Here is a 144,179-nt window from a genome sequence, read left to right as displayed (position 1 = left end):
TAAAAATTCTAAACTGAAGTGAACTTGCCTAAAAATTGCCTGCAGCATCACTTTTTTGAGGACCCATGAATTTTTAATGCGTACCATGCCGAGAGCAAAAATGCGAAGGGCACCGTATGGACAAGTACGTTTATTATCTAGTTACCTTAGAGCGAGTCGAATAGACAAAAAAAAACTTGTAAATGTGCCCTCATCGATTGAGCGCAATAATTAGATTAAGAAATTTCCCTACACTTTTTGTGCAATTGCTATACTACTGATGTCGTTTAAAATAGTGGAAGAATGGAAGGAGAAGTAAAAAAAAACTTGCTATAGACAAGTTTTTTTTTCGAAACCTCTTAAGAGTGATGGGATATTTCAGCAAGCAAAAACCGCATTTGGTCTTTTCTTTTTGCCTCTAAAAACAGAAATAAATATAGGAGATTAAATGGAATCTGTGGGAACTGCATATTTTAGTTTTTCCTCCTTCAAACTTTTAGCACTGGAAATGACAGCTTTTCAGTAACATAAGATAAGTACATATAGTCCTTGTGATCGTAATACATGATGGGAACTCGCAGAGGAAGCACATCGTCCTTAAATCCAGGGCATCACGAGATTAACGTGATGTGGAAACCTGATGGAAAACATAGACTTCAGGGTGTAGATTATTAATATGAGCATGTTCACACTCGCTTTCCCCTTATCATCCTGAAAAATGGCGCCTGATCCTACAAAGTATGTATATTGAAACGCGCAATCCTTGTACACGCTCCGGTCCCTCGGCAGCCTATTCATTGGTTTTACTCGAATAGACTTCAGAGGAGAGTCTATTGATCTTCGACCGCTCGCACGTGGATGCGTAGCGTGCAAAAGGTGGAGTATTTTCACGTACCTCGTAAGATCAAAGCCCTTCCCAATACGTTCTCGAAGACGATTATAGGGAATTTATGACATGTTCACATCCATAATTCACATTCCGTACTCTATGTTTCCTATCAAGTTTCCAAACTACTTCAATTTCGTGACACATTGCCTTAGAAGTGGAAAATTTTAAAGATATTTAGATAGAGAATTTTAGCGCTTTTAAAATATTTCTCTAGCTTCATCCAAGTGCAAAGTTTTGAGTAACTTTTGAAAGAGTGCGGTTTTGTTTTTGGAATAGGAGACGCGTCACACGGTGTCGGAACTGACCGAGTGAAAGTCTATGATGAGGGAGATCGGTCGAGTTAATTTGGTTCAAATTGTGGAAATTACACTATTTCCTCATACGTCTTCCACAGTTTTATCGCGATACAGGATGACATCGCGGAGCATGGAAGTAAGAACAAACTCCGCGCGAGATGTTTGACGCGTCGCGCTGACTCTCTGTAGATGCTTCTCTTCAATTCGTAGCGCTTTGAAAAGAATTAGAACTCAGGACAGCCTACGGGGAAAACGGACATGCACGTGCATCAGTTCTTGAAAAGTTGGAAGTCTGGAGAACTTCTCTAAACTTCTAAGTCGTCACCTTGCAGCGAACCATTCGACATGTTATAAATAGTATATGCAATATTTAGAGGGCAGCTACGCCTACGCAGTAGGACCAGGAACCTCAACGCTGAGCTTGGGTCCATTCGAATTCTCTCGTACTTTCGCCATTGATTTCTGTTATTATGCTGCAAGTTATGGTAGCAAGCTTGCTGTTTTCTTGGTTAGAACTGTACAGGAGGAAAGGGAAAGGTGAGTGGCTATGCAGTTAGAAATTCTAGGAATCTGAGCAAAATATTCTTAGATTTTTTTAAAATGGCTGAGTGGTCCATAGTAAGCTAAATTGTATGTCCGGAAATCTCTGTTTTTCGAAAGCGGGCGTTGTGCACGTGCTACTGGGATGAGATATGGGGGAGAAGCACGTTCGTTGCTGCAGACTCGCTGCTGTCGCTTAGACAATTTTAAATTTATTTTAATTTTTTTTCTTATGTAGAAGAAAAAAATTTATGTTCGAATAAATCTAAATTCAATTTTTTTCCCACTAACTACTAAGAACCACTACTTTTCATTACTAAGAGCACTATGAAACTAGCTACTAAAACTACGAAAAAATCAATAAACGTATATAAATTAAGGATTTATGTCAGTGAAGAAGTGCACGGCGACAAGCACCATTGGACATGTGACAAAATCTACTTAAACAATGGAACATACGAAACGGTAATAAACCTAATTCATATACTAATTTCCTTTATTATTCATTAGAAAATAAACTGTGAATCTACCCACTGACGGTTGAGAAAAAGTTCGTGGAAATTTCCTAATATCTAGCGTTAACTCAATTGATAAAACTAACACTGTTCACTAATTGAGTGGCTACGTGTTGTGATCGGCACAAGACCACCCAACAATGCGTAGACGATACGTTACGTTGCTGTGAATATTTAGGTAAATATCCAGAAAGTAGGATGTTATCTTCAGTCCCGTCATTTCCAGATAGAATTCTCAGCGGAAGGATTGCGCAACGAATATTCATATGTTGGTCTGGATCAAATTGACGTCTACGATCCAATACAAGGAGGATCAGCATGTGAAAAGAAAACGAAAGAGACTACGATACCGTTACAATTACAGTAACTTAACCATTGGGAACAAATTCACCTACAATTGATATTAAATTGTATCCCAAAAACGGTTTTCTCTTCTTTCTCTTTTTTTTTCGAATGTTTTTTGTTTAGAAGCTCAATGTTCATCTCATTTTCGGTTCTGTTTATGTTAAACTGGGACCAGTGTTCAAATAATTAGTAGTAATCAGCGAGCACTCAACAAACTCCTGGATCTCTTCAATTTCTTGGATTTTTCTGAAGAAGTATGCTTGGAGATTGGCAATATTTTGCATTCTGTTCGAAAGCTTGAAAAAAAGGAGACTTGTGCAGCTCAGTGCCTGTGAAAACTGTGATTGGCACAGAGCCAAGGGATCTTGGATTTGTTCTTCATGTTACTGTAATACTTTTAAACGCAATATATTTATTGACCAAATATTGATACATTCACTTCGGAAACATAAACTTTGTCAAATGGCAAGTAATAAACTATTAATTATGACTAGATTGAGTGCTGAAATGGAAAGCATAAGCAGTGTCAATGATTTCCACATCAAGTGAGAGCAGAGTGCGACTAATGCAATTGCAGACAAAACACTCCAAATAGCATTAAAATCACAAAATCGAATTTCCAAGAAAAAGGTACACTATTTCTGGTAAGCTTCCTAACTTTTACGTTGCGAATTACTCATTAACTCGTGAAACTCTTCTACGTCTAGTCTTCCCGTTGATAGTTTTCATTCAGTTTTTGTGCTTGTCTCCAATATATCTATGGAAAGTGTCAAACAGTTACTCCTCTTTTTTGGAGATGTTCATATATAATCTAAGTTGTGGGCGCGCAAAACACATGCTAGTCCAAGTGCTTCACCAAATTTGGGGTAGAACGTGATTTTTACTTTTAAATTAATTATCGCCGAGGCGTAAACGCTCGGTAGCATACGAAGTCCTTAGAAGCATTCATAATCTCCACGTCATGTGTAGTTGCACAGAAGAAAACCACATCTCCACGTTGTACATCCATTTTAATAGATCCAGCTTTGAAGTGGGCAGTACCAGTTACTACCACTACAATAGAACTAGCTTTCTCATTAGTGAAATGTGTTGCATTGGCCTGAAAATAGTGCGAATTGACGGAAACGCTTGTATTTTCATCATTAAAAGCTGTACAAACGGTGATCGATAATAAAATCATTGCTGTATTTCTTTCATTGGATCTAGACGCACAATATTCGGTTTGCGGCCGCTTTAGATCGGTACAGAACGAGTTGTACTGACGGTGATCAAGGGAACCGTATTTTACCTTCAGAAAATAAACATGTACATAACCTTGACAGCTTGCACCGCAAACTCGGGCACAGGAGGTGCGTAAAGTTCAATACCAGGACCGACCACTTTACTTGGAAAGATCGGTGGTCCGCTCATAGCATAAGTCAGATTGGCACACAATGTTTTGATATCTTTGAATTTTGGAGTCAAACCAGCACGGATTGTATTGTCCGAACATGCCATACACTCGACACAATCTGAAAATGCTTATGCCAATGATATTTGTTGAGGATTCATTACAGAAAGTAGTTTTTACCTCCTAATAAGTAAGCATGTGGTTGATTGGGTCCCAGGAATGTGGCTTGTCCTGGTTTTAGAGTGAAGTGATTCAAGAGAATTGGGGCAAACACACCAACATCGCCTAAATGTCATATGAAAGTTTCTGAGTGCAAATTTCCTAAATGGAAACCGCTTAAAAGAAAAAAATCCGAATTCTCACCACCAGGAAATTCCCCATCGAGCCTTATAACAAGATCAGTAGTTTTGTTTTGAGGTTCTAGAAAAAAAGACGTAACGAAATCCAAAAAAGAAAAAAGTATCAATGAAATCGAAACCACTGAAGCAATATTAAGGTCCTAACCTTGTTTTATGCGTGATACGAATTTCTGTACAGCTTCAGCTATATCTTCAGAGGCTGAGCTCCATATTTTTGTGAAAATCTTCTTCAGAGCAATTTTAGCAGTTGATTCATTTCCTAACAAGTCTTTCAATTGAACAGCATCACCAACTAAATGCAGAACCTCCGGTGCACCTTAAAGCAAATCAAAATTGCTCGAAGACATTCTTACGAAAAAGTCATGGTGCCATTTCTACAAAGAAACCGTAAATGTGCTTTACAACCCATCTTACCCTTTAGATTTTCGTAGATCTCCTTTGCTGGTCGGAATCCACAGAGCAGTTCAAAGTCAGTTAATGCAATCGCCATTTCTGGTTTGTGATTTGGATCCGGATAATGTAGAGGATCCTTTGCATGCAATGCAATCGCTTCTTCCTGGAGAAGATTAGATTAGACTAGGATATGAGAAAAGCTCAGGTTGGGACATCTATTCTATAAGAAAGAAAATAAAAGTAGTTTTGAAATGTCGACGTATTGCAAACGCAATAAACCTTTTTATGGAAGAATTCAGATAAACCTCACACTCAAACGACTTATTTATGCCTTATTTAAAGTTTGGTCTTGGTTATGAAAATGAAGAAATGATCCTTGACAGTAGCCCACCTTAGTAGGATGACTCTGCACGGACAGTGCCTTATCCACGGACAACACTTTAAACAAGAATTGAAGAGTTCCTAAAGAGAGTGAAGAATATGTCATTGAGAATGAAAATAAATATCATTTGTGAATCAAATCACTGACCTTCTTCATGATCAGCTACAATTTCTGGATGATTTTTTATGCGATTTGACAGATCCTCAGATGTTTCAGCGATTTTCGCTGGTCCATTAGGGTGAACACCCATCCAGAACTTAGAATAACAAGAATAAAGCATGTAATACAACAGAAATAGACACAAAATAGCGAATAGAACAATGAACCTCAAACAAACCTCAGCATAAGGCTTCTCATCATCCACGTAATCTCGATGATGTCCCTGTTTAACCAGGGCAGCAACTGTACTACAACTACCAGGTTTTCCCCAACTGTAGTTTTGTACGGCGCATACTAATTTATACATAAGTAGAACTGTAAATCTAAAAATTGGAATTAACACACAATATTGCATATTATAAAAGAAAAATTTCAGATACGGTCCTTGAAGAATACACGGTGTATAACAACACTGCTATTACTGTTATTGAAATCTTCATAAAGAGAAAAATCTATTGGGAAAAAAGAGGAATACAATTTCGAGAAAAACTTGAACAATAGAATACAAAACCCTTGATAAGTTAAAGGTTATGATAATGACACTGCGGGAACTATACTGACATAAAACCAGAGATTAAGTTCTCGTTTCTGAAGCCAAATAATGCAGTACTAAAATAGAAAATACAAAAACAATTTTAGAAAATCATTAGCATAGAGCAAACAGAGGTTCATCGATGATACTAATCTGAACTTATCCGCACATAAACAAGTGTCGATATCTGAAGAAAATGCGCTCTAAACAAAAATAAATCTCGGGTACAAATGATCTGACTTCCCCACTCATCGTCAGTGGATTTTTTCTAATCTATAGTCGTACATAAAGAATTAATGACATGAAAAGTATGAAAGGCAAGAACGGAGGAATAGAAAAGAAGACATCAGAAAAACAAATTAAACTCCCAAAAATGAGAATGAGCAAGAATGAATCGGCTCCTACTCATCAGACTAGAGATAGAAATCAAACTAGAACCGATATTTGTACCAGTACATCAAAAAGATCAACGATCAGTTCAAGATTAAGTAAATAATATAACGACACGATAATAACAAACATAATGTAAAGATTATCAACTAACTTTTAGAACATAAATAAACCCAACACAACAACAGATTAAAAGGGTTCAAATGCACTTCAAAAAAGGAAGCAACAAATAACAATCCTATAGAATCATTTTGACATCAACTCAATATCACCATCGTTAGTTTGAAGACGTTCAGCAGATTTCTTATCATTTTTCAGAAGAACCGGTGTAGCAAGTCGAATAGCTAGCGCTCCAAGAGGAGCAGTGATAAGAATGCTAAGGATAGCCATAGTAAGGATAAAAATTCCATTTTGAATATAGTAGGGAGATGAAGACGATCTGGACTGAGCTGTTTCAAGAACGATCGGAGCTAGAGCAGCCTAAATCAATGTTTTTAAGCTCCAAACGAATAAAATATTGTTTCGTTACAGAATCCAAGAATTGGACGTGTTTCTTTTGTGAAATTATGAGGGCGATCGGAAAGAGAGAAAAGATCCAGTGAGAATTGCCCGAGTATTGAACCCCAGAAAAAAAATCTATTGAAAAAATCGATATGATCTGGCAAATAGATCACCTGCACAGTCGCCTTTGGCAACCAAGCAACAGCCACGAAAAGTCGTTCTCGCATTGCTAATCCAGAACCGAAAACAGCAAAAAAGGATGCAATGAATCGAAAGATTAGACCGATAGTTAGAACGACAACTCCGAGAAGCATTGTTCGAAGACTGATCTGAAAAGGAAAAAAAAAACAATGGAGATTTGAGATGTTCCATAAAAAGTGAATACGCACCATTTCAAAACTTAATTCCAAGCCAATAAGACCGAAAAGAAGAGGTTGGAAGAAATGATGCCACATAATAGCGAGATAGTCTTCTTCCGGAAGCTCTCCCTAAATAAGATTCAAACAATTAAAATGTGCTGATGGAAATAAAAATGCTGGAGAACTAAATGCAAATTTGAGAAAATGGAAGACAGAATCGTGATCGTGGGGCAACAAGAAAAGGAGCAGTATAGTATAGATAGTAGGAGATAGGATAGTATTCTAGCTATCCAGTTACATACTCCATAAAGTTAGAACGAATAATACTCACGTAAAGTGGGGAGTTACCGGCAAATCAGATGCTAAGCCCTGATCTCTAGAATCAATGATGGTCCGTACCTCTTTTTTCCAAGCATGACCAGCGACGAATGCAGCAACCAACACTCCAATCGCACCTGCTCCATCGACTCGAAGTTTAGTGGTTCCGAGAAGAAATGCCAACGAGAAAGTGAATAGAAGCGCAAGACGAACAAGATGCAGATTTTGCACGTCTTTCCGGGGAATAAAGTGAAGCAGAAAGCCTGAAGAAGTATACAAAAACACTAATTAGAGAGTAAAACTTTGAAAAAAGCGAATTTAACAATGAATATAATAATGTACCCATAACGGAACCGAAGAAAACTCCACAGAAAACCTCAGCCGGAGCGCCCAAAATCGTCAATAAGGGAGAGGCTCCTAGAAAGAGAGAAGATAGATGAGATAGTAACTTTACTGATCGTCCACACACTTCATTTTCGTGCACAAAAAAATAGTTACAACATAGTGAACAGGTTTCCGGGCGATTATCTTTACATATCGTAAACCAACAAATCCATGACTAATTTCACTAACCTGAGGAGGGAAAAGTAAGCGATAAAATCAGACTGAAAATTGTTATTGCATAAACATCATCTAAGCTAGCAGCAGCAATAACCAAAGATGGTACACCAGCTCGTACACCATAACCTGAGTCAAGCGAAGTAAGATGGAAAACGGAAAAGAAAGTAATAAAACGGCTATACCTCCTTTACTGGCGTCAAGAAGAGCTGGAATAACAACAGCGGGTGAAACAGCAGCCAAAACAGCACTGAAATGAATATTTAAAAGAAAAACTTTTTTTAAAGTTTAAATCATGTAGATGGCATTAATTCGCTTCAGAATTATCATAAGAATCGCCTAACCACCGCGGCGAACTTATATGTGGAGAGTCAAGTGGTCGAAGTTAAGCTAAGAAGTTAAGTCTAGCACTAGGAGACGAAACAACTCCTAATCCTTGACATTAGTAATGGATGTGGGAAAAAATCACGATTTTCAAGGCATAAACCCACAAGGAACACTTGGTCCTTAATTCAATAAGAAAAGAGCGGAAGAATGGTCAAGTGACCCGAAAGAATAGATAATTTGTAATAATAATACAAATAATATTAATTTGTTCATTAATTTCGGTTCGAATCAATCACGACTTTCGAAGCAAAAGGAACGATATGAAAACCCATAACATTTCGGGAAGGTGTAATGGTAAGAAGAGATCATATATATTCACCCTAAGGCAATTCCAAAGAATACATCCATTCCAAAGATGATTTTTGAAGCTAACGTAACACTGATAATCTCCACTGTGCATGGAATAACAGACAGGCGGAGACAAGCGCCCTAAAAACATACAAAAAAGTCAATCTAGGACGAACTGAACAAACAAATGTATAACTCTCCACACAATCGGTGCCGATGCTGGGAAATCGAAGAAATATGCTAATACCTTAAGTCGTCGGATAGCATTTGCATCCAGAGAAAGTCCACCACGAAGAAGGATCACTATGAATGCTGTACGCCGCAACACTACACTCCATTCTTTGATCACGTTGGTTGTGATGATGGATCCAGCAAAATTCCTGAGAAGAATACCAGTTAGAAGCATTCCTGAAGCAAAATATCCGTTGTTCACTAACGTTTTAGAATGAAAAGAAGGAATAACGACTGGAGATATACCCTGAAGGACAAACCTAAAAGACTAGGAAGCCGCACGATTTGAACTAGATATCCTGTCACAACTCCAATGACAATGATAAGACCTAACGAATACACAGTGACCGCATAGTTCCGAGGCTGCAAGACGGATACTAATTGATCGGATGATGTCGATTGTTCGAGTATAAGAGATCCCATTACAGCATAATACGTTATAGCAGCGAAACACGAAAATATGAGATAAGATAGACAGCTTGACATCTGGAAAAGAAAAACGATCGAAAAAAAAGCAGAAATAAAAACACCAGACCTGTTCTCAGAACATCGTTTGCAAGAAATCCCCTATAACAAGGTTTGAATTCCAGTTTCTAGGAGTCGCACACAACAAAACTAATGAATATAACAAGCAAACCTCGGATGTATAAATATTATCCCAGAAATCATGTTTCGGTTGAGGTTGTTCAGAAATCTTGCTAGAGAGTTGCTCATCTTCTCCGTCCATGAAGAAATATTCTAGGATAAGGAAGATCTGAATGGAAATAGTTCAAGTAGCACCCTTCAGGGAAGTCTATCAAACAAATGTAATACATTCCGAAGCTCTGAGGAACATCTACTTTAATATAACACTATCGAGGAGAAGGAATATTCTAATCAATCATAGCGCAGAAAATGAGAAGATGAGGCAAGCAAAAGCATCCAATAACTGTGAAGTGCGAGTGCGGTCCATGCATTTAACCAGACGCAAATCAATGTGCGTGTGGAAAAAAAAGGCGCGTTCGCAGTTCAGGGACTGTACAACGAGGCATTGTAGAGTTGTAAAGTCGGATTTATTGTACACACCCTGGGATTCAATGGATATCCAGACTTCCATCTTAACTATGTTGTTTAATATCTAGTACATGGTGTAGGATTTAAGTATTTTTATGTCCGAGTGGATCAAATCACGAGTGGTAGTATCAAAGGGTAGTTTTCCTCGATATCTTTTCGTTGTTTAATGAAATGAAGTAATAATTAAAGTGCATTACTGATGATTTGGTGACGTAAAGTAACAGGATTTTCCTCTTCTACCGTTATATCCTTGAGATTCTGCGAATTTTGGTTGAATAGCTATGAGAAACGCTAGAGAATTCCCACTTCTTGATTCTTCCTGAGTCTTCAAAATGTTTATTTCTATTAGCAGATTGTGTACACAATACAGCCGTTGATTTATCACACATTTTGCAATCGCTGTTTGATACTGACACACCCTCATGAACTGAACTTCACACTGTTTTGACGTCATCGAAGCTTCTAGTGATATCATAGGAGAAAAGATTTTGTGAACTATTGATATATGACTCACGTAAGGATGAAGAAGAACATTGAGAGCAAATTTACAAAACGTGGTCTTTTGCCTACCCTATGAGCTCATTTACTGCGTACATAACGCGAACTTTTCGACCAAAAAGAACCATTCCCTGAAAAAGTTGTGACTGATAGGAAAACAGTTTTTATTGGAGTATCAATAAATAGCATCAAATCCTTCTTTTCCAGAATTATCCGGTGCATTACACAAACTTGAAATAGTTCATTTTAACTATGATTTTTGGCCAAAATTAAAAGATCATTGCACAAACCAAATTGATGGCCTAACTGTTCTCTTATGTGGATTTTGTGATTGTACATTTAGCTTAAGAAAATCTAAATAAACCTTGACAAGAGAAAAAAAAGCAAAAAAGGAAAAATGAGAAACCAAGCAATAGTGTGTTATTTTATTGAGAGAAGTGATTTCGTTGAGAACGCTGTATAAATGAAATAATAATAGTAATAATAATTGAAATCAGAGATCACGTAGAGGATTGTTTACAGTAGCCAAAACAGCTTTTTATGGATGACATTTCTATCATGTAATGAACAATCGCATTGTTTCCCTACTAGAAATACAATCACATGGAAGAATTTCATTTTTCTACAACAAAAAAAAAGAGCTGGGTAACACTGACCGTTTTATCAAAATAACACAAAATAAGAGCCATTTTTATCTTTATGGATGATAAATATCGAGTAATAATTTTATATGTCATGAATCTACACTTCATTCATGGATCAGAACGTGTTACATAGTGCGCGTAAATTAATTCACGTTGCGCACGTTACAGCGCGTAATCAAAACATTCACAACTGCCCGTTGTGTGCGGTGTCGATCATTATTCCCGATGAAATCTCGCTTTTGGGCTACTTTCCAGATACACGAACATACATCACTATGAATAACTTGTTTGGAATTTTCAGCTCTTTCTGGATGGATATCTAAAAAGGCGGAGAAAGGAGGAAAAAAGTGATATTAAAAAGCGATTACATGTTCATTTCCCTCTAATTTTTCCAGTTCATTTGCAAAAATTCTTGATGGCACATGGAAACTCTGGAATCTACTCTGGAATCAGAACATTAAAGCAGCCAAAATAAGCTTTCCCAGGTAAAATCCATGTACCTACCTACATTGAGAAAACTTATGCTTTGTGTATACGCTGCCATATTCGGCGATTATTTTCCCTTCATTAAAATATTTGAGCAAGCGAGAATTTCAGAGATAACAAATAGAGGTTGACAAATGACGAATTAATTTCTTTTCACTTGAAATTTTTTTCGTGAAGAATTTGAAGGCGAAACTTTCAAGATTAAACGTTTGATCTGCAAGCGGAGATCAAATTCAATTCGTGAACTATCGATTTCGATTTGTAAGCTGATCGCGCGTCATTTTTTGGTGCTGTTTGTGGCTTGGTTGGTCGGGTTTTCTTCCACTAAATATTATCCTATGGAACATTTTCATATATGTAGTTTTCGCCGATTTTTTTTCGTGAGGATACCGTAACCGAAATTTTCGTCACAGGTCGCGAGCTGGATTTTTTCCTAATCAGTCCTTTATAATTGTCAGAAAAAGACATTACTTTTTATTAGCTAACAATTTCTTTCGCATCATCTGAACTATCCTGAACTATCTTGTTCTTCAACGTACTTCTTAAGTAGTTTTGTTGTTTGCACTTGCTGCCATCTTTCCAAAGCATCATTCAAGGTATTCAGGGGTTCTTCGAACTTCATTGAAATGAATTTTTACAGGGTTTCCGCAGAACGTAACAATCTCAGTGTGGAATGTACAAGTGATGTTTGTGTGTTCTAAACAGCGTGATGCTAAATACATGTACTTGTAAAAGATGAGTTGTGAATTCGAAGAGAGTTTCTTCAGGGGTGAGGATCCTGTTTCAGTACCATATATTTTAGCGGTGCTTAATTTATGCTAAAGATTTCGCACTGAACTTCTATTGGGAACATTATCTAGAGCTTGGAAGTACATTCGTTTATTTTTTATTACATTGTAGTTTCATATGTTACAAATAATAAGGTAGAAAGATAGACATTACCATTTCTCTCACTAGCAACAGTACTGGTACAGTACTTGAATAGTTTATCACCATGAAATAGTGGTGACTGACAATCATTCACTCTCGGAACCTATGCAGAGAATTGGAATTCTTCCTCTTTTCCCCTTAGTCGGAGCGTTCTAATTCAACAACGCAACACTGACTGCTTCCAACGATTCTAATCCCGGAAATTTTGTTAGAATCCTGACAATAGCGCCCATTACGGCTTCAGGAATCGTCGCTGACGACGGGCGGGCGATTGTGTGGCGGGTTTGACCGCTGGCGACTGACGCGCTGCCACATCTTAATAGTCGACAGTTGTCTGCGGCAGCTCCATACACTCCATATCAATTATTCATCGACGCACTCGATGCTATTGAAACACGACTGATCTGCTCGATCGATAAGCTCCAAGATGATTGGTGAACACCGCCCAACGAATGCATGAATATATTGTCCGTGTATGCGAGCAAATCTGGGGGATCCGCCAGCGTCGTCATTTGACATGCTGCTCACACAGGTCACGACAACTACCCATCAATCAATCCACTATTCGCTACATCCTTTCTCCGGCTCATGTATATGTGTATTGTCGTTGACGCTGACTTTTCGGCACTCATCGCATCTCGAATGCTGTTCTTCATAGCTAATCCCTTCGTAATCCAAGAATCGTTCTTTTTTTCATCCATAGTATCCATTTCACTAGTGAAGCCCTCCATCTCGCTAGATCTCTTCTTTTTAAAACTAGAGCTTGCTACGGATCTACACTCTACCTTGTGCTGCCGTCTTCCTTCTTGTTTGCCTTCTATCTACCTCTTTTTATCCGGGCTTCTCCCTACCATATCTTCTTCACATCTCTCTCCACGATGTTTCAGTGCTTCCAAATCTTATAGCAGTGTTTTTATGTCGTATTGATTGATGTTCAACGTTGTGGCCGTGCGGATAAGATCCCATTATTCTTGAGTGGTAGGCGAGACATCGAACAAGTTGTTTAAAGTTTACAGGATATCAATCCAGGCAATGATCCCGCAGCACTTTCCCTTTGCGCTACTTGCATTACTGAATAATTTTTTCTTTCATATTCAGTGCCATTGTTCTTGGAAAAACAACTGTGATTAGGATGAAAGGAGAATTGACGGGTAAAGTACATATTTACACAGTTTTCCTCTTTCAAGTTGAAAGAATGCATTCCGATTGCTTTTGGTGCTTAGTTTCACAAATAGTTTCATTTTTAACTTATGATTTCTTTTGTCGACTTTCTGAAAGATCTTCTCCTCTTTTTTGCCTTGATTTTCTGGAGTGGTTAGGTTCTTTTTTCATTAAGGTCTAATTTTCCTCCTGTTATCATCATCTTTATTTCTAGTGATTTAGTTGAAAAAGAAAACTCGAATAATTGCAGAGAAGTCCTATTCAAATAGTTATTCCCGGTTTTTGTGAAGCCTTCCACATTTGGTACTCTTTTCAGTTAGACAAAAAGAGTAAACCGTATAAACCATATGTTAAGAAGAGTTATTAAGGACTCAGTGTGCTTATTCATTGAACGAGCTCAGAATCAGTGGCGATATTTTTCAAATAGGAACAATTGCGATGTCAAATTGTCGAAGAGTACTCAGTAACGGAAGGCTGTTGTTGGAGTTAATTTTAATGTTTGACTTTCCATCCAAAAAAAATCCAGAATTCTTTTTGACCGCACTTGAGGATGTATGAATTCTAATGCTTCTTTTCTAAGGAATTTCTGCTCCAAAATTTTGCAAATTCGATGAAAAAATAGGTTTATTTCATTTCTTTTTTTTTGTTCTCTTGCCGTTCTTCTATATGTATACAATTTTTGGAAGATGCAACTTACAATCTTCTTTTACTGTGAAACATTTGCTGAACACTTGTTTACCTACCCGAGCGTCAATTGTTGCAGCTTTTCATGCTCTCATGTTTGGATACTTCTTATAATAAGTTTTTATAACTTGCGAATCTCTTCTGCTCAAAATTTGAGAAGGAATAGTGTTGAACTGAAAGCTGAGAGGAGCGTGAACACATCCAGCTTTCTGGATGTGTTTGTTAGGTTGTTACCCGTTTGTAATGTCACTTGAACAATTTGAAGAACGCTCTTAGCACGCAGCTCTCGCGAATGTCGCATTATCATCACATGAGTCAAAAAATGAATCCTCATTGTCTCTTCATTCTTTCCTTACTACCTCCGTCATACATCGATCATATTGGTCTGACGCTGTTGTTAAGAAATGCGTGCGTTCGTATGTTTTAGTTTAAACTTAGAATACGTGCTTTTTTTTCGCTGCTAACTGATTTTGCGCAATACAGCTGTGCAGCGAACGTTAAATAACGATTATCAATGAGTGGTCATTTTCAAATCTAGTATTCAGTCAAGTTACTGGAAAATAAATTATGCATCTTGATGATAGCAGCTATTCAGCATCTTAGTACTGAGCATTAACTGAGTTGAGGCTACATTCAGTCAAATTTTTTAAGAGAATAATTACGAAGGTTACTCATCATAATTAAATCTGTATATTTTCGATCGCTGTATTAGGTGGCGTCTTTACAGTATTAGTGTGGAGCCGATATATTTGGATTACAACCAATTTTTGCCTGGTTATTCTTATTAATTGTACGGTCAAATGTCATACTAATGACAGCTGTACACTGCCCAGATACATCGCAAAGACGACATTTTCCCTCTTCTGCGCAGTTATTTTTTATTATGAGCTATTCTGAGGGAAAGTTCGATTCTCTCTCCTTTGCCTTTCTGAGACTTTTCACAGGGATCTCATGCAAATAGAATTGAAGAGATTAGACAAAAGAGTTTACATTTTAACCGATTGCTTCCACGTTTTGCAGCGATTGTGTCCGGTTGGTAAGAAACGAAAGTGGAAATTCTCAGGAACTGTTTTTCGCAGTGTTAACCATAACGGATTGAATTCATTTCATCGAAAAAATCTTTCGCATGTGATCTTGGTCATTTTTTTTTCAGTACACTTTGCGAAAAGTCGCAATACAATTGAATTTCAGTGAAATCGAGTTGCGTCGGATTTTCGAAAGTGATTAGAAAAGTCAAGAATCGAAAGAAGTAAATGTTGCGTGCTTCGCAAGAAATGCACATACATACGTATTACAACGTGCAGACATGACATCTTCTCCTCTCACAAGAAAAGTTCATTTTTTGTATCATCGTTACTTATGAGGGGATTGTGTTGTCAAATAGTCGTGAGAGTCTTCCATAATTTTTCCTAAAGGGTTGGATTTGAGGTGTTTTCCTGAACTTACTCCGGGATGTTATTTTGAAGTATTGAAACTATATGTAACCATTCACTGATTTGTAAGCACAGCTCCAAGCAATCGTTGTTTTCTGCTGTGACCTTTTTTTCTCATAGGGTGTACTATGTTTGAAATTGGAGACCACAAACTTCTAAATGCTGTGCCAGGTGACATATGATTTTGCAGTTTTGCACCAACAGTTTTTCTTCTGCCGTTTGTCATCCACTTTTATTCCCCACGTTTACAACTGCAAAACGTGAATTTTTATGCTATTTTTATCTTTAACTACATACACAGGAAAGAGCTAAGTAAATGTTTTTAAATTTTGAGCGAAGTAGCATCGAACAAGGAGGCACATTGAGGGATGTCACGAGCAATTGTCATCTCGAGAATTGCAAGTGGTAGGTTGTCGCTAACAAAGCTGGGCACTGAAATCCGTCCCTTCGTGTTGTTCACGTCAAAGTATGGAACGGAGGAAACAGCGTGATTGAGTTGTCCGGGGACTTTGCGAAAACCATATTAAACTGTCAAAAAAGTGAATTATGCGTATTTTTTGTTCTCTGTTCCCTTTTCTTGTCATAATTGGTCGGGGGCTTTTTTAGATCTCATTTTGGCTTGGCTTGTATCTCATTTTGTTTTCAAGCGTTTTTTTTTCCTCGATAGCACACTCTTATTTTCTATCAAGATTCATTTTATAAATTTTATTTTATGCAGTCCAGGAACGTCCTAAGGAGACCTTTTCATCATTACAGAGCTTTCTGGTCTCTCTCCAGAAAAGAGATTCAGGTTTAATTCTATTTTTGAAATTAGAAAACTTGAGTTTCTTAAAATCAAACGGTGAGCTGAAATGTTAAATAGTGATGCCACTACTGCTGGTGGAATCATCCGGAATTTGTTACAGTTAGCTTTGCAGTAAATGCTGGGTTTCAACTAAACCCTTGGTTTTGTTTTCTTTTTAGGCTTGCAAAAAATTTATTTGCAGTTAGAAAGGGATATGATTATTTGGAAGTGAGGTTAACTGAGAAATTATTTACTACGACCTACAGGAAGGGCTGCTGGTTCTATTAAAAATCTGTATCAAAAATCTCGTGTTTTCTTTTACGTAACAGAAATGGTTGATGAGGATCCTTTTAAATATTCCATTCAGTCATAAACATACTTTGGTTCCTTAAGTTTTGAAATGCTCTAGATCCTTTTCAATAAGATACATACTCACTTTTCGAGTAGACGACAAAGACTTTCATTTACGAAAAAAAAACGCTTAAGAGCTGTGGCTTAAAACACCTTGTCCATTCTGTACTCCAACTCTTCACCTCAACAGTTTCAGTTTTCTACTTTCTCCTTTGGAAATAACTTACATAGTTAGTGCAGTAAGTAAAAATTATGTACTACAATAGGTTCTAAAATTTCTTGCTTGTATTTCTTGTCTTGATGGTTTTACAGCGATCTGTGTTCTTATTAGTTCTTGGAACCAACACATCGAGTGTGCGCAACTATGAGCAGCTTTATACTCAGCCTTCGAAAATACCGAAAGTGCTTTCGAAATACGCAATTACATTATTTTTTAAACTAACATTGTGCTACCACTATGCGAACTTAGCGCAGACGGCACAGTTTTGACTTTTACACACAGTTGTTCTTACGTTTGAGAAGAACTGTACGGTAGTGGAGGTGTGTGAACTTTTATGATCTTGAATCTTAGGATGAACATAGATGGTTTACTGGAATTATGGATTATTTCTTCCATAATTTGTAATTTGTTTTTCAAAAGCCTTTTTACATAATTATTTACGATTATTTTGGCATCGAACTTTGGTTGAATTTTGCTAAAACAGTCAAATCTGCATACGTTTCTGGAGGTGCAGTTTTGTGCGTCTGCTTCACTTTTAACAACACACATGATTAGTAGTTTGACCACATGTATAGCACACGCTTGTCTATGTATGGATGACTGTTTTGTCAGTGTTAACGCTTCAGATGCACGATGATCGGTGATGAGTCGTGCAATAACATGTCAATTGCCCGTCTGAATAGCCACTCTCGTAGTCATTTCACTGGTCACATTCGAGTTGGTGTCACAGAATGGCGACCGAGTAATTGACATATTGCGACCCATTCTGAATGGAATTTCTAGATGACTCAGGAAGTTCTAGGAGGGTTTTAAAAAGATTCCTGGGAATAACTATTTTTCTCATGGAGCAATGTTTTGAACACCTGAGTTATTTGATTTCTTCTTCTTAACTTCTGCTAAGATTTTTTGAACTGTTTTTTATTCTATTTTTTATATCTAGTCAATTTGTTTGTCGGCCCACCCATATATAACTAGATTTTGCTCCACAACGCTTCTAATCAGTCAAGTTTATGCACACTGCTCTAGTAGAAAATTTCGGATACTTTGTTTTTCTGCTCTGAGACATTTCGGAGGAGATTGAGGAAGGAGTGCAACATGCGCAAGACAACTCTTTTGACATTTTGTCACCTTCTGAGCATTATGCACATGAAAAAAGTCTTGTATCTTTTGAAACGGATCCAATTGCAACCGAAATCCCTTTTATGCGTTACGCGTTACACTTCTGTTTCTCGGGATGCAAGAACGCGTCAACAAAAGATTTCGACATATGTTGTCCTGTTAAGAGCGATTTTCCGAAAGCACGTTTTCCTTTATGGATGTTTCTACTTTCCACACTCTCTGCTCATTCGATATCCTCCACATACATACATACATACTTGCCTCCATACCTCGTCTACTAGATTCGAAGACGTGTTTCCCGTCCCAACTGTTTCGACAAACATCGTCAAAGCTTTCATGAACCACTGCTATGGCAATGTCTGCGATTTAAGACGATCTATTGGCAACATTTCATAACACATTACTTAACATCTATGATTTTGTCAGCACTCATACTGCTGGCTTTAGTATCAGACAATTACTTGTCAACTCCGTTTCCGCTGATAGTTAAGCTAACGATATCAACCAGAGTAAATCAAAAACAATCAAAAATCAATCAAAAATAAGGATGCGCCTTGAAATCAATCAGTCCAACGGCAAAAAATCTCAAGGAAAAAAATTACAATTGTGCATCACAGACATCAAAAAATCACCGCCTCAAGCAGAATCTGTTGTAAAACGATGTTGGCGGTCAATTGTTGTTCATGTCATAGCAATTTGTGGCCGTGTTTTCCGTTCGACATCGTGTGGGATGGGGCGAAATACATTCTGATAATGATCTTGAGATGCCTTGATGTTGATCTTCTGTTACTTTTTAATTTTTGAAACATTTATGGACAGGCTTTCAGTTTTAATTTTTTTTTCAGGCGTTGTGCAATATTGTATAACGTGACTTCAGCACTCCACAAGGTTTTTGCATGTTTTTTGCACTCTATGTTCTTGCCTATGGGCTAAATTCTTGGTAGATTCAGAATGAAAACTGATTATAGTTGATGCATGGTTATAGCTTATATTCAAGTGCGCAAAATATAAAGAAAGTTTGTCAGAAGTGTCTTCTACCAGAACTGTACTCGTCTGCAAATAACTGCAAATATGCTGACATTTCGACATTTTATCCATGTTTGAGAATCAAAAGGATCAAAACCAACTTTGGGTGCGTCAAGAACCGAACACGCATAGCACGCATAAAAACCGTTCCTACAGGAAACAACTGTTTTCCAAGCAAAATCTCATTCTGTAGGGAGAACATAGCTTCATCCTTACTAAGTATCAGTTAAGCGATCAACATGCTTACAGACATCCACGGCACGCTCCTACAATTACTTTTCAAGTACCTCCACTTGAGTTTTCCTCATTTGTTCTATCTTCCTAGTGCTTGCACATATTTGATGTTTAGGAGGTAAAAATTGTTTTAAGCAAATTTTGAATAATGCTGTTGGCACATCGTAGGAATATTGGAAATCGGACGGTTTTGAAATCTTATATTTGGGGAATCCAACAAATTGGCTTTGAGAAGAAATCCTTTGCAGCGTCGCATGTTCGTTGGTATTTTCTCGCCACACGAAATGTTTGATCGTTACTTGCCACATAACGATATGTGTTCCAAATGTTTAACCTCATGCTTTGATGTGCATTTTTTCCTCCACGACAATCCGCAAACTGTGTTTGCTCGTTTTTATTTGTGACACAAAGAAAATTCGCTCAGAAGTCAGAAGCGCAGAATCACGTGAGCAATGTTGCGTAAGGTATGGTGTACGCATTACTGGTTACTCAATGTACGCACTGCACACATCTACACTGACAAGCTGACATTTTTCGTGGCGAACATCAGTCGGCGAGGCCGTTTATTTCGGTGGTTGTGCATCGATTACGAGGCAGTGGATTACTACCAGCAGCGGTCATCGCTGCGGTGGTGTTACATCCCCGTCGCGATCGCCAAGGGTAGAACGGCTTTTGGTTGTTTTGGAGAACAAGCAGAGATTTTTTAGTACAATAGAATCAGAAGAAAAAAACGACTTCAGACGTCAAGTTGCCGATGAAAAAAGGACGGACACATTGTGAAGCTGAAATGGTTAGCTAGCACATCATGCACTTTCGGTTTCTCAAGAGATGATGTGTTCGCTTGTGGCAATGTTCGCGTTCCCTCCTCCAGTTCTCAGATTTTATCGGCGAGAGCGATCTTGTTAACTATTTGATTCCTATGACTTTGTCATAGGAGGTGGTTCAAGTTTCGGAGTTGGTGGACGTCTTAGAACGCCGAACATTTCTTCGAGCTCAGATATTCAGTACGCTAGGAATTGTGCTGAGTGTTTAGTTTCTTGGAATAAGAGAACGCGAAAGTTTTTGTTGAGAACACAACTATCAGAGCTCCGCTACATGGGAAAAACTCATAGGGGAATTTTCATTCTCCTTTCTCGTTGTGCATTTCATTTGTTATCAAGCATGGTTCAATGTAGATTAGAGAAAATGAGTGTTTCTTTTTCTCAGAATCCTCGAAATAACCATGAATGGGCGTTGGAATTCTTAGCCATCACTCAGTGCAGTTTTCTTTGGCTCAACTTCCACCCTTTCAAGCAGTAGACGTCAAATATTCATTTTCATATTTTGAAATTTAAGGCTGCTTTTTTGAGCCTCTTAAGAGTCTCATCAGCGAAATTCATGATAGTCTTAAACTGCTTTGGTGGAATTCACCTTTGCAATAGATATCTCTATCTACAGTGTTCCATTCTGCGTAATGCTTGAATGACAATAACAGTTAAGACCTGCTATCTCCTCGTGACACCGTTCAGAAGCATGATAAATACAAATTTGTGCGAAACCAACTTAAATCAATCTCGAATAATTTTTAGGTGTGTTTTGACTCACAACTAACTGGTTATTGTGAGTAGTTTGTGATTCTAACACCCGATGAACATTGGAAAGAGGACGTTCTCATGTGATTTGCTGCAGTTCCAACCTCCATATGTTATACAGTATCCTTTCGTTTTTACTCGTGTAGCACCAAGACCTGTAAGGAAATGTCAACTCTTCATTTTTAACTGAAAAAAGTTCTGCACATGTATAAGATCTTCTCTATTTGTTCTTCCATGGACACTTATTTTTTCTCTCAGCCGTGTAGGTTGCGATTGCGTACGTCTTTCTTAAAATTTGCTGCTGGAAATTTTTAGTTGTTTACGGTTTATGTTATGTTTATGTTTAACCATATGTTGATCTATCACTTTTATTGGTGTGAAAATGCAAAAAATTCATGACTGAGGACAAAGAAGGGATTACCAATATTATGTTGAATGAATTTGGTTGAACGAACCACATCGTAATGTCCTTTATGAATGAATAACTAAACAACAAGAGGAGAAACTGACAAAATGTATGCAGACCTTGTGTGTTTGGTAAACTGAAACTTTTAGATACTCTAGGGACCATTGGGTACGATATGGTCTCGATTGAGTTTATTTTATCACAAGAGTTATCACTGAATTTTTTAACGGCCTAAAATTCAAGATTTTCTTCTAAACGGAATCTTTGACAATGAATCCACTTGCTGCTATCATACTAAGGTTAGATAAGAAGTTATCATAAGACTGCCAAGGTATTTCTCTTAAGCCATCCTCAGAAATAAAGTATTTCCTTTCCTGCTCCACCAGCCCTTGACCAATGAACCTCACCTTCTGATGAAGAGCTCGTTCTAATGAAACATTTTTTGAGCATATATGTGGATTTTTGTGGATTATCAGTTTAAATATGTGGGATAACATTCAGCTTAGCCCCTCTATCGCCTAACTGAAAATGAATTCCAAAAAACCTATTATAACTATATGAGTAAATGAGAAACAACAAATTAGAACATATAACCTCACTACATAAATTAGAATTGCACAATAGTATAATTTTACTTGTAAAATTGCTTAGATTTGGTTTTTTCCTACTTTTTTGGTCTCATCCTTTTGTGAATTTCTGATCATGATAAGCAAAAAGTCTTAAAAGTGCCCCAAATGGGTTAGAACAAAAGAAATCAAGAAACAATTCCGGTTTACATCCGGAGAAACCTAAATTAGCTGACAACTATCTGAATTAGTGCTCAGAAACGAGATGTAATTGCGACTTCGTTTAAGAGCTATCTACTTTTTTTAAAGACAACTCCATTTATCTTCGTTTCCCTACAATATCAGTGTTAGTGCGTCCAATGACAATCATGCATTTCATTTCTTACAAATGATTCCTTCGATTTTTCCTGTGTATTCACTCCATAATCAAGTGGTCGCTTGAAAAATCAGCACTTGCCTCTGGACAAAATGGTCGTAGTGACGAAGAAACGCTATAGATTGTTTATAGGTTCTGTTCTAATACTAATCATCCACAGACTCCTAGCGCAGCTGTATTTGGAAAAGCTTCAGTTAGTTAACGTTAGGCACTATAGTTAGAGCGTAGTTTTTAGGGCAGGAGATGCATTACAAATCCAAAGATCTGAGGAGCACAAGAGAAGTTATTTAATAGATTAAGTAAGGCCGCTCCTTTGTTCTGGAATTCTGATATTGTTCTGGAAAAAAAAAATCACGCTTATGTCTATTCAAAGTACACACGCTTGCTGTTTATCATTGATTTTGATGGAATTGTGCAATTATAAAGACATTCAATCGATCTTGTGATGTGGTTCACATTCTTGCTTCAAATTTTTTTTTGTATAATATGCTCATTCGAATTTTTTCTCTTCTCAAGTATTTAGATATCGGTTTGTTCGTAGAATTAAACTCTTACCTTATCATTTTTAATTTTTTGATTACTGTGTTTGAGATTTGTTAGTGTATTTCAGATATTGAGTGATCACAAGGGGCTCTAATATCCCCAAGAAAATCTTGCGATCATTTCCATGTGAGCCTTCTTGCAATAGATCCGTTCCAAATTCGTCACACCATATGTCTGATTGCATCCGTCGTAATTGTGCCAATATGAGAGCGCCAATTTCTAAAGATGTGGCCAGCTGAGGATGTTTTTGTGGGTCGGTAAGCACGCTGCCCACGTGCTGCCAGCTTTTTGCTTGTGCTGTGATGCGCAGACACACAAAAAAAAACGAAAGAAAATTAAAGCGTATATACTTGCATATTCGAGAGGCCTTTATACTTCAAATTTGTTGAATGAAATCATGGTTTCCTAATTCTTCCTAGAAATTGAATGCATGGTATACCGTGAGCGTGAGGTGACGTGGAAACTTCAGATGCTTTTCATCACATCGAAGAAGGTTGCCTACTTTAGGAGGATATTTTTGCACTTTTAGAACTTATTACAAAACATTTCCATTTCTTTGCTTTTTCGGAACATTCGTTCACTGTTTCTATGAAGTTTTGTTCCATAAAGTCAAATTATCCCTACCTGCAAGTGACAATAATTGATGCAGACATTGCAAAAATTGTCTGAGAATCTAGTTTTATTCATCTTGTCGCTCAACACGGAAACTTTGTTATCTGACTTCTTTTTGCCCGATAAACTAACAGTTCACAAATCCTCTAAGTGATGTTTGGCACCTGATGTTGGGACAAATGAGCAAAAGCTTTTCCCAGTGGCTGTATTCGATGAGTGGTGATGAATGACAGGTTATTCTAGATGTCCGGAAGCTCTTCTTCCTACAGAAGGTTGTTGTAGACAAAAAATGTACTGTTGTAATGGGATGAGCTTAAACTTGCCTTGGTCTTGGTGGCGAAATAGTTTCTTTGACATTACAACGCCAAACTGCAGCTAAAGCTGGTATAGCAAAGCTGATGCGATTCTGTACAGAACTGAAATATGAAGAAAGTTTTTTGACCACTTAAATATTTATGGTAGCTTCTTGTTCAAATTTTCGCCTTCAGACTAGAATATCGATTTGGTCAAGATTTTTGCTACACCGCGTACGTATCCACGTTGTGTACGTGCGTGGATGTTAATAGGTGCATAATCGTGTATGTTGATCACTTTGCGTCGAAGAAATCGCCACATTTAAAGCCCAGATTTTACAGCACTCGGCAACGTGAGAGGAGTGCTTGACAACTCATACTGGCAGCCTCCTGGAAACTCACCATAACTCCTCACAGACTCGGGGGGATCTTTTTTGACAGCGTGCATGTGAGATTTTCTATAGTTTTTTCTTCCATAATTTGTTGTCGACACAGATCAATACTGAACACTATTTTGATGAACATCACTTTACAACATTTTCATGGAGGCGATACTCCATTCTTTTTCTGTTTTATTTTTCTTGTGTGAAGTCTCTTCATTTTGAAAGTGAGATATTTTTGAACATTGTTAACACCTCCTTTCGGCTATTTCGAATCTACTTTTAATTACACAAGAACAGAAATTGAGTCAGCTTCAACAAGGTGCTATTTATTTGCGGAATATTAGCTTGATTTGGCGGATTTTCACGGAATCCTTTCGCTGAGCCGTATGCATTTTTGTTCTCTGAAAAGGCTCCAACTAACGAAAGACGGTTTTTGCGGTACATACGATGTCCCGTCTCTAATACCTCTCATCCTCAGTCTTGAATCATTTTTTTCTCAGAGTCCCTTTTCCTATTTTATTGCTTATTAGGTGCTGAAGAATCTGCACTCATTCTTCCTGAAATATTTCGTTTGAGAGACCATATCTGGTGTAACGAACTTCTGGCGTGAACGAGTTATTACTCTGCATCCTGTTGTAGATAACTTTTGTTTTTGTTTGAGTATTTATTTATTCTTGCATTCGGAGTACCCTTTCCCCCAACATTAGAAGAAGCTACTAAGAAAATCAAAACACCGAATAAGACATTATAAGCAGGAAGTAATCTTTGTATTCTTTGATGCCCTCGTTTTTGAGTAAGCACTAATATTTGTGATATCTTGAAACTCTCACGTCTGGGTTACGCTACTGGAAGAACCATACCGAAGCGAGCCCTGTATTCTAAAATCTTCTTTACTCTAAATACAAACCATGAGGAACCCTCAGAGGAAGCTCACATAACGACTCACGATTGATAAGAAAGAAAGTATTTTAGGATGAAGCAGTAAGCCAGATCAGTTTAAAATTTAATACGAAACAATCTATTATTCAAAAAAGAACTGGCAATAATAAATCAGTCCAAAACATCGTGATTACACATGTAAGACAAAAAAGAAGTGCGAAAAAACCATTGACAAGGAAACTAATGAACCAGGTTGAGCTTGCGAAATCTTCAAACGAGGATAAGGGTACATGGTGAAAATGTAACTTCAAAAGGAACAATTTGCAGCTCTTATATAGACTCTCAACTCCATATTTTGTATCCTTAATCCGCTTGTCTTCTTTCCCTCTAGTAATAGGCCGGAAAAGGTCAATTATAGATATAGACATTCACCATAGATAGAAATGGCTTAGTTTGGGAGCCGACGTTCTCTGGCAACTACCCGGAAGTTGTTAGGTTTTGAAAGGAGTTCGTCGGAAAGAGAAAATGTTCCCGTGCTAAAATATTCTCTGCTAGCTTCATTCGTAAACGCATGTCCTAAAAATTGCATTCCATCTATACCAACGGCATTTCCTCTTCCTCATTCGTTATAATCTATTTTTTTCTCCTCCGCTCTTATCTCTCTTCTCTCTTTCCCGTTGGATAGTCATCGACGATCCCGTAGCTGCTACCTGTTGCTGATGTTGGCTGTTGAGCGCTGGTTCTGCAGGGACCTCTACGTGTGCTTTTATCCCTCGCCACCTATTTCTGTCAGAAAAAACCTTCTGTTGATGACGCAATAACGAGTCAGGATCGATCCCTCACCACCGGTGGCAAATGTTGTGCTCTTCCGTTATGATTGGTTGCAAGCTGAACATTTAGAAAAAAGATAATAATCATTGATAAACGGACCAATATGTTGAGATTCTTGTTGGCTGTAAGTGAGTGCGTAGTAGCAGGATTTTGATGAAGATTACACAATCTTTTGTGTCTAATTCTGAAGAATTAAGGGAGATTTTGATTTTTAGGGGAGCTCTTGTGGCTTCTGATCATTATTTCAATCTTCGCACGTGAGGAACTTAAGACGTCTTAAGACGTTTCCATAGATCCATAATGAATTTAGATGATCAAATTTTAGCTTTGGCATGGATGTGGGGAAAATATGAAACAGTTGCCTTTACTACTTCAAAATTCCTGGAAATAATGTCTACAAAAGTTGGAACTCGTCCTTGATACTCATGGGTATTACGACATCCCTCTTGTATCAGTGCAGAGTCAGCTGAACAATGCGCTATCATTTTCGTGTTGCAGTTATGACTGTGCTTTAAAACCATTTTCCACTTTTTTTGGTGTGAAAAAGGTAACTATAATATCTTTGTACTAGACTTTATGAAGCTCCGCCATAGCTGAAACGATTAAGATACACAAAGACTGGGTGAAAAGAAATAAAAGAGCCCCGTCGGACGTCCAGTCCTTCCTTTGACTTCTCTCCTGGGGATCACCAATGAATTTTCTTTTCGATAGCATCAAGATTTTTAAATAGTTTATCGAAACTCAACAACATCTACAAATATATCGGCTGAGAATTATCGATGAAGTCAGGTGTCTACAAAACATGCTTTACTTGCACATATGATGTATGGCCTCTGTTCTCATTTCTGGACTAGAAACTAGACATACAGAATTCACCCTGTTTCTCTGCGCTCTTCCCTTAGTCATCTCATTGCTGTATTCCACGAGTAAGCTCGTTTTTATTATTGTAACTAATATGTTCAATCAGATTGCTTACGTGATCTACGGTTGCAAACATTGATGCGATCAGTACGAGAGAATCCAGATTGGTTACACCGCACTCATAGTTATCTTTTTTGCAGCTCTCCCCATTAAGATATGGACTAATTTCGGTTCTTACTGGAGATGTCACATTTGTTTTTCATCTTTGACTTCTTTCCGATCTTTTTTGTTATCGCGTAAGTGCTTCCCTCGGCTGGGCAGCTGGTATTTTTTTCGCTTAAATCACTGATTAACACCGTATCTCTGGTGTAGTGATAACTGATGTCCACGTCCTTTGCACATCGTTGGTGAATCTGATGAGCCGTGCAGAATACTTGTATCAAACGTGGAAAACACTGTTGCTTTTTCGCAATCAATCACTTACTACACAACCTTTTACTCGTAGGATCTTGGTACTCATGACTAAATTTTGCATTATTCTCATCCGAGTTGTTTTGAATTCCTTGAAAACTGATATTAACATGATTTTTCTCCACCGATATTGAGTGAAGCCAGTATCTAAACACATGTTACTAGTATACTTAGAAATGCTGAAATGAGCAAATATGTAAAATAATAAGAAACTTTACCGAGCTAAATTTACGTATACAAGATATATTGTTGGGCCAGAATACTTTCTTTTTCCTGTTTTAAGAAGCCTTTTATGCTAAAACGGGGCTGGTAGTTCCTCTCCTGATTTGCGAGAAAAATATGCTGTATTGTATTGCACTAGTGAGTTCAGGTGGGTTTTCGTATTCATACTGCTTTAAAACATTTCAAATTATATATGAGGGAGAGGTTAATGAATGGGAATTATTTGTTTGATTAGGTTTGCTTGGTCGGCTTTGCTTCAACAGTTTTTTTTTCCAAATGTTCACTATGTAGGTTTTTATTATGTTTTTTTTAAAGCACAGAGCATCATATAAAATTATTTTTATGCACTTTTCCCGTATATTTAAACATGTATGGCTTTGAAGCCATTTCACTTCTTTAGAAAATGCATCTGAGCCAGAATCATATTTGCCAGGAGTACTAAGGAAGGAAATTCTGTTATGGTGGTGTTCTGCTGAAATAGAAACCAGAGACATTCGGAGTCAACTAGCATGAAACAATCGAGAGTTCCTAACCCTGAAAGATAACCTAAAAGTTGGAGAAATTTTAACCTTTCTGAATACTGAGGTGATTTCATTGTCAATTAAGCCGAGGAATAGTGATTAAGTAGCTCCCGAACTTTTCTTTTCTCAGTTTTGTTTCAAGTTGAAATTAAAATTTAGCAGGCCGGAAAATCCCGTTAGATTTAATTAGGTTAGACAGGAAATAAAAAGGGATTTTGCAGACCCATGAATCTAATGATCAGGATTTCGATCTAGAGACAATCAGGATAAGAAAATGATAAGAGACATGAATGAAGTCAACACTTCGTTTAGTTGAAGATGTTGCAGCGTGAATTTGTTGCTGTGTGTGCCAAGGTGGTAATTACTGTAATTATGTTTCGTCGTGTTGAGAGAAATGCAGCATGATGCGAACCTATCGAGTATTTTAGATACTGCACGCTCAATCGCTGTATGTCCTTAAAATTAGTTTCTAATATCGTGAGTATCAGTGCAAATGGCTTCGATGTAATCATCCGCCAATGTTTCACATCCAGGTTTCACGAGCAGCGGCATCACCGCTCGTTAGGATTTCTCTTCTTGAAATATTTTCCTCTGAATACTTATTTTAGCGTCTTTTTTTTTGCGTTGCTTCTATTTCTCAAAGGAATTGAATACCGCTTTGAACGAGGCATTAGCGGAAGCTATTGCAAATTATAAACATTTCATCGTTGGGTGTAAGCACAACCCTGGAAAATAGCTAGTCAGCTACAATTATTCGGTTCGCTGCGGTGACGAGTGAACGTGAAGACGATTTTGGTCTTTGTTCTGTACTCGTAGTGCTTTCTAGAAGGTTGAAGCGTTTAAGAATTTTAATTTTGCTTTTTTAAATGAAAACCTTCTTGACATTAGTTTTTTTTTTCCGATAGAATCATTCCTTTTTTCGAAAAAAAAATTTCTTTGGTCATTTCCACACTTCATGTTTTTTTTTGCATTCTTACCGTTATATTGCACTTTCTTCTTCTGATGGTTGATTTCTTCAGCTAGGGATAAGCTACAAATTTTGATTGTTTACTGCAATGTTTCGTTCTTCCAATATGGTTGATATATTCCTGGATAGGAATTTTGAATAATTTTCGACATTTTTATGGGAAATGTTATTATAGATAGCTGGATAATAACTTCTGAATATTATTACAGTTAGCATATATATATATATATATATATATATATATATATATAATAGAGTTATTACAAAGGAAATATTAGTACAATCGATGGTAATGTGTGATTTAATGTATTGAAAATTATCAAATAATTTGATTAATGAATTAACAAAAACTCATAAAGACTGAACAAATCTGTGAATAGCTGGATTTTTTGCTTTTAATTCGCTTGCGAATAGAACGCAATCGTCCAAATGGACGAAAGTACAAAATACATTTAGAAATGTGCTTTGCAAACTCGGCAAAGAACTACTCAGTGGGTTGCTTTAATTTAGAATTTTTCATGGAGTTCCTTTAATATGTAACCCCTTTCGCAGATTTTTTTTTGCGCTTTCATCAAGGGTTTTGGTTTCGGACACTCGATCCTGTCCCCATCTTTCCACTTTTGTTTTCAAAATATACACAATTCCACAGTCAGACTTTATACCTGTTCTTCCTATTCTATTTGTCGCCTATCAAATTCTATGAGTATATTGTTCGTTATTATTGACATGAAAAGTGATTTTCGTCTGATTCTGCATGTGGAGATGCTCCTCTAATAAATAGGCTTTGTCTCAATCGTCGGAGTCTGCATCTCTCGGCGCTGATTTAATTCCGCGTGTTCGCTCTGAGGGGGGCTACGAATCAACTGGGAGGGGGTAAATCACATTTCATTCGGGTACTTTTCCTTTTCTGAGACTTTTCTTTGATATTTCACAGAATGAGTAATATTGAATATGCACGCATTTGTGACACAACTAGAGCTCCATTTCTTTAGTTTGAGACGTTGTCAGCCGTAATTAAATTATTTCTGTTCCTTTTTGCATTGCGAAGATGGGATTCTGGATGGAAAACTAATTTATTCTCTGAATTGCAACCGATCTTATATTACCTTTCTTATGTATTCAATAACAATTTCTTTTCTTTTCTTTTGTGTTCTCTCATTTCCTCAAAGTTATAAGATATCATCCAACGATAAAGATAACCCCGCAATAGAGTAATTTAGGTGGTCAGCCTGCTTCAATTAATTATTTGCCTTACTTTTGTCTGCTACAGTTTTTTTCTTCGCTGTGATTGTTTTCAAATTTTGACTATTTTTCTCACATTTTTTGGAGTGCATTCATTTCGGAGTCAATCAATCGATACGTGTATATGAAGGCTAAAGCATAAGTACTTGATATTCAATATTCTCGTGATACTCTCGTGTTCAAACTCGATTCAGAACTGTAATGGTTTATAATGTGCATTCTACACCTAGGGCCTAGGGGTCATCCGATATATCAAATCCGTGTAGTTATTCTTCATGGAAAATCAGGTGCCAACTTTTCGCTTTCAGAAGCTTGGTTGGCTGGGAAAGGTGTCGAACTGCAGCCAGCGCCGTACATACGTAGTGGCGACTGCAGTATATCTGCCCATAAATAAAATTATTCGCTGATCTTTGATATTCTGAAAAATTTTGGTTTAAACTATCGTAAATTTTCCCGAGGTCTTCTTTGATGTGCTACAAAGGTTTTAAAAGCTTTATTTTGTTAATATTACGCATACTTTTGTTACTGAGATAATTACAAAAACATTTTTACTGTTTCTGATAGAGCATATTGCCATTTGCGTGTTCCCTATCGTTTTTTTCACGATAGGGAAGCGAAACGTTTCAATATATTGAAAAATCAACTCAAAATAAACACTTAGAAGGTACGGTAAAGAAACTAGTACTTCAAATGTTAATGTATTCGAGAAATTTTTGCTGAATCTCGTATTTACATTCTAAACGCGTTTTCTTTTTCTCTTCTTTGCTCATTTTCGTTTATTTGAACATTTTATTGAGTTTTTTTTCTTAACTTTCTTCTTTGGTTCGTCTGCTAATAATGAAAGCTGTCAGTGGATGGCTGTGGAGCTCTTCTGCTTGCCTGTTAGAAAAAGTATCCGCTACTTTGGACTTTCAATTTCTCCCCCTTATTGCTGTTTTTTGACCTCATACAGGGTAATGAATGTTTTTGTATGTGTTTGTGTTCTTATTCGACTCATCCCTTCCCGTGTATTCTTTCAAAATTTAGTAAAAATATCTATAATGACAACTATTCTTTCGTATGATCAGCAGAGAGTTAGTTTCAACACTCACAACCTAATGTACTTGAGTGTGAGACATGTTTTTTACGACTAAGCATTTGGGGGTAATTTAAGAAATTTGTTTAGTACGGTGATTCGTGCGAGAAGAAAAATTATCACAAGTGAAGAAACCTCCACACATTGAATTCTAATCATTGATGAGGAGACATACGACACACATGTGTTTAACATTCTTTTAAACATCTCGTCCTTGTGTTCTCCGGAATCAACATGTCACATCTGCTCAAATTCTGTGTTCTTTCTCGAAAACGTTTTCTTCAGATGAGTTGCGGCTGCTTTCATTGTTTTTTTGAAGAAATGTGCCCGAAAGGTGAAATAAATCTCCTTCGCAATGCAAAATGGATAAATTCTGCTTGACAGAGCAATAATTTACAAGACTTCCTTGAAAGAGCCGCTCTAGGGATTCTCCGTGTTGCGTTTTTGTTTACAACCTCTAGAAAGCGAATCTCGATCACTTTTCTCCGTTTCCATGCTTTTTCTACTACGTTATTTTTGTGGTTAATTGTGCTGAGCAAGATTGTGGTGCAGCGAAATTTGATAAGAATAATTAACAAAGTCATTCGCACATAGAATTGATCATTTCTAGTGTTATTAAATAGTGTATTATATCCTGTCCAACGAAATATTGCATAAGTAAACAAAATTATGACCGATACAGTCATTCAAATCGTCATCCGCATATATCTCGGAACCACGAATGCTGGGCGTATTTATTGGGGTGCTGGAAATCTGAGGAACTGCGGAACTTGTAGAAGAGAAATATGTGTGAAATTGAAGCAGTAATTTTCTAACTTTTGATTTTATCCCAGCTGTTATCTACTTTGAACAGATGTCACTTCTTTTTGTGTCCGATTTTTGGCTTTTTTCATAAGTTTTTTTCTTCATAATTCCTGTTTTCTTGTTTGAATCTCAAAAACAAAATCAGTTTTTGAAACTTCAAATGACGTTGTTCAGCTGTTGATGTTATGTGTACGGAAGCGTCCTTGCTATCTAATAATTCTCCTTCATTGCGCTTTGATCCCTGAAACCTCATAACCTTCCAACTTTAATAGATTGGATCTACTTTAAATGATGTAGTTGTGCTTTGGTGATTACTAGCTGCTGATATCTTTGACTTTCTCCTTAATTTTTACTCGTACTTTTTTTTGATGATACATGAAGCACACAGAAAATTATAATCGTTTATTAAGTCGTGGTAAACTGGTAAAGTACATATCTGAAATGATTTTCGAATAACATTAGAATAATGCTCCAATGTGTTTCCTAGAAATAAAAAGGATAAAAAAGAATAAAGTCGCTGGCGTATCAATTCACCTGGGATGTGCCAACGCGCTTTTACCGCAACTCGTAATCGTTGGGGTGTTGGAACGCGCATTGGCCGATACAATGACTTGCGGGGGCCAGACGATGTATCAAGTCAATGTTTTTATTCTCCCAGACAAGTATGGTACCGATTTATGGAGCTCTGAGGGGTGAGAGGCTTGGTTGCCACTAGAGCGTTCTCGAACCATCGATCGTCTGGTCAAAGCGGACGTATGTATGTCTAACCGACTGCGCCATTTCTGCATATTCAAAATACGATTGACAGAAATACATTGGAAGACCCACTTAAATGATGATATTTTAGGAAGTCAAACAAACAAACATATATTTCCAGATTATCATTTTTATGGATCCTCGCTTCTTGAGTAATCCTTTTTCATTTTATGCGATTTATAAAGTTTAATTTTGGTGAAAGTATCATCCAGAAAGGTAATTTCTACCTTCTCAAAGATTCATTATTGCTGAATATACTGCACTGCATTTATTTATGTAATGATTACCTGTGGACTTCAGAAAACTTTTTTTATGTGACTGTAATCTATGCGCGTTAGTAGTGCTTACGCGCTAATGCACAAGAGATAAATCAAGAAAATGTGCGCATAATGAGAAATAAGAGTTCATCGAAGCAAAGAGAAACGCAGTTAGGTGGTGCTATTGCAATTTAACGCCCCATCACTCATCTACTCAACATTACGATGAATAGTGAGCTGAGCTCTCAGACTGTTGCACTGCACGTCTTACTATTACACAAATTTCTCGTTTATGTAATTCATAAAGAATTAACTCATGTTTCTTTGAAAATTTAATATTCGATAAACCTTCGAATTTCACAATGTTTTCTATTCTTATAAAAATATTTCATTTTCCGCCGCGTTACACTGTCGACCGGGATCAACAACACAGTTTGTCTTTCTTAATAGCAAAAATCAGGAATTGCTGGAATTCCAATGCTCCGCTGCATCAACCTGTTTAGCTTTCGCATATGCTTATTTTCCAATTTTTATGTCCGATTTTTGGACATTTTCTTGGTACTCACCGTTGTTTTTTGTGGGTCATTTTTTTGCGGTTTTTCTAGGCACCTGATTGTTTTTGCGAGATGAAGTAAGATCAGCAGTTTTGCATGGTATGCTGCGTTGATCCAGATCATGGATCCTGACGCGGCTGTTTGTTGAATTGGCCTCAAAAATTTCCTGCTCCGACGATGCAGCAGCTGTGCCTATTCATAATTAATCAATCCTTCGTTATGCATACGGTTCCTCAATGAACTCACGTACTTATGGCTCAGTTATGGTTAACAATGTCTAGGACAAAATTATTCTATGGCGCATAGCTTCCGTGCGATGCAGGTGAGCAGCAGGTGTTGACTATCATCAGCGAATTCTAAATATATTACTATCACTAGAATTGTGAGAAAAAGGTATGATCGTATTTAGTAGCATTTTTCGTTATTATAGATCATTTCTCAGTTATTCTATCTTGCATATGCCTTCTTTTAATATTTTTGTGTATATTAAAAACGCATTCAATAATTCTGAGCTTTTTCCATTTCCCCCACCTCAAGCTTCGTTTTTTTGTTCTTTCGAAAGCTCTCTTCTGGCATAACTCTGTACAATATTTTTTTTCTTTTTATCTATTTCACTAGATGTCACTGCTTCCGCTCATTGCATTAATAAAACGTTTCTGCTTCTTTATTTTTTGTCCTTCGAAAAAATCGTTGAAAAAAAGAAAAAAAAGTCGTCGTTTTTCGATCTTTTAGTTTCATCATCACTAAAGCTCTCGTCAGCCTACGGTTTTTCATCTCTTGATTTGGCTTTATTACTTGTGCTTACGTCTTTTGTTGATAGCGCTCAAAATGAGAACGCATGCATACGTAACTATGTTCTTCTTTGATTTTGTGTTGTTACTATGTATTATTCCTTATCTCATATACCAGAAACTCTTTTTTTCAAAAGAGTGAACATCAAGAAAATTTTGTTGACACTATCGTTGACTATCTTTCCGATTCGTTGATCAATTTGTTGCATTTTTTTTCGCAGTTGACTTCTCCTTTTTATTACCTGCTTTTATGGCTATCGTTAATTTATTGATATAACTTATGCATTTTCAAGCATTTCTCTGGCATGGATTTTTTCCAGTTCCTTTGTAGGAATCTACTCGTAATAAAGTTCATAGGAAGTCGGAGTAAATCCAACTATTTTTCTAGTAGTCAGTCCTTTATAGCATTGTTTTAGTATTATTCAGACTCCTTCGTTTATAGCCGAGAGAGTTCTAAAAGTTAGCAAATTCTTTTCCTTTCCTCAATTCTCGTTTCTTCACACTCTTGATTTGTAAGTTTCTGGGCATACGAATTAATTCCGCAGTAATTCGCTTTTGATATTTTACAATTCCAAATTTTGCATTTAAAGAAGTTTTTCCGTTATGAGAGACTTTTTAAGGATTTGCGGATAGTTTTCTGGAGTTGGTCGGTTGAAAAGATTTTTTTGATTTGATTAAGGAATGGAATCTTTCTAGGGTTTCAACTGTCTGGCTTTTTATTTAGAAAGTGTACAATACCTCTTTCTAAAGATAGTCATGACGTAGTTAGAGAGTTTTTACATCTTCTCAACTGCCTTCTTACTCTGATTGTCCTTGGCGATCACACTTGCAATCTTGTATTGTTCCTTCAGCAACTCTTTTTCTTTTCATTTGAGATCCTCTTGTTTCTTCTGGGGAGGGATTTTTTTCCATCCCCCTCTACTCAAGGGCGTTGTCGGCGTCACCGTGAACGCTGCGAACAATCTTTTGCTAGCTGTTAAACGACCGGATCGCGAGTTTGACGAATACATCTGCGCGGTGATGACAGCATTGGCAGCGTGTACGCCCCGAGGGGATAGGGAGCTTTGAAGGCCGACTGACGGACAGAGGGGAATAGGGAGGAGTGCTGGCCGACCTGCTTATCGGCCGGTTATCCTTACTCGGCTACACCGGATGAAAGCGCCAGCTACTTCAGCAGCTCTCTTCATCAACACATGGTCAACAGTTGTCACTCGTTCACCTCATCAGGCGTGCATCCGCAAATATGATTATGGATATGTATGTAGATGTGCGCACTACTCATTTTCGTTCTATCATGTGTTCACTTAGTTTCCCCGTACTCACTTATGCCTCCCTTATATGCCACTTATTCGGCTAGAGATTGGATCAGTTAAATAAGCTGAAGCGCTTTCCCAGTTTCATCCAGATAGGAACTATTCAGAATATTTTCATGTTCCTATCCTTGAGTTAAACTAGTGAGTTATAGTCGTGTCAGTGCGAACTTCCTCTGCAATATCCTTCTTAGCTGTGAATTTCTCTGTGATTATTAATTGTTGGCAGATTGGTGAGAAACAAGATCAGCAATATTTAATTCAAATGCGGAAATTTATAGGCTACTCAACAATTTAATGACGAAATGCATTCACTGGAATTCGCAAACATTCTACTAGGTTTCATCCTTGATTTTTCACTTTTTCCACTCATATTTCCTATGATCTGATCAAAAGCCATCCTGTGCAAATGTGGAACACTTCCGATCATCATAAATTGATCTCAAGCATTCCGATATCCGCAAAAATTGATTACAGTCGTTCTACGAATATGTGCAAATCATGGAAATGGTTAAGATTCGAACATTTCTTTTCTTTCCATCTGCTTTTTACGATTATATTTCGAGATAGTGTGAATCTTTCGTCGTCTTTTTTCTCATAATATTTCATGCACACTTTATTTTGCTGCAGTTTCATGAATTATTTGCAAATTTTTGCAGTTCTAATTGTATATTTCCACAAATTTTACAGATCGTATATATTCTGCCTGCAACATGCTTCTTTTCTGCGCTAGTGTTCTTCATTTTTCATCTAGCTCAATCTCTTTTTGTACTCTGAAATCAGTCGTTTGTGCTTCACACTTCTTTTTTCCTGAAGACGTGGATTTACGCGTTCATATGTCTTCCGTTCCACTTTTTCTCTATCGTTTATTTCGCGGAATTGTAATTGTCAGAATAGTTTGCAGTGACCTTCTAATTCCTGTTACCATGTCTAATTTTCCTTTTTGGTTGCAAATTCATCCCAAACAGTGCAAGTACATGGTTTGCCATAAAGCTCTGTAAATGATTGACAGATTAGTTGAATCGAGACGAGGCCTCCGAGGCATTAGTCAGCCATCTGATTGAGTTTTGGATAGAACTTTGATTTCTTTGAAAAAATGCGAACAAGTTATCATTGGAGATTCCCTGGATTTATCGAGGACGTTTGAATTCGTTACTCATTGGTAGTCATGTTTGTCTAAAAAGGCATTGGCGTAGATGTGTGCTTACTGTATCATCCACAATCATTGAATAAGCATTATTTTTCATTCTTCTCGCGGATTCTTGAAGCAACTCGATGTGATGCGCTGTTTCCTAGATTAGTTCGTCTCGTTTCGTTGATGTCGTTTGCCGTGACAAAGTGGTTTTCGCTAATGGTCCCGTAAAGAGGATGGCATCTGGTAGTTCATCTTTTCGCTATACATAATATATAATATAATATAATATAATATAATTTAATATATAATATGTATTTATACGGATCACTAACCCTATTAATCTACATTGTGAGTGTTCTTAAAGCTTAAAGGAATGAATATATGAGCTGGAAAAATTCCTCTGGAATTCCAATTTTTATTTCGCCATATTTCTGTTTATTTATATTCTCAGCAGATTTCAGCTTTCATTTTATTCTGAACCTTCAAAATTTTGATCAAATTGAAGGAGCTTAGATAGTGGTTCTCACTATTTACATCGAAAAAATATAAGACTTGACGTACATGAATTATACCTTCCGAAGTTATCTCTCTACTAATACCTAAAGCGAATCTTCTCACTTTCTAGACGAAAATCCTTGACTTCTCAAGCGGATAGTTGTTGAAGTGTTGTTGATGTGCCAGTACTGCATACTATGTATGTAGTGCTATTGTGTGTTAGTTGTCTGCTTATACTTTTTTTCCTATTTCTCCTAACTTTGTGATCTTGCAGTACTCCATGTATTTCAAGTCTGTATCACAGTTTTTGCCGTATGCTTAATTTTTCTATCGTTCTATTTTTATTCACTTTTTTTTCAAATTCAATTTTACGACTCCATGACTGACGGTATTTCCTGGCTTTACCCAACCATCTCTCTATCTTACATCTTAATCGAACATACTGGTTTTTATTGCTGTAATTTTTAGAATTATTTCTCAGCGTGTTCACGTGTACTCTCCATCAATTCACACACTCGTCTCCTCGAAATCCGTGAGTTTTCATCGCAGAGAAAATTGGCAAGTCGCGTTTCTATTCATTGCTTCGAACATTCGTATTTCGTTTTTGCTTCAAATGACCGGCATCAATTTTGTGTTTTTATGAGATCATCTTCTCTGATATGATTTTTCCTGCATATCTTACACCTTTTTTTGAAAACGACAAGAATGCAAATGCATACACTTATTAAAAGTCGAAACGTCTCTATAGTTCTTCATTCTCAATCTTTTATCTCAGCTCTCCTTATGTATATGTAGTGTTATTGTTACAGTTTGGACTTTCCAGCTAGTAACTTCATTAAGGGCTTTTTTATATGTAAATTTTTCTCTGAAGCTGCATAAATTATCACAGTCAGATTTTCTTTCACGTCCAATAAAAAATTATTTCTCGTTCCAATCAGATGAATTTTAATGGTTAAAGATTTTTCCGAATTACTTCTACAGAACTTCACAAGATAGCGTATTCCAAATAGTCAAACTTTGATTTTTTCTCCGCAAATTTTATTATTATTTCCGCGTGTTTGCTCTATCCATAGGAGTTTTCTGTCGTCGTGTCACGCTCTCTGTTGTCCTCACACTATATTCGCGTTTAAGTTCAGATATTTTATTTTTTAGCTGCTGATTTTTTATTTTTTCTTATTTTTCAGCTTTCTTAAGACCTCACACCTACGGCCCACTAATGTCACTTCTCTGAACCAACGTAGCATACGATATGTTGTATATGGTAAGTAGTAATACCATCCAGTTTTTTTCTTTGCTTTGAATTTTGCCCCGCTTCAAGTGATATGCGGTGGCTTAATCCAATTTATTTTACTTGCCGGTACTACGGAATGAGAGTAGAGATAGTCGCTTTTTGTGTCAAGTTAAACAAATTCTTGTCTACACTCAAACATTCATGTAGACTTGTCGAACTACAACGATATAGAGTCCAAGCTGCATTTTTTTTTCTTTCCTGCCTTCCTTGGAGATGCACTTGTATACTCTAGAAAGCATAAACAATTCTTTTCTTTTATAATGGTTATTCACTTTCAGCAAATCTTTGATAGAAAAAATCGTTGAGATTCTGACATCCCATAAAACTGTTGTAGTTTTATTTCGGTTTTATTCTGTTTATTCTCCGAATGCTTTTTTAGTGTCTAATCTCCTCATTTTCGAGTGCATCTTTATGAGGTTAACATTACTTTTTTTTCGAATGAGACTAATTTTCTGCGTAATTACTTCATCCCATAGGGGCACCCTTTTTTTCGAAAAAAAAGCACACTTCAATTTTGTCGGATTTGGAATAATTTATCTCCGCATGTATTTTCTTATTTCCTCTAAAAAAGAAAACCTTGAACTTTATTACGACCGCGAGTCTTTTTCAAGTATTCAAGTGTCTTTCTAAATGTTACAGGCAGTGGCAAAATAAAGCTTCTTCCCCTCCTAGAATTTGTTAAATGTTTTCATGAGTCAGCAGTTTTTCCTTGTTATTCCTGCAGAAAAAAAGAACCAAGAAGCACAATTGTACCGTACTTCCGCAGTTGGAGGTCCCAAATGGGATTCGAGTTCTGCCAATTTGTCACTTTTTACTTCGACCTCTGGCGATTGCATTATGGCTCGCGTTGAGAACACGTGCAGAACGTTGCAAATTCGTATACTGAATCGCAGCGCGATAATCGAATAATCGCAGCAACGAATGTAGTGGATTCAAGTGTTCCTTGTTATAGTCACATGGAAATGCTACGAAGACTGGGTGCTTATTTTTGAACGAAATTCCTCTTATTTCTAATAGCTGATTTTAGTGCGGTTGAGATGCCGGTCCGCAAGAAGCATGGACCTTATGATATTATCGCAGATGACCTCTACGACTGCCGCATTCCGCTTCACAACGAGCTTGCCTATCAGCACGGTATACATTTCGAAGCCAAGGTATGTGAACGGGAAATCAAATCCTGGATTTTGGCCTGAATTCTTCAGAAAAAAATGAGCACTTTCCCAAATTTCTCCACTCCTAATTTATATGGAAGCTGCATGTACAACGGTATTCATTCAATCCCTGATGGATTCACAAACTGTTTCCTTATATGAAAAGAACTTTTAGAGAATTCTTACAAAAAACCTCATTCCGATCATATTCTAGCAAATAGTCTCTCTGAAAAGTTAGTTTCAACTTTTATTTTCAGTAGTTCTTATAAATTTAACTCCGTAGTGTCCAGTTCGAAACTAAAGTATCAAAGTAGCTCTCAAAAGCTTCTATATGATCTTTGAAAATTGTACATTGTATATTACCTAAATGTAACATAAAACAAAACTAAATTTTATGCTGTAGAGGAAAGTCATGCTTTCACATATAAAACCATTCTAAGGACATGCATAAATAAATGCAGAATAAAATATGTTTCTTAGAAGTTCTAAATTCAAGTAATTGTTCTACACACTAGAACTTCTTTCAATTAACCGATTCCAACGACTTAGACGGTGAAAAGAATGCAGCGTTACTTTTTCCGAGAAGCAGACGGTGAAAAGAATGCAGCGTTACTTTTTCCGAGAAGCTGAGATGCCCTCGTCCGAAATGTGCTGATAGCTTTCTTTTGAGCATTTCAAAAAGAGTTCTTGCCATGCAGACGTGCTAAGTAAACACAGGTAAGTAGAAGTAACCGATAGCTCTCAGAAATCCACAAAAAAAAGGAATCGACACCTCTTTTTCATGCGTCTTTTGTAACTCAATAAACCACGGTCCATAGATAAACTAATAGTGAACACTATTGATAGTTTCCACATTTGCAGAAGTTGCACTTAGGTTGAAGTACCTCCAGTGAGTGTGTGAAGTATAAATATATATGATGATTATTATTGGAATGAATTTGTCATTCTTCCAGAAAGGCTAGCGTGAAAAGCATTTCATGTTGACGATGAGTGTTCAAATTGGATAATAAGGTGCTTGAACGCACAGCTTGATTCGCCGCAGACGACGACGAGAATTTGGTTCCCCTTATCGATTTTACGTGAGAAATTTAAGTAACAAAATTGTGAAATTGAGACATTGGACGTAGTGTGTTCCAGAAATCTAGCCCTGCTTGTGAACCAACGATAAACTATTGTTTATGGCTTGTCATATATGCGTACATTAACACATCATAATTGTGAACAATAAAAAAATAATAAGATAGAAAAAAATGACGCATAATAATTAATCTTTGACTTTTGGAGGATACTTGGGATATTATTGATGTTTCATTACGTAGTGTTCTCATGTTTTATGAGGGAATCTGTCATCGGATGTATCTTGTTTCAAAGCAGTCTTTATGCATCTCTCTAATTTATAATTTTGAGGCATTAACGGAAATTTTCCTAATTTTTAAAAAATGGTTTGAGTCCTCAAATCTTGTCTAGAAATACAAGGGTTTGGACTCTATAGAATTATTGTAAAATGCATTTATCGGGTTCACCAAGGAACTAACACGTAGGGATTTGCAGGAATTTGTAAACAGCATTTAATCGAAAAATCATGCTCATTTGTAAATCTATTAAGCGAAGATATGTTTTGGAGAGTGAATATTACATTGTTATGACTGGTACTAGAACTGATAATGATAATTATTGGTGGTTCCTTCTGTTTATGAACTTTAGAGTCTTGAGATTTTTTTTCTGGATTTTTTTACATTTGCAATGCTTTGCTTAATGTATCGAAGGTGTTGGATTTCAAAAATTATGAAAATATATCACAATATTAGCTTAAAAGCAATACTCGCTCAAAGAAAGAAGGTTTAATGTTGTTGTTTGTAGTAATAGTGTAAAAACTATTCACATTTGCCACGGTTCCCATAGGATCAAAGCATGTTTCGTAAGGAATAAAAGAACAGCATATCAGTGCATTCACCACTTTACAAAACATTCACATCTTCTACACGGAATCGAATTTCCGGGAGTTTCAAAAGCACTTTTGCAATCTTCCGAGAGTTCAAGCATTCAAAATATCAGCCATACTTTGCTCATCAATATTACTTAGTTAATCGTCCGATACTTTGAGATAAAAATATAGCGATGAATTTTACAGAACTAACCTATTTTTCTCGTTGAAAATGAAGAAATGCTGAAAAAATGGTCACAAATATAAGTTATTCAGACTATATGGCTAGAAAATGCTCAAGAGAATGCGGTAAAGGCAGCGCTTTCGATTATGGAATGTTCTCCTCCCTAATAATAAATCGGTAGTGGTCCTGCCCTACTACCATCACAGGAAAGACTTTTCACAAATTCAGAAAATGGATCACCCAACTGACTAACTTATTCCTCAAACCAACTCTTTGCATAGAATAGATTGACGAAAACAAACCGTGTAAGGAGGGTTTCATTACTTTTACGAAAGTAAAATGCTACTTCATCGAGTAATTTCACTTCCGATACAGTTTATATGGTTTCATATAAAAATTTATAAATATAAATATAGTTTCATATTAATATATATTAGTCGGTTAATTCTGTGTGGGTGAAGAGTAGTTTCGTCGGATGACTTGATCAGACCGCTCGCTATTGACAATACTCTTCAATATTCATAGAATGTATTCCATGTTTTCCCTTTGGTACCTACCTACAGACTATGTGTTGAGCCCTACATTCATCCTAGTCGTTGTAATCCAACATTAAAAATTTCCACGAACCTCATCTTTGAAATAGGTGGTGCGATAATTATATGAGACCTAACGATCGATTCAACGTTTGTTTGTAGGCAATCTCTGCCTTCTGTCGGGGTGTCATCGATGGTTGGTCAAAAACATATGCCGAAGTACGTTGAGCAAGCGTTTCTAGGCGCATTATTCAAGTGTTGGCGAGTTCCATCACTCATTGATGAGGGTTGGAAAGGTTTAGCGATCAGAGAAATATTTCCTTAAACATGAAAAAAAAACAAAGAGCAAGAACTAATTTTTACTGTCCCTAGTTGTTTGGGTCGCGCAATTGACCACCCAATAAATCCATACCGGTGGTCGTTAGTTTTCCGCTCTTCGAATTCGAGAAGGTTCTTGGTACTGTAATTCGTACTCTTGTTTTGTTTTTTTAATGTTATTTTTTCTTCCGTTTTACGTATATTTCTGGATGGAGTACAAGTACTTTCTAAGTATTGAAGACAATATCTTCATCATTTCTCCAAATAAGTTCTACAAATTGAAGAAATATAAGTGCGGTATGCCCTTGACCACCCAAAAAATCAACTTTGTGATCTTCACTTTCTCGCCCTTTTCTAGAATGTTCCTGTGCCACCCATAAGGAGACTAATCTGTTCATTTGTCATTTGTGCTCCTGTCTTCAAGCGGTTTTTCTCTATTTTCATGTTTGCTTCAAGGAACCAGCGGTGTCTTCAAGATCAAAGGTTATATAGGTTGTGTAAAAGTATAGCGCACTAAATGATTGATGGCACCTATAGCTGTCTAACATAATTCTGTTCAAAAGTGCGAAATAATTTTACGCATCTATTAACATCACTAGCATTCTTCTATATTTGTTTCTTTTGTGCAAATGCAGTCAAGGAAACAGCCGGAAAATGTAGCGAAATTCAACAGAAATATTTGTAGTTAACAGCATCGATTTCAGAAGTTTCTATTAGATTTCGCTTCATTCCCTGACGACGTTCATCAATTTCCATTTAAAGTTAGAAGGATTAATTTTGAGGTGAAGATAAGCATTAGCTGATTTGCGCGATAGAATGTAGATTGCACAGTGACCTGTTTCGTTGAATACGAAAAGGCATTTGCAATGCTGTTTTTTGTATTGTATTGTCGGACTATTATCTGCATGGGTGATTTCTGAGAGTCCGGTGATTTTATTGCCGATAGCAGAACTCTAGAACTTGTCTCGTCGAACAATTGTCATGACATTATTCTTGGATGATTAATAGACAGGCGAGGATTTTTTTGTCGATCATTTAAGAGTGGGAATGATCCTATCCCGAATGACATGTTCGTTCTTCTCCGTGACAACTGATCCGGGAGCAATTGATCTACAACCGAACGGCATAGTGTTTCTGTAGTCGTTTTGGAGAGGTATTCCTCTATCACTTTTCAATTATACAAGAGGAGGAATTTCTCCTTCATTAACATTCTTATCCTTCCACTGATGAAGCTATTCAATGCGAAGAAGATCATCGATCTGCTTAGGTTGGTGAGCAAAGATTCTTGGAAAATGAAATAAGCATGAATCGTTATGTGGAACTGAAATAGAATACAAAGGTATACGAATGTTCTAGAGCTGGAGCTTTGAATACGGATAAGACTACTGTAAACGAAATAAAAAAGTTTGTCAAGACTTTTTTCTCACCCTCTTTAGTTTGGAGCAAAAGATTGTGGAATTTTGTGTAATTTCTTTCTGTGGTGATGCTGCTCGAAATTTCCTTCATGTATGAAGGAAGGAACAATGTACTGCATACAACATTTACAGTGAAGGTAATCGGTTCTTTTTTTTCAGTACGTGGGTAGCATGGAAATCCCACGGCCTGGCACGCGAATCGAAATCGTCGCCGCTATGCGACGAGTTAGGGTATGGATGTTCCAGAATTATAAAATCTATTATTTTCGTATTCTTTTTCAAATTTACAATTTTCAGTACGAGTTCAAAGCCCGGGGCATTAAAAAGCGACCGGTGGACATCACTGTCTCCGTGGATGGTGTCAAAGTTGTGCTACAAAGAAAAAAGGTTACGCACTAGATCCTTATGTTCCCTTTTATGGATAAGCATAAGAGTTAACATAATATTGCAGCAAAAGCAAAAAGGTCTCTCATGGGACGAGTCGAAACTGCTTGTGATGTTTCATCCCATTTATAGGTAGGGCATCCTCATCATTTTGGAAATGATTTATTTTGTGTGAGTGGCATGTTACCAGGAATATATTCGAAATGTGAGCCTTGACTTTCGGCATCCTTTTTTTGTGTGATGCACGACGTTTTCTGTGTTGTCTCCGTGTCGTGTTCTGGATCTCTCAAATTACCTCCGTTCAATAATCACTTGGATCAAGGACAATAGTACTGCGTTACTGAAAAAGATGTGATTCCGGCTAAATTACTCTCTTAGCTCTTTTAAGGAGCATTTTGCTCCAAGAATTTAATCAGAGTTCGAAAGAGGGACATTTTCGTAATTGCGAGATGACCGCTGCCTACTTTAGGATATTCTACGTGTCGCACGATTCCCAAGATCTTCAAATCTTCTCTTATATAGCACGTGATGGCGCTAGCAACACCTTCAAGTGCAATGTATTTAAATGTTCAAAAAAGGTGAGTGTTTGTACTTAACATTAATGCTTTCGAGATTTAATAAGAATAGGCTTATTTGAGTGAACATTGAGTTTCTTGTGATCGCTCAAAGCTGTCAAAAAGGCTTAAGTGGCATTTGGTTTGCAGGAACAAGTGGTGATGATGTAACTATAAACCATCGAAGTATGTTCCTCCAGAGTAACTACTGAATGTTCTAAGACAGGAATCTGTGGAATGAGCTAGCTAGTACTTTCCTATCTCCTAGAATATAAAGTCACGGCTTTATTGTAATTCTTACTCTACAGTTATGAATAGGTATATATGAGCTTGAAGTGTCGGCTTCCTCTGTTGTTTCCTTCAAAGGAAATCGCAGGGATACGGTACTTCCCAGGTGTGCCTGGTGTAACGTGATTGGTCGGTGCATAATTATAATCGCAGCGTACGAGCTGCGAGATTGTTGTAGAACGCAGCGTTTAAGGTTCTGTTGTCCTTCTTGTAAGATAACTATTTCCACAATGAAGTATACTGTAACGTTGTTTCTCGAATGCTTCTGTTGTAAGCAGTACATTAGCTATGTGGATGAGAAGCGAATACATAGCAGACAAAGCGAATGCTTGACTACAATTTCCGGACTGTGCTAACCAGCTGCTTTTAACAAATACTAACATTATAACATTAGAGTAGTTAACTTTGCGGTCTTGAATAGGAGCTTTCAATGAAAGTCACAGTTCAGAAGGTATTGCTTTCACACCAAGCTTTTACTTTGAATAGTTCGTTCTCTGCCGGACAAAATTTGTTTTTGTACGTTGTGTCTGCCCATCCCATTTGTTGGATACTTGGAGCTAACAGTTTCGCCTACTAGAAGCAAAAAACAACTTAGCAAAGGAACTGCTAGAGTACGTTTTTTCACGAACTAACCAATATTTTTATTTCTTTGCGTATATAAGGTAGAAGTTATGAAGTTTTGTAAGGTAAAAGGGTACGAGTTTTTTTGAAGCGTAGAGGTATTTTTCCCAAGAAGGAAGTAATCGAGTTAAAAATCGAGTTAAAAGAATAGCACTAAAGGAGAATACTTTCCAGTGCTTTCGGATAAGACCATAGTAACAAGTACCGTCATTTTGTTTTGTCGCTGTGGTCGCTTGCTGTTATCCTAATTTGGCTAGAATTCTAATAGTAAAACAGTCACTGTGCGTATTCGATTTACCAAGCAGAAGAGCTAGGAAACTATTTCAAACGACTTGATAAGCTTCTAATTGCTCATTTCGTCATTGAACTAACACTGCGGTTAGTGGTGCGATTCGGAGTCGATTTCTCTTTTTCGCGACAAGAAACGCCGTCAATAATAATTAGAAACAGTTGGCATTGAGAGATCGATGACTGAAGCGGTGTAGATAAGCAAACACTGGAAATAGGGCCTCTCGCCCCACTGTTGCCACCGCTGCTGATGCTGTGTGCCATCGAAACAATTGTACTGAGGCGTGAAATACACCGCTGAACGCTGAAAACCTCAAACATCAGAATGTCTTTTAAAACGTTTTCAACTGATCTCATCTCGCGAAGTTAAGGAGGAGGTGCTTTTTCGGTGGTGTCATTGTGCGTTGTTTGGTGTTGGTGCCTAGAATCTCTGAGGCGTTTTTCTTTTTTTTTTCCAATTTTTTCTTCTGCAGACATTTTGCAATGAGGATTGGGAGGGCGCTTACGTCATTTCGCGTTACACTGCGCTAGCGAATAGGCGAAAAAGTCAGCATCGCATGTGGTCACGACATATGTGGGAGCCATTGGAGTATGAGCAAGTTCGCGTTTATTTACCGTATAAGTTTTCACGAAGATCAATACGTCTTCTGCAAAAGGCGTACATAAAAAGTGTGCAGCATTTACAAAGACTGCAATTGTGTACTTTCCAGCTAATTTCTTGTCGAGATATTATATACATCTTTGAGGTAACCGCTACAAACAGGATGTAACCGCTATTTGTAAGACGAACGTTACATGCATAATTTGCAGGTAAGCAGTCAATTGGTGATGCAGAATTTTGCGACTGCGATTCGGAGCAGTTGCAGAGTTGTTATTCGGAAATTTATTCGCGGTGGAGACTACGTTTCTAAAGTCAAAAAAAAAATCAAAGTTTCCAGTCTACAGAGCTTCTATTTGTGGAGGATTGATTTGCTGTTTGGAGATCATTGTAGTTGTAGTGAAGTTCTGTTCTGAACTGCATAGAATTAGCGCAAACTTGAGAAGATGTCTACCGTACGTTTAACCAATCGCATGCTAGCAAGAGATTTAACCATTTGCGAGGATCGTAGGTAGTAAGATAGACAGAATGTAGGATTAATAATAAATCTACAGTTCCTTTAGGTGACTCTACTAAGTGACCTGATCTGATGGAAATGCAACCGTTTTCATCTAAGCACTACAGCTGGAGGATCTATTAATGAAAGAAGTGGACTGACAGGGCTATCTAAGTGAATAATATTTCTCTATGGGGGAATTTGCCGATGTATCCGCATCATGAGTAATGCATGCGATTTTGGTTTTCTTCGTTGATCTGAGCTGGGTGTTTCTAACACAGCATGAATTCGAATGGGTAAACAGTGATATTGGTACTGTAACGAAAAAGCTGTGCTGGAAATTGTCTACAAATGCAAAATTTAATCCAACTGTAGTGTGCAAGGAACGGGATGATTATCACTTTTGTTTCATGTCATGCTCCTTGGTTGGTCGAACTGAATCGTTGGTCCAATGACGGGAAAAGAATGGGATCTGCTTATTTTAGATCTATCGTGTTACCTTAGCGCTGCTGCGATGTGTGCGTATGATATTCGTGTTTCTCTCGATTCGACGTGCTTCTATGCACCTTCGACATCCAGCACCTCCACGGGCGTCGTGCTACCCTCCGGCATCGTTCGTTTCTCTGCGTCCCTGCCGTCAGCTGCCGTCGAGACATCGCACGACATCCTCCTATACTACATGCGCCAGCAGTCGGGCTTCACTTGATTGCCAACAATTACTGATTTCCCTATTCAAATTCCGCATCGATCGATTGATCGACGAAACGATTACGACCCAAGATTAAACGTCTGATTCAGCTCTACACATTCCACCACGGTAATCAACCTCATCTCAGAGGCGAGGAGAAGTATATCGCGATATCGATCGGCCACCACGAACGTGTATTTGCCACACGTAATGCCTATTCTTAGTGTTGCATGATACGAGCATCAGGACGAGAACATCAAAATGATCAAGTTCGATCCGGACGAGGACGAAGACATGAGCGAGGAGAAGCGCTTCTACTACCTACGGCTTATGGCAAAACCAGGTCGTAAGCCGATCAAGACCAAATTCGTTACCTGGTCGCCAGAACAACAAGGTAGTAGTCGCGATGACGATCCGATTCTCGAGGTACTTGTGGTGTTGCTTTTGTGGTTTTTAAGCATTTCTTCCTGATCTACTTTGTCAATTTCTTGGTTACTCTTCGTATATTATTTCCTAGCGTTTCTAATATTTCCGCATACGTTATGATAGGAATTTTGGCGGTGCTTTCAGTAGTTTACGCCATTAATATTGGTATTTTCTATCTAGTAAGATACTGTTCCTCAAATATGTGGTTTAGACAGTAGAGTGTCGATTTAGTTTGGTTAATTCAATCATCATAAAAAGCCTTTTGAGGGTTCCTCTAGAGAGATTGTATGTTTCTAAGTTTTAGCGATTTTCTTATCTAATAAATGCTGGCTAGCAGACGTAGAAGTTCTAAATGTGCTGTAAAAGTTAAATGCGTCGTTCTCAGATGTGCTGTTTGTTCTGGATGGTTGAAGAATATATTTGTCTTGAAACGTTCAGAATACGTCTTTTTCTTATTCCCAATCGTCACTTGAGATGCTCAGATCCAAAATTTTATCACGGGCTGTGTTTTGATCTATAGACATGCTCAGATTTTTTTCAAACTAATGTGATCATGAAGAGAGGACTGTTTCATACTGCTCTGATTTCTTTTTAATTGATACATCGTAATTTTTAGATATTTTCTTGAGAAGCGGATCACATTCGATAGCTCAAGGTGAAACGACGTTTTTCTTTCTCGAGCTCACCCCAAAAAGACCTATTCTTATTTCGCATCCGAATTCGCTTCTCCTCCATCTCGTTCACTGATAATGCCGACTGCTGTGTGCATATGAGTGCATTTTATGAGCTTAAACTGCGGAAGCTATGACTACGCTGCTGGTAGGCCACTTGGATTATTACACGACGTCACAGAAGGATTTATCACCAAAATGGAGTTAATCTTCCCCCAAAAACCCACACACGCAGACAGACGTGTTTCATTTTCGATTTCACTTACACTATGGTCGCTCAAGTTTGCAGTTCTTCTCTTCGTCGTGAATTTCAATTTTTTTTTTCGCAGCCTGTCGCGTTAAATAACGCGAAGACTGAGATGGTAAAATCGGTGGTCCTGTGAGGGTGAAAGACGCTGAGAATGTTTCAAAGTAATTTGAGCAGAGTATTGCCACTTTCTGCCCTGTAGAACTCTCTTGGAAATTGTGCTATTAGTTTCAATTTATCTTCCAAAGTTCTCAAATGCTTCACTGTAACTGTGGTTTTTAGAGCCAAGCGATGCGGGTGGTCCGTACCATAGGACAAGCATTTGAGGTATGTCACAAAGTGGCACAAGAACAAATGCTGGAAAAACATGAAGATGAAGCTGTCAAAAGCAAAGGTAGTCGTTGTTTTTGGTACATTCTATCTGTCGCTTTCTTGACTCGTTTACTGGGCCATTCGCACTACACGTGCAATACTGAGACAAGTACTTGTGAAGCTCGGATCGACAATCAATCTATGTACTATTTAAGCTTCTCTGGCCAGCGAAGACGAAGCGGGTGTTCCTTTAGACGTGATTGAAGAACGTGGTGCGGCTGAAGAAAGTAGTAGGAGTCAGAGTCCGGCCGAACCTTCCACGGGAGGTCCGTTGTACGGAAGACGAATGTCACTGGTTAGCCTTTTATTTGTTGTTTCTTCCGTATTTTTATCTTTCTACTTGCATAATGCAGGCGGTTTCACCTAGCAACTTGCCGTCATTCTTACTGTGCTATAATGAAATTGACTTTTGGATAGTATAATTAAATGAAGAAACGTCTTCTGTATGAAGATCAGTGCTGAATCAGCTTTATCATTGCAGCTGTGATTATAACAGCTTCTCGTCCTCTCGCAAATAAACTGTAACATTCGTAAACGTCAATAACTCATCTCAGTGTTTATGCCTGTTGCTGTGCATAGGATTTATCACATGCATTGGTGAGCGCTCCTCTGCGGCATAGAGTACCGAGGCTTAATCTCGAAAGAATATCGTGGATATGTCACTATTCGTTATTTGAGAATAATAAGTAAACTGTGTGAATAAGGAATGCAATGATATCCCACGCACTGCTTGCATGTCTCGCAAGTCGTTATTGCAGAGCTTCACGAGTCTTATCAATTAGCCGTACGCACTTCTCGATCTAATTAAAAATTGGTGATTTTGATATCAAATACTTGAATGGCGTTCCTTTTACGGTATATCTGTAAACGGAGGTCTTTTCCTATCAGTAAGCACTTCTGTACATTGCTCAATTCCTTCTACTATTATTTTGCAACTTTTCCACGTGATATTACCGGTTATCTCTGGTTTTGTTTCAATTTTATCGGACAAGGATCCTCATTGATTCCATGTGTCAAGTAGGTTTTTCTAATAACGCACAGTTTGTCCGAATTTTTGGAAGTTATGGGGAATTATTTCTTTCCCATAACTTCTTAATTTCATTCTTTTTTGACCTGGTCCATTCTTGCGTATACAACTGTAATTTTATTTTCCTATTTCGGAGATAAAATTCTTTGCATAAGTGCTACGGGCAAATTAGGTTAATTTACTTGTGTTTTGATGTAATAGAAGAAGTCGTTGAGTGATGAAAATTTGAAATTGACGACTTGAACTCAGAAATCACCTAGACCTTTGGCAGAGAGCGTGCCTAATTGCAACTCAGTGCGTTTTTGTGTTTTAGTTCTTAGTAGCAGTTTACGTATTGAGTAATTTAGCCCTTTTCAAAGGTACTTTCCAACTGTGGAGAATTCATTTTCTCATGTATGATCATTTTATGCAGCTTTATCAAATTGTTCAGTTCAATGCTTCCTTTTTATTTTTATCGCTGTGCCAGTTAGGAGGATTTTCGTATTGCAGTAGAATGCGAGATTCGTTTGGTTTCATTCGTCAAGCAGGTACTGAGGTGTGAGCGTTTTGTGAGCATCACCGCCTGGTCTAGTTATCTGTTGGATGAGCTCGCTTTTCGTGCGACGAGTTTAATCGCGTCATCTGTCGGAAGGAAGTGAGGGAAATGCGGTGTGATTTGCATGCGAATACGGACACATTGTTACAGCATTATGTGTGTTTGACTATGTCTGTGTATGTATATGTCCAGTTGACTCGCACATCAATTTTCTTCTGAACCCTAGTGTTCCAGAGATATTATTCAGGAGACGATATTGTGAAACACTTGTTTTGTGCCCTCTTAGATGGATCGGTTCAACTGAGAAAGTGATTATCCTCATTATTGGCTCTAGAGGTCATGATAGAGTGGTTTACACCGTGTTCAGTTCTGTTGAGGATGCGAGTTTAAGAGCGTATTTTCCCGTTGCTTTATGGGTCGGCGTGGTTCTGGAGGGTTACAGCGGCACATTTTTCTAGGATTACAACCAAAGCTTGAAATATCATCAATATAAGTTTAGCTGACTTTCCGACTTTTTAAAAAAATTCCAAAGTTTATCGGCATAAAAATTGGACATTGCAACTAAAAAATTAGAACTGTTCACTGTCTGTAGACTAGCTACTGCAATTAATGAGATTAACATTGTACTGCCACGTTCTCAGGCAAGATCTATGCATTAAACATTACTCGACAATATCTGAGAACAGGATTGTTTCACAGTAAAACAATTCTCTTTTATGAAAAAAAAAAACGCGCAGAGCTTCCTTATTCTCTGTTGCATTACAAGCAACGCACAACCATGAAGATATGTGCAGAGAGAGGGGAAAAAACTATTAAATCACCCCAACTAATTGCTCGATTTACTTTTTCTTCAAATGTATTCTGCATTCTAAAAGTGATTTGGATCATCTAACAATCTTTCAATCAATTTCAAATAATAATTTGTGATTCATGTGTGATGTAACTCCTTTTTGAAAGATAGAGTGAATATTCGCATGTTTGAAAATCTATTAATGGAAGTTGTATATTTTTGTCCGTATTAATCTATCTCACACTTATGGTATCTATAGATCATTTTCGAATACTACTGGGATGGTTGATTTTACACTCCTTTGCTCTGGTACAATACTGTTTTCAAATTCACAACTCTGGGAGGAGTTGAGAAGTCGTTAATACATTGTGACATACCTATTCATACTAGTTTAGCTCAGTAATACGCATCTTAAATGCAAGGAGTGTTTCTTTTTTCCTGTCGGAAACACTGTCACAAAAATAACGTCGGTTCGTAGTTGCTTCATTGATTCAGCACTTTCAGGTTCAACTCAGTTCACTTTAGTAATCTTTTAATGAACGTTTTTAGAATTATCATTTCAGTTCCAACCAAGAAAGGCCTCATCGGCTAGCTCTTCCGTTGGTACAGCCATTGATACTACTCAAGTACAAAATGTCGAACCACCGCCAATGAAACAAGACACGACATCTGTCAATCCGAACAATCCGCTCCTCCATCAGCAGTCCCTGCAACAACAACAACAAGTGCAGCAACAAGTACAGCAACAGCCGCAACAACAACTTAGTCAAACGATTTCGAAAATGTGAGTTCTTTGAGGATTTCATGCACGAACGGAGATGCGAGCGCTCATGAGTCACTCAATGAATTTCCCTTGACGTCAGCATTTGCTGCAATAAATGCGAAGTACCCTAGCATCCACTTGTTGTTGATATTCCGAGTTTTCTCAGAATTTTGTAAAGTACTGATTTGCGAATGGTGCATAGATTAGTGCACATTTGTGTTGCTTGTCTTCAAAATCTGTGTTTTTTGCACATATACCACCCACGTTGCTAAAATTTACACCTAATGTGCTGATTGTATGATTGATGACGGAGTTGTGCTTGATTGATCGTGTCGGGACTCAATCATGAACCAATGGATCTGACTTTTTACTTCCTCTCATCTCTCGTACATATCACTATGATCAACATCTCACTGATAGACAAGAGCAAAGGCGGAATATGAATCGATTCACGATCGGTTGGACGGAGAACGTTTTCGTAGCATCTTGTTATAAGAAATCGGAGTGTCGTGTGTGTGGCAGATCCACGACACATTGAGGAGAGTTATGTCTAGAAGAAGATCAATGTGATGTATAAATAGTATGAGAGTTGTATAGCTTAAAATGACAACCACCTGATCTGTTTGTTAAACGGGAAAGATTCAGAATTAGTATAATGTTATTCAGATCGGCGGTAATGCCAGCGCCACAGCAGACAGGTGGGATGCCTATCCCAATGCAGTTCAGCGGCCTACCGATTTCACCAACGGGTATCACTTTTCCTACGGGAACCTATCCAGGATCGTCAGTGCCGTCCGTGATGGAAGGTATACAAGCGCAGCAACAGCAACAGCAACAGGTAGGACAGGTATGGGCGATTGTTTCTTACGCAGGTGTAAGACGATGGATTCAAATGTATTTTCAGAATCCTTCGGTTTACACCTCATCCTCGACATTACCGCATGCTCGAACGTGGAGTGCTGCGCCACCACCTGCTATTTCAACTTTTACAGGGGTGCCACCATCAACATCACTTGAAGGACATCCACAAATGTATTATCCCGTAAGATTCTATGTCTTGCTTTCTGTCTAGCTTTATTCGGTTTCTGCATTGAATGTAATGGTTAACATATCATTTCTCTTGATTTCGACTTCTCTGCCCTATTTTCTGCGGTCAGGTGGTTGCAACTCATCACGTATAGGTACAACAACTGGTATCAAGCTCTGCCTCACTACCATACGGATTGTCGTCTCCTGTAATGGTGTCACCGTATGCGACGTTGCAACTGAATATTCCACCAGTAGATTTGAACAATCCAGATAACGCGGCAACGCTGACTAGATCTTTGGATCAGGTAATTCTTTGGTATCCTGTATAGTCTGGCTTTGACATTATATATATATATATATATATATATATATATATATATATACTTTACATATACAACTTTCAGTACAACCAACAGTTGATACGATCTCAATTGGACCAAGCTCAACAGTCAGCACAAGTGGCCGGTTGTCAGGTCCAATTGCTGAGGGATCAGTTGACGAGTGAAACTACAGCCAGGATTGAGGCACAGGTAGTTCGCTTAATGTTTCTAAAAATCATAAATTGGGTGTAGGCATGATTGAATAGAGAGAGCTTTTTCGAGACCGTTCAAGATCATAAAATCCTCGCACAGCTGCACCCGTTGTGCGTACAAGGTCACGATTTACCACAGCATTGAGGACGTTTATACGTGTTGTGCATCTCTTCCAGTCTCGAACCCACCAACTTTTGAATGCGAATCGCGAACTCCTAGAACAAGTTCAGTGCCTCGTGCAGCGACTGCAGCAACTAGAAACGAAGATCACGAGTGAGATCCAGCAAAGCGTACAGGTGATATTTTTTGCCTTCAATATAAAAACAATAGAGAAGTGTAGGTTTTGTTGCAGTCTCCCCCTGGACCACACGCCTCAACATCTCCTCTTCCGCATCGGCCTCCAGTCTATATGTCCTATCATGAGCAGTATGATGCACGTTTGCCTGCTGGATCGCAACCGCGTCAGAACTTGCCGTATCAGGTGGGTACAGTAAGAGGATAATTGGTGATCGTTACTGTGTTGCTCACCATTACATATTGTTCGCAGTTTTTTCTTTACCACTTAACTAATGAAATTTGAGCTAGTTTCTCAGTCTTTTTGCTAGTGCTGTTTGTTGTTTAAGTAGTACATACTTACTCCTATTTTCTTTACTTCCAGTAGAATGGCCAGATAGTAATTTATATATAAGAATTGAGCCATAACCGTACGGTATCGTAATGTAGCCGTACAAGATTTATGCACAAATAAATGTCTTTGCAATTTTTGCAAATACATGTGAGGTCTAGGTTCAACCATTAGCGGACCTAAGGGCCGGGTCGCTACCACCGAAAGATTCAAGGGAAAAACGATCCAAAGATGATGGTGCAAAAACGGAGCCGGAAAGTAACAATGAGGACACAACCGATTACTCCAGTAGCGACCAGGCAAGTGTTTTTGACAAACAGCACCAACACTTTCCCAGATCTTCTCCATTATAGTACGAGAAATCGTCAACGGTGATAAAATCGAATTTACCTCCACACTACAATGTACTGATGGCAAATCCGCTAGTTGACATTAACGTTCCGCCGAGTATATCCGAGATACGAGATCAGCCACGAGGAGAAAGAGATGTAAGGGAATTACGTGGTGGTGAACGTAAGGTGATGAACTGCTCCTCTCTAATGCCTTTCTCGCTTAAAAACCGATCGCTTCAGTTGCTGCTTTTATGTTTTGTATAATACTGCGTTGTCATCTTTATCGTCGTCTTTTACAATGTCGTCTTTTACAGGAAGACGACGATTCGCAACCAGGAACGTCATCTTCACCACAGCAGAAGAGAAGCATTCGAGCTGGCGGCATATTACGTGGAGAGCTCGATTTCTCGCGCATGTCGTTTAATCCAAGGTGAGTAGTTATACCAGCTTGAAGATATCATTCTTTTTTTTCCACTCACTGACTATAGTGGCTAGAAAAAACATGTCTATTTTGGCCTTACGACTAATATTATGACCTCATTGTTTGTGGCATGTCGTATTCGTCATGAAATCCGGGTTCTTCTTCAGGTTACAACAACCTCTGTTCTCGAAAGAACTCGATGAACGTATAGAGGAGGAGGATCGCATTGAGGCGACGTCTGTGAAGAAGAAATTGGAGGACGATCGAAGAGATGAACGGCGTAAGAAGGAGAAAGTCACTGTTGAATCGCTATTCAAGCCCGACCTACCTTTAACAGAGAAGTCGGCAGCTTCTGCGAATCGGACAGAGCCGGTCGGTCAACCTTCAGGTTATTGTTGTCCCGGAAATCGCACATGAAGCTCGCTTGTGTTCTTTTATGTTATTTTCACGAAATTCTCATAAGTTTTGCAGGGTCAAGCACCGACGTACTCGGCGAACGCTGTAGTTCCTGGCGAACCGGCTAGTTCAAGCCTTGTTACGGCTATGTATCCTCCTATTCGACGGCCAGTGATCACCGTAGTCAATCGGGTATGTTTCTGCTGCTTTCTGCAGAACTCTAAAAATTTCGTGCCAAATGTCTGGACGCAGGAGCTCAAAACTGTAGGCATGTATTACTTGCAGAGGAAAAAGTTAGTGATTCAAAACAGAAAGGAAACAGTGGTTCAATTTCTTCTTATAACTTCAAGGGATTGCAACCTCTAATGAACTAGTCCCACTCCAATTTTAGGAAAGACCTCCACCAGATAGTGCATCGGTGGCAACATCCATGTATCCTCAGATATCGGTTAAAAGATCCTTGTCGAAAAGTCCAATGAGGGAAGTGAGTACATATAGGTTACGTCCTCCCTTGTCGATAATTGTTCATTAGATCGCCTTCTTATTTTAGGGTAAGGTTAACACTTTGTAGAACTCTCTATAACGAGATAAGCAGCTGATACAAAGTGATGGAATTGAGCCATCGTTGCTGTGCACTTTTTTTTTGTGGTGTAGTAAATATCCCTACTAACACCTAATTTTTTTCCCTCTGTCTTCACAAAGTTCGTAACGGTTAGCGCAAGAAGTTATATCCATTGTTGGAGACGATGATAAGCGTGAGCCGCACTATTGCACTACCATTGTGGTGATCCTGAGAACTGTTCATAGTGGTATGATGCACTGCGTATTTATCTGAACTACTCCAGTGACTAGTATGGCAGTAGGTGCACCTGTGGCGAACCTCCACATGAGCGTTTTCAGTGGTGCATTTTGGAGGTTGTGAAATACAACGCATATCTAGTGAATTTTGTCTTTGAACAGTCGTTGAGTCGCAAGGAAGAAATCTAGTTCTTCCGTAATGGTTCCTTTCGTCGCCGCCAATATTAATTGACATATTTTAGCCAAAGCTCGACGTAGTGCGAAAGAAAACTCTACGAACTTTGTCGGTAGAAATGGGTGACGACATGGAGGAGAACAAAAATCGGGCAGCGCAGACAAAGCGGAAAGGAGCAGAGGTGACGAGTATTGAGGACTACCTGAAGTGAGTTAATCTTTTTATTCGCATTTTTTTTTAAAATCGAAATAGTCGTAGTAGTAAAAAACACATCAAGGTGTGTTTTTGTGTTGTACTGATTTTTTTTTGTCAAATTATGTTACTCGTGGGTTATAGGACTAGGGCGCCGCTAAGCCATTTCCTAAATCCAACCTTGTATCAGTGAGATAGTATTAAGTGAGGTATTAAAGATAGCGGATAGATGATGCTAGGTTCAGCGATCTTATTGTCAAATATGCATGTCCTGTATGTACACCGTTCACTTCAGTCGAAATGTCGATCGTCCCAATCCCGGTGATACGGCGGCGTTAATGTCACGGTTAACACGTCAAGACGACGGAAAGTTGCCGAATTTACCGAACGGTTATCCTTAGTCGATTTATCGGTTCGGGTCAGTCACGCGGATGCCGCAACGCGTGTTTTGTTCCTCCTTATCAACTCGTTTTGATCTCGAACACTGGTCGTTTTTTATTGTTAATATATTTCATTTCTATTATAAAAGTACTCGAATAGGATTTCGATTAGAGTTCATTTACATTAAAAATAAAGATTAATATCATTTCTGCACTGTCATCCTTGACATTCCATCTGGTTTTAGTCGGAATTGCATTTGTTTTCCTTGCGATAATCTCTCCATGTGTCATTGGGATGTGTACTGTAATCCCGTCGTTCTTCCTGCGACCCACACTGGCATTTTCCTTCCCTTCCTTCTTTCTTCTGTTTCTCTTCGTCCTCCGTTATCCTACCATTTTGCGTTTCCAGACGTTACACGTGCTTTCAAATTTCTAAGAGCTGACGGTAATGAAATGGCAATAAAATCGATTTATTGATTTCAATCAGTGCTTAAAAAAGTACGAAACATGTTATTATGTCTTTTAAGATTAAAAAATATAAATAAATCACTGGCGAATAGACTTACGTATTTACATGTTGGAATGTACATACAAGAGAAGTTAGACGATTTCCGGTGTTTTTAGTGAGCAATTTTTGAAATTCCACTGACATACCGCAATCACTAGTGACCACTACCATACCAGTTAGAATAAAAAGAGATAGCCGAAAATGAAGATTATTGCAAAAACGCTCATTGCAAGAGCGTGGACGGCGACAAAAGCAGCAGTCCAGTCCTGGAATGCATTCGGTTTTAGAGAGACGTCTGGGTGGCCCACCACCAAACTTACGGTGTTTTCAGACTGTTAGCACACACCTACCTTTTGGTAATTACCACCAGCAGATGCTTTTTCATTATCCTCCTCATCGTCCGTAGCATGAGTTTGCAATACACATAAGAATCGATTGACAAATGATGACAGCCTGTAACATCGATATGATGAAACGTGAAACCCTCATACAGGGACATCTACGTGCACTTTATTCAACATTTGAAAATTCATAGGTGAAATTAATGAAAGAACGGGGACGAAAACATTCTGCTAAGAGCACCACTTATTTCCTACTAGTTCCCCAATCGCAGGGAGTTTACTTAGAAAAACTTCTCTCTGCTCAACAGACTACAGAACTTTTATTCAACTCACTGAATTAGTTGACCCCACGGTGGAAGTTCACGTCGAATTCTTGTGCAAGCCCATAGGAAAATCGATGCAGCCAGTGAAAATCCATTCAAAGTGACAGAGAATTCCAGAAATCTTACTAAATCCCGCAGAGTACATCACAAGATAGAACATCATAAAAGTTGTAGAACGTAAAACTAACATAGCTTCGGTGTGGCAGCAGCGCTTCCAAGATGTGGAGAAATTCTGTTCGAGAAGAGTATGAACGTTAGGAATTGTAGAGCCAAAATGAAAAATTTGGCACAAATCTGAATGATTTTACTTCTCATCTAACACTTAATTGATGCTAAACAGTACCTGTATTTTTATTGAACCCAGGAATGGTGTGAGCAGAAACAAAAGAGCACAGACCATCAGCGGGACAGTTAGTTCAATTCGAACTGATGACGATGCACGTTGTAGATTCAAACAGAATCCAAGCTGAAGCAAGCGATACGAGAAACCTGCATCTCTAATCAAGATGTCGTCGTCTCCGTAATGAACCCTCTCCTCTGATTTACCAAAAAAAAGGCCAATTGCACTAACTACTAACCTGTGCAACTTGTGCAGGATCTTCTAAAGTCTGTGGAACAGTTCCAGACACTTTCCAACCGTAGTCACGGAAGTATTTTGGGTCAGTGAATATTGGAAGACCAGAGGCATCGAATTCTATGATATCCTGAAGAAATGGATAGGATGACAATAAATAATCCGCGAAAATTCTTGAAGTCAGCATATAAGGAATCTGAGGTGGTAAGGGAATCCGCGTTATGGGCTAGCCCTAATCGTAAAAAAAAAACCGCATGATAACGGTGTTTGTTCCTACGAGCTACGTTAGAACGCACCCCTATGTACACATTCCACTGCCTTCAGTAGCCTATCCATTGGTTTTACTTGAATAGCCTTGTGCAAAAACATTACTGATCTTCGACTGCTCGCACTTGGATCTTCGACCGAGCAGAAGGGTGGCGCATTGCAATTTGCAATTTTCGTAGGAAAGAATGCAGTCTGTCACACCGTTTTTTTAAACGATGCTTAGAGAGAAATGAGCGGAACCACCTCGGATCCGTTAGTCTACAACGCCATATTTAGCTTTTGTCGCAGATTCCCTCAATACATCAGATTCGTAACATGCTGCCTTTAAATGAAAAAAAAAACGACCAACAGGATTAGTTTGCGGTTCAAGAGTGAAGCAACATTTGTAGACATCATCCGGATAGTTCTCAAAGTCGGAATCATCGCAGAAGGATCGTAAAGAGAAGGCCAATACAGCAGAGACGTTTCCAGAGTACGTAGCTTCCACTCGCCTCATCTCAAACGCATCTCCATTCTTCAAATGTGTGTCGTAGCTAGAATCAGAGCGAGTGAATGAGTGCAACATTAACTCATAATAAGTGCGAAAGAATCAATATTAGCTAATTATAATACAAGTTTCGCTCTTAATTACCGCACTTGTCTTAACACTTTAAAGAGAAAGCGAATTTTCACGTTTGACCTTGGCTTTGTGGACTATCAGTGGTAATAAATTGAAGGAAGAGTTGTACTTCTACGCCTACATAAGGTAAAATATTATGCCAAGATATGTTAGTTTTCGAAAAGTAAATTATTGACACCCTACACATTTCTAAAAGAAATTGCATCTAGACGCGTGATTCACTAACAGGCCACACGTTCCACCGGTGGTCAAAAACTCGTGATTCACCTAAGCGCTAGTTAATGTGTTAACCTACTTCTGTGCAATAAATAACGGTATCCAGACATGGTTTAGACTTTGAACTTGAAGCTTTTCCATTTTCCACGTATCACGGCTCCACTGCAGTCGATCATCCATCCATGAAAGTTCCATGTAACCATGGATAGCAATGTCCTTGAGGAACTCGTTCTATAAATTTGTAATCATTTAAAGTGAAATATTCAAATGAGACAAATGAGTTGTAAATTATATAAGACGGTGAAGCTAACCAATTCAAAATGCTGCAGCGTTATTTGGTTGAATTTGATGTTAACAGGTTGTCGGCTTAAGTAGTTTGGAGGTACGGATGCAATCGGATGAGGAATGCTGAGCCTGTAAGAATTCTCTCTGGAAATTTTTTGTATACGATGAATAGAAATCCAATAGAAGTACTTTTTCATTCGCTTTGCAGATTCTCCGGCCAAATAATAGTAGAGACATTGTTCTAGTGATGCGAATTCGTGTGCTCGAAGATTCTCCACACCTTGATAGTTCTATTTTTCTTTTTGTGTTGAATAGAAGGAAAATTTTCATCTAATACTAAAAATAATCAACACACTGGTTAAATTTTGCAGCATATATTGACACGGATCCAGCTCATCTGACGATGTTGCCCGAGCCTGAAAACCACAACATTATTCCTCTCCAATACAAATTCGTTAATCATGTACATAGATGACTTTACATCATAATTGTGAGCGTAGGAAAACTTAGTGATATCTTAATTATACAAAAAAAGATCCATTACATGGGTAGATATCTCTATATTCTTTCTAGGAAGTCGATGAGACTCCAACTAATCATGACTGTAGTGGAATTACATAACTAACGTAACTCAATGTCAAATCGTTCGTAACCGTCATTTCAGCACCACCGTGACTACTTCCCAAAACGAATGTACAAGAAATATTCTTCAGAATGGAGAGACACATGTACATCTGAGGACAAGAAAAAATGAATAACCTTTGTAAGACTGAATCTACGCACAAAAAGAAACCCTACTTTTTTGCGTTTATTTATCTAAGGGTCAAAAAATAGGATCTGACAAATTCGGCTTCTGCAAATACCGTTCTCGTATTACATGAAGGATTAAAGAGAAATAATATAGTTTGTCCTGAACATACAAAATGTTAAGCTTTAACCAAAAATCGTGGTGTGATCTGTAGCATCATAAAACTTCTCATTCAATGCGCAAGCATGGACAATCACTTTTAAAATCTGACCTGAAATAACGCAGTTGGTGGATTGAGAATCTGCGGTCCCTTGATTTGATCAGGCCGGATGGCGATTATTAGTGGAAGCACAATGCATAAAGCCGACCATAGCATCCTGTAAGAACAATTAGATTCACAACTGGTTTTTGACTTATACATCGGGCTATTGTCGCTAGGGAGTAACGTAATGCAGATAGTCAAGGACTTGAAGTGAAAAGCTGAATGAAAAACACTGAGGAATTCTCAAGAATAAATTACAATTTCCATGGAAAAGAGAAATTTGATAAAATCTCACACAGAAAAACTAAGTTAGTAATTATCTACGATTTGCTAATAACTAGTTATCAAAGCAAATCGTAGGTGAAAGCAGATAAACGAAAAAATGCACGAGTTCTAAGATCCTCAGAGTTCGAAACTCTTGAAGAGCAACTGGCTGGGAATTGCTTCGAAGTGTTTCGAAAACTTATAACTAAACAACCTCAACATTTAGACGAATACTCTAGCTGCATAAGCTTAACACTGCCACCATATATAAAAACTGGATATCCCCCAAAGGGACGATGGCTGGGACGGGAGGAGCAATGGCGAAGGAGGAGGAGCCACTATGATTTCCCTACCTTAGCTAGCGGCTGGTTTTAAATCTCTGATCAAAGCTACGTATTACAACACGAACACGTTTCCTTTGGATGTTGGTGACGCTACATTTAGCCGGATAGTCCTCTGCATATCCAAAAAGATTCATCACCTAACTTGAGAGCTGTTATGTTTACAACAGGAACGAACACAGACATTGTAGCGGATCAAAAGGAGATTTGATCAAGAAATCGAAAGAAAAAGGTTCTTCATCAAGGAGAGGACTACGCGACTAGTGCAACTTCACGCAGAAAACATAAATGGGGCTGATAACTGGACACGAAATTTGAGTTGATACAGAGGAAAATTCAATTATTCCACGCATTTTGAAAGATATACAACTACATTGGCGCGTCTTAAATTAACCAGGCTCGTCAACAGCTTCTCGTAAGCCTACAAGACATGGCGCAGACTGGCCGAGAGCCGAGTGAACAGGTCCATCCGTTGTTGACACTTATATCCATGCGTTAAGATACACAATGGTTCCGCCTGGTTCTTTCAAAAGGAAGCGAGAATCTAGACCAGACTTATTTCACACAGTTTTCCGTAGCCTTAAATTCTATGCGCTGCAGCAGATCTCTCAGACACACTTGATCTTGGGTCTCTTTTTTTTTTGAAATGCAGATGAAGAAAGTGCAAATCGTCTCGCTCTACAAGCCAATTGAATTGTGAGCGCTAATTAGCGAAAGTTTTCCTTCCACATTACGCAAGGGACAAGTTTGATTAGTTTAGCAGGATTCTTGGCCCATGCTTAAGGGTGAAAAGACACCAAGCATTTCCGTTCGATTTCGAAGACAACATCCAAACCTGGAAGCTAACAACCAAAAAACTAACGGATTACTAACTCGCATTCTTCAAATTTAGCAGCGTATTTGAATAGAAGACCTAGAACATATAAATAACCACATCAATGCAGTCTTGGCAACACAGAAAACTTTTCAAAAGTTGTTTTCAGAGTTGCAAAACCAAACACTAATTTGGAATTAATGAAGGATTAATGGATCATGGCTGTTTGCTTCACCAAAGATATATGGTGATCAAGAACTGCTCAGCTGCGAATCTAGTCCAAAGTCTGCATGTTTGAAAATCTTTAGGATATCTCATCTCGAAATTTAGAACCAAAACATCGATCCTTGGAAATACCAAGCAAAGTATGCAATGTTCAAACAAGGTATTGACAGAGACGTTCAGCCAGCTTTGGGTTGGAAAACTAAGCATCCGGAACTGATGACCGGCCGAAACGCTTTAACAGATTGCAATATCCTTCAAAACACAAACCTATACGTAACAGAAATAATGGCTAATGGCTCACTGTGGGTAAGACATCGGAGTCCGGCAGAGTCTCCTCCACTGAGGTGATGCACGTTGACAACTTTTACACCTCCCTCTTGCATCAATCCGCTAATATTTATTTTAAGAAAGCAAAAGCTGTATGCAAAGAAAGATGCTTCTACTTTAAAAGGCACCATTACGATGCGTCGGATCCCACAGGAACACCGCTGCACATCGAAAGTTCATTTTTTGCTTATTGTTAACTACAGACAAATAGGTCTAGACTTGTACCAGGACCTCGCCGCGGTATTAGTTGTATGTCATCAAAACAGCTCTACCGCTGTTTCGCACTGTGAGAGACTCATTCAGCTCCTCAAGGTAGAATCAGCACGAATTTCCACTAAGCTTCAGACAAATTCTCTAAATTATTAACCAAACTGATGAACTTCTCTGTAAAATTTCATATACACATTAATTAAAATACTTGGAAGATTTTAAGAAGAAAAAACTAGTAACTTATCAAGACATGCAGGGAAATAATCACAGCGAGTTTTTTTGGCAAATGAAAACACAAACCACTCCATGATTCATTTTCCTTTATTCACTTCACAATCACAAAGGAATATAAAAAAAAACTTTAGGAAATTAAGGCAAACATCTGCACACGCATACGCACGTCAGTAATGTGTGGAGGTTTCGAAGAAGAAGAGCGTTGAAAACTACTCCCATATTAATGGAGGTGAAAAGTTCCCTATCGCAATCCCTTTCCTGTTTCATTTAACTGGTCAATAAAGAACGGGGCATGTATAATCATGTATCAATTAATCAACTCTATCATCCATGAATAATCCATGTACAGTTTAACTTTTAAATTTAGTTTTTTATACGTTGAACCGAAACGTTACATAGACTGCTAACAGGCTATTCACTGTTACAGGTTTGCTCCATACACCGTACTAAAAAGAAAAGAATTTTGAGAAATGCATATCAAAGGGACAGGGAAAAGAGGAGGAACAGTGTGGTGAAACGATTCGATTCCGATACGACCCTAGCCCTATGCTTGACCTCAATAATGATGCGCGAATCTCATATTGCGAGTTAAATGCCTCAACTTGTGAGGGAGAACGCTTTTCAGCCGTGAAACGTCTCACATCTTTCGAACATCTGACCGTTCACATCCGACGAAGGTTAATGAGGCTTCGCCACGAATCACCACCAAACATTGATGAAGAACTGGATCCCAAAATACCTACTAATTTACATGCAACAAATTATTCAAGGTTTTGTGGCGATTAAGGGGAGCGTGGTGAGCGACAAGATAGCGGCAAACGATGGACCGGCTTTTCGTTCGCCGTGTGATCCATAATGGCTGACTGAACCCTACGATCGGGTGCTACTACGCCCTATGGCTATCTCACTACTAAACGATTCAAGGGGTCGTTGGCAGTGGTGAACACCCCAACCTCTTTCTCCACACCATACTACAGCACATATCACGCACGAATGATGCCAAACCAATCGTTGCGCTTAATCAACGGGTTCTTCAGCGAAAAACTCAATCTGAGATCTGAGATCACATGGACACATCAACGAACATGCGAGTCGGCGAATATGAATTTCAGTTCATGCCGCAGGTTTGATGCTTGTTAATGGAGTATCTTATTTGATGACAGCAAATGGAATGAAGACGCGGATAAGCGCGAGTGCAAACAGCAGGAGAAACTAGTACGTACGTCGTAACACACGTGAAGCAGTAGCTCGATCGTGCAGCCCTCTTAAATTACCTAAGCAAACCAGCGTTCGATGAATTCCATGCTGTAAATTTGCTTCGTATATTACAGCAGCAACTTATCGAGATATAAAATTTTGTAATTAAAACTGTGAGAGAGATTTTGGTGATTAATTCGACGAAAAGGAACTTCCTTCACTCGTCATCTGCCTTCTGGTACGCAAATTCTGCACAAAAGAAAGCGCACTCATCTTTTTGTGTGCAGCCACAAAACGAAACATTGGCGCATAGCCGGACACCTGTATTTTCTACTCACACATAATCACGACAAGGAAATTCTCTCCAAAACCAATTCAATTGAATTCAGTCGAATTCATCGATTCTTCGTGCTTTATTTCCTAATGTTTCTTCGTAGATATCCAAACTGACAAGAGGCTGCCGTAAGGTGGTTTTGTACATGCAATTTGCAACTATCAGTATATACCCACTCCACTTCTGGCGTTATTTCTGCTCGTGTTTCTTTGGAATCCGTACAACGGACAAACGCAGCATTTATTACTCTTCCAAGAATAATTAAATTTGAGCATTCGTTAGTTATAATTACTTAGAATTACGTCCATAGAAGAGATCATCTCAGCAGGATGCTTCTGTAAAAGTCGGCAGAATTGATCCATAATCAAATGCAAAGCCGTTTAAATGCATCACCACACGAATCTGAGGTTTCGGGCGTTCTGGTGCACTAATTTCTACAAGGAGTTCGACTGGAGCGCGCCAGCCTTGTGCAAGCGCCGCATCTTCCGGGCCGTTTTTTCACGGCAATTAGGAAGAAATGGATGGAATCACCCCCTCTCCATAATCTACTATCCTGTATACGAATGTTCCACTTGAAATCCGTACCACATCAGATTCGAGGGATAAAGTTAAAGGATAAAGTTTCTGGCGTTAATCAATCCGCTTGGGATGCGCCCCCACGTTCACTTCAATTCAGAATCGTTTGAGGTTTACGAACGTGTATCTGGCCGATACAATGACTTGCGGTGGTTAGCCGATGTGTCAAGTCAGTGCTTTTATCCTCCCAGACAAGTCTGGTACCAATTTATCGACCCCAGAGGGATGAAAGGCCTGGTGAGCACTAGGGCGGATTCGAACCTCCGATCGATCGTGCAGGAAGCGGAACCTCTAACCGCTACACCACACCCGCCCCTCGAGGGATGATGCCTTTAAATGTGTGCCTATCCCTTCTGTTACGATCTGGATCGCTTAGTTTTTCGACACATCGTTTTCACGCTAATTACTAACAGGAAATCCACAACTGATAACGTCGCAGCGCTAGTCAAGTCACGATGTCAGCACCTCTTTTGTCTGAGGCAAATGATGTGACGCAACCCAAACGTTTTCCCCGCTAGGCTTGTCTCTGCTGTGTATCACACGACCCTAATTCTGTCAAATGTACAGTCAGCGATGAAAATCTTGAAGTGAAAGACGATGCAACTACGACCGCACAAAGGTTCGGGCAAAAAGGAGTGATCATCAAGCAGACGAAAAATTGCTGCCCCAAACGTGGTCTAAAACGGCGCCTATGGAAAGGAAAGATGTTCTATAAATTTGCGAGAGCATCCCACAACCAAAAAGTCGTTGCGAACGGCAGAACCCAGGAATTTTTTGAATTTTTGCGTTAGGCATTAGGCTAATTATAGCCGCGTCAAAACGACATGAAGTGCGGTGCAGTTGCGTAAGCGACTGCGCTCGAAGTGACACTGGTGCAATAGCGGTTGGAACTGGGTGGGTCCGTCGCGAACTATAGCGAATAGTGATTCTAGCAAGGGTCCCACCACTATCCCAACCGCTACGCCAAACGGCACCAATTCGAGCGCAGCCGCTTACCTAACTGAGCCGTGCTTCCCTTCATTTTGACTCTACTATACATCTCAAGAATTGATTTACATGCAAAGGACAATCCAGTGGAATCCTATCTTCACTATTTTTCCTCGAATATAAAATAAATTATGCAAATTATCTCTCATAGAACAGTGTGGTACACTAGATGCTAAATTTGTTAACAATAGGTGAAAAAAGAACTCACAGTGATCGAAAAGTTCTTCATCGGTCTCATCCTGCGGGAAGATTGAGCAGAAGTAGGAGCTGAAACGAAAAAGGACTCTATATGGAAATATTCGCCTGTAATATGAAACAATTCAACCGTTGACATACACACTAAATTTATAGGGAATGGTGCCAGAGTAACACCTTGAAAATGAAACTAACTATAACTAACAGGTAGTAACATTTTATTCGATAGAAATATGAAATAAATGCACAACCAATAGCAAATACGAGAATAAAGGAGAGAATAATGGGATAACATAGAATATATAGCTATGCAATAACACAACGAATTAGGACAAAAACAAGAATAAAGATGTAGAACAACACGTCAACAACTTAGCCCTGGATCAAAAGAAGTAGCTATGGGATATGTGTTTCTCATACCGACACCCACATTAAGAAAGGTGCGAGACGAGCACGAAGTGACAAGCTGTAACCAACGCTTTTATAACCGCTCCTTGCTCTCCAGGATCTCTCCAGCTCCACCGTAGCCCATTGCCTGCGACTTTCGCGTTACACCGCAGTAGAGAAGTGAGAAAAAAAAATCTGGGAAATTTAGGAAAGAATACTTTTCAAACCAATTCTTTCTTCTGTTCTCATGAAATTGACGATGTTGGGATTTTTTCACGAACAGATAGGAGTAAACTTGTAGTCAACGACTACGGGGCGCGATCACGCTTAATTCCCTCTAGTAATCCAGAGCGGCCATGTAGAATTCCGTCTCCCCGACGATGCAGGTTATTACGGTAGATGAAAGCAAGGAATCCGCATTGCGTCTGCGATTGTACGTGTCTGACAGCTTCTGCTGGTATTCGAGTTATATCATGTGGATGTTTTGGAAATCATCCGAGGCTCACTCAGACGCCTCTTTCTAGGCTACTTGAAGGAATTCGACGCCATTTCGCATTCATACTCGTGAGCTGCACCCTTAACACTACCTCTTAGTGGAGAGATCACAACATCGTCAACTGCATGGTTCACTTTCTAAATGCAAATAAATGTACAATTAGTTCTAATCAAGACGCATCACTAGTGTTACGGTATCCCATCCTCCAAAGAAGGTGGTTTCAGGAAGGTTATCAATGGATTTTGTGCAGGTTACAGTCCCAGCTATCAATTCTACAAATCCTCTAAAGTACAACAACGACTGTGATTATTGTGATTAACATCATCAATGTTAATCTGAGCTGCTGGGCTTAGCAGCCACTGCATGTGTGTGGGAGCCAGTTTCCACCTGTGGAAGAAGACAGTCAACAGAGTAGCAGAAGCAAGCACTGATCTGAATGATCCGCAACCAAATTTTCAAGAACATTCGTTATTGATTATGAGAAAGTTCTCGGAAATTCCACTTGCTCAAGTGTGAGACAAAATCATGTTTCGTTCATGCTCCTTACCATTATCCTCTTTTTTGTCAAATCCTCAGGAGGCCTATTATAGCTGCAAAACAGATTTTGCCACTATTTGCGACTCTGGAATTTTGTTGGAAATCTCCAAACTAGTCTATTGTAGCCTTATCAAATGACTTCACCCCCTTTGCCACGATTTCTATTCAATTATCTCGCATAGTGACCCTACAAACTACGACGTGCGCAGCGGGATACCAGGAAGTGAATAGAGATTACAGTATCTCTGGCAACAGCTTTATACTTCACACTTGATTAGCACCCTGCTTATGGCGTAGTGAGAAACATGGGATCACCAGTAGCTACTTGAATAATTCGATCCATTCCTACCCCACAAATAGTTTGTTCATCTCTTCGGACGAGCGGTCGAATTGCAGCAACATCAGATTTTCTTCAAGCTCGTTTTGCTTCTTCTGGAAGGAGGCTTGCAGATGTTCCCATCTAAAACAATTTATCATCAGCCATGGCGAATCTTTTAACAGCACTGCCATTTCCTCACCTCTCCTTAATCGAGTCACGCCTGCGGACAACCTCGTCTTTGTCATAATGACCACCATCAATAAGCTGGTGTGCAAATAGCTGAACATTCATTATATATATATATATATATATATATATATATAACAGAAAGAAAAGGAATTTCACATCACGTACCATCAATCCGTTTATTTTTTCCTGTTGATTATGGATCGCATTACTAAGCTCTTCGTACTTACTGACTAAGGATATCATATTTTCAACAGCAACATTGACGTTCACGTCAGCAATGGAGGCTTGGTGAGCTGTTAGCCATGAATCAGCCTACAGTAATAGGAGTAATACTCACATACGAGTGGAGTGAAGACGAAATAGTAAGCAACAACAAGAGAACACACAGTGACAAAATTAGCTTCGAAGAGGATAAAATCCAGTCTCTGTTCGAGTTTGCGGTTGCGAGCCACCCATATCTCATCAAGGAGTTTCCAAGCAGCATCCACCTGGATATGAACTCCATACGCTTAGCCACAGCCTATTAGTTCATCTTACATTGTTCAAGTAGATTGAAATATGTTCACTAGCATAGTGGTTGTTTGTTACAAGACGTTTTCCGAACTGCTCCAAAGTATGGACAATACTAATGTGAGAGAACATCTTTGTACGGCTCTCCCGATGTCTATCAAGAAGTTTTTCGGCTCCTACAAATAAATAGTTCTTCACTCTGGAAAAAAAAATGGAATGAAACACTCACCAACAACATCATTTGCCAACTCTTGACTACTTACGACGTTCATCATTGTAGAAATATATTGCATAAGATCATGATACTCGGCCATAAACTGCTGATACTCATATGAGCTAATGAGTTTAGCTTTGCGACAGCTCGCCTTGGTAGTGATCTTCTCCAACTGCTCATTGAATTTCCTATTCAATTCAGTGATGTAGCCAGCCTCCTCCGGGTGGCTGAGAGAGAGTCGGTTTGCCTGAAGAAGGAAAAGAGCATCCTCCACGGCATCCATCACTTTTAACAAGTAATACTACCTCTTCTTCGAAACTCTTTACTTTTTCACCGAGACCGGCCAAGAACATCTCGAGGCTATCGTGTTTGCGAAGCAATGTCTGTACCGATTTAAGGTCATAGCCCAGATCTTCCAAACTGAGATGCTCTTCCTTTCGATGAAGTTCATTTTCGACTGATTCCATCTTACGTCGGAGGCGTTGAACTTCAGAACAGTGGAAACTCTCTCGTTGCTCTGACAGTTTTTCGAGAGACTGCCATCTGAATAAGACGCGATTCGAAGAAATAGGAGCGAAAAATAAGTTCAGTGCCATACCTAACGTTTAGATCCTTAATATGTTCGCGAATGTGCTTAGCTGCTTTAGTTTTTCCGACAGACGAAAGCGCAGCAGCTATAATTTCAAAATATAACACACTGCTCACAAAAATACTCGGATAAACTTGCCAATTTTGTTCATCTCCTTCATACGAATCTCGTTGGCATTAAGATTACCCTCGAAAACGCCAAGATTTCTCGATAGCGCCTCCAAATTCTTCAAATTAGTACCGATTTTTCTCTCCGCAACGACAGTTTTCTAAACACAAAACGGCTTCCTTATACTACCTACAGCAAACTGAGTGAATGTTTGTAAATTGCCACAAAAAGTATTATGATAAAGCTCTTAATCGTCTAGCTACTGAAGTAGAGAGTAGTCCAAACAGTGCTGACATATACAAAATTCTATTGCCTCAGGCGAACTGACTCTACGTTTGGTTCCCTTTGAAGACATAAAATATTAAAAAAGAACCCAGTAACCTCTTCTTCTTGTATATCTGAATCTCTTCATATAGAGCATAGATCCGATAGTCAGAGCCGGTGCTCTGACCCCTTCACTTTTTGACGGTTGGCGAAAAGACCCCCTCAATTTTGGACGACTTTCGAAGGGACTTCTTCAATTCTGAACTTTTGAACGAAGGGACCACCTGAGCTGCACCCGATTAGCTAGATCCCCTTCAACTGATGAGGGTCCGGCTTCTCCCAATCACACTTATGATATAGAGTCACAGGAAATAAAAGCTACTCTCGATGACATATTTCAATCTTCCTCCCACAAAATGTATGAAAATGGAAGTGTTAAACACTGAGTATTTCTGCCCAAGAGGAGACGTCCGTTGAACCCGTTCAACGCTACTGCGGCTGGTCACTCGCTTAATTGTGAAAACGTTCTGCAAGCAACAACACATGGTGGATCCATGTTGAGTTTGGGATTATCTGCGTGTGATTGAGAGTGCGTTTTGCACAAACCACGATGTTGCAACACAAATCGAAATTTCTTACCCGACTGCATACTCTCCACAACTAACGTAGCCACAAGCATGAGTTTCGAGAATATTTACGAACAAAATATGAGAGCAATGAAGGTCCCACCTGGATCGATTCAGCCAGAGCGTTCGCGTCTCTGAGAACTTTAAAACGTTTGCATGCCTCTTCCAATTTCCTACAATAATATTATTTTCAATATAGGCATACAGTACTGTGAGCATCTGAAACAACTCCCTATTTGGAGAGGTCAACACTTTTTCGTTTTTTCGTCTCTTTCTCAGGGTGTTTTTTCAAGAACAACATAATGAGACCCAAATAGCATTCTGTAGGCATTAGAGAACAAACTCCCACTCTAAAACTTTAGAAGATACTGCTTTGCGAGCCAGTGCGTCAACATTACAACGAAAACCATCTGACGGACCAAGGAACGTCATAACGCTTTCAAATTTAACACAGTAACAGCATCGAACGAAGATTATCCACTGGAACACTCCGCTGCATTTGGGCATTTGGATTTCGATCGAGGTGTAAGAAGAGCCAATAGAGAGAGAATAAGAAATTTTGTAATAGAAAATTCAACAGCATAACTGTGCGTCGGACCGATATTATTACATGCTACGGAACATCCTGCAATACAGATTCGATGTACTTGAAGGTCGAGGATATGTGTTATTAGCAGTTCATTTCTTCGTTCATTTTAAATTCGGCGAGAAATGTTACGCCGTTATGAACGTGATGACCCGCAAAATAATGGACAACCTCTTTCAACGACTTCAGCATTGCATCATCGAGAACGGCCGCCATTTGCGTGAGGCTATATTTGAAAGCGTGAAAAACGCATAATATGTCCTTCTTTCGAAAAGAAAAAATCCTTTAAGTTACTTTATTCTGTTTGTTTTTTATTGCCCCTCCAAACGAGGGAGTTATTTCTGCCATACCTCGCAGTATCTAACATCCCACCTCAAACGAAGTTCTCCAAGTACCACGACTCTTCTGTACAAATTCTCGAGACGTTTCTGCCTTCCGTAGATATGTTTGATCTAAAGCACAACATAATTTTCATGCGGCAAAATAGTATTAACACCACTCCACCAACCCGCTGCTCACGTACAATCGCTGGTGCAGGCTGAATGCGCCTTACGCAATCACGTGGCACAAATGAGTGATAGTTATCAATCACAACCTGAAAAGGAAACAGAAAACTTTGCAACAACTCTACTATGGCTTCAGAGTTGGTTAAGAATCCAATTGTTCATCAAGGATACAAGTCCATGCTGAATGTAGCATTTTTACTGTAAAAATAGTACAGAGAAAAATAATACATAGTAGGTATTGCGGTCCTTCAACGACCTGAAACTTTGAATCTTTGAAACTTCTGCAATGAAGATTGGGATGAGTTCTTGTCTTCGATTTGTTAAATCTGACCACAGGCTCGCTCGCCCTCCTGTTCTGTTTCCCGCTAACTGCGCTCATTTTGGGCCTACGAAGCATTAAAGCTCCAAAATCATGTGTCGTAACAGGAAGGACACCAGCGGTAAAAAAGGGGACAGAAAATCACATGTTCGAAGCTTTTTCATTACCCTTTAAAGTTTTTGTACGCTCTCCAGGCTGCTCGATTAGTCCAGTCCACCTCTTTAGTCACATACATCTTCGGATCTAGGTATACATAACTAGCATATGTGATGCCTTCTGAGTAAGTCAATCAATACATCAAATCTATTTGTTTCTCATGATCTTTATCTTCTTACAGGTGATGACCAATGTTCGACGCTCTGAATTACTTGACTTTGTCGGTGGGCTGATATTATCGTCTGACGCGATTGCCTGCGTCTTCGTCAAGGTGTGTCGTCCTTACAATCAAGCCTCTACATCACCGTAGACGGTGCTGTCCAAGTCTCTGATTCGTACTTCATAATGAGCGAATTGCGGATAGGTAGATTCGCAGCATTAGTTCCTTGGTGATGGGGTCTACTACAGGCATCTCGTCAAGGAGCTAAATGCAGGATGTGCCTTAGCGCATCTTTGCTGGATCTCTCCCGCAGCTGGTGTTGTTCTCCAGCATACAGCATAGGTAACAGAACTCGTCGATCAGTTCAGTCGGTTGCACTTCCATTAAGGAATTACGGCGCTCTCGTTAAGGGTCTAGAGGAGACCCATGTTTGCTTACACTTACTTGTCAGGCTGCATTTAGCTCCGACACAACGCTGACAACATGTTGAAGATTCATTCTACTTTCCGCGAATGTAAGAACCTCGTCGGGCTACTCGATATCGGTCGAGGGTCTATCCTGATAGTCCATCGCCGCAAAGCGCATTGAAAAGACGGTCTCAAAAAGGAGAGTCAAAACCGGCTTCAAATTCGCCACATGAATTTGACGATGCCTCTACGAGACAGGTATTCTTTCTTCGGTGCATCTTGAACGGATGAATTTGAAGTGAACGATTGAACGAATCTACGTCTTCTCACAAATCCCAGACGGAATGAGAGATTTCAGCATTTCTGCGTTAATTCCATCATCTCCACCACATCTTTCATTTTTCATCTTTGGATACAGATGGTTCCTCGTTAATCGCATATTTAAGTAAATCAACGCACTCGAGTTCAGTAGTTGATGACTTTTGGTGTTTCAGTAAGGCGACAAAAGAATGCCTTCACATTGGTAGGGTTCTTTCACCGACAGCCACTTCATTGACAATGTTGAGGACCCAAGAACACCTTTTCGTCTTGTCGTCATACTATTTCAGTAATGCATAAGCTTTCCGCGGATTTCTGCACTCCTTTTCAAGTCCTCTCGTTCTTGACGTTCATTCGTTTTCGAGATTCAACAGTCCTGCAGGTGGCACATACGTGGATCCTGCCTTCGCAAATGCAAAGGCTAACTTCTTCCTCAACATTAGAACCGAGAGCGTTTTCATTGCACTATCCTAGATGAAGGATGAAGGATAAAGTGTCTGGTGTTTACCAATCAATTTGGGATGCGTTCCACGTTTGCGTTTCCGTTTTTTTTTCACTTCAACTCAGAATCGTTGTTTATGAACGTGTGACATAGCAAAACCTCCTACCGACTGCGCTACACCGGCCACTGGATACACTTTGTAAAGGAATCTACAGCGCAACGGTCCTTTCTGATCTGCACTCAACATGAATCGACATACGTTCGCAGAATTTCGTTCTGCATTTTTCGTCTTGCAGACCTGCCATATCGATTTTCGGTTGAGCAGGAACTCCCCGGTTTCTCTTGTGAAACCACGTCAGGAGGTATTCGACCTGAAGTATGAGAGTTCTCGTCTTCCGTTTGCCCTTGCTTTTCGAGCGTAAAAAGGAGTTGAGTCTTGGCACTTAAGTTAAAGGCATCGGTGATTCTTCTTGAACGTGGCAGTTATGATGAGGTCCATCTCTTCGCACATGTCGACCGGATAGTTACCGTTCTCATTCCTATTGACGATGGTTTAGTTAATTATTGTACCTACCACCTTTCACTGGCTCCTCTGGGGACTCTGAAGAAAAGCCCGGAAAGGAGTCTTTTGGAATCCTCTGTATGAATGGTTTTAGTCCTCTCAAAAAACTCTCTAGTTCTAGTATACACTCTCTGTCTTAATTCCAAGTCTGTCACCGGTAGAAGTCATATCTTTAGACACTTGGATGCTGGGTTAACTCTGGCGCATCTATAGTGGATGTCTCTGCCGTAAATGAATAACAGCATAAGTTTCGAATACTGATATCATATTTCGACCATTTTATGATTGTGAAAACCCATTCAATCTTAAACTGAGACAAGGACGATGGGCGGCTTGCTCATCTCAGATGTTCCATCATTATGTGTGATAAGTTGCCCAGGATAGTCCACTGTGAAACCTTCCGACCATAGGTGCGATGGGGAGAAGCCGGACCTTCTTCAGGTGAAGGGGGTTTAGGTCATTGGGTACAGTTCAAGTGAAGGGGGTCCTTTCGCCAACAGTTCAAAAATGAAAGGGTAATTTCGCCAACCGTTTAAAAGTGAAGGAGGTCCCTTCCTGAACCGTCCAAAAGTGAAGGGGATCAGAGCACCGGCTTCGAATATCGCATCTTTGCTTCCGACAGCGACTTCAGTTGCTGTGTAGAAGATCTGAGAACACCTTTTCATCTGCATGACACTTTCCACTACGTGTGATCGCATTGAAGCTGACGACGGAATTTCCTGCTCATACAATGCTGTGTATTTAGATCAGGGGATGAAACGGAAAGACCATATAAAAAAGACCTACGATCAAGGTAGGATGGAGACTCGCTTAGCATACAAATGCAGTAATGATATGGTGAAAAAGAACGAGCCCCCGACTCAGCAGCCACCTCTTTAACTCTGCCGTTCTTCTCCTTTGGCCCATACATCAGGTATTTGGACAACAAGGAAATCAACAAGGAAATTCCGGTCAGTGCCATTCGCAATTGAAGAGTGAAATTTAAAGTTCTTTTCAACCGAACAGACATGAGCAATTGATGCTGGACAGGAAACGCAGCAGGTTGCTCGAAACAATGGCGAGAATTCTCTAAGAAGTATTTCACAATCCCTGAGGAAACGAAGTACAACAAAGATGAAACAGAATTCTGTAAATTATGAAATAAGCACTGAAAAAGTTGCAAGGGGTTATTCCAGGGAAGAGAATTCTAGGTGCAACTACGGAAAGTTTGTAATTATCTGCTTGATGGATCTGATTCTGATCAGCCTTGACTAAACCAAAATAAGAAGGTAATTCTCCACTAGTTGAACTATATTCGATTACATCGATAATCAATCAGGCTAAAGTTCTTAAGCTTTAAGGTTCAGCAGATTTCCGCTTCGTTACTTTGTTTTAACTTATCCTATGGATAAATTATCTAATAACTTCTCCAGGAACTTTTGATGAGGGGTACTTGAGGTCTCACTTCTGAAATATTTATTGCACAAGACACTGCTCTAACGTGAGTAGTACAGCGAAGTAAGGGTGACGTGGACTACTTATTTTATACAAAAGAAATGAGGCAATATACCAATGACGTTAGCCGTGCCAGAGTGTCAAGAAGCGCTCTCCACTTTTCGTTAGAGTGGAACCAAAGAAAAATAGAAGTGAGAAAAAGAGGATTGCAAAAATACCTTCATTGAAGTCCTGTTTTTGGCTTCAAGAAGCATAACGACATCCCCTCTCATCATTTGTATTTCTCCGTGAACATAATCTGCATTATCGTAGAGAACAAGGCTAACATCTTGACCTAAAGATGAAGAAATACAGACACAGCTCAGGAATAATACGTTTCCTCGCATCAAACTACTAACACAGCTGTCCCACATCTTGTTTCTGATCCTTGCAGTCTTCCGCTTCTCTCCTCAGGTAATCGATTTCTACTTTGAAGGCGTTGAGACTGGACATAATAGTTCGGAACTTTTTTCTCAATGCCTGGAAAAGAGATAGATAGGTTAATGACACACTGGTTATTAAACATAAAAATAACCTCAGTTGTTTCCTCATCTTCCCCATAATCAACCAAACCAACAGCTGGCTCCATTTCCGCCAACCACTCCTCAGCTTCGTTCACACCGTCAGTGTACTTTCGAGCACGTAAGAAAAACTCAAGATTCAGAAGGCGTTTCTCTGCATTCACTCTCAAATACACCCAATTTTCGCGGAGATGCGTCAAGTTCAAGCCAATTTCGTCACCAAATAACGGATTCTGAAGCAAATAGAAACACTGTCCATCTTCCAAACTGTTACGTTGACTCTTTAACGGAAACGGAGGGCCTGATATTTCCGTGATATTAAACGAGATTGATCACAGTCAGTCAGTATCAGTTCTACAGCGTACTCGCGACTGCAGAAGACGTCATAGCGTGTTACTTCTACTTACAAATCTGTTAAAAGATGAGATGTCATTAGTGGAAGTGAAGCACCACCCACCACGTTTACAGTATTTTTTGCCGTTTTCCACAATGTGCGAATGCGTTCCTCATGGCTGACTATCTCTGCGATAGAAACCTTCTGTTCCCGAAAGAGATTCTGTATCTCAGCGAGATCGAGTCCTCCATGAACCTCACTACAATCGAGAACCTGAAACAGCCCACCGCCACACACAATCAGCACCAAGCAATTAGTTGGTGATTATACGATGACTACAGCAACAAACGAAGTGCTCACATTTGACACCTGTTGCTTCCCAATTATCCACACTAGTTCATCCTTAATATTTTTTATCAGAATGCGGCCTTCAACAGCAAGGTGAAGCAATCGATTTCGTTGACAAATTTGCCTTCGAAGACTCTAAATCCCTCTGTCAACGAGAAATGCACTGATAAAAGAATTTCATGCTTATGCTCAAACAGCAGACCATAACTTTCATCCGCAGAGCATCCTGCTTAAGAATCATGATACGAGTCGCTAGATATACATTATTTGGAGGGAAAGTGTTCACCTTAAATATTTACAGGAAGCCTAATACACGACAGTCCAGCTCAGAATTAAAACAAAGAAAAACTGCGCTTACTGAATCTTTAACACCATCGACCAATTCGCAAAGAATTAGGTAGTCGTTTTCAATCTGTGCCAAATTCCTTTGCAGGTCCTGAGAGGACTCAAGATCTTTCCCGATATCTTCAGATCCTAACCAGTGTTCAATTTCTTCCACCCAGAATTCCAATTCTTCAATGTTACGGTAGTACTGCGCCTCATCTCTAGCTCCGGCAAGTCTTCCACCGTTCTTCTTGAGAGCAACGACGACTCTGTTCCACATATTATTTATAGTTTGCAAACGACGACGTACATCAAGCGCTTCCGAATTTCCGTTTGCGATAAGAAAGTCCCCAGCAACGTTCAAATGTTTGAGATTATTTGACTGAGTTTTAAGCTCCGTTCTTAAGCTTTTTTGTGTCTCAAGTCTTGCACGGATACTATTCAGACGGAGGTACGAACCATCCAACGCAATCTTTAGCTTTTCCTTGATCCATTTCTCCATATCATCGCAAGCACTAAGTTGGATGTTTGGTGACTTATATGTTATTTATTTTGCTATAAATGAGCTTACTGGTTAAATGATCGTTTCATGAAGTCATCGAGGTAGACGTGGGCGGGTCTATCAGATACATCCACAACCCTGCGACAGCCATCTTCTCCACTTGCGTCATTAGTATCAACCTGCAATAGCAACTACAAATGTATACGCATTCTTTGGTTATTTTCAGTTCCTAAGTGTGAGTGTGCGATGAAGAAGCAATTAGAGGACGGTGGAGATCAGAGCGGGCACATCTTCATTAAAGAGTAAAGAACAGAACCATGCAATATTTCGTCGTTCCCTGACAAAAAATTCAGGAAACCTTTTCTTTTAGTGTTACTAATCCCAACACAATGGGACGAAGTTTAAAAAATAAGGACTTAATCGATAGCTTGCAATTGCTCAGATCGAAAACGAGATTACACCTCAGGTGATAAACTATTTGAAAAGCATGATAATTATTATGAAGTGTTTATCTAATCGCAAAGGCCCATTCTTTGTTAGCACATTACTAGTTCTCTTATCCAAGGGAACAGAAGAAGAAGAAAAAAAAAACTAAGGATACACGAAAATGAAAAAAAAAACGTGCGCAGCCAGTTGGAGTTCATACAATCTCCAAGAACCGCAAAAATTTCTCTTATTTGTCGAACAAGTGTTAGACTTTTGAGGAGAATAGTAGTGAAATTGATTAGCATGAACATTGAATGCGTTCAAGAAACAATAGTAAGCTTTCAACCCTACTAGAGAACCTCCCAAGTGAACAGAGTAACGTGAATGCTTAGGTACTTATGTATATGGATCTAAGAAGAGAAACGTAAATTAACAGCCGACCGAACTGATTCTTTTTTCTAATCGATGAACTCTTATATCGGCTCTACTGCCCACTTTCAGAAAATTCGAGAACTCTTTGATCAGATGCGATCTCCGATAAATGGTAGATCATTGCAACAATCATCATGTTTGCGAACAACACTACTGTCTAAAAGAAATGCCCTCAAGCAATTGTGCAGAAAGTTTGCCACATACCTGCGTATTCATCTTCAACACGATTCAGCGAAATGAGTCTTCGTAGTCGGATACAATTTTCTCTCCTTGTCAGTGCTTGGATTTCACCGCGAATGAACGCTTCGCAGAGGTGCGCGACGCGCGTTCTGCAATAGAGCGTGTTCTGTCATCCCCCATTGTTTCTCCGAACAAAACCCAGTTTCTTTTTTTAAAAAGATTTGTGGCAAACGAGACGAAACTACTTCTGGAGAAAGAATCAATAGTTTCTTGAGTTAAATTAATGTGCCATAAGTACTCATTTCTCTGAACGGATTTCCAGGAACATGTGTCTATCGATGTCCGTTTTATTTTTTCAGTTACTAGAGAAATGACACTTTAAACACCACACTACGAATTACTGCACAATTTTAGTGATGATCAATATTAGTGATTCCCTCAAATAATGGCGTTAATACATCTAAAACAGTAAGGTCTTCCTTAAAAAAAGGGAGGGACCACCCAAACGCGCTCTTGTTTCTGAAAGTGAATAACTAAGTATGTCGGGGCCATAAACCTAAGCATGTCTTCGAGGATCTATGACATGAAGACTAAAGCTTCTACGAAAAAAAAAAAACAAAGATAGAGCCTCCAGAAACGAGAGCACGGTCCATCTGCTTAACGAAAATCATCACACTTCTCGCCCAGTAAATACGAGGATGTTCAACGGCAACTAACTCCACATTGGACTGAGAGCATCCTGGAATCCCACAATCCCTATCAAATAAATTCACATCACACATCCAATTCACATCAATTCATTACTGGAAATGACCTAAACTGCTCCAATCCATTCCAACATGATGAGGTTGGTCTGCAACAATGACACCCATCAATCAGATCGAAAACGACAAGTTCTCGCTAACGCATTCACACCGTCCACGATACTGGAACGATCGTGTCGGGACCATCCGTAGATATATGCCGTCGCCCTTGGATGCAACATAGCTATCTGTAGCTGCACGCTGTGCTTCTTTTGTAATTGCTAGCGTCAGTGATTTCTATGAAGTCATCGGGTCACGACTCTTCTCAGAAATGTGTTTGGTCGTGGAAATCAAGGTCATTTAGCTTCTTTTGAGATCCAGAGAAACGATTTTTGGATTGATGCCATGCATGTTGAGTTAGTAAGCGTATCACTCGGCCATGAGTAATCATCACGTACCAGAGGAATTCGAAAATAACGGTTGTCACATGTTCTCCCGTTTAGCACTTTGAAGGTGAGTAATATTTGTAAGTGTGGAAATAGACACATGATTCTATATAGGTAAATTCCGGTTTTTTAGACCTCTTGTGATGGACCAGTTTCCCAACTTGGCCAAAAAGAAGTTGAGTCTTTGGAAGGAGACTACAAAAGAAAAGCCTTAACAAGACGTCATCTAAATGGCCAGGTATATAAGGTGGGTGCTGTTTGAATAAGAAATGCCTTCTTTTTCTTCAAACGAGTAAAATTTACTACCATTGTTCCTATTTTCTTGTCCAGTATCTAGTTAGGAGAGTGTTCGGGGTGGATACTGTGCTTTTTATCGTGTGAAGTGAAAACATAAGAAAACTGGAGATAACTTCTCATCTAGATACTGAACAGGTGTTTCCCCCTTTAGCATCTAATTGTGAGGGATTTTTGAGGTAGTAGGAATAGAAATTACGTCTATATCGTCCTTTAATGGGTTTCTACAGAAATCTTTCTCTAAAGCAAGGACTGATTATCTCAATTTTCCTCCTGGTTTTCACTTTAGAGGTAGAGAGTCCACTATACATAATTATAAGCGCCATATCATTCCCGACCATGTTTTTCATTTGTAATATAATAATACTTGATTGTTCTTATTACCGGTACTACCAGTACAGTTTTCTGGAAGCTATTGTTCCTTTTCTTTGCATCAGAGATCTAAAAATCCCTGGGTTCGGTTGGATTTTGGTCAGTGGAGAAACGGGTGAGCTGTGGGAAATCGATAACTGTATCTGAACTCTGGTTCCTCCAGTACTTTTCCCTATTGTTGTTCGTTGCTTCCAGAAAACTTACACTTCGTTTTCCTTACAGAACTATTACTTACTGTTTAAATCGATGTGAGATAAGTTAGATAATATTGTGGACAGTTCCTGCGGGATCGCATTCATATTTTTTCTCGAGTACTATGCTAATATCAAGTGCAGTGAATGAATTAAGCCATATTTCATCAATTTTTCTCACCAAAATCAAATTACTTTCAATTCTTTTAGTAATGAATAAATCATTCTACGCCACGTGTCCGATCTCGTATGATCCGAACACATGACACCCATCGATGACGTTATCATTCCCAAAAGATCGTCCATTAACCGGTTTCGACCACGTGACTTCTCCTATTGTTCACTCTATAACCGATTTTTTTTCTTCATTACATACCTTATACGGGTTATTCTTTACTTGTGCTTAGGATTAGGATCTGTTAAAAAAAGGTTTCGACTTATGACTTTTATTTTATGGACATTTTTAGAATAGCTTTTCATGCACGGGTAATTTTAACCTTAAAAAAGTTATGGACAAATCGCATTAGGTTGCACGGCAATTTAAAAAGATATATTTATGCTTCAATATGTATTATTTTCGTTTAATTCCAATTTCGGAATTCGTTTTACAATTAAATTTACTTCTAAAGATATTTTTTTTTTTACCATTTCGCTGAACTATTCACTGGGTTAGTCAGAGCATTATCATATGTTTCAGAAGAGTTGCTTTTTACTATCTAAGCAAAATTGTAGAAATATCTTTTGATTTGACCAGTAGAAATTCCTGGAACTATGTTTGCAGCTGGCGAATTCTAGGAAACCATTCCTAAGAATCCGTAAAAGAGATTCGTCTTGGGGATTTGTAGTAATACAAATCGATACGATAATGAAATCCTCTGGTTGTTCAGATGTTACTAACAACGTTAGCTGGAGCTTAACCCCATGGATTACTTACCTTTTGCCATAGTTTTCTGAATTTTCCATTAATTAATCTAAATTCTTCTTGAATTATAACTGTAAATTGCAATTTTAAACAGAAATAAAGCAGCACGTGTTTCTTCGCTGTCTAGATTAGGTCAACTGAAAAAAAAATCTGACTACTTTTTAAATTTCCAGTATTGTTACCAAATCCTTCTATCAGTAGAGATTACTTTTCCTTAGCGCTTGTAAGTTTGGTTGAATTACTTCTAATTGCCTCTTTTTGGATGTGTTTTCGGGATGACTTTAACATCCCACAGCTTGGATCCAAATGAGGCGAGTTTGAGATTTACGAACCCCTTCCAATGTGTCCCAATAATGATCTGCGGAGGTCACACGATGGATCGAATCAGTGTTTTTATCCTCCCAAATAGGTCTGATGCGGAGTTCTCGGTTCCGCAAGAATGAAAGGGTTGGTTTGGTGGTTCGGGCTTGAACCATCGACGTTGTAGCCGCAGCGGAACCTCTTACCATTGTGCCACACGCTCTCAAATCGTGTAACGACTACATTCTCATTGTAACGGTCCCATGATTTAAAATCATTTGTTTCTTAACGTAAAGGATGTGGATCGTGTCAGCTGAGAGGTCAGATGACAATGTATCATACAGGTACGCGAAATTATCTCTCTTGTGAAAACAAGAATAATGATCGGGCCTGAATGTTCTTTAGTTCTAGACAAGTTCCTCGTCTGCTTACTTCTCTCAAACGTTTACTCATATTTTATCAAGGATACGGTAGCGAAAAGAAGGTTCCGTATTACTGTAATGTATGTAGTGTTCATTAAACACGTTGTCGACTGGCAGTAGTTCTACGTCAATCGATTCTGTGCTTCGATTTTATGAGGTGATATTAAAATGTTTTCTCTTCGTTGTATTGTATTTATTCCTTAAATGAAAACTCGAAGGGGATAATATTCACTGGATTTATATTTGTCACTTTTTTAGTCTTACCAAACTAAGAAAGTGGTACGGTATAAGTCATTCCGTAAGTTTTCCGTAAGTTGATGTGTAATTTTCGTTCATCATCATATATCACTAATCAGATTACAGTCATTAATCTTCGACGACGTATTTCGTGTGGTCGCAAATGATTTCGTTGACATTCACCGGATTTCCTGGATTAACCATGTTGTTTCATGCCATGGCCCAGTTGGATTTCATTGAAATGCTATTTTACACTGTTATCCTTAACATTTTCGAAAGAACTTGAAGTGGATCATTGATTATCATGCCTCTATGTTGGAATGCTCGTATTGAAATCGTTCCAGCGACGTTTTGCATTGTTTAAGAGTACTGTAATTGTACTGTAGTTGAAAATCTGCAAAATGATCGAATAACCTTGTCACATCACGAAGAAAATGCACTTTTTTTTTCTTTATTTCGTCATATTGCGTGAGATTTCATCATCCATGATGCAATCCCCTTCGCCATATAAGGAGCGGATCATGGGCGGTCGGTGATAGATATCACATCCTAGCGGTCTACAATGATAATAATATAGCCTTTGTTGTTTTTTTTTTTTTGGTGATGCTTTTACATTTTAAGAAAAACTGCATGGTTAATTTTTGCATCATGACAGTTCGAAACTTTGCTTATTTTTCCACGCTTATCACAGCTCTGGATGCTGAACCGGCTAAGATTTCGGGGATCATTTGATTTTGTCACGAATTCACCAACTCTGGATTGTTTCTTAACACACTATGTTGTAAAAGAAAAGGTGGTCGGGTCCTGTCAAGAAATAAATGCTTAATGTTGTTATCTTTTCTTCGTTTCTCCGTTTTTTTATGTACTCGACAGCAGACCAAAAAACGATGTAGCATTTCAAATAAGAACATCATGGATACTGTAGAGCGGTTACGTTTGGAGAAAATAGTTGTTCTATATTGTCATATTATATTACTACGTTATTAACTGGTATGATTGTTATTAGTAAAATCATATTGAATTAATGTACAGGTCTCTAAAGTATCAGGAAAGGAGCTTCGTTACGACTTGTGGATGCAGTCGCTTACGTTAAATCCTTATTTCTATATACAATACTGTACATTATTGTTGAAACATTATTTCCAGTATGGTATTGACGAGTATTTGCGACTTTATACTGAGGAATCTGCTTTTATTTGAAGAACTGTCTGTTGGGACCCTAGCATACAAGCGATAGTCCGTTCGAAGCGTTCAAGAGTGAAAGGACCTCTTCATTTTAGGACGGTTGGCGAAGCTTGCTGCTCAAGCTGCACCCCACGAGCTGGACCTCCTTCATCCGAGAAGGGCCCGGCTCCTCCCTATCGCACCTATGGAACCTAGTTGAAAAATAATTTTGATAAGTAACGTTAGAAGGTTATTTTTTTAAATTCATTGCTACGAAGTTAAGTGGGAAATTCTGTTCGCATGGATATTCAAACCGCTTGTCTCACGCTGTTAGCGAATTCTCTGTGAACTTCTTATCCCCGTCATTGTTATTATTTCCCCATTATTTCCCTATTTTCGGCTTCTACACACTCCTCTTCTTGCTATATCCAGAGAAAGCCATCGGCATATTTTGCTATGAAAGGAAAGAGGATCGCACAGACACTGGAACTTCCCCTTTAAGCCTGAGGATGGAGTCTACAAAAGATTCTAAAATAGAATTGGGTCACGATTTGTGAAAACGAATTATGCCGAGGGTCCTGACCAGGTCCGCCTTAGGTTCTGGACAGCCAGGTGTCTCTTTCCCGTTCCCCTGCTTTGAATAGAAAGAAGAGTGACTTGGATTACTAGGTCGATGTGGTTACCACATAGCACATATATGTAGTATGTACGTAATGAGGTCAGCTGAGTCAAATCGACTCGTATTTTGTACTATTTAAATATAGAATCATTCAAAGAATCAAACGAATGAAGAGTCAAAATTTATGTAGGAAATTTATTTTATTTATTTAAAATTTATGAAATTTATGTCTCTAGGGACAGATTTACCAACATGAGACAAAGTGTTTGAGATCTAAGGGTTTTTTCAATCTTCATATTTTATTTTAGAAAAAAAGTTTGATATGATCGTTGTTTGAAGTGTTCACTTAATGAGATCATTTGTGCGTGTAATTCATCAAATAAAACCGACAACAACCACACCCAATCGCTTTCATTCAATTCTTACAAGCATTTGTATTTATGCACTTTAAATGTACTTAATGTTATTGTGATCAGTGATGGTTGATCACCTGAGTTCACCAATCTTCTCTATCATTTTTGTTATAAATACTGAAGGTTATCGATATTGTTTTATCACTATGAATGATAATTGGACGAAAAAGCTCTCGATATGCGATCATGATACTAAGAATAGTCGTCGGTACCGGTTTACGTGGGCGGAGACGTTCTTAGAAAGTCGCTACCGTATAAAAGACATCATTGAAAGACGTTATTCACTATGCGGGGTTGTTGTTTGATTGTATTCTTCATTTATGACTATAAATGTCACCATATCAACTGTTGTAAATCGCATCAATAGCTTTTTCTTTGTGTTTAAAATTCTATGACATTTCTTGACGGAACTTCTTCAAGAATCTACTTAAAATATTCGAGGAAAATGTAGTTAAATGGGGGGACACTCAGTGGCGCCCTTATTTCTGGATGCTCTACATATCTTACTTTTTTCTCTTCGTAACGTTAGCTTACATGTCATAGACTGTCTAGGACTAATGTTTAGGTCTTAGGGTCCTGATCAGTTTAGTTATTTAATTCCAGAAATAAGGTCGCCAGTGAGCCTTGCCCGCGAACTTTATTTTACCCAAATATTCGGCGCTGGATTTCATCGTTCTTCCGAGTCATGGCAGATTCAACTGAGTTTTTTTCTCGTCATTTATTTTGTTTTCAACTCGTTTCTCTTCTTTTTTCTACCGTTTCTCTTTTTCCGTTGTCTCACATCATCGGTTCGTCGATCTCACGTCGATTAATGACGCTGCGACCGCGCCTAGACCAAACATGACAAGGCTTATAAAAGCGTTACACATCATCTCATACATTCGAAATGTTCCACAATTTTTTCCGTATCAGTTTCATGGAAATTTCTGGAACAATACTCACCTTGTTGAAATATTCCTCTTCCTTTTTTTTCAGAAATGATCATGCTTAAAGAACATCGAACCCCACAAGAACGACAGGAAGCGTTCGAGTTAAGCCAGAATAACCCGGATCTTCTGTTTATTCATGCTGCTCTTTATCCGGCTATTTATGAACGAGATGTGAAATTGTTCGCCTATCCATTTAACTCCCCGACATTTTGGTTTCTGTTGAATATCCAGAAGAACACCACGTAAGTTATGAATTGTTTTTTCTTTATAGGGAAAATTTAACTTTGTTGTATAGTTATTTTTATACAAGAAACACTTGGTACCGACAAGGATTAATTAGGTGATACATAATTATTTCTTGTGCAAATTACGCATCAAATCGGATCAACTTAAGAAGAAAATTAAAGGTAACAGACATTAGAAACTGAAAAGCTAACGTTGTTAGAACCGAACCTAAGTTAACAGTCATTCATCAGTCATTAATGCGTTCAGAAAAAGTCTTAAGGACATTTCGATACTGGAATCCATAAAATGTTAGGGACTTGATTTATCATTCCTCCGATATCGGTTAGGATTTGCTTTATGTACATATTTCAAATGTCCAAAGCTCCTCTACGGTAGGATTTTGAACAGTTCACAAGAGGCTAAATAACAATCCCAAAGTATGGAAGTGAACGCGTTATCATTCCTAATCATTTATCATTCTTTGATCATGTGATTTCAATGTCGTATGAATCAAAATTACGAAAGGGTTCAAGGAAGAAACTAACGTTAGGCAAGATTCTTCAGTACTGGACGTAGTAGCATTTTAACTTCCATAAAGTTGTCAGATTCTAGTGAGATTGTTCGTGTTTTCAAATTTTCCTTGTTCAAATCGAACAAAACGATTTTTTGCTGTGCAAAATGTGGGAAATTTTTCGTGATCCTTGAGGAATATTTGAGAAATATTCAAGGAAATGACTCCACAATAGCATAAAACTGTGATTTATTCCAGACCGCTGGTGATTGTAGCTCAAGACGGTGACTCGTACGACAGAAATACTTTCGTGACTGCTTTGAAGCTGTTCAGTGAGAGGACGAAAATCCTAAGGAATGAATCCCAGATAGAATTCGGTGCCGAAGCTCATCTGATGCATGAGGTGAGCGTTCGTATTTATACGTGTAGAAGTGAATCATTTTGTTATGTCAAGCCATTTTCATCTTCTTTTTTTTTTGGAGATCAGCGATCTTTAATTCAGTTTCTTTTACTTGGCCTGCCTGGCGCATGTAGGGAAAACATGTTTATTTAGAATAAGCTGTAAGTGATATCTGCTCACGTTTTGTAAAGAGGTTTTTTTTGCTGAAGCTTTGAAGTAGAAAAAAAAGAAGTAAAAGTAAAAAAAGTAAAAAGTAGAAAAAGTAAAAAAAGTAAAAGAGAAGTAATCAGTAACATGATGGTTAGCTTTTATTTTCATATTACACTATATCACACTATTATTATTACTATTAAATTATTATTGTTGCTACATTATTATATATTATTATATTACATATAACACTGCATTTGCTAATATGTAAAACTACTTTGTTGGAAAAAAATGAGCTTATTGTTGATCATCTAAAAGGCAACCAAAGCATACGCATATCTCACAAAAGATGTTCCTTGAAAAATTTTTGGATGATTCCTGTAATGTCGAGATATTGTTTTTCTCGTTCTTTTTTATCTTGAAAGGGAAAACAACAGATATTTCCAACTATCACGATCTCACATGACACTTGGTGATCTATCAATAAAGGACGAGTTCTTGGCGAATTGCCCGAATGCACGTATTTGGCACGATTCCAGATCGCAAAGTTCGTGATGAATGCGGAAGGCCATCAACCTGGTTCACGCCGCGAACATCACGTATTCTACATGTCTCCCGATCAAATGGAAAGAGTCGAGAAGGTCAGGGTTGATATTTCTTTGAGATTTTAACATATTAATAGCATAAGTATTGCTCAGTAGTCTTCAACCAATCAGATTGCGGACAGACTCCGCCCTCCGGCTGTTGAAATCTAGAATCAACATTTCAGGTGGAGTGCACTTTGCCATACGGTTTTGAGGACTCGCATCTCACGCTGGATGACGCTGAGGAAATTGCTTTTCAGTCGGAATACAAGCAACCGGTTGACTTAATCAGGTAATAATTAGATTTTTGACCAGATTTTGAGAAATGGATAGGATCATCCTTTCCAGACAAAGAATAAAGTGTCTACCCTCGTCATGTATCCGCCAAAGTTCGTCCGGAATGATTGTATCACGCGAACTGCGGTCATTTAGTGGAGCAATGGTCGACCAGTATACAGTACCTGAGTACCGACGACAAGGACTTGGACAAGCAGTTGAAATAAGGCTGGCACAGGAAATTATAAGGTATGGTAATGGATATTATTTTTTGCAAAATGGAGCATAGTAGCGTCTTTTTTGTTATTTAAAATAAAATTGACCAATCACAGGGAAAATTACACTTCTTCCCTGATTGGTCAGTAAAATTAGAGGAAAAAAAAACGAGGAAAAATAGAGTGCAAAACTCAAAATACCGCTTTCAGCGTAGATGAAATACCGTTCAAACTGGTGCCCACATTCCTCACGTCGATATTGCTTTCCTCACAAGAGTCTCCATTCTGGTCGATGTGGTCCCGGAATACATTTCCAGTATCGTTTGTTCTACAAACTTTCAGTAAAACCTTATAGGTAATATCAGTATGTACTGTAGTGCCTTATGTACAATATATTTATATTTCAATGATTCTTCGGCAATGTCGAGGTGAATGTGTAGCACCTCACAATGAGGTTATTGATTGATACTCATATGTGAGAAATGTACATTAGAATTGTATAATGATACGTTATCTTGTGGCGAATATGTACAATATGACTGTTTTGTTAATGTGAAATTTTTCAGAGGCAGTAAACGAATTTCTAAACTTTTGACGCTGCTCAATGTATGTCGGAACAGGCCTAAATTTTTGGGATTGTACACTCGAACATAACGTGGATTTTATTATGAAAAGAGATCACATATTATCTTTTGTGGATGCTTCAATTTTCTGCACACAACGTTCCTCGAAGTTTTTGCTCGCGTTCCACCGCATCGAACAACGCTTTGAAATTACCGGCACCGAATCCCTGAAATTGATGATTCATGAAGTTCCCTGTGTTGGGACGGTGGGACGGCGTATAGAAGGTCATTGGTGGATTCAGCATCATGCCTCTCTTTGCAATCAAAGCCGAAACACTAGTAGAGATTGTGCCAAGTGAACGTTCCTTATTACCTTAGAGCACAAAATGCTAAATTTCAAAAAAAAAAACAACTATGGATCCTCAGAGTTTCCTGCCTATGTTGAAGAAAAATCACTTTGTGTCCTATGCACCAAAGATTTCAAAGATATCGGGACTTTGGGACACAAATAAGGATCGAAACTGTATACCACGCGAGAACGTACGACTGAGACATTCGGCTATTCTACAGCATGTACGTAACCCATACCGCAGCCCGTCGACCATCACCACAAACCCAAATCTGGCAATGAAACCTACGTTAAAATTACGCCTTTGGATAATTTCAATAAATAATGTGGGCCGATCCTGGACTGGTTTCGTGAAAAGTTGTAGAAGATAGCCGTTATCGTCAAAATCCATTAAAATACATAATTCACGGAGCTGAAAAGAAACACTGATTCTACTGTTGAACTCAGTCCTAGGATTCGATCACCTTTGCTATATCCTCCTTCAGCTCAACCTTCGAGTCTTTAAGTCGTTCTTCGAGCATATCGTAATACGAAGAAGGAACATGTAGGAACTCTACAGATCTATAAAAATTTAATGATTTTGAAAAATTAGACCCTGGACATGAAACAAAACCTTTTACGCATCTCCGTAACAGTGGCAACGATGTCGTCCACAAGTAAAGCTATGTGCTGGATACCAGGTCCACCATTATACGAAACAAATTCCTAGAATCTAATTTTCCTTTACAACTAAAGATTGTGGATCTATGAAAAGAATTCACATCGATTTGACTCCTCCCTTTTCTTCCTGGAACAGATTCCGCTAACGTCATTTGAACTTTTTGATCATAATTAGTAATTAACCATGCTTTCATTGCCGAGAACTCGGATGTAGTGATTTTGTCGTCAATTGACCTGTGTGTTTCAAGTCAATTTTTTTTCAAATTTTATAAAAATGATACCCGAATGAATAATCGTTAAATAAATACCAAAATCGTTGCAGTGCCATGCTTTCATTGTACCAATCTGCAACATTTTCAATCGTATTGATAGGATAATTTTGTACGACGTGATCCAGGAGTTGTACAGGAATCTTTTCTCTGAAAATGAAATCATGAACTATCATTAAAAATGAAGTAGAGGAAAATTCAATGAGGCATAACCAACTTACAAAGAAGAACACAACGGATAATCGCTCATTGGTAGAAAGCCAGGAAGAAATATTCCAGAATATTCCTTATCCTCGATTAGTGTATGGGTGACGTCACTGCTCTGAATAATCGTGGAAAAATGATGTTTTGTGTTGGCTTTTTGGTGAGAAGAAACGGGGAAAATATTGGAAAGAGTAGAAAGAAAATAGCTACACAGTTTTACTTGCGTACTTCTGCCAAAATTCTACGTTATATTAGGGTACACTATTGATTTCGATCAATAATGACGACCAACTAGACTAGACAATAATTGAACGAGCTTTTTATGGCTATGTTAATTTATTTTCTAATTTTTTATTCTAACAGAAACGGCTCTTCTGTAATTTTTTTTGCAACTTCATTTTCCTAAGGAAGTGGATTGTACGAAAATAAATTTCTAGGAATAGGTTTCTAAAAAAATCTGAGGAACAATGAACTGGTCCTTTTCAAAGCACAGTTCGAAAAATCAAATAAAATAGGTATAATTTAAAAAAAATGCTGTTTTATTTGTTGACTTTACTCTACGCGCGCTGGTAAATCTCTGGTACGAGCTAGAGCCATAAGTCGGAGACATAGACACCATAAAACGGAGCTTATGCTAAAATATCCATATGTTTCCTGAGATTATATGGATGTTGTGATAAAGCGGTGCATTTAAGAATACCTCACTTTTGATTGGAGTTTCAGTATTGTCACAGCACCGTGCTCATCCTGAACGGTTGTTTTTGGCACAAGAATTTCGACAGCGTTCTTAAATAGTCTCTGAAATGTTCAAAGTTTAATCAGAAGGCTTTCCTGAAGATATCTGTACCTAATGCGTCTCTACTGATGTAAATATAGGTAATACTAATTTAAAACAATATCTATAGCTTTATATATAATACAGAATTCAATAGGAACCATGTTTTCTTTGAGGAAATACAAAATAGAAACCGTATCATTCATGTTAAGACCACCTAGAGCCTGCTGCAGCTGCGTAAGGGGCTATGCTCGAAGCGATGCGATAGAGCTGGCAATTGCAATCGAGGCGGGACCCTCGCTTGCTGCGATTAGGCTGCAAAGATGAGCAAGGTCCCACTATGATCGGAACTGCTCGCTCTACCGCTCCACTTCGAGTGCAGCCGCTACGACAGCAATAGCAGTGGGCATCAGGTTGTTGTGACTCGACTATAATTGATCAATAACTACCTCAATGATGAGGTTTAAAATACCTCTTCAATTGCATCAATACTATCCACACGAAATGCCACATCTTTGACGGCGTCACCATGTGTGATGACGTGATGTGTGTTCTCCGAGTCAGAACCACAACGGGTAGATTTCATGACGAATATCACCTGTATACAACCTGTGGCAGTGAAATAATTCTGGAAAAATCCGAAAAAAAACATACTCGTCCATTCCGTATTGCTATACTTGTACTGTTCTCATCTTCTTTGATAGCGAATCGACTGAAGCCAAAACAACAACAGTACCAGAATGATGTCTGAATTACAAAATGAATTTACAAATACGGTATTTATAATTTATTATTATTATTTATTTTATCATTTATATATATATATTTGTATATAACAAATTTGGCTACTTATGTCTTACAAACTTATGCGATGTTTTTTTTAAATAAGGGGAAAAACATCAGGATTTTTGTTGTTATCCGTATTCCCGCGCTACTTTTCCCACTTTATGACGTTACCTAATATTTTTTCAAAATCAATTCCGAAAATACCAAGGAATAAAGATGGAATTTACACTAACCTAGTGCTTACAAACATGGAGGACTGAGCTTAGTGACTGGGTTGTTAATAAAAATCAATATCAATCCTGGCTACATCTCAAACAAATCAATAAAAAGGAGGATCTTCTGTTAAAAGAGTATTAGTTGCATACGTGAAAATTTATACGGGGCCGTGGGTGGTCGAGGGAGCGTGAGGACCACTTGAATCAATATCGATTTCTATTGCAAAGATATTGTATGGGGAGGTCAACTAAGGCTGTACAAGTAAAACAATTAGAAGAAGTAAGGTGAAGTAAAAATTGGCTTGATACAGTACGTCACCCTTTAACCTGTTTGGTGGGGGGGGGGGGGGGTGGAGAAAAATGGAACATGTTACCCTCGGGATGGAGTATCCTACACTGATCCCCGATTGAACACGAACCAATCCACATATACAACGCACAAATACAACATTAGCCATAATGTTTCGCTCACTTTTCTGGATATCTACGTCATAAGCGTTACGGTGGTCAAATGACCATGGGGGTATATATGCATCATAAGCCCTAAACGGGTTAAACAGGTTTTATTCTGGATGAATCTCAATCCAATATCATCCCCCTACGAAATTTCTACAAAACATTACAACGAAAATGTAAGTAAGGTGATGTGAAATGTAATATATAAAAAATAAAACTATAGGAGAAATTTTGGAATAAAAACGCCATATTAGAGCAAAAATTTGTTTTTCATTCATGATTTCATGGCATGGATTGTGGAATACATCCCGTAGAATTGTGGAATACATCCCGAATCATCTCTGGGGCTGATGTGAAATATTTTGGCCACGTAAGCTATATCATTTAATTTGTCAATATAACAAATTCAAACACATTGATCGATACTTTACCATCATTGAAAAAAAAGAATTTGTTCTATTTGAACTTGTGCGGTGTTTCCAATCAAAATTAAGAGAAGGACAAAATTTTTCCCGTTATCCATATTCGAACGCTTTTTTTCCGCTGCATCACAGGATTTTCTAATATTTATTTTACGACGAAAAAGAAGAAAATTTTAAAGACTGAAGGTGGTTGTTTTTCAGGAGCTACCAGTAATCTTTTTTAAAAGGCTAAACCTACAAAACCACCAAAATTCATTTGTTCTCAAACTATCGAAAAAATCATTGAGCAACTTCAAGGATATCGAATGCGCACATGAAATTTTTGTACTTTTTTGTCAATAGTTTGAAGCAGTACTCACATCCTGATTCTAAGGGAAAGATGTCAAGAAAAGTTATATTCTAAAAAAAAAGAAAAGAAGTCCTTCACAAATAGGAAAGAATTACGGAGTGCAAAATTAAAAAAAAAAGTTATTTGTATATAAGAGCATCATAAAGTTATCAAAGAGTAAGTAAACTGAAAAACTGTTCAATGAACCATTGAAAAATGGAAAACAACCTGCAATGCGTTCGATACTCGAAATTCCACATGATGAAAGTCCGCCAGTCCATCCATAGCGAACTTTGAACCTCCTGAAAATCGTTAGGAGAGAAATCTTTCTTTCTTCCATTTATATTCCGATGGGTTGAAAAGAGATGCAGAGGACGAAAAATGACAAATTTCAAATTATTATAGACAGACATGTCTCTAATGATAATAGGTGATCAAACGAACGGATCTTGAAGTCAAAAATTAGTGGATTGTTATGGTTATCGAATTCGAAATAGATACTGAGATAGTTTGCAGATCTAAAAAGTTGAAGTATGGAATATGGTTACTAATATAATATACTATAATATAATATGGTTACTATGGACCAAAAAATATTTTGCAGAAACGCAGAGGAACTGGTTCCCGTAACTAGTTAAAGACATATTTTAAAGATGAAAAGAAAAGAATTCACTGACCCGAACCAGAAATTCGAGGAAAAAAAATGCTTTCAACGGATTTCTTTTTCCAGAGAGTTGAGAAAATGATCTTTGTGGATGCGTTATCTGAGAACAGGACCACAAACAATTCCGTCCACTTATCATTTGCATGCGATCGTGTTAACAGACATCGAACGACAACGAAACGTCGCACTTATCAACTCGATTCTTAGAGCAAAACAATTAAGATGTTGCAGGAATCTGTCGATAACAGCATGACCGTTTTGCAGAATTGAAAATATTGCAATTTGTTGGTGATTTTAACAAGAATAGATAATTACTTATGATCTGTTACGATATAAGCATAAAAATAGATGTGAAAATCTGTAGCGACAAATTCCGACAAACCCTGGAAATCTATAGATCTGAGGAGGATGATCAGGATAAATCCATACGCAAGAGCATCTTTTGTAAGGTGGACTGAAAAATATGTTGTTCGTAATAACTTATGCGTTTCTGGAATTTGAAAACATTGCAATTTTTAGCTGGTTTCAAACAAAATTGAGGGTAAAGTAAATAGTTGTTGCCGTCAAAATTCAACTTTTGCTGAAAATATTCTTGTTATGGTTGAAACGAATGAAAGACATGTAAGACACGGAATTCCCAAGAAACCATTTTAGAGGCTTTACTAAGATTTCTCACTGGTAACATTACCTGTAATTTTTCTTTAATCCAAAAGATCGATGGATGAAATTTCTCAAAAAGTCCCCCTTAAGGCAAATCATATGAGTTTTTTCTCGGAATTTTTCTTTTGCTTTCAAGCACGTTCAATCCACAAAAATCGAATTATGCGATAATTCTCGTAGACACTGCAAAAATCATTAAAAACAAAATGATTAATTGAAACGAATGTTCATTCGAAATAAACGAGACAAAATAAGGTACTATAAATGCACCCGCGCATATAAATTTCTGGAATCATTGATTTCCAGCAAATCATCGAATACATATAAAGGATGATTGAGCCAGTTCATTATTATTCATTTCTAACTTCATAACTATTCTATTCAGCCATTCAATAAAATCGATTAAAGTTGAATGAAACGCTATCAAATTGGACCTACACTTGATAAATGATGTACAACAGAAGGAGAAAATACAAAATATTTTTTTTATGACATCAACTATTATTTTACTGTTGAAAAATCGTGAGAAACGAACAGCGCAAAGGTAAAGTCAGGTACGGGTGGTCTGATAGCGTAGGTCAAAAAAATTCGATATGGGCTCATTTGACCTGTACAATCAAATGAACATGAAGGGATTCTATGAGATTATTATTAAAAGTTCTTAGTTATTCAAAATCCAGAAATAAAAAAGCTATACTAGTAATCTCAAATTAGTAGCTAATTGAATTATCGCGAAGATTTTCCCAACTCTCTTTAATTTATAAAAGTTATGCAGAAAGGACCATAAAAACCTAAAAGACTAAACTAAGAATCTCGCTTAAAACTTCAAAGAAAAAAAAGATTTGCACCAAAAATTTACTTGTTGACATATGACCCTTTCATCAAATACGAACATTAAAATTTAAAATAAAAAGCTTGATGGGATTCAGGATACCACTTGTATCACGTCAGAAAATTAAAGTCACAGTCGTATTTGAGTTATAAATCCATATTTGACGGTTGTCAGTTTGATTTGTGAGCACAATTGTGAAAAAATACTGGTATTACTGCGATGTTTTTTTAATCGTTGTTCAATTTAATAATTGATTACATTCATTCCTGTTTTTTGGAACTAACACTCGACTTTTGCACACCTTTCCTCTTTTAAAGGATTTCTCTTTTTTTCTTTTTCACTTTCACTTAGAATTATGCGAAAACAGAACTTTTTGTGTTTTGGGATTCTGCTACTGAGGTTCATGGTACCCAATTCCAATTACAAAAATTCCTATGTTCTCTTGAGTGATCCAATTTTTTTCATCTGTAAATAAAAATTTGTTTTTTTTTACCAGGGATCTCTATAAATATAATTATCTTCGTTTGGAGAATTTCTGTTTAAATTCTGGATATAATGCGCATAAATTGCGTTCGCTCCTAACAGATCCATTATGGAAAGCCTGCCCAACACCGTGTATATCGAGTACTCTTCATACGATAATAGCGAGCGACATCCATGCAGTCGAAAATATCGACATCACAACAAAACAAGAAGTTGCTGGTAAACAACAACAAGTATATTATGAAGTGTTGTTAATATTCAGGCGAAATTCTAGTGAGCTCTGTTCCATCTTGTTTTTTTTTAGTTTTATGGCACACCTGTAGGTGTTTTCAATAAATAAATAAATAAATAAATAAATAAATAATATGTAGGAGACAACAGTTTATGCAACTTCATTCGAGCAATTATCATCGGGAAATATTTATTTCAGAGGGCATTGCAGTTGGTTGTTTATGTTTATTTATAGAGGGCTTACTGAGGATATGGCTTTCCATTGCCAAATGTATCTAATATGCAGTCGGTCTACATTATACATAAGTTCCCCAGCTGCACGGATTTTGTGAAAGCTCTAAATTGCGTTCTGTCATAACAGAATCTATGGATTATCCGTGTTTTTCAGCTGCACAGCCTCAATTCGTTTCAACAGTAGCAATGTGTTCATTGATTCTATAGCAACGATCGAAAAAACTAATTATTCCACATTGATTGATCCTGAAAATGTTATTTTTCTTTACGAAAACAAACGAATTTATTTGAAACAAGAGTAGTCATAATAATAGTTTTATGCCGAACCCAATCAAGAGTTATTGAAGTGTTTATTGTTTTTTTTTTTTCAAATTCGCATAGTTCGGTACATGCTTCTCTGACTTCGGAAGAACATCCTTTGAGTATCGAAGGAATTTACGCCTGGAAAAAAATTTTAGTTACGGCCAAAACAACATGGAGCACGATACTAGCACGACTTGATGATGCTTGGTGGATTGAGTTTAGTGAGAGTCCACACAGCACCTGAACAGTTTCTGAGTACTCAACACTCAGGCATTATTCACATCCTGTGATATTTTCGTGGATTTTTGCCTCTCTGATGATTTTTTGCAACATATAATATCAAAATTAGGACTTCTAATTACCCATAGACTTCTTCGTTCCGTTCCCAGTGAAATATGGAAGTCTTTGAGTTTTAGAAAAAATAAATGAGTCCTCTTATAAGGGATGTAAAAATGTAGCAATTATGTTGTACATGGTTACTTCCTGAAAATAAACTGGGCTATTGTAAAGAACTCGGTAGGAGGGAAAGCAGCCTCCTGACAACACATACTGGAAGTTCCGCAGCACAAATAACCCAAATGGAACTGATAAATCTTTAGATTTCATGGGAATCCACTTGGAATGCTAAAAATTCTGTGAATCTCAAATATTTTTTTAAAATGATCCTAAGAATCCGAAAAGATGTTGAGCACGGAATGATTCACTGGATTTTGACACGGAACAGACTTGTTACGAACTCCGAGATGAACTGAAGCGGAAGTGAAAGAGAAGGTAATTGGTCTGGAATGTTATCCACAACCTCCATCACCGGGTTTTACTTTGTCCACGCCATCCCTCACTACACTGTATCCATCGACGTCGATTGTGTGTACTTTTGAGCAGGACCGCATGATTTTCGGCAAGAACAAACTTCAATTCCCTTAATTTTCTTTTATGAGAGTAGAGACTGCGATGGGAGGAGGATGAGGGAAGCAGGGCGGATGAAGCGGCAGTGAAACAATTAGACGTGGTGGTCGCAAATCGTGAACGGGCGATTGCAAGTCGCCCTTGGCAACTAGCCAAACAGCAATGTTATCCTCATATTACTAGTTGAACGCTTTCTTGTTGTTTTAGAGTGCCGATACAATGAATCACCTCGATTGATTCACCTCATTTTTCATTTGCATGTTGGCTTTGTAATGCGAACGGGTTTTGCTTTTGTATCGATGAATTAAAGACGAGAAATTTCTGGATGTTTCGAATTTTTATGAGTATGTGTACTTAACTCGTTTTATTGTCGCCGTTGAAATCCTAGTCGAAATGAACGAGCCCCTCATTTGCTTTAAGGGTTTTTTTTCTCGAAAATTCGAGGAGGAAAACATGTTGTTTCAGTTGTGGAGTAATGGTCGACGTCCAGCTTTGCTATTGATCCTTTTTTAGGACACACACACATTGCCATGCAGAGTCACATACGTCCATATGTACATATATGTGTATATCTCTATTCTTCATACATATATCCTCCTTCAGCCTCCACGTCCCATTGGGAACAATACGCCATTCAACAGTCATCCTCTAAAAGCAATAGCTCATGCTATTGCATCCAGAAAACATCTACTATACTAAGTGGGCCTTTGTGAATAGCACACAGGATCTAAGATCCCCGGATTTTTACTCCATCACATATTTTGAAATATCTTCTGAAAGGGTAATGAAAGAGAAATTTCATTTATAGAGGAGAACGGATGTCGTGCATAATAGGATTTCCGGATCCATCCCAAACCAATTTAATCATCCCCAAAACGTATACCATTATAATCGTGCCAAGCGCAAACGAAATACGAATCATTTACTCCATCTCCGTCCTTTAATTAGATTTCACTCAGCGACAATGAGATGGAATCACCATCGCATTCATGGAAAACCCAGGGAACCCGAACGATCGGGAAGCTATAACTCTAGAATTCATCCATGAATCCTCAGATGAAGGCCAGAGGTCTCCGAGAACGGAACTCTCTTTTCTGAAGACATTCATTATTCTTGCATAAATCAATATTTTGCATTAGTGATGCTTGTAATTAGAGCCGTCGCCCGTTAGCTGCGACCAATCCGTGAATATTTCTGTCGACTCAGTGTTAGCTCCGAGCATGAAAATGTTGATCCAGCAGGTGTCTCACATTCGCTTTTTTTGATAGCACGTCTAAATTTTTTTTCTTCCACAGCTGCGCGTCGACTTGATGACGAAATAATTAAATTCGCGTAGAGGATAATGTCGTTGTTTAACAAAATAGAAGAAGGGGAATGTGGCAAATTTTCACAACTGACAATTCATCAAGTTAATTTGCATAATTCGTGGGAACAGAACCGATTCGACAATACTGCCATATGCTAATGAACATATAACGTACAACTCACATGGGACATCGTACAATATTGATTTGAAAAGTGCCAACTGCAACGTTTCACGTAGTGTCTTTTTTCCATTGTTGTTAACTTGACTTTTATTATTATTATTTTTGTGATTATTTGTTTTTTCCTCTATTATTTCCTATTATTTTTAACATAGGTTATAGGTAAAAGATTCTTGAATTTATAAATAATTAAAAGTAAATTAATTAATTAATTAATTAAGAGCAAATGATTAAATAAATAAAATTGTATTTCTTGAGGTAAATAGAATGAGTATAATTAAGAATGAGGTTGCTTTACATAGAGGTTACTACTTTCAAGAAGTTTTTTTTTTTCGAAGAGTAAGTAAAATCTTTAAGACCGACATTTTTTTACTTTTAAAAATTTACGTTATTTAAAACTAATAATTCTCTCATTTAATTACGTTATAAAACTCGTTCTCAAGAGATTACATCGAAAAATGCTACGGATTCATTCACTCCGTTCATTTCCAGGATGTCAGCATCTACGACTATGTTGATCTATTCTAGTGCTTCTCGCCATCTGTGCTGTTTAGCACTAGAAGATAGAGAACATCCCGAACCACTTGAGACTAACCACTCCAATATGGGACTTGCATCGCCATCGTTCCATCCAGACATTCCACATTGATCCATCTACGACAAAATTACGCTCATTATTATTCTCCTTATTGCTGATTTTTATGTACCTTAATCCAAGCGCAGTGCTTTGAAAGAAGGTAAATCGGTAAAAGATTTTAAAAGATTTTTTTATGAAGAAATACAATTACTATTGAACTATAAATACTTTTCACATAGTTAACTTTTGAATCCTTCTAAAAAAAATCTCATTTCAACGTTTATATCTACATTCACACGACGATAATATATCTTTTACATTTGATACCTGTAATAATTTTCCCACAGTTATCGTATTGTTCAAGCTGCAACTATTTCATCTCCTCTTATTCTTTTCTTTTTCTCTAAGTCCATTCCATCTTTTTTCATCCATTCTTTCTTTCTGCTAAAAAAAAATCTGGAATGTCCTTTGGAACTTCCCAAACCACTTTGGTACGAGATGAAAAAGAAAATTCCCGAATAGGTTGAAATAATTAATCATAAGCACTAAGAAGACTTTATAGAAACTATAGAAATCTTCAATCAATAAAATAGTTTGCAGAAAATTTCCACTGCTTTTTTGGATTTTTATGCACATCCCCACTATTAAATAAAACGAACTTCTGCCATTATATGGCTGAAATTCTCGTGTGAATCCGATTTTTGTTCGTGTATGGATGTTTATAGCTGTGAAATGCTCGCTGTCACGGATAAGACCACCATATCGTGCAGGCGAATCGCTAGGACACATCCCCTGGGGCACGATAGACAGACTAACTAGTCATACTTCCCTGCAGTGCCAAAGTTGAGCAATTATAATGGTCAGCTGATGTTAGCTGGAATTTTCTGGAAAGAATCCCTGAACAGCTAAGCATAAGCATGATTACATATGGATCTAGCACATTGTTACACTTCCTATCCATAAAGAAAACGTCAAAATTCTACAAGTAGCCAACCATAAACTATAAATCAGTGAATTGAGGATGAGGACGTTGGAATGTTCCTGGTTCAAATCCTTTTAAGAGCGTAACAAAAAGGAATCTAAGACCAGAAATCCAGGACGCTGAGAGTCCAATTCCCGTTGATTCAAGTACTCTGGCATTTTTAGTTTATTCGACTATCGTCCTTGTATTCTCGGTCTGATCCATAGATGATGGGATCCATAGAAATCTCTACAAGCCATTTGATGTTGCTTGACTGCATCCAGACTTGTGCATACAAGTTCAGGTATCCTTGAATTTTGAATTGTGGACAAAACTCAAGGTGTGGCTACTTGCTGTGGGATTTTATTTATTAATGATCTAAAATAACTCCTATTTCAAGCAACAAAACTAACAAACACGGTTAAAGTAAATCTAATAAAAGTATTCTAGTTCTTTTATCATTTTTAAGGTCTTGTTTAATTTGTGCCTTTACTTGTTCTCATTAAGGTTTTCGAAAAGTTTTCTTTTTTCACTCATTAAGTAACGTTCTCAACTTCAACGTCACTCGCTCTCACCTCATCATCACTGGCATACCTCACAATGATTTTGACCTCGAGTGAAGTGAGCGGAGTGAGGAAGGACCAGTTTGGTAATAATAGAGTGGCGGAAATTGAACTCACCACGCTGTATGCGCGAATATTTGGTCTGGTGTTTCCATGTTACTCAAATTTTTACTATATTATATAGTAATATTGTGTATTCTAGTCTATTATATTGTATATATAATAATATAGTCGTTTTATTCTCTACCATTGTATATATTGTTTTATAAAGCCTATTAAAAAAAAATCACTGTCTGTTGAGTTGATTTCTGGGCTTTATGTAATTGCAAAGCTTCTGCTAAAAAAAGTTCATTACTACTTTAAAATCGATTAATTAAGTTCAACTATAAGTAAGTAATGAAAAATACCTCACGAACTGGTAATATTACAAAAGAAAATAAACTTTTACTGTTTTTCTTAATGACAGATTTGATCTATAGCCTCGTTTATGATATCGTTAATAGTAGAATTCATGCTTTTCATTATGCTCACTGAACAATATCGTTTCATAATTTTTAGCACTTAATTTTTATGCCACTAGATTTCGAAAATTTTCAACAGCAGTTAATGGCTTTGTGGAAAATTTGCTTAAAAAGTGTTTGTGCTAGATATTAAATAATTTCAGAACTCTTGCGTGCCAAAATTCTGCAAAATTCTATGATATTGTACTTTGATTTCTTCCGAGATCCATGATTTTTCCTTGGTGCTTAGAATTTCATGGCAGGTTTTTTTTTGCAAATTTTTCTCTGAAAACTCGTTTTATCTGGAATTTATTCTGCAAAAGGTTTTTCTTGGAAACACAAAGTTTCGTATCGCTGATTCCTGACACCTTTTTTGGTTTTTTGCACATTTTCCACAATATTTGCCGAACTGTTTCGATCGTGAAATAATCATTTGGGTTTATATGGAGCAAAGAACGTTTTTGAAACGTAGGAAAAAAAATCAAAAGTAATTGATTAGACGTACATATTTGTATGAACACATTAGGTTTTATGTAGTATCGTTAACTAGTAATAACTTTTCATTATCTGCATTTATTTCTCCTGCAGCAACGGTGTGCGCTTATCAGTTGATTTCTTTAAGGATTTTTTCTCCTGAATTTTTGTTTTTACAAAATTCTTTGACTATACTGCTTTCTGCCCGTTGTTACTGCTTTGTTCCCTCTCAAATATAACCAATAGTTGTCGGTACTAGTGTGCGTTATCCTTTCCCGGATATCTCGGGATGTCCGACCATCTGCCACGTATCGGCTGTGGTGGAGGAGGGGGGGCTCATATGCATAGTCCATATATACACACACAGTACTCGTATATAAAGTACATTACTTGCATGAACACCATAGTCACTATCATTATAGTGAATTCGGGAACCAATTTTCCAGGAATTCTCCCCCCCCCCCCCCCTCCATTGAATAAGAGTGCACCATTTTGTATTCGGACGCGTATGTGCACGAATTGCCACGTGTTTATGGTTTTTAAAGGGAAAATTTCCCTGAAATTGATTCGAATTTCTGTTGATTCACATCTTTTTCCACTTCTTTCATTCGACAGCTGCTGTAGCATTTCTGTTTAGACCGGCTCGTTTATTGCATTCTCATGTATTCATGATTTTATATATATAATGAATTTTTACAATCATCCATTGTAAATAGAATGAAATTTTTCAACAATTTTCTACTACGAGGTCAACACCTGCTCTTTTTTCTTTATTTTCTTCCGAAGACACGTAAAATTTCATCGTCATGTGGTTGATCGTGTTGTGGTCGATATCTTCACAACGTTAGCTTGCACTATTTACTCCCACGACTCGTTTTACCTCGAGACTCATTATCTCAGACAAGTGGCACAACTTCACACCGACCTGTGGTCACATCTTCACTCAGCGAATACGAATTTTTATCTGAAATTCCTCCATGGCGCCGCTGTGAATGTTTTTTTCCACTAAATGGTGCATTTTTGCGTTTTTCTTATTTTCTAGATGCTTTTATCAAATCCTTCTTATTGTTTGCATAATGTTCATTTCATAGAAATTTGTAGGATAAATTTGTAAGCAATCTACATTCCAGAGTTGTTCCCTTTTTTCGAAAAAAAGCAAAATACTGCACATTCTTTGTTCCAGTTATCGCATATAAATAATTATATTTTTCAATTTTCAAATTATATCATATGGACCATTAACGTGAATTGAATAACCATTGAAGTTTGCTTTAAAAAAAACTGCCGTGGGGTTCTCATTTGTCTTTTTCTGTTCCCTTATCCAGTGTCATCGAATTTAAAAATGTTGTAATTCCTTAAAATTACAAAAAAAATGTGTCAAGGAAGAGCTAGGAGCGCTAGGAATGATCCGAAAATTTGGCACAAACATCTTCCCGTAAGAACTTTTCTTTCTTCATAACTTTGACCGCCAAATTGTTGTCCTTTTCCTATTCTGTTAGGTCTTTTTTCAAATACTATTTATGTGCAGAACTTCTTGAATGAAAATCGTAACGAACTGCAACGTAAGCAGTTCAATGCGAAATTCGTGCATTTCTGATGCGGTCGAGAATTGTGAGGTAGCACAGCTTTGTTTCCTAGTTCACGTTCCACGATAGTATCTTTTCCATATAAATCATTCTCAGTGATTTTTTGTTATTATTTTTTTCAAAATTTTCTATCCTTGAATTGTCAACAACTCAAAAAACGCAGCAATATATCAATTCTTCTTCTTCTCTTTTTCGATCCCCTCTAGGCTACGTGGAACTTCACTTCGTCGCTAGCCAGACGTACTTTATGTTTTCGAGTGTTTGACGTCATAGAGCCTATATGCGGATGTAGACAGAAATCTTTCTGGATTCTTTTTTTTTATTGCTGAACCAATTATTTGTAAGTTACTAGTACCTACAACACTGTCTGATACCTCCCATTATTGGCACTTTTCAAGAATAATGGATAATCACAGTCATATTAATTATTGCCATTAACAAAAATAGAAATAATAATAGTATTGGTGACAATAATAAACAAAAATTCTTTGTTCCAACATTTTTCAACCGGTCGGAAAGTATAGCATCTCTTAGCTGTTCCTAATTAGAACATTCAGACTTCTGCCGAAGTTTCTCCCCGGGGAAAAACTCCGACAGCGGAAGTGGACCTCATTGACGTTCACTGAAAAGTAAATTGAACACTGGATTCTAGTGGGAATCCAGACATCGTGTGGACGACTATTACTGCCAATTCTAGTAACTAAATAGCTGTCATCGTACTGTTTGTATGATCTTTGGCATTCAAGGATTTGTTTTTGCTGCTCACCGCTCCACATTCCTGGGCTATAAGTTGGTGGAAAAGAAAAAAAAACCGGTATGTCGTTGCAATAATTCTCTTGTTCCCATTAATTTTCGGTAGAATTAGCTTCGTTGGAATCTCATGGTGTACTCCTGAAGATCCTAGTACTTTATGAGAATTTCGTTTATGTTGAACTCAAAGCAGTTAGTTCGCCCAAATCATCGTTATTATTGTTTTTATTTGCTCATTTATTAAATTTACTTTGATAGACAAAATCTTTCTATTTTGAATTACGATTGTCGTAATTCAATAATTTTTAAAGTTTTTTTATTTAAATTAGCACTCTGTTTGCTAAGGATCAAAACTATTTTCTTACAGAATTTTAATGATTTTCCTTCTTACAGACTATGTATGATGATCGCACTTCTCTCTCCTTATTTTTACTACTATTTAACCTCTACTGAAGAAATTCTGAAGTCTTGACCAACGTAAATCCGTCTGGAAAGGACTTTTTTGACCGACCTACAAAAATTGATTGACCTGGCCATTCTTGTTCTGGATCTCCACCGATGTTTGAACCTTTACCGCTTCATTAGTTCAGATATTGAGTTCGTCTGATATGTTCTGATCTCGTACTTCTAATTTTTTGTTAGTTGGATGTCATTTCTAAACTTACTTTAATCCAAAATTCAACAACTATTGATCGAGTTTCCACAATTCGTTACACCTCGCCTAATTATGCCCCTCTATGTTTAAAATTCCATACATTTTTCTCTACCACTTTCGAATTCTTTGGCGATTTGTGTCTAAATATGTCTTTTCCATCAACCTATTTTTATTTTCATTTCTTTACTGTTTTTCTGGACTTTGTGACATGCTTCAAAATTACATTCTTATTTGCCCACCCGATCAACCTTACTAGTGAGAATTGAGGATTTGAAGCAATCTCTCATGACATTTTTTTCGTGCTTTCCTAACATTCACGCTTAAGTTCATGCATTTTGGATTTCCTTGCAATGCTATTTCCTCGAATTGCTTTACTGGCTCCCAGTCTTGTTCCATAATAAGTCCCATTTCACTCTCGCATTCGAATCTTTTTTGTATTTATGGTAACGCAAAATTGCTTATCATTTCCTCCAGAAATAAATCCCTAAAAAGTTTCTAGAAGTTTCTCTACTATTTTGTCTTTTTAAAAAAACTGCTGGTAGTTTGGAACAGATGGGTAGAGTGCAAGTGAAGAATTATTTCGTTGCGCCTGGCATGGTAAAAACATGAAAAGAAATGGTGGTGTCGAATGTGAAGAAAACAATTGTTTTGCCAGAATTCCATAAAGCTATTCCCCATTAATGTTGTGCCACTGTCACAGAAACAATAGCGTATTTATTTTTTTCTTATTAATGTCGGATTCCTGAAAATAGCGGAATAAAGCATATTTTATCTTCTATTTTTTGTCTTGGACCACACTTAACTATTCTATAGCTGTCCTTGAAAATAGCTAAACGAGCGATACGATCGGAATCTCATGTACAATGAATGAAAATGAAACAAATATTGGGAGAAGAGTTGAGAAGTATGGAGGTTTTCTCGAATGCATGCATTGCCTGTTCAAATATGCAGCCGCCAGCAGTATTGTTCACGTCCACGTCGGGTTTTCATCCGGACTATTGCCACTGTACATTGGTCGTCATTCTTGGATAAACAACTTAAAATGGGTGAGTTAACGATTTCCGCTACTTTTGTGAAATACGAGAAATCGGAAGATGAACGGATTCTAATTTTTTTTTAAAGCGCTGTTATAAAAGTGCAAATGTTAAGATGAGATTCAGAATTTTACGAGAGTGTTGACTCGACTTGACGAAATGTATACACAGCTAGCATTCGAAAGACAAAAAAAAACAACCCGAAAAGGATTGCCCTTTCATCGACGCTGTAACACTTTATATTTGCTCTGGGCTGCACAGCGAGAAATCCTGCATATTTTACTGCATTGCTTTGAAATGTAAGTTTATAAATAGTAAACAGTTATTTTTATAAGTTGTACGATTTATTTTTGACCACATACAGCAAGCATGTCGCAATTTTCTTTCCAATTTTTACCTCTCTTTTGAGGAGTATTGGAAATAAGCCAAAAATTTCCCTAGAGGTAAGATAAACAGATATTTTGGTTGAACTTAAACGCAGTGTCACGTCACTGACGATGTTGGGTCTCTATGGATAAATATAGTGTTAGGGATATAAATTATGGATATGAGCGTGACCAACTCAGTTTCCCCAAGATTGTCCTAGAAAACGGCGTGGAAAACTGTGTTTGTTCCTACGAGGTACGTGAAAACGCGCCACCTCTGCGCACGCGGCCCACAAGCGAGCAGTGAAAGATCAATAAGGTCTCTTCAGCAGCCTATTCACATAAAACCAATGAATTTACTGCTAAAGGAGTCAGCGCGTGAACAAAAGTGGCGCGTTCTAACGTACCTGGTAGGATGAAACGTTGTTTTTCAGGACAACTAGAGAGAATTGAACGGAGCCACTCTCATACTCGTAATTTACACACCAAACTCTACATTCGCCCGCAGAAACTCCGACCTCGTTAGTTTCATGATGAAAAAAATGAAGTATGTGTCACGTTTTGGCACGTGCAGTGCCTGTTTTCTCTACACGATTCCTGTAAACTTCGAAGAAAGCTTAAATGTGGTGAATTACTCATCAGAATGACTTGAGTGAAGGCAAACCACCATCCTTAATCACAAACAAAAATTGTTACTGTTAGATTACGATTGATTTTGTTACTCTGGAAGTATAAGTGGATCCACGGACAAGACTACTGAAGTTCGAAGTAAATATGAAAATTCTTCCGGATTTTTAATCCTTTTAGGAAGAATGTTCTCATTAACAACGACAATAACAATAAAGATAGACAATAATTATGCCCCTTGCTTCACATAAAAATGGAAAGTATCGAAGTTGGCTCCATGCCAAGATTCATGCCAAATGGAATCTTCATGTCAAATTAACAATGATTTTTTACTTCTTACGAAACTTCGGCTGATTTTATCAAGTTTCTTATTAAAAATCCCTTTTTACGATCTGGAATTTGTCTTGAAGTTGGTTTCCACACCTGCATAATCATAATTATTTTTAAAAAAATTGAAATATTGAGCAATCGTTTAATTTTCCAACTCTAACAAATTGAACAGTAAATATCACTATTTTAGCGATACAAGCATTCATTTTACATCGGGTCAACCGAACAGCTCGGTACTATTTAAGCAGCTGTGTGCACATTTGTGTGCACTATCCAGGAAAACAGGTCTTGACAAACAAGAGGAGAGAAATGTATTGAAGAGTAGAAACACGTACATAGGTGCAAATTTATGGAGCATTCTATGTATTGTAGCGCTATCCAGGAGCAGCCTCAATCATATGACATTTTTCTAAAAAGTTATTTTTATTCATATGATCCTATTAGACGTTTCATTAGATTTACTAGCTTGGATTTTTTTTTGGTGGAAAGCTGAGCAATAGGACTTGCCTTACACGTTGGAAAAAAGTTGAGAGAATTTTCTAATCCTCACATGTTTACAAATCCTACACCCCGTTGTTTAATTAGTATGGCAAGTCATATTCTCACATTTACATAATTCAGTCCTCGCTAATTCCTTTAAACAACGTATATGTTTATATCTAATCTAATCCAGCCTCAAAAAAACTTTCTTAAGAGCTTCTAGCGAAACTGAACTGCTGAAATTTCCACCTTCGATTTTCAAAAAAATTTCTGACTCTCAAAAATGTTTTTTTTTCTCGCTGCTGCTGCACACTTCTTGTGTGGAACTCCATTCCAATGCTCCTTACACTCTTTTGCCTTATCTTTTCTAGACCTTCTAGTAGTATTTAGTTTATCCTTAGTTCCTGGAATCTCCCAACAACAGCTAAAAATGCGTTGTTCTCTTTACATAAGATTTAGGTATGGGCTAGCTGTTTGTCTTTGGATGCTTGAGTCATTCTCCTAGGAAAAAAAAAACTACCTCTCTATTTTTCTTGACAGTTATCTCATCCTATGGGGTACCTCTAGCCAGCACTGGCTATTAGAATAAAAACTATAGGTTCAAATCCGGATGTGAAATTGTTCCAGAGTACGTTATGGTCATTTAAAGGTGTTAGGATGGAGGTGGAGGTTATTTTGTTATTATTTATAGTGATGTTAATGTCAGCAGGATATCTTGTAACTATTACTCTTCTTCTATAAAACTATTTTTCTTTGAAAAAAAAACAGGGCAGCAGGTCAAAAGATGGGTAAATTCTGGAGAACTCTCCTGAAATGGCATGGGTTGCCCTTGACATTGGCGTTGCTTGCGGCACACGACATGCCGTTTATATTGAAATATGAAAAATAGTATTAGATGACTATAAATTGTATTTAAACCTGTTTATTAATAAAATAATTAAATCTGAAAGGAAATAAATGTTTTCAAAAGGATATTTTTGTTTAATTCTTGGTATCTCCTTGGCTTTCCGCTTCAATTTCTGCTTAATTTCGTTTTTCATCTTTTTTTTTCTTCTAAATGTTATTTTCCACCGTAGCAATTTTGTTCGTAATGTAAACTTTATAGAACAGTAAAAATTATGAGGGAATGTGCAAATCAATTGATCGGTTTATCGTCTGGATTTGTTGTGATGGAGATTAAATGACATTTCGATGCTATTTGCTCTCTTTTTGTCGTGATCCATTGATATTGATCCATCCATTCATACGTCGATGAAAAGTTGAGCGCGTATGGCGAATGAAAATTCGTCAAATCAGTGGTGGATGCGACACGGAAGCTTGTCGTAGCCGTAGGCGACGCTTTTCCAGAGGCGCATCAACGGCTCTTTTCTGGGTGCGATCGATGAAACGGCGACGAGACGACGTACATTTTGAGTTAGTTAGACTTATTGAACCTTACAGCTACACGACAAAATTTCTATTAGTGAAATATGCTTCCATCACATTATGACTGGATCTGGAAAAGGATAAAGATGTCCTTGTTTCTGCCAGGAATTATAGCGACTAATTGTCGTATAATTAGAGGGGCAAAGAGGAGTCGGTATGTGCTCTTCTTTCCTCATTCCACTGTCCTCCTTAAGGCAAACGATATTGAAACACTCTGGTTTAGTTCTACTTCTTTCCTTACGGATATATAGGATTTTTGGCATCCTTATAAGCTTGACTATTTATTTCTCGTTTCACTTGCTTACATATCCGCCATTTTTTCATCATTCTTGTTTTTTTGTGCATTCATAGAATTCAGAGCAATAAAATAACCTTTTTGACATGTTCACTTGACAAATAATTGAATTTTGACTGACAAGGTAAATAGATTAGGACTGTACGCAGGCATGTACTCCTTCACCTTATCCTATTCTCCTAGTTTTTCTCTTTGGGATTTCAAGTTGCAACAGTATCATTCTAACTAGTTATAATTTTTTTTTGCTAACCTCATCAAGAGATCATTCCTTGCAGTTTCATTACGGAAGAACTTGCCTTGGCTTTGAAAAAAGTCTTCATTAGGATTATTCTGCCACCAAAACAAACCAGCGAAAGGCTTTGTGAATGAAATTCCATGTTTATTTTAGGTTTTACTCCTCCACGACTATTTATTATCTAAGGTTGTTTTTTTCCTAACTTGATTCATACAATTTAATCCTGAATGAAGTTATTTCTCTGGAATTCATTTATTAGTCATACATATTCTGTTATCTTGAATAGAACGCTATCTGTAACTGTCTTTGAAATGTTCTCACCGGGAATGTTCACGATTATTTTCTTTCCTTCTAGCAATTTCCATGAACATCTCAAATAACCGTTAATTTCCACGTCTCAGGGGATTTTGATTTCTATGTATAAGAGAGAGAATAGTTCATTTTTCTTATTTTTTCTTCCTCCTCCTCCCATCATCGTTCCGAGATCGAACCCGTTGTACTTTTGCCTTATCGTTTAGTATAATGTATATGGAGGTGCTTTTATGGATGCTGCAAAGCAGCAGATCAAGTTCTCGCATTATAACTACTTCAGAATTCTAAAGAAATACAATAGTTTAAGTAATTTTAGTTTAATACCATAATTATGTGTTAAATGAGCCCGAAACTTTATGATAAAACGAAAACGGAATCATTAGGTGATAGTTTTAGTGCAATAAACCTACAATGACTCATGCAACGTTCTCAAGGATTACACCTATCAGACCAGTTGTCCAGAAAAATTAAGTATTGAGATTCTTTACAGTTTTGTTAGCTCTCGTGTACTTCCTCTTTTTCAACGTCTTCTCACTTTCCTTCATTTTTCCTTATTTTCCTCATAGTTGCTAAAAAAAAGAACTACTCCACAATCCTCTATACTCATTTTTATCCTCTGTTCCATTAAACAATACATATTTCATATTTCCCGCATATTTCCATTGTCTTCCAAGGATTGTAATGACGTGGATGTGCTCAAATTTCAATATCCCTCGGCAACCAATATTCATCGCATCTTTTTCTCATACGATTCCAGAGATTCTCTGAAGTGGTCCTAAAATTTTATATCTTTTTCCAAGGAATTTCTTGTAAACATGTACATTTTTAACGCTGCATCTCACATCTTATCCTTATCTCATAAGAATCTCACACACACACACAAATTACATATGAATTTTTGTCTTATATTTTTCGAAACAATTCCATACATTTCACATTTTTAAGCGCTCACTCAATTATTCTATTTAATCATGTATTTTCTCAAGCTATTTAATAACTAATGACCTACCATTCTAATTTTATGCATGAACATAGTCAGCGATGCTGAGTCGGTGAGGTTTCCTTGGATTTTTAGTGTTGGAGCATTTCAATTCACATGATGCCGTAATGATTATTGCCTTTTACTCCAGTTATGTTATAATATTTTTTCAGAATCTTCTTTTGGAACTCTTATCTTATTTGCTGTCTTTAGTTCCTGACATTCTTCTCGAATCTCTCTACTCCTGGCATTCTATTCAAGATTTATGGATCCAAATGTCTTTGAACATGAATCTTCTGTGCAAACATATGTTCTAGACATAGGAAACGAAAGAAGAGTTTAACTTCAAGGCCAATTAAACCAGTAAAGACGAATAGTCAAATTCTAACCTCCTAAAAGTGTTCGCATCGAGCTGAGCTCACCTCGAACAAACTGAACCTCGAACCTCGAACCTCACAAAACCTTAAACACTGTGAACATTCATCGTACGTGTCAGTACGACGTGTGTCACATTTTCATCACCACCTCATGCCACATTCCGCATCGAATTTCATTGCATTCTGGATGCAATTGGAATGAGCACTACACGAATCGGATCGAGCAAGAGCACGCAGAGAAAATCCCTTCACTCGTACTGAATCCCATTTATCATACACGTAACGGATGCTGTCCGACAAGACTTGATTTCCTCATTCCTCAACGAATAGCGCAATATTCTCGAAAAAATGAAGCCGATTGAGCGAAACTATGTTTTTATCGTTAATCATGTTGTCAGATACGTTTATTCGTGAACAATCTGTATTCGGAACGTGCTGTTTTCAGATGAGATGACTCGAAATGCGATCTGCTGTGATATGGGAGCAGTACAATGCTGCGCGTGAACAGCTTCAAGCACGAATCGCCGAGAAAATACGAAGACAAATGAGCACACTTGTACGTTATTCTGAAGTATTCTCATCAGTAGGGGTTGACTTTTTTTCTGGGGCGGTTGTTAGCCGCTAGGGCGGACTGACTGCAGCCGCCCAACTCGGATGGAGAACACTGGGCGGTAGCAGTCTCTCTCTCTCCTCTATTCCCAAACGCGTTCAACACAACGAGCACACAGTTTTTGGGTAGTACATGAGGTCACTGGGGAGAGCATTCAAGCGTTTCCTTTCATTCGGTCTTGTTGTCAATGCTGACGGCGATTTGCAGAAATGCACAAGAAAAGGACGTTCTACGTTGGTGCGCTAGCGAAAATGGTAACTATTTACGATTGTGATACTCATTTTTAACTCTTAATTTACCTGAAAATTTTGTAGCTAAAAATATTGGCTAAAATTTCAATAGCTATTGTTGTTGTTGTTGCATAAAAAAAGCTTTTTTTTTATCTTCGCGACAGATTTTTTTCTCCAATCTTCGATGACTGACCGATGAGTGAATTTGTGCGCCTTCTTCCTCGAATTTTTCGAAATTGAAGAAGAAAAACTGTTAGATTGGAAAACTTTACTTAAATGTTACTTTGCTGCCACTGAATTTATTTGTTTGCTAAAATTCAGCAGAGCAGATGCAAAGTAGTTGTTTACCTGTACATATTAGAGTTAGAATGTATCTTTCGATGTTTAATTTTGCAGAGAATTCAATCCGCTTACGTTCCGCTTTTAATGTACTCGACAATGACCAAAACAAACTGCGTAACTGAGGCAAAAAAGGGTTTTCTCTGCACACAACTGTACTTGTCTCTAAAATTGTTCTACGGTAAAAAAAATGAATAAATTGAGAAAGATATATCGATTGATTTCTCTTGTTCTTTTGATTTTCTGAGTAGCTAAAAGTAATTTTGTACAAGTGAACCTCTTAATCGAGCAGTGATAAGTGATATCTCTTGATTTGCACTTCGGACCTTTCAATTTTCTTTATTTTTAATTTTACTAAAACAAATCTTCATCGAAATTCCATCAAACGCTACCAGGACAATTAGAAATCGTGCATCATTATGCTGTCACTGCAATTAACAAAAGATCGTGGCTTCATCATTCAACGATGCTCAGCGATGATGATAATTTCCCTTCTATATTCCGTTCTACTTTACTGTACAATATGCAACAGGACCTCCTAGCGAAATATGCACGGATTTTTCGTGCACTTTTTCCCCTCCTTCCTTCCTCGCATGCTCTTTTTTTTCGGCTCGTATTTTCTCGCATTGATTCGGTGCATTTGTCCGTCCAATTCCAGTACTCAGCGCTTTTGTTAATGCTGAAGAAAAGACATTTCCTTGAGGGACCCCTCAGAAAAATGGTAATATTCTAATGATTTTTGTTGATAATATTATGTCTATAGATTTCAGCTATTTGTTAGATATGAAACGTTACCTAGGTAACCATCGTTATTGTTGCAGTTTGCCTTATAAAGCCCCAGGCTATTACCAGGAAGAACATTTTTTTCTATATAGCACTCTGCTCTGTACTGCGATTTCGGCTACTCGGGAACTGTTCCTCTCCGATACACACGGGACCAAATAAAAGTATCAAACTAAAGAAAAGATTGAAGAAATAGTGATGGTGAACAAAAATCTGGATGAGACAAGATGTAACTTGTACAAGCATGGATCATTGCTCTGTTTTTTTTTTTCAATCAGGAAGATGTCATCCAGTTTTTTTCCCTTTCTTCAATTTGTTAAGCCTTTTTTGTAATTTTTCGGTACTTCTCAACCTGAATATTTTTTATTTGTATCTTTTTTGCAAAAGATGTGCTATCAAGTATTTTATCTTGATCCTTTACAGACCATGGGAAAACAGTTCATCTCGTATTTTTTTTTTGGTGATTCTCTTAGAAATCTCGTTACTCTGGATTTCTTTCAAAGACAGTCCCAAAACTTTTCACTACACATAGATTAGCGTGAATTTCAAACGCGGAGAAAAATTGTGGTTCAGTTTTCAGACATAATTTGCACACGTGGAACTGGATAATATGCCAAAAAAAAAATTTATGCGAGCGAGGAATTAGTAAAGGTCCCGCCCAAAAATATAACAAACCTATGTGTGTGTGCCAGTTTCCCAAACGGGCTCATATTTTGTCAGTGAGAGATAAAATTCATATTTTATGCTCTGGGTTGACCTCTTTTTTTTCACAGGTCGGCAATATGGAAAGTGCGGATTTATTGCTTGTGGCCGCTGATGGTCGTAAACTTCCCGCACATGAATGCATCCTACGAGCTCGAGCACCTGGATTTTATCAGCGTCATGTGGAAGCTACTGTAGCTGCAATGGGTCGGCAAGATGGACGTCTTCGCGAGGTTTGTGCCAAGATAATGTCCTCCATAAGTTCGAGAAGTGCGAGCACAGGGAAAAAGAGCTGCCAAGAACATCCACACATGCTTAATTCGTTGCTGTTTAAGTTTTCATGGATATTCGGTGTCCATAGGAGTTTTAGGTGGCAATTGGTGACATCGACTCGTCAGGCCTCGAGTTTTTCATACATTCCGTGTATACAGAGGACGAGATGGCACAATTCCCGTCTCAACTCGACGAAGAGCGTCGTAAGTTATTTTTTTCAAATTATTTTTTGAATATTTTAGAGAGTGCTGAATACATGCACCTTTCTTGCTGGCCACTTTTTACCAACAAATCTTTCGTTAGTATTTCCTGGCATTATGGGATAACGAGCTTTCTGGAATCCCCAGGACATCACTATTTTTCATGAACTATTGCATTAATTTGCTCCAGAGGACTCATAAGTGCACCAAAAAAAAATTATTAAGCGTCTGGCATGGAGCCACATCTGAGATATTTGGTAAAGATATACTGTAGGAATTTTTCAGCTATTTCTTGTCTTTTTTCATCCCATTATATTTCATTCTATATAACCTAAAATAAGAATTTGGAAAGGAGTTAGGATAATATGTATACTCCGTACTCTTTTTAACTACTGATATTTTATTCTTTAAAGAAAATGCTACTAATGAAGGAAATGAAGCATCTGAAGGTTTTTTAAAGACAGCATATCAAGAATCTGACGTGGTGAAGGAATTACCGGAAAAAAAATAGAGATGATGTGGTAGATGCGGGATCAGGGGTGGCTTCACTCATCTCTTCCTAATCATCGTAGTAAAACAGCGTGGGAAACGCTTCAATTCCTACGACACACGTTAGAACGCGCTTCTATCCACACGTTCCGGGACCCTCAGCAGCGTGGTTCATTGGTTTTACTCGGATAGGTTGGTGAGGAGACCTCATTAATCCTCGCACGAGGAGGCGGCACCTCCACAAGGATGGCGCATCGAAACTGAAATCATCGTAAAAATGGCTTCTTCCGTCCCGTTTTTTACGACGATTAGGGAGAGATGAGCGGAGCCACCCTTTATCCAGCAATCTAAAAGCCCATCTCTAGGTTTTTCCGCGGATTTCCTCACCACCTCATATTCGTGATATGCTACCTTTAAACTATCCGTGAATTTAAGAATATCTTCGAAGCAGCGGTTCAGTCATGTTGATATACGAAAAGCTATGAAATAGGAATAGGACACTGCGTGTGTAATTCCACCCTCGTATTTAACCTCAACCCAGTTACCACGACCTTCTGAATAAAATAAGAGGATCATATTCCATGTCTGTGTTCACATATATAGGTTTATTATTGGATTCTAATCGAGAAAAAAAAACATAATTACAAGCATAGTACATATTTCTCTAAGCTTCTTTCTATGGACGAGCATCCATCATCCTGTGTAATTCAGAGCTCAAAATGATTTTTCACAAAAACTCCCATGCAACCCCTCAATGGATCCATAAACTTGATGGAGTTCACATCATATTTGTTTTGAATTTTGAACACCAGCCTTATTGAAAGTATCTATAAAAATTTTTTACGCCTTGAAATATTCACTCTGCATTAAAAACTCAAAAACTAGCTTTAGTGTGTGAAAACTGTCGACGAATCATGGAAATGAAAAAAATTTCAAGATCCGTAATCAAGAGTAAGTTTGGTGTGGCTTATAGAATCACATGCTCAACTATATCGTACGCTATGGCACCTTCTTGATTGTAATTCAATCAACCACCATTTTTCATGTTAAACGGAATTGGTTAAACGATCCTGAATATTCGTACCAGCCCAGAAAACATGAAAAACGGTTTTTTTTTCAAATTGCTATGGAGGATCCTTTTTCTCTTTTTTATTCCTATATGCACTTAGCCATTGTTGAGCAAAGCTTGCATTTCTTTTTTCTTTTTCTTCTCATTCTTTGATTAATATCGAAGAATTTAATCATAGTCATGGACGACTTCCATAAATTTCAGGCGATTTATCGCGTGCGTCCAACCGATCACTTGCAATGGACGAATCCACAGCCGAGCTGGATTTTCACCGGAGAGGGGCGGATGATAGGTAATCCGTTAAACGATACGATATATCCAGAGAGGAGATCTCAGCGCTAGAATAAATCACTGCTGCTTTGTACTTTCTCCCTACTAATAATTGTTTCTTTTTTCACTAAGCAAATTTTTTAAAGTAGACTTTTTATGAAACTTCTTTTAAAATGCCAGAAAAAAAACAGGATGATGCGGGAACATGGTTTGTACGCTCATGTGCGTACGCGGAGGCCTAATATAAGAATCGATTTCAGCCTCAAAGGCATCACCCCACGAATCTGAGGTGGTACGGATTTCAGGTGGAGTATTCCTATACGGGATAGTAGATTAGTGAGAGGAGGGTGATTCCGTCCATTTCTTCCTAATTGCCGTAAAAAACGGCCCGGAAGATGCAGCGCCGCACAAGGCTGGCGCGCTCCAGTCGAACTGCTTGTAAAAAAAAGTGCGCCACAATGCCCGAAGCCGTGTTTTCCGGGCCGTTTTTTACGGCAATTAGGAAGAAATGGACGGAATCACTCTCCTCTCCATAATATACTATGCCGTGTACGAATACTCCAGCTGAAATCCGTACCACCTCAGGTTCGTGGAGTGATGCCTTTAAGGCAGTGTATCACGAAATTGACATAGTACGGAAACTCCAGGGAACCCGTAAAGCTGGGGTTGTAGATGAAGGAATTCAGCGTGGCTCTGTTCAACATCTCCTTATCGTCGTAAAAAGCGGCGCGGGAACGACATTTGTTCCTACGAGACACGTTGGAACACGTCCCCTGGTCCCCTCAACAGCTTATTCGTTGGTTTTACTTGAATAGGCTGGTGAGGAGACACCATTCATCTTCGACCGCTCGCTTATGGACGCGGCGCGTACACAATGATGGTGCGTTCCAGCTGCCTTTAAAGCTGAAATTTCGCGCGAACGTATTCATCCCTGTCAAGGGATGTGGAACTTTTGTATGTAATGGAAAAATACTTTTTAAAGTAACATTAGCTGTATGTCATCGTACCTGTTGTCAATAATTACAGATCGCCAGAAGAAGAGACTCCAACAACCGGACGACCGCCCCTCGGTGACATTTTAGCGTCCGGTGTGAGTTATTTTCAGATTCTTCAATTGTGGTTTTTTTTTTTTACCAATTTAAAACAGTTACATTACAGCAAAAAAACAAAAGTACGCGTAGCGCATCCCATCGTAAAAATAAAATCGTAATCCACGTCGCGCGCAACTATACACATCCTCATTATAGCTTAATCTTTGAAAATCAAAGGCGAAAACCTCCTCTTCTACCCCTTCTTCTGCTCCCTACGAGGGTGGATTGGAATATTTCCGGAGGTTTTTTTTTTGTTGTAGATTGATTAACTATTTGCATATCGCTCGTTTTCAACCTTAAATTTCCGTCAATAATTCCCAAACGATTGGTTTTGGTTATTTTTTCAACTTACCAATTTTTCAAGCTCCCTCTTGTCACGCACTGATCATCTTTATTTTAAAGTCAGATAGTTCTAGTCGCCGTATATTTGTTGGCTCTAGACTGTAAAATTATCCTGGAATTACTTCTATTTCAGAGCTATCCTCCTTCTCCTCGTCGGCTAATGACGACATCTACACCGCCATATATGCCGTCGTCGGCCTCGGCAACATGTCAAACGACTGTATCTGCGATGCCGTCTTCAACGTCACATCCGATGGCGTCATCAGCTCCTGTGATGACGTCATTCAGAGATCTGGCGTCCGGATCACCAATGACAAGTTCCGCATATTCTCTCGGCGGGAGAAGCGAGGTTGCTGACATTCCGGAAGAAGACGAAGAGGCACACACAGAACGGCGACATAGTCGTGGAGAAAGTAAGTTGTTGAATAAAATTATTCTTATTGTTAAATGACAGGTTCCCATATCCACGTTTCAGTATCAATGAGCAAATTTATCCGACTGGATAGGGAGGAGCCTAAAGATATCCAGAAAGAATACCTGGAACGGAAGCGGTCACGAGAAGGTCGGCGCTTCCCTATGCATATCTAAACATGTCCTATGTGTAGCTGAAAATGGACATCTAAAACCATCAAATGCCTCTGATCTTTGGTTTCTAACCTTCTTTTTTTTTGCTTATTCTTCTGTCTCCTCTACCTTTTTTTGGTTAATTTGCTTAGAAATGCATGCCTCTTGAAATGCACAAGGGTAGCCTGGAATCCCAATGCACAGTTTCTTCTCAGGACCCAAGCAAATTTTCCCAATGTTCATCGGGTTGGCGGACGGCGAAATCGAACGAGCTGCTGAAGTACCACGTAGTGGACGAATTATAATGACGAAAAGATTGTCGATGACGTCATTAACTTCCCTGAATAGTATTGATATGACACCCACTTCTGAAGGTGAGTTTATGATGGGTCCCTTTTCCCTTTTATGCTAAGCTTTTACAGCCATGGACGGCGAAGTGCTAGAGTAACTCGATTGCCCGAAGAATCTTCACATTGCTGTTCAATTTTGTTTCAGTTTATGATAAATTATAGTGCTTGATCATGTTTCCTACACTGATGCACCCATCTCCACTCCAGTTGGATTTAAATCCTTGATATTTTGCACCTAAGCCGCTTTCATAGTTTTCTCGCGTGACGCCACAACCTATGCGTAAGCGGGAACGCGGAGCGACAAGCGCGAGCGTCATTCGGTAAACTTTTGCGGCTAATCAAACAGATGATGTTGGCTCATTGCCAGTAGCTTCCCGCTTCGCTCGGCGCCGCTTTCAAAAACTATGAAGACGGTTTTAGGAAATGATTATAACAGCTTGGGCGACCTGCCTTAGTAACCACGCTATTAGCCGAATTTTTTTATCAATTGAGAGTTAATTAGTTCTCATTTTCGAGTTGAACTTTGTTTTGCTGCGAAATTTTCATATTTTTCTCTCGTCAAATCGTCACTTCATTTATTTTGACTTCTTTTTATGGCTTTAGCTACGCAATCCTGTGTTAGGCTTTGGGGATGAGGGTGTTTCATGGGCCTCGCTGCAACAATATGTAACAATATCCAAATGCACAATGATCGGTCCTTTTAACTGTCCATGGGACACAGCTAAAGGGGCGGAGCAATGCTCATCCAATTAGAGTTTTGCGCTGCTATTGGTGAAGAAACAATTTAGGAATATTTTAGCTCAAATACCGCAAGCAGATCGAGCACCGTGTAGTCGTCTAGCGTCAGACCTCATGCAAATGTACCTCAACAACCAGGACACAGATGTTGTGATTCGAACAGAAAGTGGTGACCTACATGCACATAAGTGAGTGCCATTTTTTTAGTGGTACATACAATTTCGTGGTTCTTTTGAATGACACCGATTAATTTAATTCAAATAACTCATCAAGCAGTGTTTTACGGCAAAATTATGCGAGCAATGATCTCAATAAGAAATAAAAATACAGTATAACATGACGTTTCACTTGACTTCCAGACAATAATACATTGGGTCACCCTGATTTTCAGGTGTATACTATCAGCAACATGTCCATTTTTCCGGCAACAACTTCAAAAATCAAGGAGAATCGAGATGAAGGGGTGATTATTTTATCGATTTTTGGTTTCACTTGCCTTTTATGTTGACGATGACAATTTTCTCTATTCTAGATACTCCCGTAATGCGATACACTTTCTTCTGTGTTTTCTCTATGGAGGTCTCACATCGATACCTGATGAGGTATGTGTTGCTTATTATCTTCTGGGCGATACCAGTGACATCTAATTTGCACTTCTTCGCAACACTTTAGTTCCTATTTCATGGATTTTAAATTCATTCTGGAACTCTAGTTTTGAATTGTGAACCGATTAAATCGAATTTGGATTCGAATCGACATAAACTTCATCGATTTTGACAGTAATATGCTCATGTATGCGATGAAGAAGGGGAGTGGTTCGATTTTTTAGGTAGACGTCTGGGAAGTGATAGCTTTAGCCACACACCTCAATCACAAGGATTTAGCCGACGTTGTAATTCTTCATCTGAAAGCAACGCGATGTCACTGGTTTCATAGAGTAAGTTCATTAGTATTGCCGACATAGATTTTTTTCAAAGGATACGAACGAGTCAAAACCAGATGAAGTGCAGTGCAGTTGCGCAAGCTGCTGCGCTCGAACCGGCGCGGTGCAGATAGCGGCTGGAGTCGAGGTGGAACCATCGAGAACTCCAGCCATGGATGGTGCTATCAAAAGCCCTCCCTCGAACCTGACCGCTACGCTTGGTAGTACCACATAAATCGTCGTAGTTCACGATGGTCCCGCCTCGATTCCAACCGCTACGCTCCACCGCATCGCTCCGAGTGCAGCCGCCTAAGCGGTGTTCATGTCGTTTTGACCCGACTGTATATGTGAGTGTTGCTGTAGTTCACTGTGAATCCACAAAAAAAAAACTGGTTAATCCAAGATCTCTCACAATACGGTATTAAGACAGATTTTTCTTTCGAAACGCAACCAACTGAGCTGACCGAGGATCGAGCTCACACCTTTGAAGTAACTTGCTAGGGATTAGTCATTTTCCCACCTATAAACTTTGTTTAATCCCTATATTTTGAGGTGAAATTTCCGTGCAGAGACATGTGGTGTATAGCTACTATTCCTACAAACACTTATATTTTTTCTGCGAAATAAAGATACACTTTATTATTTAGCCATGCGCTTCATGTGTATCGGCTGTCTTTGACGCCCTTCCGCAGTTCGCATCAATACGATGCCTCAAACCGTTGTATGAAGAGGTACGTATTCGGTAATTGACGTCAGTTTCTTATCAGTACCCTTTCTGATATAGTTTCTCCCGTTTTTGACGTTTTCTCCCATTTCCATCATTTTTTTATAAGTTTGTTGTAACTACCAAAGGATCCTCAACACATTTAGTCTTTTTTCCTCATGAATCTTAAGAGGATAATAATGGCCATGGAATTAAATAGAACCTCATGAATCTCATCTCCAGCGCTTTTTTTTCTTTCCCTTCTGAAACCTCCTAAAGAAGAATTTCCCAAGAACTTGTATTGATTTCACCCCAATCTCCGATTGCATATGCACTTTTTTCAAGATTTTTTCCTCCCGAAATTTCAGTCTAAGACTCTCGAAATAATGAGGTTTTGCCATTAAGGCTTTGGCATGGCAAGCCCGCCATTTTGCTAGGATTTGGAAGGGCAGAGTGTTTGGGCATTTAAATGAGAGATGGCAGCGAGAATGCTATGAGGCAATAATCCAGCATTTGGACGATGAAACACTTATCGATACAATATTAGGATGTGAACGACTGCAGGTGAGTACAAGGATCTCTCACTATTGATCCCCTCTAGCATTTTTTCGATCCATTGTTTCCTCGTTTCTTCCTTTTGCCAGTGCGTGAATCATTTATGGAATAAAGATTTTTTTTTTCAGATCGCACTTCCACGATCAAAATCAGAATCGTCTTTAGCCGTGTTATTACTGGTTGATGATGTTCTGGAAGTAGCAATGCAATTCCTCGTTCATTCATTCCATTTGGTCGTCACAAGTCGATCATTCCAACAACAAGGAAAGGTTCGTATGGAAAAGATGAAGGCGACCTCATCATACTTCGACGATTCTGTAAAAAATTACGAAAACACAACCATTCTTTTGAAACTAAATCTTACAACGAATAAATGTCGTTTGCAAGTAACTAATGCTATTCATAATTATTTTCGCTAGGATTTCTCTTCCAGGGTCTCGCTTTGAATCTTGGCGTATTAGAGGGTCTATTTCCATCTGTGGTACACTCTCTGTCAGCAGACGTAGCCATTAAAACCTTCAAAGGTTTGGATGATCTTCTAGAGGAAATCAAAACTGCACCACCATCACCAAGCCGAGCATTGAACATTCCACTGGATGAATATAGTCCTGTTAGTGAATACAATTTACCTTCGAATGCAAACATTTTAGCTGAAAATGACCTTTCAGAGGTTTTGTTCACTTGTTCGTCGAATATATGAACTAGTCGATAAGCATCTATTGCATTATGCTGCATCGGTGGTGAAAGCTGACGCATGGCACCTTTTGTCCGAACGTCAGCAGACAAGGATTCATGACGGTGAACAACCTGGATAATGGATTTACGATCGAAAATCATAATTAATTCCGTATGAATTTTAGCTGGTTTATTCGTGGAACTCCGCCAACCTAAGGCACCACCACCACGATTCTCCAGTCATAACCGAAGCTATAAGCGATCGGCTTCTGCTGGAGTACAGTTTGGGCATGAAATTCCTCCTTTAGAAAGATCGAGGTCAATAGAGAGGTACTGGATTGTTCCCTCTTTTCAGTAAATTACTAAGGCAGTGATACAAAATGCTGATTCCAGAGGAAGGCCGCTATCAACCATACAGCAAACTATATCCACAACGGCTGAAGATACTCAAAAAACAGAACAAGTCACAGAGGATGTTGCAAAAGAACGTTCCTTAGAAAGAAAACGTGAACGGAAAGAAGAGCCCGGGGTTCAACCGCCCGAGTCGAAGGACAGTAAAACATCCGGTATGTTATAGAACCAAATATCGATCGGTTACATTCGCCGGTGACAAAGATATAGCCAAAGTTGGCGTTTTATTATGTGAAAATTTGAAAAAAAAATCAAAACCTGTATGGTACACTAGCTGACTGCAACAGTTCCCAATTCTTTCGACTCGACAAATTTTTCTATATTTGCATACATTTCAGTAACAGTAATTTCTTATGTAATTACAATTTTTTTTCTTTAGGACGAGAAACTCCGACCACCACGAAAATCAAACCCCCATCGACGTCACGTCAAACGTCAAAGGAAAGAAAGTCCGACTCGCGTTCCACCTCACATGAAAAACGTGCAACATCCATAAATATTGAGCGACAGCCGTCTGTTCATGATGAATCCGAACAGCTTAAGGAATCGACTAGTGTAAGGATTTCGATGCCGGATTATCTTTCGGATATATCCAATATTACATACAAATTTTATGATTATTGAATACTTTGTTCTAGAGCTCTTCTGCTCGGGCGGAATCACCACGTGGTAAACCTACGCGACCGACAGAGACTAGAAAATCGCCGACCAAGAAGAAAGCGATTGAAACTGAAGAGGTAGGTATTTGTAACAACGAACTGTGCAGACTTATGTTCACAAACGCGACAGCGACGCATCCGCTGCAACTCGCATTTCTTCTTTTTCGGACACACATTCTCCTTGTCGTGTGTAAGTCAAACGCGGGTCACGTTCTTTCGGACCACCCACCATAAATATCGAATTAGTGATGTAATAATAATAATAATAATAATAATAATAATAATAATAATAATAATAATAATAATAATAATAATAATAATATTAAAAATGTACAAAGTAATAATAATGTCCTATAATGATAACAGTAATAGTAAATAATATCAATGTAGTGTCTATGGGGAAGTTCCAGTGCTACCGACAACCGGGAGTTAAAAAAGGGCGAAGACTTCCAATCTATAAAATTCTACTGATCCATAAATTCTGCTGATGAATACGTCTATTCCACACTAACATCGATATCCATGCTTTTTTGCGATATTTTTCCGAATTCTCAAATAAATATCTGTTGTATTCTCGTGAACATGAGTGAAATTTGATACAATACTCAACTTTTAGGGTAAATTGGAGCGCCAAGGCACTCACACGATTATGAACGTGGATCGAGGAAAAGCTGTGGAACTTCCAGGACCAGGGCCTTCACCAACCAAGGTAATCGTTACAGCGAATATTTTGAGACTTGATGAATTGAACAATCGAAATCGCGTATGTTTAGACAGTAGAAAAGCCGAAGTCTGTGGTGAAACCTATGGTGAAGGATCCCCCACTAGCTAGTGCAGCTCAGAGAACCGTAACACGATCCGTTCCGTCGAGGACCTCTAAGGAGGTGAGAAATGATTCATTTATCCTTGCGAACGCTTAACGCTCAAATCCAGGTGTTTCTCAAGCAGTAATTAGTCAGTCAAATCCTCACAATATCTCCTTAAAAATCCTGTATCTAAGTGATAGAATCAGCTTCTAACGTCGTTCCTGTCAAGGTATTTGGAGCGGGACAATAGGTGGGACCTGATATTGAGGGCTGTGACGCCATTTACCGGGTTATTTTAGATATAAAACACGATTATAACATTAAAATACTGCTAGATTTCAATATTAACGCAGTTTTCAGAACAAGTGCTCAGTTTAGTCACGAGAAGCAGTTTTGGACTAATTTCGATTTTTTTCTTCGAAAATTGTTCACCAACTTTTTAAAATATCCTGAATGAGTGGCAAATTTGTCCTCAGTGTGTGAAATAATCGCAAGAAGGAATCCCGAACAGCTCGATTTTTTTTTCAAAAATTAAGCAAAATCGGACTGGTTCTTTCCAACTGCCGTTGTACCATGACGATACAATCCAGAAAGTTCAATTCAAACCGTAATTATTGTGCCCCTAATTCATAATAGCAATAATACTGAACGTCTGGATGATTGGAGAAATAAGGAAGAGTAAGAAAACGAATTAAGTAGTAGGAAGAGTGGATCGATGACACAGTTGCGTAAATGAACAACGATAGGTCGGTAGCAAAGATTGTTGCTGTGTATTGGAGATCAAGGGTGGTACGGTAGCGCAGTTGGTGAGAGGTCCCTCTGTGACTGCACGATCGATCGTTGGCTCGAAACCTTCCCAGTGCCAACTAAGCGTTTCATCCTTCCAGGCTCGATGAACTGATACGAGACTTATTTGGTTGGATAAAAACACCAACTCGATAGATCGGGTAGCCCTGTAGGTCATTCTAAGCTCGTAGGGGCACCCTTATAGAAATTGATCAACACCGTGTGATCAACTTTATTCTTGATTTGTTGGAGATCAATCGGCTCGCCTCACTCCCATATCATCCTCGCATTATATGCGCGTTTCCTGCCTTTCGCTCCTCTACTTTACTCCTCTGGTTCAATTTATCCTAAGCACCTATGTACATATTTTTCTTATATTTTATCTCAATCCTTTCTCTAATCCAGGTGAAGACTGCTCCCGTAGTGAAATCATCGATCCCGAAAAGTGTGACCACAACTCCAGCGAAATCGTCGCCAGCACGACCACCTCCTCGGATTCCAGCCACAGAAACGAAATCGAGGGCAATGCTCACAAGAACAGGACGAAGTCCTAAACCAGGTCGCAAGACTACCAATTCCATTGAAAAGTGACCATTTTTCGAGTACTTTCACTGATATTGTTGTGATTGCTTTAGCTCACAGGTTCTTGCGATTCAATTTTTCTTTCTTTTTTCCTCATATTATTTTCGGGACTAATATTTTAAACATTTCGCTTTACAATTATTCAAGCTGTAGTCAAATTATTCTTCAGTGATCGTTTGCGGCAGATCGCGTACCGTTTTTCATCTTAGGATGTCAAAGCCATGCTGCATCAAATAACTTCGTTCGCAAAGGGGTTTGGCATTTGTTCGCTCGTTATTGGTTCATTCAAATGAACCCGAAAAAAAAAAAAAAACGAGGCGACCTCATAGCGCCCTTTGGGGTGAGCTTTTGTGGAATGCATCTCCTCCTCCTCCAAATGCTTTTCACCGCTTCTCGCTTATATGTAACAACTAAATTTATATGGAAACTGCCTCAAACTGTCACAAAGATTCATAGAGGTAAGAATCGTTTGTATAATTGTGGAACTCAGTGGTAACATCCAAGTCGTAGTTGATTCGTATATTTTCTACGTATGGGTATTTTCGTCTCAGCATTTTGGTTTTCTTTAATGCATTATCAATTGTTGAGATCTCTTTAATGGCATATGTGTAAAGTTGCAGAATTTTTGTATTTGTCAAACAATGTACATTTCCCGAGAGTACTAAAAATATCATCAAAAAGGAACGCTGCGCTTCGCTATTTGTGACTCTTGTTTTTTTCTACTTCCAAAAGGATCATCACAGGCCAATCTAAACGCTAATGAATATCAGTGATCTATTGAAAAAAAAATAAAGTAGAAGAAATTAACTTTATGCTATGCTGACTTATCGTTCTTGACGTTCAACTAGACGAGTTTCCGTGAACTGAGCAAATTTATTTTCAAAAAATATTCATTTCCTACCGTCACGAATTGTTCCATATACAAGCAAAATTATACAGCACCGAGTTGGAAATATTCAAAATATTCACTGATTAAACACCTGACAGAAATTCAATTATAGGTAGGTATAATGAAGTGAATAACCAGAACCCATCAGCCAGAAATACCAGAAATAGCTTATAATCAGGTAGAGCTTATCATCCGGATGAAAAGAGACAGGAAATTGAATGAATCACAAGCCAATGTGATGAATAGATTTTTCGCTAGTCGATTATTACAACAAAAAAAAAGACTTCGCTTACCTGTCTTTGCAACACCAGTAACCAAATAACTTACTGCTTAGAACTACTTAGACTCACTAACTACTTAGAAATCAACAATGAGAATGATAAAAGGTCTACTGAGAAACATGTATGCATCATTCTAGAAAGAAGATATGAAGAATCATCCAGATAACATTTAAATACAATTACAATGCTCATTTGCTCTCCGAAGATCCGTCCAAATTGAAAAGGAAACGCAAATCTGCCAAGGTTAAGTTCATAGCCTTCTTCGACACCGCTCTGAAAATAAGTAGAAATAACGAACTAAATGGAAAACGGCCCCGAATCGGCGCCTGGAAAAAACTATCAACATCAGGAAGAAAAACTAACCCGCGCAGGACGCTGTCAGCCAACTCCATTTTCTTCTTCTGCAGTGCTAATACACGTTCCTCTATGGAGTCTTTCATAATAAGCCTAATTCAGGATAATTTTTTGGTGGCAACTTTACAGGAGCGAAACTAGCACTACAACAGATAAACTTGCACTGACTTATGAATAAAAACATCCTTCGTTTGTCCCATTCTATGCACCCTATCACTCGCTTGCAGCTCTAATGCCGGATTCCAGTGCAAATCCATTAGAATGAGATGATTTCCTGAAGTTTCAAAGCAAAACACTATACATTGTAGATCCCAGTAAGTTTGTGTTTGCTTACCACCAGTGAGGTTTAATCCTACACCTCCTGCTGTAATCGACACTAACATTACGTCTATGCCTCCTCGGGACGAATTGAAAAGGTTAACTCGACTCTGACTAAAGTACAAACTTACAACTGTATTTTTAGGCGGTAAAGACCTTAAATCTACTAAAAACAGCTACTCACCGATCTGCAGGGGCAACATCACCGGTTATCGAGGAACACGTCACGTCAGGGAACCTTTTCCTAATGTGTTTCTCAAGAAGTGTCAGGAATGACGTCCACTGCGAAACGATTACACTAGAAAAACCACGGTGATCTGAGTAAAAGCGAGCTTGCAACTAATTACCATTTCTCATTCGCCTCTAAAACGGATTCTAGGACTTCTAGCGCCATTTTTATCTGTAATATCTGGATTACATCGCTCATAAAGACTGAATTTTACATCAGAAGACGACAACGACCAAAAAAATGCAGTAAATTTAAGTTTGCAATTTGTTCTTTACCGTGAAGATTCACTAGCATCTTCTATGTTAGCAAGGCAGAATGTCATAACGGAAGTTGAACAAGAACATACCTTTGCACTCACAAAACGCTGTTTGAATATAAATGTGACGTCTTCCAACGATTCCTTTTCGACAACTGAATCTATCGTCATGTTAGCCAGTGCAGCCTCTTCCTGTACTGTCAATGGATTTTCCACATCAATGGATTGAAACGCTTCCATATCGACGGCCTAGACCAAAAAGCACTTAGTAATGTTGCTAAATCCGAGTCTAATAGGTATGAATTCCTGCAAATAAGGAGAGAAGGAGATAGAGACGAGGAAAGTGAGTGAATATTTGCCATTTGAAGAAGATGGTTTGGAGAAAAGGTACGAAAAAGAAATTCACTTAAAGTTACTCTAAATCCACTACGAACATACTAAAAAAAAATAAAGTTTGGAATTAGACGAGGACAAAACTCACATTTTTTGTAAGATGGAAATGTATGCAGGCTTGACGTAAACGCAAAAGCATAACTAACATGCAGCCCATTCGCCGGAAATTCGTGTCAGGATTATTAGAACCTGTCCCTGAAAACAGAGAAAGATAAGCTTGATCTCAAAGAAGAACTCAAACTTCTAAAAAAATCACCCAAGAAAGGATTTCTCGCATCGACAACTTTAGGTTTTAGTGGTTTGCGTCGCTGAAATTCCTCTCCTTGTTCCTCAGTTAACATCTGTTGAACGCGCTGCCTAAGCATTTATAGTTCGATGGCAACTCCTCCCTGGCCGAACATGAGGGAGAATGTGCAGAATATTCACCTGGATGCTTGGAACATAATATCGTAAGCTATGCGTTCGCCTTCTTCGAATTCAATCATATGATCTTCGCAGTGTTTTGGAGGGAGCTCCACCTAAAATTACTTTATTTTAAAAAACTATCTGGGGATGCAAGAAAAACTCGCACCAGAGGTTTGCCGGATAATTGCGAGATGAAGTTCTTCTCTCGACGAAGCACATACGTTTTCATTAACAAATTCAAACGATCTGCAGACTTCTCTGTAACCAAAAGTTCAAAAAAACCAACGAACAATTAAGGAATCTAGCCGTGATATAACTCACTTGTAGAATTTGCAACATAATCTTTCCAGTACTTTTCTTCACCAAAATATTCGACTTTCAAGAACCTATGGAAAACATTTTCACACAGCTGGGAGTGCAACTAAGAACAAGAACTGTGAGCAAAAGTGCAACAATTTCATTAGAGAACTATTCACCTCATTAGCGAATATAGGTCCCACAAGTTATTGTGTAGAGGTGTACCAGTCACACACCATCGCGCGTCTGCCTCAAGTCTGCATACCGCCTGTAAGGAAGAATTAAACGTTTAACTTACAGTTTAAGCAGGCTTGAGAATAGAAAACAGGATGAATGTTAATAACTTTAACGTTTTCGAATAAATCCAGTGAGTAACACTGCCAAAAAAAGAAGCTTGACAATAGCACTCTAGTACATCTCAATGACTTCGAGTTAATTTTGAGTACAGATTCACAGAACTTGTAAAGTTAAAATGAAAAGAAGAAAGAAACTCACCCTCGAAGTCTTCGTCGATTTGTTTTTTATCTGATGAGCTTCATCTAGAATAATTCTGGCCCAGTGCACCTCTTCAAGAGGGCTGCATTTCTAAACATCATCACGTAACGATAACATTCTCGGAAGGAAATCCTATATTTCGGTATTCCGCAAACCCACCTCTGAAGGGCTTCGTGGACGAGCTCGTTCCTTCTTAAAGATAAGGTTCAGCAACACATTTATGGAAATAAATGTTGAAAAGTTTCACGGACCTTATATCCCTTTTCTACTTCATTTGCTAGTAGCGTGTACGTGGTGATAACGACGTCAGCACGAGCTATGCTGTAAGAAAAATACATCTTCCTTTAACATAATGAAAAAAGTTCAATCGAATGAACCTACGTATTTGAACACAATTTCTTCCTGTTGTTAGAGTGATAGATCAATGTTCTGAGCAGCCCTTCTTCGCATCGTTGTTTAATTTCGGATTCCCAATGATATATTAAAGCAGCAGGTGCCACGATTAGAGTTGCGTTTGACGGCACAAGTCTTCATAATTCATGGATTAATGACTTCTTTTTTTTTTGAAAGAAAATGATTTGTATGAAGGAAGCTCTTTATTACCCTCTAGCTTTGATCTTTTGCTTCCTCTCCCTGTCCTTTTCATCTCGTCCTTCTTTTCGTCGCAACTTTCGTTCAGCTTTCGCAGCGACAATTAAAGAAATCATACATAGCGTTTTTCCAAGTCCCATTTCATCTGCTAGAAAACACAAACATCCGCATTCGATTAAGGATCAAAACATTTAAAAACTACACAACATGGATTTGGCGGGGATTCATTGCAAGAATTGGCAGTATATTACGCCATATAAACTAGGTGGAAACACCCGATACCGATATATCAACATTATACCCAGTAGAGCCGAATTCTTGTCAAAGAAAAAAAAACACCCCTGTGCGTGCAAGAAAAATCAGAAATAAAGACATTTCTCAGCGCATTCTAATCGCTAGTAATTAATTAATTCGAATAAATAATTATTAATTCAAACAAATAAGTAATCGACAAGTTGAGCGATTAATTAACCACTAAACGATAAACACAGACAGCCACCAGTTGAAAAAGCGCACAGTTTGACCTTAGAAAATGAGTGGGTGGATTCTCTACATTTTCCAATGCTCAATTTAAAAAAAACACACCCAAAATCCCTCCACCGGGGGCGAAAGATTCTCTCCAACGCAACCAGGATAAACCCGATTGCTGATGTTCTTTCAACGGACATGTGAGACCTTCCGGCGACTCTGCCAATTGGTTCTGGTCAGGCTGTGATAACAGTGCTCTAGATTGAATATACAATTTCGTTTCATCCACAAAAATCTGAATGACAAAATTCCAACGAAGACAACTCACTTGTGCAACTCTTCCAAAGCTTTTTCTTGGATTCCGCGAGCAAAGGGGCGTTGAGCTTCTATCAAGACATCGTTTACATCGAAAAAAATTACATATCAACAGACATTTTTTCAACACAGTTATTCTTTTCCCTCTTCAACTCACTTCGAGGCCTTTTATTGAATTGTTCAGGATTAATGTGTAGGAACTGGTCAACCGCATCAACGACTTTATCCACGATTATATCTCTGTCTTCGGGGGATGCTGAACAGATCACTTTCTATTAGAGAACTTCTAGAAAAGAATACACGATACAAACTTCTCTACCATTTTTCCTTCTTTCAAGTTCTATTTCAATATCCGCAATCTGTTTGCGCAGCAGCTGACCACCATCCGGAAGAGAAAGACCTCTTGAAAGCAGATTCTATAAGGAAGATACGCTTTTGAAAGCCCACATATATCTCTGATTGAAACGCGGCTTCGAAGCGTGGTCACTAAACTTCACGTAAACTCGAAACTTCAACTTTGTAGTAGAAAAACCCCCGGGACAAGAAAAAGACATGACTCTTGGATGTTGTAGGTATGAAAGTAACTTTTCTTACAAAATATCCCGAGTGTTTGTACTCCTGAGGAGTAAAATTTTATGTTTTATGCATCTAATGCCACAAGGATATATATGAACCTACACGAGCAGTCTTCAGCCTGTTCTCCAAGGATGAGATGGATTCTCCTTTGAACTTTGATGTGCCCTGAAGTGGCAACTACAGCATACAATATCGTGAACAATAGGATGTTTTGAGGATAAATGGTACGAGAAAGCGGCTGACCAAGTCACAAATAAAAATTGACGCAAAAATCCACGGCGACGCATACCTTCTCTAATGGTGTGACCTGTCGAATCACTTGAGGAGACAGCGAGGGAGACAGTGCGTCCTTGTCAGCAGAACGTTTTTCTTCATCACTACTCGACTCTATCGTGATGAGTTCTGGCTCAAGCTGAGGATTCACTGGTTTGATATTTCCGGCGCTGACATCTCGTGAATCTTTGTCCGCAGCCTTTTCCTTTCGTGATACATGGACGTCTTCCGTATCGCTATCCAACACAATGATGTCGTCGTCGAGATCCGAGAGGGCAAGGTTTGCAACACTCTCTTCGATAACTTCGCTTATCGATGGTGTCATATCCTTCGAGTTCGTCGGTATGGAAACGGGGTCTAATTGGCCATCTCCTGCATCAATCCGAGTAGGTCTTGGTCGTTCTGACACCTGCAAAGAACCTTACATTCAAAACCTGTGATTCGTTTCCCATCAATTTTAGCAACACTGCGAGCAATGTATAACTAAGCAGACTAAATACTAAATGATCTGACATTCCACATTTGCAGAGACACTAATCACTCTGAAAAATTCCAAGCGAGAATCTCGCGAGGAACAAATCGACCCAGTTGATTTGACTATGTACCATTGTCTTTCGTTTCATTAGCACAATGTTCAAATTTGATGTTCTTCACGAAATATGTTCCAACAGTTTCTCCCGAGGAGTGGATATAACTCAAATAAACGAGGAGAACCACCAATTTCCCTTTTAGTGCGGCCTCAGAAGCACGTTAGCCTGGTATAAAACTGCAACAATGACAGAAAGGAGTTGTTACACCCTCGAGCTTCAATTTCAAGCTATTTCGATTTCATAGATGCTCAGATCCTAACAAAGGAGCAATTATGGACTAAGCCACTGAGCATACCTCTGTTTGATGCTTTCTGCTCACAGATTTACGCAACAGACGATCCCTTAATTTGCCCTGTTGATTTGGATCGGCTGCAAGATTGGAGGAATAGGGCGACAATGCTGCTAAAAATCAGGATGGATCATATTACCGGAAAAGACTTTATTATGAAAAAAAACAATGGGAAAATTCGCTAACACTAACCTAGAGAATCGTCTGAAGCTATAAAGGAACGACTACGATCCGGATTCGATTCTAAACCAGTAATGGACGTCGATGCGAGAACAAAAGAAAAAACTGTGTAATAGTAACAAAAGACGTACTTTTCCCCGAAGTATACCTAAGAGGCGACAACGCTTCATGGGTCCAGGACGGCGCCTGTATCAAAAAAAGTAACGTCAGGTATCAAGACAGCTTTGCTGCAACGTCTTCACTTTAACTAACCCTAGGAGCCGATTCAGCACGTGGAGTAGAGGTAAATGGAAGCTCCCTCACGTTGGGAACCTAAAGGAGTATTAGATTTTATCGCTAAACTACTTCAAACTACACCAATCTAATACCGCAAACCCTTCCGAAATGTCACTTCCGGCGATGTCTGACTCATTGCCCTGAAAAGTTGACGCTTCGAAGTTGAGCAAAAAAAAGAACAAGTCCAAGGGCCTGAAACTACCTCAGCAACTGATTCTTTGCTAGAACGAGGCGAACATTCCACGACTTCATCATCGCTAGCCTAAAGCCATTTTTGATAATGAAGAAATGAATCCAAAGAAAAACACAAACAGAAAAAAGAAACGAAATAGACTACGTTTTAGATATGAGCGTTACACTAAAACACCTTGGCAGCGTCGTCTGAATGATGAGATGAATGTGAGCCAACAGATTCGCCGTCATCGCTCAACTAAATCAAAAACTAACATTGAGAAAGGTATGAACAGAAGGAAAAAAGTAGGAAAACAAGGAAGCACTTACAAAAAGAGATAGAAAAGGTACTATTTTAACCTCTAGGCCAATTGAGTCAAGGGAACATTGAGAAAAAGTGAACAAAGGAAACAATGAAAGAACCAGACGTCTGGAAAACGACTGTACTTACATATTCAAATCCCGACTTATCTCTAAAATCGCGGAAGGACCTCGAAGTTGACATCGACGATGTCCTCAACACCCTCACCAAGATGCTAAACTGAATGAATCTTCAGCAAAAAATTTTCACACATTTTGAAGTGGCACAATAACACACTTAATCCTAAATTAAGTCATTAAGAATTACAAAAGAAACGGGACAAGATTAGAGCTGAATTAAATAAAATTTGAAACTTTGGAAATCGAGCGGGAATCCGGCCAAGAATTTCGATTAGGGCTTGTTATCATCCAAACGCCAAGAGAATATAAAGAATTATTTTAAGGAGAATTCTTTTCCCTTTTCAAAGCCAGTTTTGGATTTCGAACAGGATTTTTATCCGCTCTTGGGAAATTTTTACCATTGAAAGAAATGATTACACTCCGTGACAAAATCCATACGTTGTCATAGAGCCCCAGTAACGATACCAAAAGTGATTGGTCGCTAAAACTTTCCTCTTGCGATCACCCAGCGTTTTTCTTTTACCATTGAAAGAAATGATTACATTCCGTGACAAAATCCATTGTGAGATCGGTTATTGAATCTTGTTAGCAACAGGAACTTTTCAGAGCCTGAACAAAGTCCCTAGTTAGTGAGTCGTATGTGATGCTATTTTATTACAGATTGTGACAGTTCTACTTCCCAGATCTTTTAGTTTTTCTCTCTAAATCGTTGGTTCTCTTCAAATTTTTACCCGTTGCATTGCATAAGTTTAAAAATTGAGATTTATTTCTTCTTTTACTGAGCGACTGCCATCACACTGTTTGATTTAGAAATCACCATCTCGAATAGCGAGAACTACCATGGGATGGCTAGTATGAAATTCTAGATACACTTCGTTTTTTTTTCAGCAAATATTTCTAGGTATTGTTAAGCTGCACAAATTACGACATCTACTGATTTCTTTTCTCACCTACTCTTGTTTCTGAATATCTAGCATATCTAATATTTCTTCAAGGACTAACCACTTCATCAGGATTATCCTGGAGCAGGAGCGTTAGAATATTCATTCGCTAAGGACCTTATACTAGGTGTATGACAATAAAAACTGCACGGTTTTCTACATCTTTGACACTTCGACTTGTAGTTGCCACTCCTTCCTAGTTGTTCATTCATCTCATGCTTATTGATTGCATCTAGTTCAAAATGGAGCGACATAGATGAGAATGATGTACGGGTAACCTGCTATGATACGCGGTCAAATGGTGAAAAATGTGCTGCAGCTAAATTTAAATGAATTAAGGACGAATTCACATGTATTCAATTTCCTTTTATCTACATTGAAATTGTTCAAGAATCCACAAATAATGGGCGTAAGCGTTCATCCAGAACGCATCGACTACGTAAAACCTGAATGTGGAATGAATTCACAAAATTTTTTGAACACGAGCGCAAAGTAATTGTTATGTGTTTCAAAGATCATTTTCACAAAGTACTTTATTACAACAATTAAAGCTTGTATTATATTATATATACAGCAGACAGATCTAGTTGCACATATTGGAGATATAAGTGAGATCTGGCGAGGTTAAATCAAAGTAAATAATCTTCAAAAGACTAGTATATAAGTACTAGTTGACTGTGTTGACATATCATCTGCTGTGCCTGCCTACGAGCTCTTGGGCTTCAGACGCAGAGATTCCGGAAGTTCCTAGAAAAAAAAAAACTATAGAAAACGCAAATTCGCTTCGATATTTGTATTGCCATACCTTATAATAGGAGTTTGCTCGGTAGAACGACGAGAATAGGAATGACATAAAAAATCCAGATATCATAAATCCTGAGATATGATTCGGCGAGTAGATTGAGAGAGCCCAATGACCAAATACATTCAGAACGAACACCATAACTTGTGCCTAAAACATTTTTTAACAGATCTGATGTGAAAGACGGCTTTAGGTCGATCAGTGAATCAATATATTGATTAGCTTACAACTAGCCGATTTCCCAGATAGTAAATTTGAACTTGTGGCCGTAGATATCGAACTGAGAGCGAACAAAGTGCTGGTAAGAGGCTTAGACATCCATACATTCGACACCACATTATATGATGTGAGTCCAGAGTGTATTGTGAAGTTATCTGAAAAAGAGAATAATAATTTTTATAGTATTTCAAGGAAATTTTTAAAATCCTGGATTATATGCTTGATATTGTGCGACAAGTGCCTAAATCCGATTAAATCTACTAAGTCGCAATCCTCCATAACTAAGAGATCCCTAAATAAAACAGTTTAAGTTTTGATCTGGAATGATCTGCAATTATTGGCAATCAGATTTTCTTATGACTTCAAAAAAGATCTAATAACTCAAACAGGCTCGTGATTGTGTGCAACGGCTGATCTTCCTATGAAATATATGATGTATGTGAATAAATAAATAAATAAATACCAATGATCACACTTAACATAAATCCTTCTTCCTATCATTACCAACAGTCCACACTTTTTAACAGATCCTATATAAATTGCAATAAATAACCTTCACACCCCGATTCCTTCAAACAGGCAAATCGGATTCCCTTGAAAAAACAACGAAATACTGGAACGATGTACACAATCACGGAACAAGGAGATACCTTGCAAGAATAGCTAGCAAAACTGCAGAAAAAAAAGACACAATGAATCCAACAAACAAGTTTTGACACCCATTTCATCTTTCACAGATATATTCATGGAAAGGTGTTCCAGGCAAAGAAAAAGCGCATAGAAATTGCAGATTCCAATGGATTTTTTTTTGTGTCCGCGAAACATTTGTCTTCGAGCAGAATTGCATAAACTGCATTTTTCCGAAACACTATTTGATTTTTTTTTGAAGAAATTACACTATTGACTGAACGAATGTACGAATAACAAATGTTCTGTACAGGACACACACACGCCTAGACATGCACCGAAAGGTCATGGAATCCACCTTTGTAACGCAACGAAGAATCCAGCACAGTTTTCTTCAATCCAGCAATTCTTCGATTATCTTTATTGCTTTGCTGCAATACGGTTACGCTAATCGATACGATGAGGTGAGGATGAAATTAGCAAGAGGCAGATTTAGAGCATTCGAGTTACATTCGCTGAGTTATTTATTACGGATGGCGGGACAATTACTCTGATCTAATCAATTATCACTTAATGCCTTGGACAAGATACATGCTAACGCACGAAAATAAATAATGATGGCACAATGTGGAAAAATCCCCCGAATAAAGGATAAAATTACTTCGAAACTACACGCAATGGAAAGAAAATCGCACGATTGCGAAGAAGGGAAGAAACGTAACAAAATAATGGGCTCTGAAAACACTCGGATTTAGAGTATAAAATTAATATATGCTGTAATTATGAACATAAAATAATAATTATCATAATAATGAAATAATTTTGAATATAATAAATATTTATGCCTTGCAAAAAAAAATCACTTGAAGAAAAAGTCGTCGCTAGATGTTGCTTAAAAGCACCCAAATTTTGTTTGTAGAGATCTTTCAAGAAATCGGTCTGATTCTGTTTAGTTTTGAACGAGAATTGATGGCGCAAAAATCTCCGGTACGGCTGAGAATCGATCGGAGATCATCTGTCAGTTTTGTACCCAGCGGAATTTGAAAAATCCCACACTTTATTCAATACTTGATAGGCTAATAATAAATAACTCACCACAAGTTTAAGAATGTGTTGAGGAAAAGCAAAATGAACGAAAGCGGTGAGAAGGCATAACGCTGCATCGATGTAAAACGCATTTTCCAGATAAAAGGATCCTTTTCCCTGGAAAAAAATTCTGTTACAAGAAACAGAGGATAAATAACAAGTAGAAATTATCATAGAGCTATTTGACGTCACATTACGACTGAGCAGTTAATAATTTTAAAAATATGAAACCATGTAGGTGGAAAGATTCGTAAGGTTAGTTTGATCTACTTAATAGAAGCAATGGAACTAATTTACGTTTTTTTTTGTGAAAGGATGTGCTGCTTACCTCCAACCAAAGAGTAGTTCTTTTGCACATCTCATCAATTTCTTCCTGCTTAGTCCTTTTAATAGTGAAAAGACTGACCAACTCGTAGATTAGCCATGATCCATCAGTAAAAAATGAACAAATAATGAACTAAATACGTAAATTTTCGTCGTCACATCTTAGAAATTCACAAATCAATCGATATTGGAGGTTGTATTGACTAACGTGGTCCGAGATCAGCAATCCACGAGTGGATTTCTCAGTAAGATGCCAGGCAGCAAGTAGTCTTGTGAACAGCGACATAAATGCACAGAATGCTTGGGCGAACACGAACGGTTTCTGCTTCGGTAGTGCAGTAGAAGATAGGATGAAATATCCGAGACCCAGCTGGAAATAATTTCAATTCATGAAAAAATCTAATTATAGGTGGTTGGAGCATCTAGAGCTGATAGGCGGAGACTACGTCTTGCGATTGGTTGCACACCATCGTTAACGTCCCACGTTCACAACAACGACGAAACTTACATGGAACGGCGCAGAATAAGCTTGCAAAAAAGCGTGAAGAGTGTTAAACTTTCCTTGCACCTATAAAAATTATGGATCAACAACTTTCTTTGTAGTGGCAAAAAAAACCCTGAATATCCTTTATTTAGCTTACCGTAATTGAAAGAAATTCCGCTGGTACTAGAAATAAACATATGCCTAATAGCAAATGCCCAACGGATGAAGCATTTCGAAGTTTAGGAAGCTTATTGGGAAAGATTGAGGATAATGCAGATCCAAGAAAAGAAACACAGATTGTAACATGAACGAGTAACCATAACATTCTGAAAAGGATAATTTTTATAGCTTCAATGTTGAAAATAAATATTTGGCGACACGAATGTGAAATAACGGGTGCGGAATGAAATCATCCTTTCCTGGCAAAATCTTTTAGCAGGACTCATATCAGAGAAGCGTAGAGGACAGAGTATTTGGTGTCCTCCAACAAAAAAGAGCGTTTCCACAGTAAAACATAAACTTCTTATCTATAAATGAGAGAAATTCCGACAAAAAAGTAAATTCTAAAATTTCGACCACATAGAAGAAATAAATGATTTCTCCTTATAGAATGTTCCGATCCTGTGAGCTATTGTTTCAATCAATCACACCATCTTCACAATAGATACTCGTTTGCTATCAATGAACACTTTTTGATCATGCTGATACGAAAAATGATTTCAATATCCGGGAAACAATTATAAATGACCAGCCTGCGATCGGCTCAGGTAGTAAAAATAGGATTGATCGACTTGTTACTTTCATTTGTGTTGAACAACAAGCTCGAAGGTTCGAGGGATGAGCCGATCTGTTTTCGAGACAACAAAGCTGAATCGATAAAACTTCCGATTGTTCTCGGGATGGTCAACACAGCCAAGCGGTAAGCACTAAAATCGGTCATTTCAAAAACATCCAGTTTTCGAATAAATTGAGTCGAATGTGGAACGATTGTGGATAATTTGTTATTCGTTGACTCCATGAGGTTTGTGACTGATTTTCACCATAACAAATACTGTTGACTTCAGCATAGACTAATAACAAGACATGCTAAAAACAAAAAGAAAACCCCTCTATTGGAAAAATAAACATGTGCTTTATTAAAAGAATATTTATTCATGTCCTAATGAATGGGGCTTTCTACATTCCATTCACCTCATTAACCTCAAACATCTCCATTTTAGATGCTTTTAACAACAAGCACTAGGTAAGGAAATGAGTGCTGTAGCTTCTAACGCAACCATTAGCATAAAAATGAGGTGAGCCACGGCAACAACTAGTCCTCATATGGAGGGAGATTAAACAGGACAAGTGAGGAACAATAGCCAGGTTCGGCAGAAATGGCCTAAGCTGAGCCACGGACAGATGTCGCGCGGACACACCAACACTGGTCTCAGGTTAGACGGTAGCTAAAGAATACGGAATATGAAGAGAATCAAAAGAGGTTGGTCGAGTGACAAGCGAGGCGAACGCGAGTACTCGAACAAACAACGCGATCAATACGGAGTTGCTTGCAGAGTTCGTGGCAGGCTGACGAGTTCTTCAGACTTATGTTTATCTTACGGATATGTGTATAGTGATATTAACACTAGAATAACCGAGATTATTTTAGAATGCAGGTTCTGGAAGAGCTGTCTAACACTTCGGAATAGATGTTCGAATCGAATCGGATGCATCTGGATGGTTGTTCGCGCACGTGACTAGAATTGACTTGTTACGTGTCAACAAAATAGAACTTTGTCGACTGGGACAATTGTTGACGTCAACAACGACTGCGTGAGGGAGGATTCTGAGTGTGATGGGAGGAATTCAACCTCTGTTGCAGAGGGAGAAATAAAATAACCTTGCCGACCTTTGCTAGCTGTTGTCCTTCTTTGAAACCAAAAAAAGAAAGAAGAAGAACAGAAACTAGAGAGACTTTCCTTTTTTTCTTGTCCAACTGATTTCCACTTGGATCTAACCACAGACAGATTAAAGAGGTAGAATGTATGTCCTAAGAAATGCTATGTAATTAGTCGAATTCGAAAATTAGGGACCATGAAATTTCCAGAAAAGGCAGAAAGTTCAGATTGCAGCTCAATTCACCGGAAATAGATTTGCAGGTCCGCTGCCGTTGTGGTGTGATCCACGAAAGGGTGGAGCCTGTGGTCAAATACCGTATCATGCCAAAATGTGATGTGAAATCACTTTAAGAAAGCGATGCAGACTCCGCTGTGCTCATTTCCTCCTTCATTCCGACCATATTTTTCTCACTTTCATTTTCTTTTACTCTTTTCCTCTCGCTTCCCATTCGGTTGCTCCACTTTGCCTGTCATCATTCTCGATTCAATGCTTCAATATAGCTGCGAATTATGGAGGACACTTTAGAGAAATCGGTACTCAAGAGGTTATTTATTTTTAACATAAAACAGATTGTAGCTTACTAGTATCTGACATTATGCACTTCGACCATTAGAGTTTTTGCATGTTTTTCTATTTTTCTCCTCTCTTTGTAAAAGAGTAAAGGTACCAAGTTGTACATTATAGGATGTGCTATGGTTTGTAGTTACAGTAATTCGTGACGTAACTGCAAACCCCTTCATTCTGTCAACGTACCATCCATATCAAACCAGGCATGATGCAACTGCAATGTGATACTTTCGCTGTGTCGACCTGATGCGGTGAAGTCTAAAAAGGGGAAAAAAAGAGAAGAGCTGGCGTTGGCTTTTCCAACCGCTGTTTCAACACAGTTTAATATAGATATTTCTGGTGGATTCTATCCTATAGTAATATTCCTAATATCTTAGTTATTCTAGTACTATGACTGTAATTACAATAATTAGAATAACATGACGCTGATCTATCACGTCAATGGCGGCGAAGTGCCTCCAGAAAATGGGCGTAATATCCTTCGATTTTCATGATAGGATAGTTCCACAGCAGCAGAAAATTGACGAAGATAATTCAATATGTTTATTTACGTTTTGTGGTGCGAGCTCACGCCAATTTCCTTAGACGGTGGTCGATCCTTTGTAACGTAAAACGCTCCATACAAACCTTATTGTTCGAGATGTTGTATGACCTCTTTCTAACAATACTAATATCCAGTATTCGTTTTTTTCCCCTGTCTCTCTCTCTCCCTTCTCAACGATTGTTACGCGAGTTTCGAATTCCAATTACGTTCTCCGTAGGTGACGAATCGAATAGCTACGACCATACCATGTACGTAGCAGGCAATCAACCGTCATTCAAACCTCTCTTTGATCCTTCATCGAACATTTTACAAATCGCTTTGATATCATTAACTTCTTATCTGAACTAAATTCGAATTCTTTTTGGACTGGTTTTGGAAGAAGTCCCATAAGAATCCTTTAAAACATGGGTTCTGAGCAGATTATTGCAAAATAACTCCCTCGACTACAGTGCCCCTTTCATCGAAATCCCAGTGATATTATGATCTACCTAGGTTGTGGAATATCTAGGACAATTTTGTGATAAAAAGAAATATCTTTTCCCTTGTCATTTTATTCTGTTGCACTTAATCAAGTTTATAGAGATGATGGTATGCTTTCCTTACTTTTCATTAACGACGAGCAGTTATTCCTACAGATATACGGTTTGTGATCTGAAGATGATCATACGGTGATCCTATCGATTTTGCTCTCTTCCGAATGCGACGTAAAATGATCGATATTGAGAAATTAGTAAATTTTTTGATTCTATCAAAGAGGTTCTTGTTAATGGCAGATTTTCTTTTTAAATTGCGATAGCTGTACCAGTTCAATAGTTACCAGTAAGAACAAATTCGAATGTTACACTTTTTTCGCTACCATTGTATTTTATAGACCTCTAACATCAACGTGGAAACATATCTATCATCGAATTTTTCTCTCTAAATCTGAGTAGGATACTGTCAGAAACGCTAATAAAAGTAATAGTAAGAGTAGGGAAACGTTACTTTTAACAATTACTAGTTATAGCGTTCAGGTTTGTTCGGAAAACCATCGAACTTCCATGACAACTCGCGCACCTCCTCTGCCTGATGCATATGTATGTGAACAAATATAAGCACTATTGTTTATATTTTGTATTTCTGTAATACTCTTATACAATAACATATAATAATAAAATTTTAACTCTAATATAATATAATTTTAATAATAATCTTTATATGTAATGGTTTTTATTAATAATAGTATTTCTCGTATAATAATACTCTTTATATATAATATTCTTTAGCCACATCCGATAAAAAGGGTTTGAAATCACTAACAAAACAAGCCGAAGGTCAGATACCCGTTTGAACTCAGTACCAACCTTGATTACCTTGATTCAAACTGATAAATCCAGTAAAATAGGTCTCTGGATCATAAAAGTTCTAATTCCTTCCTCACTGAATACCAATTTCCTCAAAATAATCTCCCAAGTTTGCTAGATTATTAGTTAACGATTTTAGAGAACGAAATCGGTGGTTGAGGAGGTAGATCACCGGCTATCGTTATGATCATCGAATCAATGAGATTTGCAGAGAATGCTCTTCAACGATCTTTTTTTTTCTCTTTTCTTTTTCTTTTTTTTTCTGTGGAACTTTTGAAACGTTCAATATATTAAATAGCCAGGATATAGCCTATTCCATCAAAATGTAAGAGAAGAGAAACGAATGGGACGAATGTTAGAGAACGAATGGGTGTTCAGGACTAGAAGTATTAAATACAAATATTATTTTCAATTATACTAGTACTAAAGTTATAACAAATATTACCGCTTTAATTAAAACTTGAAATTTCGAAAATTTAAAAAA

The 144,179-nt window shown here is 38.2% G+C and overlaps 10 protein-coding genes across 24 annotated transcripts in view; 5 read left to right on the top strand and 5 right to left on the bottom strand.

Annotated features, from left to right (window-relative positions):
• The window catches only part of RB195_021327 (uncharacterized protein), a gene marked incomplete at both ends in the record, with an annotated part of 10,227 nt that extends 7,641 nt beyond the window's left edge, over positions 1 to 2,586 (top strand). Inside the window, 3 exons of the mRNA XM_064208008.1 lie at positions 1,539 to 1,701; positions 2,085 to 2,169; positions 2,446 to 2,586. Of these exons, the coding sequence (XP_064063889.1) occupies positions 1,539 to 1,701; positions 2,085 to 2,169; positions 2,446 to 2,586 (389 nt within the window). The remainder of the gene's footprint in view (positions 1 to 1,538; positions 1,702 to 2,084; positions 2,170 to 2,445) is intronic.
• An 873-nt stretch (positions 2,587 to 3,459) lies between these two features.
• RB195_021326 (uncharacterized protein) lies at positions 3,460 to 9,538 on the bottom strand (the record flags this gene model as incomplete). Of its 5 annotated transcripts, XM_064208007.1 has the most annotated exons (21): positions 3,460 to 3,663; positions 3,879 to 4,075; positions 4,135 to 4,239; positions 4,318 to 4,374; positions 4,459 to 4,629; positions 4,728 to 4,869; positions 5,098 to 5,168; positions 5,236 to 5,344; positions 5,426 to 5,562; positions 6,442 to 6,649; positions 6,844 to 6,999; positions 7,060 to 7,158; positions 7,429 to 7,610; positions 7,690 to 7,764; positions 7,921 to 8,034; positions 8,091 to 8,155; positions 8,612 to 8,721; positions 8,828 to 8,960; positions 9,072 to 9,079; positions 9,160 to 9,297; positions 9,449 to 9,538. In XM_064208007.1, 21 exons carry the CDS (start codon positions 9,536 to 9,538, stop codon positions 3,460 to 3,462), a joined length of 2,571 nt encoding a protein of 856 aa, XP_064063886.1. The 5 variants fall into 5 exon arrangements, with proteins under 5 accessions (XP_064063886.1, XP_064063885.1, XP_064063887.1 ...); XM_064208006.1 differs by having other exon boundaries at positions 8,828 to 8,988; positions 9,072 to 9,297; XM_064208005.1 differs by having other exon boundaries at positions 8,828 to 8,988; positions 9,072 to 9,174.
• A 28,195-nt stretch (positions 9,539 to 37,733) lies between these two features.
• Positions 37,734 to 57,821, top strand: RB195_021325 (uncharacterized protein; the record flags this gene model as incomplete). 5 transcript variants are annotated; one of them, XM_064208000.1, is made up of 26 exons in its annotated part: positions 37,734 to 37,743; positions 37,824 to 37,887; positions 38,540 to 38,616; positions 39,674 to 39,800; positions 43,897 to 43,909; positions 44,331 to 44,402; positions 44,469 to 44,558; positions 44,623 to 44,687; positions 45,025 to 45,133; positions 49,715 to 49,826; positions 49,960 to 50,099; positions 52,720 to 52,940; positions 53,586 to 53,757; positions 53,824 to 53,961; positions 54,101 to 54,253; positions 54,353 to 54,478; positions 54,658 to 54,777; positions 54,834 to 54,962; positions 55,268 to 55,405; positions 55,460 to 55,594; positions 55,753 to 55,868; positions 56,027 to 56,139; positions 56,197 to 56,231; positions 56,331 to 56,447; positions 57,296 to 57,435; positions 57,716 to 57,821. In XM_064208000.1, the coding sequence occupies 26 exons, from the start codon at positions 37,734 to 37,736 to the stop codon at positions 57,819 to 57,821; spliced, it is 2,838 nt and encodes a 945-aa protein (XP_064063880.1). The 5 variants fall into 5 exon arrangements, with proteins under 5 accessions (XP_064063880.1, XP_064063881.1, XP_064063882.1 ...); XM_064208001.1 differs by having other exon boundaries at positions 55,460 to 55,624; XM_064208002.1 differs by having other exon boundaries at positions 53,586 to 53,766; positions 55,460 to 55,624.
• A 663-nt stretch (positions 57,822 to 58,484) lies between these two features.
• Positions 58,485 to 79,918, bottom strand: RB195_021324 (uncharacterized protein; the record flags this gene model as incomplete). Of its 3 annotated transcripts, XM_064207998.1 has the most annotated exons (34): positions 58,485 to 58,574; positions 58,659 to 58,761; positions 58,983 to 59,097; positions 59,161 to 59,266; positions 59,316 to 59,438; positions 59,551 to 59,676; positions 60,163 to 60,346; positions 60,728 to 60,879; positions 60,960 to 61,062; positions 61,123 to 61,213; positions 61,289 to 61,349; positions 61,953 to 62,058; positions 67,661 to 67,675; positions 69,417 to 69,527; positions 69,586 to 69,665; positions 69,741 to 69,887; positions 69,962 to 70,063; positions 70,113 to 70,261; positions 70,315 to 70,546; positions 70,605 to 70,842; positions 70,898 to 70,973; positions 71,027 to 71,156; positions 71,990 to 72,059; positions 72,845 to 72,924; positions 72,981 to 73,067; positions 76,995 to 77,110; positions 77,175 to 77,295; positions 77,351 to 77,569; positions 77,794 to 77,943; positions 78,031 to 78,153; positions 78,221 to 78,304; positions 78,377 to 78,857; positions 78,914 to 79,023; positions 79,907 to 79,918. In XM_064207998.1, the coding sequence occupies 34 exons, from the start codon at positions 79,916 to 79,918 to the stop codon at positions 58,485 to 58,487; spliced, it is 4,293 nt and encodes a 1,430-aa protein (XP_064063877.1). The 3 variants fall into 3 exon arrangements, with proteins under 3 accessions (XP_064063877.1, XP_064063879.1, XP_064063878.1); XM_064207996.1 differs by lacking the exons at positions 58,485 to 58,574; positions 58,659 to 58,761; positions 58,983 to 59,097; ... (8 more) ...; positions 61,953 to 62,058; positions 67,661 to 67,675 and having other exon boundaries at positions 69,413 to 69,527; XM_064207997.1 differs by lacking the exons at positions 67,661 to 67,675; positions 69,417 to 69,527; positions 69,586 to 69,665; ... (17 more) ...; positions 78,914 to 79,023; positions 79,907 to 79,918 and adding an exon at positions 63,855 to 63,970.
• An 803-nt stretch (positions 79,919 to 80,721) lies between these two features.
• Positions 80,722 to 84,049, top strand: RB195_021323 (uncharacterized protein; the record flags this gene model as incomplete). 2 transcript variants are annotated; one of them, XM_064207994.1, is made up of 4 exons in its annotated part: positions 80,722 to 80,834; positions 81,129 to 81,138; positions 81,205 to 81,318; positions 83,936 to 84,049. In XM_064207994.1, the coding sequence occupies 4 exons, from the start codon at positions 80,722 to 80,724 to the stop codon at positions 84,047 to 84,049; spliced, it is 351 nt and encodes a 116-aa protein (XP_064063875.1). The 2 variants fall into 2 exon arrangements, with proteins under 2 accessions (XP_064063875.1, XP_064063876.1); XM_064207995.1 differs by lacking the exon at positions 83,936 to 84,049 and having other exon boundaries at positions 81,205 to 81,333.
• Positions 84,050 to 86,982: 2,933 nt separating this feature from the next.
• On the top strand, positions 86,983 to 89,650 carry RB195_021322 (uncharacterized protein; the record flags this gene model as incomplete). Its single annotated transcript, XM_013441942.2, has 6 exons — positions 86,983 to 87,176; positions 87,929 to 88,073; positions 88,760 to 88,861; positions 88,990 to 89,096; positions 89,153 to 89,329; positions 89,506 to 89,650. The coding sequence occupies 6 exons, from the start codon at positions 86,983 to 86,985 to the stop codon at positions 89,648 to 89,650; spliced, it is 870 nt and encodes a 289-aa protein (XP_013297396.2).
• A 348-nt stretch (positions 89,651 to 89,998) lies between these two features.
• RB195_021321 (uncharacterized protein) lies at positions 89,999 to 101,485 on the bottom strand (the record flags this gene model as incomplete). 2 transcript variants are annotated; one of them, XM_064207993.1, is made up of 13 exons in its annotated part: positions 89,999 to 90,085; positions 90,497 to 90,619; positions 90,672 to 90,768; positions 90,821 to 90,912; positions 90,969 to 91,101; positions 91,176 to 91,286; positions 91,358 to 91,458; positions 92,046 to 92,138; positions 92,588 to 92,713; positions 92,770 to 92,862; positions 94,551 to 94,624; positions 95,369 to 95,440; positions 101,356 to 101,485. In XM_064207993.1, 13 exons carry the CDS (start codon positions 101,483 to 101,485, stop codon positions 89,999 to 90,001), a joined length of 1,332 nt encoding a protein of 443 aa, XP_064063873.1. The 2 variants fall into 2 exon arrangements, with proteins under 2 accessions (XP_064063873.1, XP_064063874.1); XM_064207992.1 differs by lacking the exons at positions 95,369 to 95,440; positions 101,356 to 101,485 and having other exon boundaries at positions 94,551 to 94,607.
• Positions 101,486 to 113,104: 11,619 nt separating this feature from the next.
• RB195_021320 (uncharacterized protein) lies at positions 113,105 to 126,802 on the top strand (the record flags this gene model as incomplete). 3 transcript variants are annotated; one of them, XM_064207989.1, is made up of 25 exons in its annotated part: positions 113,105 to 113,200; positions 115,380 to 115,541; positions 115,679 to 115,784; positions 117,162 to 117,221; positions 117,544 to 117,631; positions 118,636 to 118,699; positions 119,176 to 119,455; positions 119,518 to 119,604; positions 119,822 to 119,980; positions 120,756 to 120,882; positions 121,086 to 121,157; positions 121,227 to 121,296; positions 121,524 to 121,631; positions 122,264 to 122,347; positions 122,725 to 122,883; positions 123,003 to 123,143; positions 123,308 to 123,484; positions 123,543 to 123,672; positions 123,735 to 123,879; positions 123,943 to 124,115; positions 124,340 to 124,515; positions 124,599 to 124,697; positions 125,236 to 125,328; positions 125,393 to 125,503; positions 126,617 to 126,802. In XM_064207989.1, the coding sequence occupies 25 exons, from the start codon at positions 113,105 to 113,107 to the stop codon at positions 126,800 to 126,802; spliced, it is 3,153 nt and encodes a 1,050-aa protein (XP_064063872.1). The 3 variants fall into 3 exon arrangements, with proteins under 3 accessions (XP_064063872.1, XP_064063871.1, XP_064063870.1); XM_064207990.1 differs by lacking the exon at positions 117,162 to 117,221; XM_064207991.1 differs by lacking the exons at positions 117,162 to 117,221; positions 119,822 to 119,980.
• A 1,349-nt stretch (positions 126,803 to 128,151) lies between these two features.
• Positions 128,152 to 134,944, bottom strand: RB195_021319 (uncharacterized protein; the record flags this gene model as incomplete). The annotated part of the gene is made up of 32 exons (XM_064207988.1): positions 128,152 to 128,236; positions 128,327 to 128,410; positions 128,486 to 128,591; positions 128,652 to 128,749; positions 128,820 to 128,933; positions 128,983 to 129,035; positions 129,211 to 129,369; positions 129,602 to 129,708; positions 129,770 to 129,870; positions 129,940 to 130,031; positions 130,085 to 130,176; positions 130,240 to 130,304; positions 130,395 to 130,483; positions 130,711 to 130,800; positions 130,870 to 130,902; positions 130,962 to 131,031; positions 131,092 to 131,238; positions 131,314 to 131,449; positions 131,887 to 132,026; positions 132,098 to 132,155; positions 132,242 to 132,340; positions 132,404 to 132,500; positions 132,763 to 132,825; positions 132,950 to 133,342; positions 133,819 to 133,925; positions 134,005 to 134,055; positions 134,124 to 134,178; positions 134,245 to 134,304; positions 134,361 to 134,408; positions 134,471 to 134,530; positions 134,636 to 134,698; positions 134,891 to 134,944. The coding sequence occupies 32 exons, from the start codon at positions 134,942 to 134,944 to the stop codon at positions 128,152 to 128,154; spliced, it is 3,069 nt and encodes a 1,022-aa protein (XP_064063869.1).
• Positions 134,945 to 136,526: 1,582 nt separating this feature from the next.
• On the bottom strand, positions 136,527 to 139,688 carry RB195_021318 (uncharacterized protein; the record flags this gene model as incomplete). The annotated part of the gene is made up of 8 exons (XM_064207987.1): positions 136,527 to 136,568; positions 136,627 to 136,773; positions 136,851 to 136,997; positions 138,565 to 138,672; positions 138,884 to 139,012; positions 139,088 to 139,249; positions 139,388 to 139,447; positions 139,521 to 139,688. 8 exons carry the CDS (start codon positions 139,686 to 139,688, stop codon positions 136,527 to 136,529), a joined length of 963 nt encoding a protein of 320 aa, XP_064063868.1.
• Positions 139,689 to 144,179: the final 4,491 nt, after the last annotated feature.

Source organism: Necator americanus, chromosome X (genome assembly GCF_031761385.1).
Source record: "Necator americanus strain Aroian chromosome X, whole genome shotgun sequence".
Classification (NCBI taxonomy): Eukaryota; Metazoa; Nematoda; class Chromadorea; order Rhabditida; family Ancylostomatidae; genus Necator; species Necator americanus.
The sequence above is the reverse complement of the archived record's forward strand: the minus strand, read 5'-3'. Positions and strand labels throughout refer to the sequence as shown.